This window comes from Equus caballus, chromosome 23, assembly GCF_041296265.1.
Source record: "Equus caballus isolate H_3958 breed thoroughbred chromosome 23, TB-T2T, whole genome shotgun sequence".
Taxonomy (NCBI): Eukaryota; Metazoa; Chordata; class Mammalia; order Perissodactyla; family Equidae; genus Equus; species Equus caballus.
Window position 1 is genome coordinate 56,414,151 of NC_091706.1, and position 144,179 is coordinate 56,558,329.

General features: G+C 35.8%; 1 long non-coding RNA gene across 1 annotated transcript; it reads left to right on the plus strand.

Moving 5' to 3' along the window:
• The first annotated feature begins 64,584 nt into the window (after positions 1 to 64,584).
• LOC138920422 (uncharacterized) lies at positions 64,585 to 116,040 on the plus strand. The gene is made up of 3 exons (XR_011431575.1): positions 64,585 to 64,884; positions 99,434 to 99,521; positions 114,992 to 116,040. It is a non-coding gene; the product is annotated as an uncharacterized lncRNA (long non-coding RNA).
• Positions 116,041 to 144,179: the final 28,139 nt, after the last annotated feature.

The window sequence follows — 144,179 nt, forward strand, 5'->3', positions numbered from 1 at the left end:
GCCCTGCCATTATCTATAAAAGAACTGTTAAAGTCGAAAATAAAGTCAAAAGCCTTCAAACACGAAGGAGTCTATAGGCAAATTTCAGCTGAAACTGAAGCCAAAATTTGATTCCCTATGCTTTTCAGGTAAATGGTCTGTGTTTGATAGACAATAAGCCAGAAATCTAGTGTGTGCTACTTTCTTGCCATTACGTATTATTAGTCACTGAGGAACAAGATTTTTCAACCTTGGCAGCATTGATATTTGGACTAGATAATTCTTTGTTGTGGAGACTGTCCTGTGCGTTATACGGTTTAGCAGCATACCTGTCCTCTATCCACTTTCACCTCGCCCCCCAACCAAAGTCATGACAATCAAAAATGTTTATAGACGTCACCGATCTTCCCTGGGGGGCAAAATCACTGAGCCACTGTTTTAGAGATGACGTCATTTTCAGACTTTACTGTTGACAGAGACTCTCTCCTTAACTAAACTTTAGTCAGGCTCCTCTGAGTCCTCTTTTTGACTAGACTTTGCCCTTGGGCTGTGTCCTCGGCCTGTTTAGTCCAGTTTTAGCAGAAATCCTGCTGGGTCAGTTTAGTTAAAAATCCCCCCACCCCTTGCTATCTGATGAAATTCCTCATCCCCCCCCCCCATTTGTGATCTGACCACAGTTGATATCTGTTCAAATTCCTTATTCCTATCCTCTATATCTTATCACCCTGGCCTGTCTTCAGCAAAAATCCTGTCAAGTTGGTTTAGCCAGAATTTCCCTTACCCTTGATGTTTCCTTTTAGTAATTTTCTATTCACGGATTCCCACCCTGCTCCTTGGCTGTAAGTCTCCACTTGAACTTGTTGTATTCAGAGTTAAGCCCTCTCCCTACTACAAAACCCCACCACAGTAGTCCCCTGAATAAAGTCTGCCTTACCGTTGTTTAACAAGAGACATGAATAAGTTTTTCTTCAACGTTGTTCAAGAGAATCTCTCGGGGTGTTGTTAAAAGTTCAGATTCTCCAGGGTTCAACTTCAGAGATTCTGATAGTGTAGGTCTTGAGGGGGACCCACAAATATGCATTTAGTAAGGACCCCAGCTGACTCTGATATAAGTGATCTAACTTAGATCACTTAGAAAAATTATTAGACCCCATGTGACTCTGATATAAGTGATCTAACTTATATTCAAACACTTAGAAAGATACTGATGTATAGATGAATGGATGAGATGGACACCTTCCATTAGATGAGTAGAGCTTAATGATGGTTGGATGTTATTGTCTTATTTACTTAGGACAACACACACACATGTGGCCTCTAGATTAATGTGCAAGTCTCCAATCCAATTTGCTTTTGTAGACACAGATACAATCTGCTTTGCAATTAGGTAAGCACCCATCTGGCAGAGAGAAAATTTGGAGGCTGTAAAATAACACAGGTAAAGATTTTTCTTTGTCAGCGAGGCTGCCTGAAATAATGATCACCTAATGAAAGCACGATAGGACTGAGCATTTGTGATTCTTTCAGGGTGGATTGGAATGGATGCCCCCATTGAAAGAATACTTGATGTCAGGTTATTAATGATACCTCCCTTTCTTTCTGACTGAGCTTAATTAGTTAAATATTTTTTGAGCACAAACAAGGTCAAATATCTGAATAAAAGCTCAACAAATTCACCCAATTACAGACTTTACAGAACTCAGATTTTAGAAATTAAGTTAATTCCCATATGATTGACAGAATTTTCTAATTTGCTTGCAGATGTTTTGGATTTCATACTGTGGCATATTCAAAAGGCTAATAAACAACAGAAAGAACTGGAATCTCTTTCTTTTTGGGTGTCCTCTCTACTTTTTCTGTGAATCTACAAGTCTCTCTCAGTCTATTTCTACCTCAGGGACTGACTGTGTGTCCAGGTTCGGACTCCACTATTTTGAGTGTCCTCCTTCAGGAAGACAGGGATCAAATCTGACACGTCTCAATTAATGAATAAATCAAATCTCAAAAATTTTAGTCTTCAGCCGGCCAGGTGGCACACCAGTTAAGCGAGCACATTCTGCTTCAGTGGCCCAGGTGGGGTTCACCGGTTCGGATCCCGGGTGCAGACATGGCACCGCTTGACAAGCCATACTGTGGCAGGCATCCCACATACAAAAAGTAGAGGAAGATGGGCACGGATATTAGCTCAGGGCCAGTGTTCCTCAGCAAAAAGAGGAGGACTGGCAGCAGTTAGCTCAGGGCTAATCTTCCTCAAAAGACAAAATTTTTAGTATTAATTTTACTATTTTTCCTAATTACTCACTGTCACTTACCAGCCAGTTGAATCCAGTCTCATATTTAGCTATGCTTTCAAAGAACCCAATTCAAACAGTCTCTGATAAACCCCTGTTCTCATCTCATGCTCACCTAGGAGGCCAGAAGTATTTGAACCAGGATTGTTACACCTGCTTTTTAAACAACCTTTCTAAAGGAGATGGACTCTATCCGAAACAGAAGATCTGTTGAAAGACAAGAAAATCAAGGATGCAGAATATTGTCATTCTTGTCTCATAAAAGTAGGGTCTTGCAGCATGTTTAGAAAATCTTTCTTTTGAAAAAAATCCATTTGGTTCTCAAAATTAGCAATTCCTTGGCTCACATTGTTCAAAGTCAAATGGTTCTCATTATATTTCATTGGTCTCTTTCAAGGCATCTACATGTTCATCAAGTCTCATTTTCTTGGATGCCATGAACATTGCCCTTGAAAGAAATACTTTCAGAAAACAATATGTGTGTATATTTATAATTTACAAAGCATTAAGATAAAATCTGGGCATAAGAAGGTCTAACTTCAGTTCAAAATATTTGATGTTATTTCTTGCATTTGATTAATATGCTGAAGAGTTCGGATAATTATGGGTTAAGTTCTTTTTAAAACTTCCTCCAATTGAGAGTTTTAATCAGAATCAAAATATCTCGGTGAAGACTCTCTCATGGAATTTGAAATATGCATACCACTTAGAATATAAAACTGTGCAGGGACATCTATGTACAGAAACATGGATTTTATGAACATGCATTTCAACTTTCCACACTTCACTGCAACAGTGAAGAATTGAAATTCATGCCCTAAGTGGGCAATATTTTAGATGTAGGGGCATTGCAAGGCTGTGTTGGTACAGATAAATTCTTCAAAACATGCTTCACATTGTGTCGGCTGGGACTTGGGCTTACTTGAAACCGTTCTGGTTCATAAAGAAAGAGAATGCTAACAACTTCAGAAAGGATTTGCACCTAGATTAAGTCTGATAGAAGACCTATTCTGACCAGAAATATAGATGTGCTCCCTTGTAAGGTCTCTAAACTTAAGAAAATGCAGAAATTTGGATGGGAGAATTCCTCTACAGAAACTGCCACCTTTCCCACTCTTACGGATTGAGTGAATTGTTCTCATAGATTCTATGGCCCTGGTTGTTATGAATTCAGTTCTCCTGCTTCCTAATGGTTTCAAGGATGTTTTCTCTTGGAACTCCAGGTTCTTGTCTGTTTAAGGCTCTTTGCCAGAGTGCCGCACTGTAGAACCATATTTCTTAATTTTATATGGAATTTTTTTTACTCTTCTAACTTACTTATGCCATACTATATTATCAGAAGGTCTTAATAGATAGACATCTAATTTATATGACCATTAGCTTCATGGTCCATCAGATTCTGCTTCATAGAAGTTGTGAGTTATATATTTAAGGATGAAAATGAGTTGGCAAGAAGTAATGGGAGAAAGTGTTCTAAGCAATGTGTACAGCATGCACAGACCGTCTTTGGAGACACTTGAGAGAAATTCACACATTGGAAAATGTGAGTATTTCTGTGTGAAGAAATAGAAGATAGAGAAGATAGTTTAAGAAGATAGAAATAAGATGTTAAAACATAATTTTTAAACAATTAAAAATAAAATTCTATCTTTTCATCTGTTATCTATCTCTCTATTTATTTATCTATCTATATATCTATCATCTATCCAATACTGGAATAAGAGGCAAAGTTAAATATAGAACTGGTTAATACTCTGCAGATCAGTGAAAACATAATATTTTCTACCAGATAGAAATAATTTGCACCTCTATACACACAAATTAGTGGCAAGTTAGCAATTTTCTAAAAGTTACCATTCTTTTGCTGATTCAGGACCTGAATTAATAATATTAATAGGGAAGATAAGTCAAATAAAATTTCATAGCCTGTATCACCAAATAACCCATTAAGTGGCTCTTTAGAAAATGCTCATCATGTCATCATGTCATTGAAAGGGCAAGAAATAACTTTTCTATCTTATTTTCAAGTTTTGGATGGTTTTTCTCAAGCAGTAGGTTAGGGCACTCTTCAATTGTTAAGTAGTCTGGCTTGATATCTAGGACAAAGCGGAATCTTTGGGCTCTTCAAAGCCAGGTAATAATAAGATTATCGCTATTTTTAAATTTTAAAACAACTGCTGTGGTAGTGGGGGAAAAGATAAGTCATACCAAAATAGTCTGGAGATAGGCTGAACTGTTGAGCACTATTGTCAAATTACATTTGGGATAGAGAGGTAAGGATAAGAATTTGTGTTATTGCCATAGAACAGAAATAGATTGAACTGGTATAAACTGAGTCTGAGCCCCTCAACAAACTAACCAAGCTAATTATAATGCTGATAATCAACTCATTGGGTGCTCTTCTCTGTACAAAAGTTTTCTACTCCAAAGGATTTATGAGATATTTTTCTTTTTTATTGCAAAATTCAAAAAGTTTCTGCTGTGATTTACTGAAATTTATTGTATATGGAAAACCAATTTTGTAGACATTTTAACATTTTTTCTGAAGATTTATGTCACATAAATTTGATCCTTTTCAGTAAGCTTATATAACTCATTTTCTTTTCTTTTGAAATGTAGAATTCTTTAAGTTGTTTTTAGGGATATTACTATTATAGATTCATTTATAGATGTTACTTTTTAAATGTGTTTTTTGCGTTTTGACTCCTCATCAATGGCAATTTCCCAAATAATAAAATATTATCATAGTTTTTTACAAAACCAAACTTTGAAAGAACAATTTTAAAATTTCACAAAATATAATGATTCAGAGTTTCTATTGCACTCATAGATTCTAAGTTGGCTGTGGCTTTTCTCTATAGCAATGAGCTTTTGCCCTGAGTGGTTCATATGGGAAGTCAATCCAGTCTTTCAAGCTGGATTTCCCCTGTTGACAATTAATCAACAAAGTATTCCCGAAATATCACTTAACTCATCTCCTGATGCCCCGCATGAATCATAGCTCCGGAAAGGGAGCCTCAGCACACTTCACTAATGGGATCAAACGACTAAAATGGTGATGCAACCCCAAGATGGCATCGAACTGAATTTAGAGTTTGTTATGCTCAATCTAGAACAGGGTTTCCCAAATATCAGTACATGAGCTATCTTTGCCTTTTCCTCTCTCCTATTTTCTTTATTCATGTTCATAGAGAGAGTGGTTGACATGTGCTCTTGCATTTGCCACTCCTACCCCAGTATTTCTGGATTCTGAAGTTCAAATTTGATTTTTGACTAACAATGATCTTCTAGTGATAGGCAGTATCAAGCCCTGGACATGATTTAATCCTGGAGAGTCAAAGGAAAACGTAGGTAGATCAGTGTTTTATATTCTTACTGCTATGGAACTGTACAATGTCGTAGTTTGAAGCAAACAAAAATTAGACCTGCCAAATTGCATTCTGGGTGAGCTGTTCTCAGAGAAAATAGCAAGATTTCTGTCTCTGGGTCAAAGCTAACGTAGGAAATAATGACCGTAGTTATCCACTGGAATCGAGTGCCATTTATTTCAAGAATAGTTTTGGCAATTTAAATTTGCTGCATAATCTGTGAAGAATAGAAATATATGGAGAAAAATGCAGAAAACAGAATAGCAGTTTTCAGACACCTAATTCTTAAGCATGACTTCCTGTGTGATTGTACCATGCTGATTAAACTGGCCTCTTTTCCTGGTGCTTGTCAACTTGTTTATCAGCACTCCCCAATTAATCAAATACGAACAGTGAACAATAAGAAAGAGACGTTATTTGATTTTGGCATATGCTAACGATTTCAGCTCCCATTTAACCAAATGTTTTATGTTTGTAAAGTAACACCGTTTAAGTGCTTCCTTCTTTCTTTCCCTAAACACACACACACATACACACACACACATGTACTTGTTACTTAAGAATATAATCTAATTGATATATGGAAAATATTTTTTCTTAATGTTTGTAGCACTTTTAACCTCTACATATAATGATATTTCGAACTCTTTGGGGAGAGGAAAATATTCAATTAGTAGACTCTTGTAAATACTCAGCTTGAGAGATGCAGACTTAATGGGATTTGTTTTTGTGCTTTCCCCTTCCCTGCCACCAATGTATCTCACTAGAATGAAACCCAATATATTAAATGAGATTACTGGGTCCATTTCCTGAGTAAGACTCTACAGAATTGCAAATCTCCTATATTGAAAGTAGTAATCGCAGTATTGCTTGTTTCTAGGCCCCATCTCAAAGTTACAAATTATGGAGAGCTTTGATAAAATGTTGTGTGATATCATGATATCATGGCAAAACTGCTTTTTTCCTCTTATTTGAAACACATCTAGCGATTGAGAATCCCTCATTTTTGTCCATCTTATGGACAGAATTTATGAAGCAATGAACAAAAGAATGGAAGCAAACGTGAAGTTAGCTTTCCCTCATTGTGTCAATTGACTAAGGAATTTAATGTTTCAAATGTCCTGGCATGGCAAAAATGATTTTCAATAAAATGTGAGTGAAAATAACTTCATTAGAAAGCCAGTCATGAACGCTTCTAATGAGGTAGGCCTTAGCGATGCACATGTTCATATTTCTTTCAGTGCAAAATGAGCTCTCGTGGCTATAATACCCCATTTGTTTAATGTCCCTGCATTTAGACTGCAAATGCCTTAAATTATTTGAAAATATATTGATTATATTGGTTGTAATACTAGCTAAATTTATTGATAATTGCTATTTGCCTTCTATCAGCCTTTTTTGTAACTATTGTCTTATTTAATCCTCAACAACAATCATAGGTGGTATTATTAATTTCCTCTATTATAAATTTGGGGAAACTAAAACATAGAGATATTGGATAACTTGCTGAATATCTTGCTTCCTTCCTCCCCAAATAAACAAATATCAAGATTGCAGGGGGCTGGCCCCGTGGCCGAGTGGTTAAGTTCGAGCGCTCCACTTTGGTGGCCCAGGGTTTCACAGGTTCAGATCCTGGGCACAGACGTGGTACCGCTCCTCAGGCCACATTGAGGTGGTGTCCCACATGCCACAACTAGAGGGACCCACAACTAAAATATACAACTATGTACTGGGGGTATTCTGGGAGAAAAAGCACACGCACAAAAAAGATTGCTTTTACTTTTAGTGGCATTGTACTGAGGTACAGAATTATATAAACTCACTTCCCCTTCGGAGTATCCAGTGCTTTTTTGGAACGCAATACTAAAGTATGGGCTCCTGTCCCCAGGTAGATTTGCAGCTATATATTACCTGTCTAATATTAGATACTTAAGGCAAGTGAACTTTATGATGTTACCAAATCAAGTCTTCTCCCTTGCAGTTCCCACTTTCCCTTGCTGGTGTACAGGTTTCCTGTTCACGTATCTGCCAATCTCCTATTTATTTATCATGACCTGCTTCAATAGTCCTCTTGGTAAGAAGGATCTCCTTGAGATGGTCTCCTAAACATAGGGATTTTATTCTTCTTTATTCTTTTGCTGCTCTTGCACGTCATACACACACACACACCCACACACATACGCATTCATGTTTTGCTCTGCTAATAAACTTTGAGATTCTGTAGAACAGTCACTTAAGTCTTCATTTTAATTCTAGGACCAACACTCTGACAGGAGAGAGGTAAACGCCCAATGAGTATTTGTTGAATGAGTAAATAAATGATTGCACTCAAAGTCTATAATGCTTTGATGAAGGTAGAAGGTTGCTCTCCCCATGAAAGTTCGCAAACACACAATTGAAAGATGCTCTTCTATATTTACAGTGTTGGGCAATGTTGATCTCTCTTCCCCTCTCTCTGCATGCAAAGAAGATTGTGATTCTGTGACTTTGGATTTAGGAGGTTGTTAATCCCAAGCCTCACTTCCTGTGATGCTCCATCTACTTGTCTATTGCTGCCTGTTTCCTCTCAGTTCGAATGTCTGCTGCTAGAGACTCTAGCGGAAACAGTAGACTTGCCATTTCAAAATGCTGCGAGCTTTATCACAGAAATGACCTAAATACCTATGTGTGCGCACGCATGTGGTAAAGATATCCAATATCCAGGGTTCTAAATTCACATTTCTACCACAGTGCAAAACTATAATTAGGATTAGAAATCGCTTTATCTTTCACTTTGAATTCTTTATGGATCCAAAAAGTGATTTTTTTAATACTGTAAATTCAGTGTCGGCTAAAAAAGGCTTTGTGAATTTTTAAAACCAATTGTGGCTATAAACAATAATATTTTGCCAGCTTTTGAGGAATATATTAGAACAATATACAATTCTATTCTTATACTCCTTACTAGGTCTTCAAATGTTTTTGAAAAGTCTGCTGACAGGTGATTAGTCAAACAGAACCAACTGCTCCAACTGTTTAATTTAAATGATAAGTGATTGCTTTGTTTTGAATGTATTTTAAACAAATGCTTGAGTAAGTTTCTGAGATGTATGCTATAATTTATTGCAAAATATTGTCTCAACTTATATTTTATATATATGTATATATACATTTGTACGTAGGCAATGTTCCTTGGCGCTAAAGAACTCACTAATTTTTTGTTTGTCCCAAATATATGCCCTGTTAAATTGGCAAAGGGTTAGTAGCAAGAAAGATGCTGCAGTTTGACAAAATGCTTACTATTTTAAACCTAATTGCTCTGCAAAAAATACCCGAGATATGGTCCATAGTTTCACAACCGAATGTTGACAGGACAAAGGTAAATTCACATGTCCATAAAGGGAAAAAGTTACTGTTTCAGTTTTTAAACATGAGTCCTGGGAATCCTAGGGAACCAACAAATGGGCTGCTGAATTTTATGCAATCATGTGGTTGTGTTCATGAGTGAGTGTGTGTTTTCCTTGACAAAAGTCTTAAAACGATCTCCTTATTTTCAAAAGATATTCATGACTCCACAACCAATATGAACCACAGGAACAAAAGTTGCATGCTTTAAAAATTATTTTATTAATTCCAGAACCGTGGTGAGTAATATCACTGGTGATCAAATCAATCTGTAATATATTGTCCTACTAAGTTAACTGTCCATACTCGGAATGTTCTTTTAGCAAGGATGAGGTGAAATCTGGAATATAAACGAGGTGACAACTCTGAAATTATCTCATAACTATATTGGTGCAAACCAGGAAGATGTTTACACAACACATAGTAGAACATCATAAAGTTCATTAATTCAGTCATTTTTAAGGTACATTCTGTAACTATTAATTTACTTTAAGATTTCTCACGGAGCCAGATCTTTATTTTGACATGAGAAGTTATTTTTCCAGTTATGGTGGCCTTTGCCTTGACTGGCTATCTTAATGGCCTTACTCTGATCGTATCACTTCATTTCACTTTCACACTGCAGAGTAACACAACCTTTCTTTTATCTTACTTTAGTTCACATTATAGTCGTGTGTTTTTTCCTACTAAAACCATTAAGTGTTTTGTTCTGAATCCAACTATTTCATGTGCATTTTGTGGCTTCTCTAATTTGTTAATGTATTAACCCCCCCTCCCCAGACTAACTAATTCATAAGGGGTTTAACTTGAGCATGTAACACGCGTTGTGATGTTAAGACGAGAGAAGCCGTATCCTTTATGATATGTTCTGAATAGAGGAAAGAGTGTGAGATAAGGAGAAAGTTTCATTCAGAAGGATTCTCCTTAGTTACGTGGCCTTAAATCTCTCTCCTCTGTGAGCTTCCATTTTCACATTTATAAATAACATTTTACAAAACTATTGAGAGAGTAAAATGTGAAAATATATCTGAACCAAGTTTGCAAACTGTAGCTTCCTGCACAGTATTAAAACATTACGTTTAGGTTTATCTTACTGAGATCCTGAATCCTTCAAAGGGAAAGTTGTTTCTGGTTTTTGGGCTCTGCTTTTGACGACTTCACCCTGGAGGAAACAGCTTGCCTAAGGCCTGACATGTCGGCCTGCTGCATTGCGAGCTCCCTCTGCTCGTTTTTGGCAGGTTGTGCTGATTTATTGAGCTATTTGATTTATTTAATGTACCATGCCTTTGACTGCATATACTCTATGGCAGTCACTCAAAATGCAAACAAACACATCATATGCTCTTTAATTACTCCCATCCCCCTTATTATCAATCACTGCCAATATCAATGGAACAGCTGTGATTCATGCTATAAAATTAAGGTCAGCAAGCTTAGGTTTGCTGGAGTGAATGGCAGCTATTCTATTCATACTCCTTAATGTTTTAATTCTAAAACTAGTTCTCGGGAAAATGATGTTCAAGATCAGTCTCACTCAAAATGAAAATGGAACAGGGGAAAAAAAGATATGATAATTGGGCAAAGAGAAGGGACAGGAAAAGTAGAAATAAAAGAAGAAAAAGTTGTTGGGGGAAGAGAGGAAAGGGAAAAATACAGATCATGATATAGTCACTTTTATGGGTACTTATCCTGACTTAGGGAAGAATGTAATGCTCAACACACACACCCACACCCAGTTGTAAAAGTCCCAAGGGGCCAGTCTTTGATCCCAAATTACTGTGTTTCAAGTTCTTGAATCTCCCTCTACTTTCTTCACTTCTTTTGTTGCTGATGGCTTATCTATTCTATTCTCCTTTTTTTAAAAAATTATTTTATTAATCCTAATGCTCAAGTTTAATAATTCTGTATACGTAAGCTTCGGGTAATACTGCATGTATGACCAATCTCTACAATCTTCTCAACTGTCTACTCTTGCAGGAAGCTTCCTGCCATCTCGGTCGTTTTCCACACTCACAGAAAATGTTCAGGTTGAAGGAAGGGACTAATAGTTGAGAGAATGGAAATGCAACCAATTTTCCATCAAGTATTTTATCACTGCTACAGAATTTCAGTTCTGTCCTGGTTTTCCATAGATTTATGGATAGAAAGAATATGATATACATGTGTTATATATATAATACATATATACATACATATATAATACATATATGTGTATATCTCTCTAATATAGAGAGATTTAAGTGATAGGGGTATATAATTCATTTAATTGTGCTTAGTCATGTACACTTTAAATTTCATGCAGTGTTGAATATGGTCAATAACTTAGGACAGAATAATATTTTTGTGCCGTTAGGAAGAAGATAGAACTTCTCAGCCTACGTGTAACCCTAACACAGTTGGATAATTTCATATCTAGTAGCAATGACATTGCATCACTGAGATTTTCTGAGTTATATTGCCAGGTTGACACTCCTGAAAATCAACATTTAAGGAATCTCTGTAATTGTCCAGAGGGTCTGGCATGCCTTCAAATGGTATTTTCTCTCATTTAATCAGCCACTTCAGCCTATTACAAGATATGATTAATCTTTTAGAATAGTTCTTTTCAAGTTTTAATGTGTCTTCAACTATAATGTGTGACAATAAGAGGTATTTAATTAATACTTGTTGATTTGGTAAAATAATTTTTCCATTCATTTATTGACAAGTTTTGGAAAGTTTACTAATAATCACTGTGTAAAAAAAGAATTTTCGAATAGTCAAAATAACTTCCAGAAATATGGAAACCAATATTTATTGATAAAGTATACTACCCAACAGTTACATGTTTCTCATTTAGACATCACAACAACCTTTGTGGTAGGAATTGTTGACTCAGTTTGTATCTATGAGTAAAATGAGACGCAGAAGAGTTAACAAGTTAACTAATCGTGCCAGGTCACTCCATGAGGGGAATGGCAGATAGTCTTGCCACCTAGGTATCTCTGAGTGCAGGACTTTACTTTCACTATACCACTTGGTCCTTTAAGGGCACATGGCCCATCAGGAAGAAAGTGTGCAAATGTAAAAAAATTGCAATTTGTAAAAGTTTTAGTAACTTTTTTTTAAGTGTAGAAACCTGCCCCCAAATTTCCAAAATTGCTTTGCTAAGTAGATTGAATGATTTTCGTGATGGGCAATGAATTGTTCTGAGTCCATTTTTTTAAATCAACAGTTGTTTCTAAACCAAGTGGCAAATAGAAAGTGCATCTCAAAAAGGCGAAAAGTTACAAAGTAAGGTTGAAAAGGGCATGTTTGATTTTCTATTTTCATGGTACTCCTCTTGTTTAAGAAGATAAATTTTGTGGGTTTTGTTTTTTTGATTCTGGAACATCTCTCTGATTTTTGATTTGGAAAGTATTCAGAGGAGACCTGTTCTTCAAGTGAAAATTGTCGCTTTGAGAATATGGATGATTTATCAGGTGCAAGGTTTTTTGTTTCTTGAGGAATGTCTGATGAGGTGAGATTCTTTTCATACAACATCTTACAGATTAGTATCAAAAGTCTGAACCATACGGTTGAAATCAAGGACATTCTTCAGAAAAGCAATCAATTGTTATGGAATAGATAATGTGTTTTCTTGCAAAGCAAGAGAATGACTATCATGTGGATATTATTAACCTTCCTTGAAATCTTTGTAACATTCCAATGTCTTGTGTTAAACTATTTGTTTTCTTTCTAAGGAAACACAAAAAGTGTACTGATTTATTGCGAAATTGCAGGCAGCTGTATAGCTCAATCAAGAGTATTAAATTAACTATTTTCCAATAAGTCAGGCTTGTATTTTGCACCAAAAGGTATAAATTTGTCTTAAAATTCTCTTTTATATGGTAAAAAGCAGTTAGATTGATAAAAAGAAAGTGATTCCTTTTAGTAGCCAGAGTCAGATTTGTCTGTATGTGTGTATGTACATGTGTGTCTTTTTTTCTGAATTAAAATATATCTGGGACAAATTTTTTTAAAAAGGGAAACATTTTAAGGCAATTCATGTCAAGCAAATAGAAGCACACTTTTCCTTAGTAGTATCTAACTTTGTCATTTCCTCGTGAGAATTTTAATTTAGTGGCAGAGATTCTTGAGAGGATAAATAGTGAGTGTGCTATTGTTACTATTAATCACTTTGGTTGTGGTAAGCCTAGCTTTCACGTGCACTTTTAAATTATCTTTATTGAGGTCTATCATCTTAAATTGATCTAAAATAGTATTTCTTCATCATGTATGCTTAATACAATGGCAGTCATGTATTTTTTAATAAGTTAAAATCTTACCTTGCAAATCATATTTTCCCTCTGATTTTACGAAAGTCTGTTTGTTGTTAGCAAATACCCACAAATTGCCACGAGTCACGTTTGACGTTACTCAGTACTTGTGTTTTATTTATTTAGCACTATCTTGCCCAGAGTACATTTTGTTTTATTTGAAGATTCTTTAAATTTTGAGGGCTTGATTTCATTTTGATTCATCAGCACGTTAAGGACAGTGATAGATTATCCATGTTCATTCAATCCTTGTAGCCTATTCTATGATGAGGGTGGAAACAGTATGTTAGTCAGTAACTAACCTCTTATTATTTCAAAATGCGAGTTTATTCATTCCCTCAGCAAACACTTTTAAGGATTGTGTTGGACTCTGGGTATAAAAATGGTGAAAACATGTTCTCCGATCTAAAAGAATTTATAGTCACAGGACAAACATCTTTATGGAAATTACCATAAAGTGTGATAAGTATTACAATGGAAGTGTACAGAGTTCCCAACCCTGTATATAAAATGAAGTTTCCAACTCTGTGTGTGGTAGTCAAGGAGCTGGGTAATGCTGAAGGTGAGAGTTAGAGGTTGTGTCAGAATTACGCCATGCAGGCCAGTGCAGGAAATCAGAAGAAGGAAAAGCATCCCTAATGACGGCTGGGCTGATAAAGTAGAGGATGTAAACCTGTGTAAATTCATCAGCAAGTTCACTGTCATAAAGGGGGCATTACTGAGTGTTTATTGAATGGTAAAAGAAAAGATTCAATGGAATTACAATGACTTAAACCTACACAATACATAGCTGACTAAATAGTGCCAAGCAGCAATCAACCGTTTTGGGAAGTGCTTTAAGAACCTAGCTGACACTAATGACGTTATAGCTTGTAGATGACTTATCTGCTACCATTTCAGTGCTTAATTTTTTTATTTAAATCTGAGACATTAGTGTGCTGAGATGTCTCACCGTGGAGGCTCTTGGAACACTAACCAAAAAAACAAACCAAATAGATTAGGAGAATTATGTTATGTATCTTAAAACGTATTACTGTTTCACTTTGGTAAGTTTCCATACTGAGTCAACTGTAACATCTTAGTCGATAAATTTGGCTGATAGATCATGTCTATGCATATGGCAAGCTTCGTTGGGGTAGGGAAGTGTATAGAACAGGCAATCAGTGTAAGAACTAAACTATGGCATGACAGTATCCACCAAATTATGCCCACTCAATTTTGTATCCCACTGTAGACATAAAAAATAATGCAATGGAATTATGTAAAATGAGATTAGAGAAAAGAAACCCTGAGACGTTATGGGAGAGTTAGGGAGGACTTCTCAGAAGAGAGATCTTGATGTCCATGGTGTTAATCCTTAGAATGAAGGGTTTTTAACCAAAGGAGTACAAAATAGATTTGGTTTTAGGGTAGAAAATGAATTTTTCAGGAGACAAAGGTGACATGGAGAGGTTACTCAAATAGTCAGATAGGAGATTATTGTGGCTTGTATAAGTTGGGGGAAAGGGAAGCCTTGTGAGAAGTAATTGGACTCTCAACCTAGTTGTGGGATAATAGTAATTAAACTTGGTGATTGATAGAATATAATGTCAAAAAGAGGAGGAATCAAAGATGATGCCTCAAATTTCTGGCCTGATTATCTAGATGGATGCAGAGTCAATGACTGACTGAAAATCTGGGACATGAAGTTTTGGGGAAAAAATCAGAATAATTTGTGACAAGTTTATTTTGAGATGAATGTGAGACAAGCAGAGGAAATATTGAGTAGATGGTAGGGGTGATGGGTTCAGGGAAAAGATCAAGGATGGAGGTACACATTTGAGAATAGTTTGCATGTAAATTGCATATAAAATGACTGCCTATATGCCTGGCAAAGTCATTGGTTACACATGTGGATTTGTTCATTTACAAGAGTGTATTTCTTGTAAATTAAGCTAAATACAACATAGTTATACTTTGAAAAACATTTACAAACAGAAAGTAAGGAACCCAGGGTTCTCTACAATGTGTTCATCAGGCCTGAGAAAAAAATGATGGCTGTAGTTGCCTAGTATGGTCACTAGCACACAGTAGGCCATGCAAAACATAGTGAACATTTAAAATTACTTGGATTTAAATATACTTGCCAGAGTTAAGTAATATGACATTTTTTCTAGTCTCTGGAAGTGTATTATTGGTTGAGTTTAAGTAAACTTAACTGGATTATACTGACTATCTTGACATACATATTAAGGCCAAGTTTCCTCCTTTGCATGCAATGGACTGATTGTCAACGATAATTTAGAGGCTTTTAATGAGACACCATGCGTGAATTCAGAACTCCACATACAGAGGCAAGATAGATTGTCATTCAGGAAATATTTTAGGTTTGTATTGCACCCATAGACTCCAAATATTTTGGATCTGCAAAAAACAAGAAAAAAAAGGGAGGAGGGGTCAGCCAGTTTGAGGTTGTATTTTTATCTTGCCTGTATGCTAATAAATACAGATTTTCTTGTTTCTTAGATGCCACTCTTCCTTATTTGTTGAGGCTCATATTGTACTTAGATTCAACCAGGATTAAAGCAGGAGCAATTATCAGGAATCATAAGTTTAACTTTCCCCTCTCCATGATCAATAAAGAACCATTTTTTGTCTCTTAAACTTTCATTATATTTTGTAATTGGAAAAAACATATATATATAAAATGTTATGCTATTTTTATTACAGTGGATATATGATAATTTATTTGGTCAGTCTTTACTGAATAACATTTAGGCATTCCACATTGTTTCTAGTTATAAAGAATGTAGTAATTTAAATCTATGTATTTGCCTAAGCATGTACTTTGGCCATGCCTCATAAATGTTAATATGAGATATCCTTATTGACTTTATAATATAAATATACAAGATATAATTAATATAAATAATTGTACTTTGATTTTGTTGTTAGTTCAAATGCATCCTTTAATACTAGTTGAAAATTTTGACTTTTCTGAATTATTGGCTTCATAAATAATGCTACAGCAAAATTCTTTGGTATAATTTTTATACATTTTTTTCATGATTTTTTTTCCCACCAGATATAGGATTTTTGTCTTAGTGAGAATGTATTGGTTTTTAAAACATAAAGGATTGTGCTAATTTACATACGCACCAGAAATACGTGTATGTATATATGTACATATGTATGAGATATTGGCATTTGTTTAACAACCATCATTGATTTACATCACAGATAAATGATAATCCCAATCCTTGACCCTGCCTACTTCCCTAGCATCATCTTGGGAAACTCCCTTATTCGCTAAATGCTGACCAAGCTCATGACCTTGGTACGTGTTGTTTCTTCCACCTGCAATGCTCTCCCTTGATTGTTACATCCTAGATCTTTCTTATTCTTCAGTTCTCTGCTTAAATTAAATCTGAAAGAGTATGAACCTGATTTGCTACTTGAAGTAGTCCCTCCTCCAAATCACTTTTTTTTCTCAGCCCCTTTCCTCTTCATTCATCACAGTTCACAAAATTTAATAATATATTTGTTTGAACTTTTATTTTCTGTTTCAATCCTTAGGTTTACAACTCCGTTAAGGCCAAGAGATCTTGTCATTTTCATTCATCACTGTGCATTCAGATCCCAGTACAGTGTCTAGAATTTAATAGGGCTATGTGAATATTTGCTGAATTGATGGGCAAAAGGATGAGCGAATGAATGAATGACTGGAGGTAGGAGACTGTTTCATTTTTCTTTTCAATGAATTACTAAGTGAAACTTCAGATGCGTATAACAGATAATACAATACTTCAAGAATCATTGAAATTACAAGGTTTTATTTCACTTTTCTAAAAGTTAATCAATAAATTATATAATTAAGAAACATCCAGATGAAACAGAATTTAAACAAGTAATCACCAGTTCAATGATAGGGTAGCACTCTTTCAATTCATCTTGTCATTGACTTGTTCATTCAGAGAAGAAAATCAGGAGAATAATATTTCACTACTAGAAAACCTATCACACGATGAAAATGTTTAATCAATTTAATAAGCATTTTTCCAGAGTTTAAGAGAAATGATTGTTCTCATAGCGATATTGGAATTTCCAAGTAATTGTAACTGCAATAAAAAGTTGATTGCTGGTGAACTCTGTTTCGAGATCTAAGTAATACACAACCACATATATTTCACAGATCTCTTTTAGACAGATTTTTTTAATGTTAACTACTATCACGTCTATTCTGAAACAAATGTAATTTTAAGCTATTTTGAGTCATTTTCGCCTGAAGTTTCTTTTGAAGCTTTGCTGGGCCTTTACTATTATTGCATAGTACTATTAAAGGGTGTAATTTGGCAATTGCAATTTATAAAAGACCGCCTTATTAGAGCAGTCTGAATGATTGGTTTTCCTTCAGAAGTGTAACCAATTCAGTCCTACATGTCACCATAATAGTCACATTTAAAGCCTAAAGAATTTGCCAGTTATTTAGTTCACGGTTTTCAGCCATCACTACTTTTTCCTCCTCTCTTCCTTCTTTTTCTCCTCTTCTGTTCTGCCCTTCATCTAAAAGAGACATAACCTTGGATTTGAGCAAAATGGTGTTGTTATCCTTCACCAGCTAACAGTTACCTTCAAGTGACTTTCAGAGGTGTCCCATTTGCTGCCCTTTTTGTGGGTGCTCAGTTTTCAGATCAACTTTATAGGAAATACACGTCCACTTTTAATGACAAGGTCCAGGTTGTTCTGATGAATGTCTGTCCCCTAGCCCTGATTGACACCAGTGGGCTGTGGAGGATGACAAATCGTCAGACAACAGATCAATCTGTTTTCTCCATTAAGTAATGAGGAATGGAAGGGCAGAGACGTGGGGCGAGCGGGTGCTTTGTGCGATTACCTGGAGGCATACTAAAGATGTTTGTAAATCAAGCATGTTAGCAGTCTGCGTAAACTTCTTATTATACATGCAGTGGTGCGCATGTTTGAGTGATGAGAGCTGAATACTCAACAGATACCTTCAACAATAAAACCACGAATAAAAATGATGAGAGGTAAGGTATTGAACAAGCTATGAATGTAAAACTTAGTATCCCCCGGGGATGGTAAGAATATGCTAAGTAGAGAGATGGAAGGCATTAATAAAACAACCTGAATCATAGATATTTTAAGATTAGGAAACTGCATTAATTACTAGTTACTACCTTTCTTTTTCAAGTTATTTTTTCATTGACAAAGAGGATTCATGGGAATGATTTGAATTATAAAACATTTGTCTTGGGGTGCATGTCACAGTAGCTGTGCCTAAGATATATCAGGCAATACGTATTTTATCTAATTTGTGAACTCAAAATTCCAAATAGAGACCTACATGAAATCTGCAGTTTTCAGGAAAATCATAGATATTTCCTGCTATTTTTCTAGACTCAACAAGCTAGAATTGATGTGCCACTTTTTGGTTATATGATTATTTGATGTAAGACAATCAAAATGAAAGCTTGGGACTTAGGATGGAAATATGCCAATGCCACGGTTATTAGATGACCTTTGACCTGCCTTCCAAAACAGTGTTATATTACCCAGGAACGTTTTTGTTTGTTCTCATGGTTTTGAAGTGGAGACAGTGTAGTGAGTGAATTTAACCAAAAGGAGAAATTTCTTATAAGGACAGAAGGAGAATCTCTAGTTAGACATCTCTAAGGAACAGGATAGAACTAGGCTGTAGAGACAGATTTTAGCCTGGGAACCAGGAAAATCAATCAATCTCTCATTTGCATTATTTCATACAACCCCCTCTGTTCTCTTCATACAGACTTTATACTTCTTTCTTCATAAAGACCAGACTCCTTTTTTCAATATTTTGCTTTTCAAAAACATCTTCTCTATTTAAATGTGCAGTCACATAGCAGAAATTATTAAGCCTACATTCCAAATCTCCAAACCAAACTTTGGTTGGCACAACTTGTGTGAGACGCTCAAATGTGGACCAACCAGTTGTGGCCAAAAAAGTGAAAAGCCAAGTATTCTGAGGGTGCCTGTGACCATGTAGACAAAGCGAGAGGCTGTTCCCAGAGGAGGAGAGCCGGTTGCTCCCAAAGGAGGCTAAATTGATGGTCAAGACAATAAGTTTTACTATAAAGAATGTTTTTTAAAAATTCCAGTGAAAGGAATAATTGTACATGGAATCTTATTTTCCATAGACTTTCATTACAAAGATGTTGGTGCCTGGGGGAAAAATTATCACCCCTAACACAAATATATTTGAGATTGCAACAAATGTTTAATTACCAGAAATTTTAAGAAACAAAACATTTATTTTCATTATATATTTATAAGGGCATACCTTGTAAGTTGCAAATGAATGAAACTCAGTCTGTAAGGAACCCAAGTCCTAAAGGTTTCTAGATGCCGCTGGTGTTTGGAAATGAACAGGTCTGTCTAGACTAATTACAACATGAGTTTTAAAAAAAAGCAACAATTAGAATGCCCCTTTTGAGGCACAAGTGGCATTGAATTGTTTGCTAAATTTGCCCATGAAAATGCTTTATAGAGCATAAGTAATAAACTTATGCTGAAATAAGTCATTGACTTAGAAATTGTATAATTACAATTTTAATATATTAAGTTTATTTGAAATGAGTGAGGATCTCCAAAAAAATTCTACACAAATCTAATTGTTAGTTTTCAGTTTCCTGATTTTTGTTTGTTTTTTCGATATAAGCATTTGGAAATTACAAGTTTATATTAGAGCTCATCTAGTCCAATTTCTTACATTCCACAGGAATTTTTCCTGCTATACTTTTCTCTATCCCTCCATTCCTGAGTCAAACACCAGGGTTCCCAGATACTCCATTTGTTCTGGGCATGTAAGAACATCTCAAAAAACTGAACCAAATAAATTGGGTTTTGTTTTGGGGTTTTTTGGTGAGGAAGATTGTCACTGAGCTAAGATCTGTGTCAGTCGTCCTGTATTTTGTATGTGGGATGCTGTCACATCATGGCTTAATGAGCAGTGTGCATGTCTACACCCAGGATCTGAACCCGTGAACCCCAGGTCACCAAAGCAGAGTGAGCAAACTTACCCACTACACTACTGGGCTGGCCCCACAATTAATACTTTAAACTTCATTTTCTCAGAGTCCTTTTGTCTTTACTAGAGAAACTAATATAAGGAGATATTAATTTTGAAATTTAGAATGAAACCCAGAAATAATAGATATCAAATACCAACATGAATTGAGAAAAAAGGAGATCATAAAATTTGCAAAAACAGATATACTAAAAATTCATTACATTATATTTAAGCTCTCTTTCAAATTAAGGATATAAAATTGATCATGTGAAGATTCAAGAGAATTTGAGATTATTTAGAAAGAGCTGAGCCTTGTATCATCAAACAGACAGAAGATAAGAGTTGGGGAGGATGTGGAGAAAAGGGAACCCCTGTTGGTGGGAATGTAAATTGGTACAGCCAATATGGAAACCAGTAGGGAGGTTTCTCAAAAGTTAGAGATAGAACTGCCATATGATCTAGCAACTCCACTTCTGGGTATACATCCAAAGGAAAATAAAACAGGATCTGGAAGAGATATCTGCACCCTCATGTTCATTGCAGCATTATTCACGATAGCCAAGACATGGAAGCAACCTAGGTGTCCATCAATGGATGAATGGATAAAGAAGTTGTGAGATACACACACACACACACACACAGACACACACAAACACACACAACGGAGACTATTTACCTATAAGAAGGAAATCCTGCCATTTGCAACAACTTGGATGAAACTTGAGGGTATTATGCTAAGTGAAATAAGTCAGACAGAGAAAGACAAATACTTTATGATATCATTTATATGTAGAATCTAAAAAACGTCAAATTCAGAAAAACATAAAAGAGAGTAGTGGTTACTAGAGGTTGGGGGTTGGGAGAAATGGGGAGATATTGGCTAAAGAATACAAACTTCTAGTTATAAGATTAACAAGTTCAGGGGATCTAATGTAGAGGATGGTGATTATAGCTAATCATACTGTACTATACACTTGAAAGTTGCTGAGAGAATAGATGGGTAAATGTTCTCACTACAAAAAAGAAATGGTAATTGTGTGATGGGTTGGAGGTGTTAACTAATGCTACAGTGGTATCATTTTGCAATATATAAATGTATCATATCAATACATCGTACCCCTTAAACTTACACAGTGTTACACATCAATTATATCTCAATAAAGCTGGAAAAAACTTTTAAAAGAAAGAGCTAAGCCCTGGATATCTTTATTCCTTCCCCTGAGACCAAGGGTTTTAAGGATGGTTTCTAAGTCATCTGAGTCAAGAAAATATTTCTCAAGAAGCAGATGTGGACCAGACCTCTGAGAGAATTCTCCTAGCTCCTGGAGAATCAATTGTTCAGGAGAAACTATTAGGGGTGATGGAACCTCTAAAGGGTCTGCATTGAATAAGCAAAAAGTCAGGGCTGAGGAACATGGGCAGCTCTAGGAAAATCCATCACTCCTAACATGCGAAGTACAGTTGGAATTTTTCAACAGAATCCTTTTCCCCAAGAGCATGTGCATGCGTGTGCACACAGACACACACACACCCCTCTACACAACTTAAAAGGGAGTCAGCTTTAAATCATCCAGATCTAGAATGCAAGAGACCAGTAGACAACAATTAACAGTCAAGTAAAAACCTAGAGCCTAGCTCTGTTTATCTTTTAGCACCCACACCTCTTCCACCATCAGGTGAGTAGGGCAGGATGCGAGAAAGTAGAAGCCTATCTTCTGGGGGGGCTTCTCAGGTGGCTGTGGGGCTAGCTGGGGCGAAGAGAAGTAGCTTTAACTTTTAACTGTATTGAAAATTTTGATTATTTCATTAGACTGGACATTTAATTTATGCATTAAACAAATAATTGATGACAGCATGACTGTAAGGCTTTCTATGACTTAAAAGTGAGAAGAGAAATGATGGCTCTGCCAGAGTTCTCATCCAACAGTGGGGAAAAGTTTCTTCTGGACAAAATTTAAAAGGACCGTGGGAGACAAAGTTTGCTTTGTGATTAGTCATCATGAGTCATACTAGATACTAAATATCCCAAATGGTGCTAACATTTAATGCAATATCTGCACAGCTGGTATTCATTTATTTATTCATTTAACAAATATCTGCTGTGTATTTTATATGATGGTCACACTCTAAGCATTGGAAATACAACAATGAACTTAGTGGAAGTAATCCTTCATTGATTGTTACTGGAGCTTTCAGTGGAGTGGTAGAGAAAAATAGACTCTTATTGCGTGACAGAGTGCCATAAGGAGGCATGGGAATGTGAAGCAGTGGAACCCCAATTTGGACCTGCGGAATGAGAAAAGGGTTCCCAAATTAAGTTGTATGATAGACATTTGAAGGACAAGCAGACATTAGACTGATGGACAGGATGGGGAAGAAAGTTCCAGATGGAGGGACTAGTTCTGAAGCTGAGAAAGAGCATGAGTCATACAAGGATGAAGAGGTTGAATGTATCCTATAGAAAATAGAAATAAGTTTAGAATGATTCTGAAAGAATTTCAAAAAATAGGGCTGGAGAGATTAATCCCAATGATGAAAAAATTGTTTAAAAGATGCTAGCCAAATATGACTTCATTTTAAGGGCAATCAACAGCCATTGAAGAATTTTCAATTGGGAATGTGTTTGGATAGGAACAAAGAATTTTCTGAAAATAATAGTGGACATTTTTGACACCAGCATGTGTTAAGGAGTTGTTTTAGACAGGCAAAGGGTGTTGTGCCCGCACATATTAATAAACATATGTATTGTAAACCCACTGTCAGGAGAATTACAGGTATTTTATTTAATGCTGTTTTGCCAGGATACAATTTAAATTTTGTTATCTGCATCTTACAGGTAAGAACACTGAGTTACAGAGTAGCAGATGTGCAGCCTATGATTACACAGCTAGAAAGCAGTGCAGCAGGAAGTAAAACTCAAATCTTTAGCTCCAAAATCTAGACTCTTCTCTAACCTACTGCCAAGCTTCTAGCCAAATGTGAAAAGCTGAATCATTTAACCCAAGGGTAATTGATCCAAATTCCAAATTCAAGTGAGTGCCTGTCCGTTTTATTAAGCCAAGATGACTTGCTTTTAGTATCCAAGGATTTTTGCATTATTTGAAATTTCATGGACATAGACTTCTAACTGTAGCCTGCTTTTTCTCTTCAGTTGTAAAATTATTCCCGTTTCTCCTTAGAAAGCTCATGTATTTGCACGGTGACAAATATACATATTCTCCTCCTCTCTCTAACAGTGCATACTCTGGCAATCTTCAAGGCCTTGCTTGCACAGTTCTAGTTCTGGGACCCACTGGTTTTATTGGATTACTCCAACAGTCACATTATACTGTGGGCCTGTACATTAGAATGATGTATCACAGTAATTCTAATGCAGTTATTGTAGGATGATTTAGATTGTAATCCTAAAGCATTATCTAGATATAACACTAAAGCAATCTCTGAGGAAATTTTGTTCATTCCAGCCAGGGAAAGAAAAGTCCTATTTTGTGCATGAATTATTAAATATGTACTTAAAGGGGTAGCAGCCCTTTTAATTTGGCAAAGCTCATTGTTTTAATTGGTGAAAATGACAAATGACTTAAAGCTTGCAGCATCCGGAGCCAAGGGAAACCAAAGAAAAGGCAGCAAAGAATGCAAACTTGGCCTAGAGCTGAGCTGTGTCTCGACAAGGGTGGAAAAAAATCTAGCAGTAGTTTGACAGAGATACCAATTAGTGTCCTATGCCATAGAAGAGATCATAAATTTGAAGGGGTTTCTGCACAATTAAGGGATGTAAACATAGGCACTTTTATAAAACACAGCGCAAAGAAAATAATGTGTCAGGCCCGTATAAGTGACTGAACTTGCTATTAAAACAGATGAAAAACCTAGTGGAGCCATACTTGCTTGCATTACGATGGAAACACCTTCGTTTCCTAGATTTTCGTACTTACAATTTCATCGTGGTGACGTTTGTCTTATCATCGTTTAACCACATTATTAGAATTAAAGGCAGAGAGCAGCATCTGTTCCATACTCCGATGCTTCCAGTATTATCCAATCATCCTCACGCTCTCTGACTCTATTTTCTTCAGAACAGTGGGCACAAGAAAGAGAATTAATGTCAATAAAATATAAATAAACAATTGAGAACATCCAGACCCCTGAATATACGGAAATTGTATGCTTGTTTTCTTTTCCTTTTGTAGTACTGATCCAGGCTGAAGACCTGAGTCTGCAGAGTCATGGTCCTCACGGTCAAAATCTGAGCAACTATCAGGCCCGTGGAAAACACACAGGGTATTTTCCACAAATTTTTATTACCAAACTTGTCAAAAGTTCAGAAAAGTTTAAAGTATAGTTCTCTGGACATCCCTATATACCCCACCCAGATTTAACACGTACTAGGTACAATTTTTACATATTTGCTTTATCTCTGTGTGTGCACACACACACAGAGCTATAGTTGTTTTTGTTGTGGAACTGTTTGAAAAGAAGTTGCAGATATAACTACAGTTTGTATTTAAATACTTCAGCGTGCAAATCCTAAGGAAAAGGACTCTCTCCTGTATATGCAATTAATTATGTATAGGATATATGATTATCACAACTAAGAAAATTAACAATTATGTAATATAACCTAATATCTACACAGTATTCAAATTTTCTATATTGTCTTTGATTTATTTTCCAAACCAAATCCAATCAAGGTCCACATTTTAAATATTTTAATTAATAAATTTTATTTTTTACAGCAGTTTTAGATTCCCAGCAAAATTGAATAGAAAGTACAGTCTCCAACATCTTATATACATATTTTAAAGTTTTCTCTTAATCTCTTTTAATCTAAAACATGCCTTCCCTTTTTTTTTTTTTCTAATAACATTGCCTTTTGAAGAAACCAAGGTGTTATAGAATGCCCAAGGTCTGGATTTGCCTGATTTCCAGTGATGTCATGTAATACGTAACTCTATCCATCTTATTTTCTGTAAACAGAAAAATAGGTCTAAAGGCCTGATTATATTCAAGTTAAACTTTTTTGACATTACTGCTTTCTTCATGGGAGACACTTCATAACTGCCTCACATCAGGAGACACATGCCAGCTTGTCACGATATTAGTGATGCTAAATTGGATCACTTGTTTAAAGTGATAACCTATAGTTTTCCTCATTTTAGAAGACTGATTTTTTGCTATGTGGTTTATGAGTAACCCCAAGGGAATATCATTTCTCCCAAGAACTTTTTAATCTAATGGTTTTCAATGTGCTGATGAACCATGCCTAAAATAATGATGGGGATTGCAAATTGGCAATTTAACAATTCTATCATTCTTTTTAGATTTATTAGCTGGCATTACTCTGTAAAGAAGGGCTGTCCTGATAAACACTGTGTGATTTTTAAATTTAAGTTATTCAATTGTTTCTTTGAAAAAGATATCGAAGGGTTTGTTGCTAAGTATTAACATTAGGGTGAGATAAACTGGGGTTTTGGGGAGGTATTTACTTTTTTAAATAAAATTTTGTATTGTTTTACAATAAATTGAGCACACATAAATGTTTTAAATAAAAACTAACGGACTTTGAAAATGAGTTCTTTCTTCTAATTTCAAGTGCTATTTAATTACTTAGTTTGGGAATAAAACTTCTACATTTTTTTTGAGCACTTAATGTATGCTAGTCAATTTATAAATTAACAACTGTCTTTGCAAGTAGAAATCACCATTTGCAGAAGAGAAAATGTATAAGAAAATGTATATGGTTAACATATTGCCAAATATTTATCAAATAAGTTTCAGAGCCAAGGTTAGAAACTAAATATTTTTTTCTTTAAGAAAGTTTTGCTTTCTGTATTGTTCTTTATTAGCTCTCCCACAGAACCATAAACTTCACATCGTATATGTCTAAATTTCCAATGCACAGAACTGAGGTGGACTTGGAATCTATTGAATGAAAGTGGATTTGATTAGAGTTTTAAAATGTATCAGGATTTTGTTTTTATTCAGGTATGATGAGGTCAACAGATCAGGAAACTATTTCCATTAAAGAAATAGTTTGTTACTCATAATTCCCAAGAGGAAGGGACATACTGCACCACTTAGGGCCACCTGGAGAAGCACCAGGGTTGGTTAGGGGGCAGAAGGATCTAGAAGAAAGCATGAGCCAGAGGCTTTTTTGTGGTTTTCATGGGAAGGAACAGGAATGCGCAAAGTAAGGTAGGCAAGCTGAGCAGGTTTAGGATTAGATAGTTTGAGTAATTCCAGGGATCTCTGGACTATGTGGGTGGTTGCTAGTTGATCAGCATCTGGCCGGGGGGGACTTAGGGCAGCGGGATGGTGCCCTGGGACGTCAGGCCTGATAAAAGAAGGTGGACTGGGGATATGGATTTGGGATTGCTTGGTTTGCTTTTAAAAGGTATGCTCACTGGCAGCTTGTTTGCTATCTCCAGGAGTTAGTTATCCATGAGAGAGGCAGTCCCTTCCTGAGTCTGCAAAGCTCCAAGATGTCAAGATATCATACAATACAGAAAATAAAAAACATGATTGATACAGCTAGTAATAGACATTGTCCAAAAGTTAAGGAACTATATATGAGTGGGTTAGATTTCCCTGTAAAGTCAGTTAATATTATGAGATTCTACACTGTGATAACATATAACCATAGCGAATGCAAACTTATCATAAAGTGTGTATCAGTTAAGAAATGTTCAAACCCATTTCACATCAGATCATTTGTCTATGTTAGGGATTGGATTTTGTTTTTAATCAACACAGAAGCATAAGGTACATATACACAGAAGTGTATTAGAAAAATCTTGTCAGTAATATAACTATAATTTTATTTCCAGGCAAATCTAAATATTATTTACATGAAACCATCAGCAATTTTTGTCATAGTTTAATTTATTGTGCTGGATATTATCATGCCAGTTCTAGATGTTTCAATACTTTCATTTAAAAGATTAATGTTTGTACGTACTTTATGTGTAGTGTGTGTCATATGAACATTTTGTATAGTTCACAATATTGTTGTGATAAAGGGATGCAATTTGCTCCAGTACAAAGTAAAAAAATACTTGTTATTGCACTTTCACTAGCAGTGTATTTATTAATTTCAATAGCAATATTGTTATTGGCATAGAGTGGCAGATCTACATTTATCAGATGTCAGTGGCAATGATATAAGATTTACAAGATGTTAGGCGACTTCCATCTGGGTTGCACTGGAGCATCTGCCAATGCACATGATCAAGCAGAGGACACAGACACCAAATGCTGAAAACCAGCAGTCTGACTCTCATCCTGTTGGATAAACAGAATATTTTTGGCTCCACCAACATATCAGTGGAACTAAAATAAATTTATGGCAGTCAAATTAGTTCCCCAAAATAGTTACAATATCATCTTTAACACCTAGGATATTACTATGGAAATGACAAATGAGAAGAAATCACTTTCCGGCATTTTAATGCTACTATTTACCGGATCTATGGCAAGCATCAGAGTACCTTTTGCTCTGAGTAACCATTTCTCTAGAACACTGAGACTCGTGGTCACTGGGGTTATTTCCCCACTAAGGTTTCCATTTGTCAGTTATTCAGTTAGGTTTGTTGTGTTTCTTCCATTAATATTTAATGACATATGCCTTGCACACTCTGGCTTTGTCAAAAAGGGGGTTCAAAAAATAGTAGAAATAAACCAACAGAAATTCATCATTTCTGTTGTTTATTGGATTTAGCGTTTATTAGTTAGACCTCACCTTGTTCAAAATCAAAGACTTGTGCTTGCTTTCAGAGACGCATAAGTATAAAAGGATAAAAACATAGAGAAATAAGAAAATTGAAAGAAAGATAATATTTTTAAAAATGGGAAAATAGATTAAAGCCAATGGGAAGACTGATACATGGAAATTGCAATTTTAGCCGGTACTTGACAACAAACTGGTATGGTGTGTTTTCACAGCCAAAGCTAGAGGGCAAGTGGCTTAGTCATGAGAGGCACAGCACCACCAACTGACAAATGGTGGACAGTAGGAAATAAAACTATGGTTTCTTTAATGCTAAGAGAATAATATGTAATAAAGTTAAATAGTAGAAAGCTGCAATCTTAGAAGCTCTACAGCCACCTTTATTAATTTGATGAGTTGTAATTGAGGGTGAGTCTCTTGCTAAAATTTTTTGAAAATGCTCTTTCAAAAATTATTAATTTATTAACCAATGGTTAAAGTAAGTGGAAATGGTATTCACCAAAATCTTTTTAAATTTTATTTATTTTTTCTTTCTTTTTCTTGAGGAAGATTAGCCCTGAGCTAACATCTGTGCCCATCTTCTTCTACTTTATATGTAGGACGCCTGCCACATCATAGCTTGATGAGCAGTGCTAGGTCCACAGCCAGGATCCGAACCAGTGAAACCCCGGGCAGCCAAAGAGGAGCTCATGAATTTAATCACTGTGCAACCGGGCCAGCCCCAGCAAAATCTTTTTGAAATTATTGGCTAATTAGTAAATGACAAGCCTTTCAGAACTTTATTTTCCTGTGGATTTTGAATGTTCAAGGAACATGTTCCATTAAAATAGCGTAATTAAGTTTAAATGTAGCCAAAATATAGAAATGAGCGAGGTTTATCAATGGCCTCTACCAACCCAAAGGTACTCCATATTTCTCTTCTCCTCTTGGTCTTGCAGGGCTCTTCGCTCTACTGTGGCAAAATGGCACAAGATAAAATGGGATAGGATATTCAGAGCCCGCAGTTTTGAATTAGCTCTTACTTGATATCACTGTTGCAATTTAGGTGGATCCTTTTGCTTGTTTCACAAGGCTTCAGAAACTCTTTCTTGCACACTAGTTGTCTCTCTTATCATGGACAAGATTTGGGAAGCAATGTAGTATTAGCAAATGTGTGGGCTTTGTCGCCAGCTTGGTTCTACACTTCTAACACTTTAGAACTACACGGACTCAGACAAAGTGTTTAATCTCTCTGAGCCTCCACTTTCTCACCCTAGAAATGGAGATAATGATCCCTACCTTTGAGACTGTACACAGGATTAAACAGGTTTAAGATGTGTGGCACACAGCAGGTGCTCACTGAATGGCAATAGGAGTTGTTAACACCTTATCTGTCATTATTGATATTATTACTGCAGTGATATTTTTATTCAAGGTATTACTAGCTTTGTCTTTTTTTTTTTTTAAGATTGGCACCTGAGCTAACAACTGTGACCAATCTGTTTTCTTTTTTTTCTGCTTTATCTCCCCAAATTCCCCCTCGTACATAGCTGTATATCTTAGTTGCAGGTCCTTCTAGTTGTGGCATATGGGACGCCACTTCAGCATGGCCTGATGAGCGGTGCCACGTCCACGCCCAGGATCCCAACCAGCGAAACCCTGGGTCACTGCAGCAGAGCGCATGAACTTAACCACTCGGCCACGGCACTGGCCCCTAGCTTTCTCTTCTTAACCTTAGGTATATTAAATATTTCACAGAATTTGAGAGCTGAGAAAAACATTAGAGATTATATAGTTTAGTGGTGTTAACACTTCAGGCAACAGAATTTACAATATATACAAGAAACATCAGAGCAGTCCTTTGCTAGAAGCAAAGAATGGGCCAGGATCCCCATCTGGTTAGCTTCCTCTTCATCAAATGCACAGAGACCCCCAAAACCTTTCAGTAGAACTCTAGATATCTAGGAAATATATGCTGGAAAACACTAGTCTAAAAGGTTTATTTTCTAGATATTAAAATTGATTCAGAAATGTAATATGATTTATCCTAAATCCTGCAAATAATTAATATAAAAAGTGATATTAGATACAAATATTGGTAGCTCTGAGTCCAGGATACCTTTCTCTACATCACAATATCTCTCTGACATGGGCTTTTGTATTCATATTTGGCAGGAATATTTCACATGCTGCCTTTTTTTGTGTGTGTGTGTGTGAGGAAGATTGGCCCTAAGCTAACATCTGTTGCCAATCTTCCTCTTTCTGCCTGAGGAAGATGGTCACTGAGCTCATATCTATGCCAATCTTCCTCTTTTATGTGGGATGCTGCTACAGCGTGGCTTGATGAGCAGTGCTAAGTCCCCACCCGGGATCCGAGCCTGCGAACCCCGGGATCCGAGCCTGCGAACCCCGGGCCACTGAAGCAGAGTACACCGACTTAACCACTAGCCACAGGGCAGCCCCTCACAGGCTGCCTTTTAATGCTAATTCAAATATGCATGTAGATTGGACCTTTTTATTCCTTCTGACAAAGGAAACGACTTCAGTAGAGAAGTTAATATTTTCAATGGACAATATAGCATACAACTACTCTATCTAGAAATGCTTCATTTGAAAATATAATGTAACACCAATCAATGTAACTACATTGTCTTAATAGAAACTAGTAGAAACTAGGAGATATTTTGTCAGATTTTTACATCTCCCACTTTATTTCTAGCAAATATATAGAGGAATCATGAAACCTAGAAAATCTTATGAAACATAAACTGATATATTGATCACTATATTGTAACCCTTATTCCAACTCACCAAGAAAGAGAAGCACAATAGGACAAGAAAAACAAAATGTTTCAAGTCACGTGGACGTGTTCTTAAATCCTATTTATTTCACTTTTTGGTGTAGGATGTGCCCAAGTTACTCATTTCTTTGAGCTTTAGTGTTCAGTTCTGTAAAATTGAGTAAATAATTCCTACTCATCAGTTGTAATATAAGAATTAATTGAGATTTTGCGATGTACTTCAATAGTATATGCAGTAAATCAATAGTTAGTCTCATTAATTGGCCCCTAAAAAGGACTGCATGTTGGAAAATCCTGGAATAAAGGATGACAGGTGATAAAGCTTACATGTGCACTGGGCAAGTCATGTAAACAAAGTCCACTGGTATTTCTTTCACTTAATGTATATATAGTTCATTTTTCTTTTAAATGTCTTTGTTGGTTTTAATATTGGTTTTTACTCACTTTAGGCCCAGTTTATTTTGCTCTCAAGTATTTTTTCTCGTCGTTCTTTTTTCATATCATATAATGAATTAATTTTATGAAGATATAAAAAGTAAGAAAACACATTCAAGGCTTTATCTTTCTATTCTTATGTGTATTTTATTATGAAGATTTCAAACACATAAAAAAACTGAGGATAAGACAAGAAATCCTCATCTAACCTATAAGCCAGATTTTTAAATTACTAAGATTTTGCCACATTAAATTAATAGATACGATTCTCCTATTTATTGATTTTTCCTTAATGAAATATTAAAAAGCAAATTCCCTATGCCATGCCCATAACTACCTCAGTTTTCATCTTTAAAAGTATGAACGTTCTCTTCTATAGTCACAAAGATGTTATCACACCTGACAGTATGAATGTTGAGTCCTTGTTTTCTTCTGGTTTTAAATCAATGGGCTTCAGAGTAAAAGTAAACTTTTACCATGTTTACCTCTACTCTACAATCGCACTGAATCGTGTTGCAGGCTCAAAAGATTGCTTCCAATTCATCTAAGTGAAAATTATTTGTGGCCCTGAAAGTGTATAAAATATTCACGGCAGAGCCAAGTACTAGTTTATCGAACGCAAGACTTATAAGTCAATGGCCACCATTTTAAAGTACGCGTATAGAACCCAACACATCATATAAATATTAGAATGCATAAATTTTAATGATATCTTAGAGTATGAGGCAATTGATTAATTTGATTGAGATACAGATTTAAGTCATTCTTATTATCCTCACTTTAGTAGCATATAGATCAGATCAGTTTAAAAAAAGTAAACCAATAGCATGTCTACTTAGCAGTCCTAGTGGGAATTCTGACTTCTGAAAGCATTGTTTTTGACAACATAATTATGTTACTTGCACAAGTACATTTACTAAGCCATATAAAATTCATCATTACAAGAGCACACAGGCAAAACTTGTACTGAGTTAGCATTTCTAATGATGTTTTCTGTAACAGGCGGGGTTAAGTCAGGAAAACCAAGGTTATTCTATGCTTTCCATTAATGAAGAATTTTACCATAGGAAATTAAAGAGTTACATGACTGTTGGAAATTCTAGGAGAACAAAGGACAGGGAAGCCTGTGCTAAGGATTTCAGCCCCGGAAGCAAGGTGCCGCTCTCAAGAGTGTGCCCCTGAGCAGCTGGAAGGACAAGAACTTCTAGAGAATCTTCCAAGCAACTCACATGGAAGCTACTTTGAATACCTCAAACCACCACTAAGTGAGAAACAGCCTGAGGAAACAGTTAAATGGCGTATGAACAAATATAAACAGACTATATAATACACAGTACACTCAGTAAATCTAAGATAGCATGCAAGAATGACTTCTAAGACTTTCTGCTTAAGTCATCTGTGACGTGATGTGCGAAGTCTTCTGCCTGGGGTCTATGTCGTAAATGCAACCACACTGCCATGCTTCCTGAGGTGACTCCATCTTCTTCCGGAGACACCGCTTGCCAACTTCCTGGGGAACTGTGCAGAGAAACGTGGGCTCTACTCTCTCTCACCTCCTATTTCTAACTCTTTAGCCTCAGAGAAATTTCTTCTTACAGTTTTTTGTTACTGGTAAAGTTGCTTCTAATAAAATAATTTCAGTAATTGTAAGATTTTGTAAAGAAGAAAGATGCTTTCTAGCAATTTCTTCTTTGTGTCCTGGCAATAACTAATAAGTCAAATAAACACCTAAGAGTTAAAAAAAACTTTGAAAAATATTTGGCTACCCTCTTTGACTGGGGTCAGTAGGAGAAAGAGAGAGGAAAACACACACAATATAACACCTTGGCAAACTTTTCTATGATGTCCACTGGAGTAGAAATGATGAGAGTGGGAGTTTGCGTTGAAGGATGGTACAACAAGGATAAAAATAAAGGGGGAGGAGATATCATTACTTTTATGATAGAATCATCTACACATGTAGATAAATTGAAAAGCTGGGGAGACAAAGGAGAGAAACGAATCAAGACGAGAATATGATGGGTTCAGTTCAAATGTGCTGAGATTGGTTTTCCTTCTCTCAGAAAACACGCCTAGAAAATATATATATTCCCATGAATATTTCTACGACTAAACAAGTGCACAACCATCTTTTCAGCCATGGTTCCTTTTCTATGTTGTACATATGGAAAAGCCACAACCCATCATGGTCTTATGTTGAGAAAGATTCTGAGTGCTATACACCCAGAGAACAAATTCTGGCTGCCTTTCCTACTGTCACCAAATGTCCTTCACAGGAACTGGTGATTCTCAAATCTTTGATCTTATTTTAGCGTCTGAGGCCACAAAGACAAGGCACTTCTTAAATAATGCAGCTAGTGCAATCTCTTAGACAAATGGCAAATTAATCAGTCTCTAAATCCTTGTTTTTTGAAGACTTGTGCATTTTTAAAGAAGACGGAGTAATTGTTTAGTGACTTGGTGCCATTGATTTTCATTATGGATGGTGTTGGCTGGGTCTGTGTCAGGTCACTGGGGAGAGATAGCCTTTGCATAGTTAAATAAAATGGGAAAAGGGGCACTTCTTATTTCATATTCATGGGAAGAAACTCTAATCCTTGAACAAGTTTTGCATGACCTTTCTTTAGGATCAACTTTTGCCCAGTGCATTATTTTCAGGAAAGACAAAAATCTCTTGGTACAGATATCAACAGGATGTCTTGGCTTCAATGGCACAAAAAATTCCCCACCCGGGACAATTCTGAAAGAAAGATGAGTGTGAAACAATATGAACAAGATGATTTAAAATATTCTATTGAAATCCATAGTGAATTTTACAGCTATGGTTGAACATGTTTAGAATAGAACCATCAGATCAAACGGACATACTTGCTACAGCTGACAGAAAGAGCAGAAGTTGTGTGTTTTCAGAAGTTCCATTTAAGTAAGTTTTTCTGCTATTTTATGAGTGTTTAACCAAAAATTTCATCTACTGATGCTGAATTGGTTACAGTTAAAAGTGCCTCTTGCTACTCCCAAGATAGATATTCCTTCCAAAATTTCCTACCTGGGATTCTTGCACATCTGACTTGGACATGAAGTTGTTTTAAATTCATATCCAAGTTTCTTTCATCCTTCTCCATTTTGCTAAAAGGTTTGTTAAACTTTGTTCACTGTTGATTCAGGTTTTTCTTTTAAACGTGACCAACCTTATGTATTTATTGTTCAATCCCTAATTTATTTAGTTTGTGTAGACTTTGGCATCAAAGTTTCTGTAAAGGAAGTGTTTTCAGAGGCTTCAATCTTTCTGAAATGAAATATATAATTTTGGTGCTTCTTTTGGCTACTTTTTTTCTTTTTACAAGAAATCACACAGTTGTCATGTTGTGACAACTCATTGAATTACTCCAGAGAAAAGCATGACTCTAAAAAGATTTTTGCCTTTTTCTTTTTAGATATATGCCACAGTAATTCCCTCTTTTAATGATGACTAAATGATTTGAGTCAGTGAGCTGTTACCCAGCTTAGTAGAAACAGAGAAGCTGTGCTTTGCTGTAATGAAGTGTTTGTGAGAGTTTGGTCCTTCTAATCTATGTGATAATTTTCTTCTAAATATAGTCATCAATGACTATTAAATAAATAGATCAATTAAAGACATATTAAAAGCACTCTCGGAGAATGGCAAATGAATCTTATTAGATGAGATGTTACAATATTGCAGAAAATTTGGCAGGCAATTTAAGAGTCTTCAAAGGTTTTTGATTTACGGACTAAATATGCCTTATATAGATTTTAATCAAGACCTGTATAAAAGACAGTTAGTCATACTTAATGCTTTTTGTGTTGTCCATATGATAATAATAAGATTCCCAAAATAGCAAATAATAACTTATTTTCATCAGGTCAATGGAGATGGGGATTAATATTATCTTGGCTATCCATTTAAATGTTGTTCTCCAGAGAGGAAAGTAAACATTGGGATTTCTATCTGAAATGTCCAATCTCCAGTATACTCTAAGCAGTGCTAAATTTTCATGACGGGAGACTACTTGTTTTTTTTCCCATTGATCAATTACCATTTCAGGGACACTCTCAACTGTGAGACCTCAGGCAGACATTTTCAGAGAGGGAGAAAGGTAGACTCTGATTTCATTCGCTTCCAAGATATTTTGTGTATTCACATTTTACCCTTATGTTTAATCTTATAACTCCTTTTGTCACCTTAGTTGCAAATTTTTGTCCTGTGTAATGTGAAAAGTAATTCATTAGAAGGATTCCCAGAAGTCCATATAATAGTTATCATACAAAATACTCTGTGACACAATTCCTGCCTTCTTTATTCTTGATATCAGACTGCAAATTTACTGCATTATCTGAGAGAGAGAAATGGAGAAAGGAAGGGAAAAGGAAGAAGAAAAGGGGAAAATAATGGAACAAATGGAAATTTGAGGGTATCCACTTTGCATTTCTGCTGCTTAGCAATATGGAAGCATAAAAATTTGAGAATTAATGAATAAGTTAAGAATGAATCAACAACCTTAAAACGACAATGATAATGATGCAATATTTTGCTATGTGGATTATTATCTTCAAGGTTCATTTGACTTTGGAATTCATTAATATGCTCCCTTAGACAACTAACAGACACCATGCAAGAGAGGATTCTCTCTACCCTATTTTGATGAATATGTTCTATTTTATTGGGAATGCATGAAAGAGAATATGTAGTGAAAATCTTAATATCACCCATCACTTCACTTGCACAATAGATGATTCTCTTTTCTAGAAGATATATCTTTATAGAAAACAATTGTGTAAATTAAATGCTGGTCATTGGTGATACAAACTATTGGTAATTTGTCAGTATAAAATTTAGAATATATGTATTTTTATATATGCTATATATAATATATATTTTACATATATATTCTACATTCCCTCTATATTATTTTATCTATATTTATTTATACTTAGAGGTGTTGGTTATATGGGAAAAATGGCTTTGGGTGGGGTATCTCAGAGGCCTTGTATGAAGCAGAAACCAAAAGCGTGTATGTGTTTGTGTTTTTCTGTATTTCCTGATTTAGCTGTGTCACAAATCAAGAAGTATACTGAGGCCTAGACTTCAGGAATGAGGTCCAGGGAGTAAACACATTTAAAAGGCAAAAGAAATTATTAAACTAGAGGAGAAATCCTGAAGCTGAGGTCTAAAAGATGAGTTCAGGAGCACAAAATATGAGAGTAATTGCCTGGTTACATCGTGGATGTTAATAGTGTTTATAAGTTGCTATGACCTCAGGGCAGGAACAGATGGTCAGATTTGTGAGGGCCAGGGCCAATTGGAGAGATAGGGGCTGGAGAACAAGAAAAGAGGCATATTTGGATAATATGAAGTCAAGTGAAATGTCCAAAAGACCCAATAAATAGTATATATAAATTTACTGGAGAAAATATTTACAATTGACTAGAACCAGCCTCTTATCTTTATATGTCTACTTTTTCTTATTAAATTTCATTCCTGTGCTACTTGCTGGTTTCTATTTTTAGACTGTATGTTCTTTGAAGATAATGCCCATTAATCATCTGAGTCATTTGCCAGTGAGTTATCAAGGTTTATTAATATGACTAAGAAAGTTTGAGTTAGAAAAAGATTAGGTTTCAAATTCTCAAAATGTCATTCATTAGTTGTGTGAATGTATGCAAGTTAGTTGATCTCTTTGAATATCATATTCCTCAATTCGCCTTGCAGAATTGTTGTGTTAGGGTGATGTAAATAAAATGAGTTGCATTGTGTTCAGTTCACAGTAGTGTTTAATATCTAGTACATGTATTGGACATCCATAGTGTCTGGCTCCTGGTGGGCACTCTATTTATCCTTTTCTAAATACGCTTGATTCACTGAAGGTCTTAATTCGAGTTTTCCCAAAAGTAGAAACAGAGACAAGGAAGCAGTTGCACCTAATTCTCTCCCCATGGGATTTGACTCCCCTGAACTTCTGAGGCAAGCAGATGCCTATGGATTTGAAGTCATGGGGCAGAAATACATAGAACAGCTTCAGGAAGAGCATGTCAATATATGTGGAACTGTCCACTGCCACTGTGCTGAAATCACAAGCAGGTTCAGTGGATATGGGGCACAACAAAAAGAGGGTCTCTACAACGATTAAATCATGATATCCATGCTTAGAATTTCAAAAACATAGAACAAATATTTGGAGGGAGAGGGCATTTTTCTGCTTTATACTTGTATTTTGCCTGTCTAGCACAGTTGCTAGCACATATTAGATACTTAAAAAGAGTTGTTGATTTAAAGTACATTAATCTACTGATAGTGTCCTACAGAACTGCTAGCAAGTACACACTGAAATTTCAGTGGAAATTTCAATGTACTATTCTTCTTAATTAGCTCAGCATATTGACATTGTTGCTGAAGTAATCCTCATAACTCTTCTGGTTTTTAATTGCTATCCTAATACCTTTTTGGATTGCCTAAATGTAATACTCTTGGTAGGTAATCAATGATAAAAACCCTCAATATTATAGACTATAAAACATCTTTTGTGATTATATAAATGCTATTTTATAATAGAGCTCTAATGGATTGATTTTCATGAGAACCTGCGAGTACAAAAATGCCATTTAACAGAAAAGAAAACAATTATGAAAACTCTCTCTTGAGAACAAGAGTTTGTACCACCTGCAAGGTGATATCTCTTCACTTGAGGCACACTGTAACATAAGAAGCCCTCTCTGAGAGTGTATATACTGTGTAACTTTAACTAGGACCTTAAGCTTATTTAATTTTTATTTGCTGTTCTTTCTATCATGTTTTGAGATGAAAATATTAAATCATCATAATATTCTATTATGAATTAATATGGTTTCTCTTAAGTACAGTTTTGTATTTGGGTTTCAGTGAGTTTTCATAACGGATGTCTAAGCCTAGCAGTTCTGTGCAGCATCACTATTTTCTCACAAACAAATTTTTTACGACAGAATCGTGGTCATTCCTCACAGGAGATCTTCCCACTGTGAGAAGAGAAGGTACAATCAACTGTCAACTTAGAAGAAAAGTGGAGTTGTTAGAACACATGCCAATTGTGTAGTCTTATTCTTAAATAGCATGGTCGAAGGATGATGTCTGGAGAAACAGTCGTGGCGATATAGGGCACCATTGCAGGAGATAACTGCAAAAACGTGTACAATTTCAAAAACAAGAGACTGGGGACTTGGTCATCTTTTGTCTGCTCCTCAGAACTATCTGTATCAGAATTTCATTGTTGTTGCTGATCGTTGTTGTTTCCTTTCATTTTATTTAAGAATCAAGTTACCAGATAAATCACTAAGCCAGGAGTGAATTTGAAATCAGGATCGCTGAAGTTTTGTCATGTCATTCAAAATCCCTTTCAGCAATCCCTAATAACAACTGTATCTGGTTTACAAACTACACTGGTTGAGATAGAACATGTTGAAAAAAATTTCAAAGAAATAGGCTTAGAATAATAAATATAGATGATACTGTTTCATCATTATCCCATTATTTCAATATAATAGAGAATTGTTTTCTTTTTTTCCAAGTTTATCTTAATGCAAAAACAAAAATGCAGATACAAACACACATTTTCATATTATAAAGAGTATTTGGCAGATTTGAATGCTTCTTCTAAACAAACACTGATTTGTAATAACCATCGTGCTGTGGTTGATCCAACAGGCTAGTGAACTCATAGAAGATGCATTTTTACTCTTGAAATTATTATGAATGCTACCTAATACATCACTCAAACAACCTTCCTGTTTCTCTCTTTACTGGTCTGTCTATAAGGACTGCAAACACATTCTTGTGGTTCAATTGTGTTTAGTTAGACCCATTAACAGGAAAGTCCTTTCAACTCAGGTTTGAGCAGAGAGAGTATAATCTCTTTCTTTTTTTCTTTCTCTTTTGAGGAAGATAGCCCTGAGCTAACATCTTACACCAATCCTCCTCTTTCTTGCTGAGGAGGACTGGCCCTGAGCTGACATCTGTGACCATCTTCCTCTACTTTTTATGTGGGACACCTGACGCAGCATGGCTTGCCAAGCGGTGCATATGTCCACACTGGGATCCGAACCGGCAAACCCTGGGCTGCCGAAGCAGAACATGAGAACTTAACTGCTGCGCCATGGGGCCAGCCCCGAGAGGGTACAATTTCTAACCTCAGAATGTCTGTTTACTAAGAAAAGATGTGTCTTAAAGTAAGCATAGTTTTAAAAAGGCAAGAGAAGCTTTGGAGAGTATCCAGCGGCATCTCTAGGTAGAAACTGAATAGGGTGGGAATCAAGTTATGTTGGATTCAGGAGGTGTAGGCTTTCTCTGATGCACTTTTATCTCCCTGCTCTGTTGCTCCATTGCATGGCCTCGGAGCCTTTCAGGTTGATTTCATTTGTAAATTTCTTTGGACTCAAATGCCCTTCTTCCTCCTTCTCCTTTATTTCCCAGCAGAAGATTAAAATAAATAGAGGCAAGCAAGTCTAGAAAGCCTTGCAGAGTTTGTGTTACTATTTTAGCAGGAACAGCTTGCCTGCAAGACTATACTAAAGAGAACTACAATTTGTATTCTTCTGAGACTCCCTTGGGACCCCTTCCACCTCTGCCCTAATATAAGATGTGCTCTCCATAGGTCTCTTTCCTGGCTATCCAGGGAACTTGCCCTTGCCTCCTCTCCAATTTTTATTGCAATTATCATTTTGATCCTACCTAAACTAAATGCTGTATCTACCTCTCCTTTATGGCTCTTATAAGTGTGGGCTACTGGACTTGCCCAAATTTGGCTCACAATTCAACAATCAATGGAACCAATGCTTATTCAGCCTAAAGGTTCTTATATTAGAGTTGTAGCCTCATTCAGAGAAAATGGTACAAAATATTTTAGTAAAAGATTACTTAAAGACTTTTTGGAAAATGTGTGTGAAATTTGTAATGATCAGCTTTAGTGAGAGAGTTTCATTTTTTTAAAGATGGAAAAGATCATCTGTGTCTCTCCACTTCTTTACCGTCACCCACTCACTTTACATCTCATGTGGAAATGACCTCACCTTTATTTTTGTCTCAGCTTTACCCGGGCAAACTACTGTTGTCATATTGGTACGAATACCTATATATCTTTGCTTAATTCGTTGTAAGTCCCTCAAATTTGAGGAGTTTGTCTCCTCATCACCTAACTCAATGTCTAACAAGTACTGGCTGTTCAATAACCTTTGCTTAAGAGGAGAATTAAGGCCAAGAATATTATTACACCTTTTAAGAAGAGAGTTACTTAATTTTTTATTTCTCTTATTCACATTTTTTTTCTGAGGCCTTTTTAAAAAGTATTTGATTAGTTATGTTGGAGTCTTCGTATCACAGGTAAGGAGATACTTGCAATTTAATTTTAACTGAATTCTGTCTAAGGTTTACCCAGTAACCCATGTGGCTCATGACGTTTGTAGGAACTTGGAATATTGATCATTTCCATTTCTTGGAATTTTCTTTTTCTTTCTTTTTTTTCTTTTTTCTTTTTTATTGTGGTAACATTGGATTATAACATTATATAGCTTTCAGAGGTACATTGTAATATATTTCGAATTCTGTGTAGATTACATCATGTTCACCACCCAAAAACTAATTATAGTCCACCACACATGTCAGCCTAATCACCCCTTTTGCCCTCCTCCCTCCACCCTTCCCCTATGATAACCACCAATCCAATCTCTGTTGCTATGTGTTTGTCGTTGTTTTTATCTTCTACTTATGAGTGAGATCATATGGTATTTGACTTTCTCCCTCTGACTTCTTTCACTCAGCATAATACCCTCAAGGTCCATCCATGTTGTCACAAATAGCTGGATTTCATCATTTCTTAAGGCTGAGTAGTATTCCATTGTGTATATATACCACGTCTTATTTATATTGAGAATAGGGAATAAATCTGGCATGATTTCCTGGATTATCAATTTTACTAAACAGCAGCTTTACCTTGTAACAAATATACACATTGTTACCAATTAGAGTACAACATTCGGGTGAGTTGTAAACATAAAGCAGGTGACTTCGAAGACATTTACATCTTGTAACAGGCTGCTTTAAGTTAAATTCTTAGATTCAAGGTTGTATATGTTTAGTTTTCTCTGTTGTAAAGGATGTTCAGCTGAAATTTTGAAGAACACTAGAGTTAGCTAGTGACCTCCTAATCAAGCAATTCATTGCCAAAAATAAACCTCCAGCGAAGACCAGAAGAATGACACAATGAGTGCCAATAAGCTCTTTTAATAGTTGTCAGCGCAATGCTCAGCTATCTTCCATTGTCTAGAATCACTATGCTTCACCAAGGAAGTGTTGACAAATGGCTCAGAAAAAGAGATGAGAGTGAGTTACCTCTCTGAGATCTGTAGGTCCTCCCTGATGAATCGGGAACTTTTAAACAGACAGTAAGCTCAGTCCCCAAAAATCACTTTTCCAAAGGAAGCAGGCTTTCTTTTTGGTACAGAAACTTAAATTCTTAAAAATAGGTGTATTGCTGACATCCACGGGCATGAAAGTGCTGAAATCATAAATACAATGCAGAATATGGTTGCCTACTACCTGTATGTTGCTTAGGCAATCCAGATAAGAAACTACAGATGAATTGCAATTAAATACTTAATGGCTGCTGATTGCAAATGATGAATGAAACCGACAATTACTCAAGTAGGATAGATGAGTAAAGCACCAAAAGTAATTGTCTATTAGGATTTATTTTTCTTAAATGCTACCATAATTTCCCTAAAGAGAGTGAGAAACCCCAAGGATTTTTAGGGAGTGATGATCTGGCAGTTTTTACTTCTCATGAATAATTTTATTTTGCTATTACTATGAATTTGCCTCAGTTTTGTTATCTCTAGAATGAAAATAACATCTTCATCCCAAGGTTTTTGTGGGAAATAAGTGAAAGAAGCAGATACCAAGCATAGTATGCTCACAAAATAAATGCACAAGAATCGTGAGCTGTTATCAAGCAAGGACATTCTGCAACCCTTTCTCTCTTTGTTGTTCTCTAGGAAAGAGCACAATCTACCTATTTCTATTATCAGATCTGATTCCACTTGTCAAGAGTTTCCGTGTTTATTCCTATCCTGCACCTCAAGCAATTGGAAATTACTTAAGTTAGGATCTTTGCAAGATGATGCTGTTGGGTAATTAAATGTTTTTATTTTCCTTCTGTACCTACTTGGGCTTTGGATATTTGAATATATCTGCAAAATATATTATTCGGCAGATATTTTTCAATGACCTGTTATGATTCAGGCACTATAGTAGTCACTGGAAAAGCAGCATGATTTGAGAGAAAAGGGTGATAGAAGCTAAAAGAGAATTTTTAAGTATTATAGCAACTATGAGAAGCATGCACAATATGTTTGGGAGCAAAGAGTAGCAGCACCTATCTTAGCTTTGGGCAGGGGCCAGTTTGTAAAGAAGGTTTCTTGGATAAACTGCATCTTAAAGAGTAAAATGAATTTAGGCTTGAGGAAAGGAAATGACTCAATCATGGGCTGATCTGCTAAAGTTATTTTACTTTTAAATATTGTCAAATCCAGCTATTCCTTTCTCATTACCTACTATCACTCACATGAACAAATAGGTTACCTGCTTTACAATGTGGCTTCTGTGTAACTCCTGCTGTACAAGTTAAATGCTATCAGATTGAACTAAGATACATTTTCCTGATGGACGTGGAAACTTAAGCAACCTATGCAATCTTGTCAATCACCTGGAGTAGAGATAGGTCCCCTAAATCTGAAGTAGAGAATTTAAAAGGGAGAGACTCAGACGGAAAGTAAAAAAAAAAAAAGTTTGGTTTTTCTTGGTCTTGGATGTGAGGGACACTTTTTTTTTTGGGGGGGGGGGCTGGTAAGAAGCTAAATTATTTTTCCATATTTGGAGGGTTCATCAATTATGAGTTTTTCCAGATAGCAGATCCTACGTCTTATTATAAACATTAAAAATGACAAGTATGTGTTTGCTTAGCTCCCTTTGCATCCAAGGCACGGGCTTGCGACCTAGACTTTGCCCATCAGATACACTGCCCCGGAGTTCAAATAAGAATGGCAAATGCAAAGGCACAGGTGCTGTGCAGGATCTATTCTGACAGCAGGCGGCAGCAGCAGTGGCGGGACCATCGAGTCTCGTGATGTCTATGACTGCGACAACTGTGACATTTAATGTTCTGTAGCAGAGGCTGAGGTCACTACAGACGTGGCCGTGGCTGTTACTTAGACTGCCTTGAATTCCTGCCCATGGCTCAAGTTTTAGTCAGTAAACTTTCTAGCAATTCTGTGAACCTCCTGAAATTCTTTCAATGTATTTTATGCTTAAAGCAGAAGAGTAGTTTCTGTAGCTTGAAAATAAGAACCAAGACAGATTTAAAATAAGGGGGTCTTGGAAAATTGTTACTAACTTGTTATTTTGCACCTGCAAGTAAGTCAATTATGGAGAGAAGTGGCCTTGACAAGTTCTGAAAACTTGTCCCAGCCATTTGTGACTGTCAGGTAGATCTTTCCAACTTTGTAAATTGTCTCTTTTTAGACTTATTCTCTGAGTTCACATCTATGTTGCTAACATGAACTTTTAGATCTTTTTAAAGGTTCTGTTCTGCCGCATTTGTCCTACAGAGAACCCAAGGAAAGTAATTTATAGACATATTTGATCGATTGAAAGTTTATTCTCGCCAGCCTTGGTGGTGGGAGCAATGGGAATTAGAACAGATGTGGAGTGACTGACGACCAGAGTTAATGTTTATGGAATGCCTATTGTTTGCAAAGTACTGCATTAAATGAATTACATGAATTAATCTCATTTAACATTTAGGCAACCCTATGAGGAAGGAACTACTGTATTTGTTTTGTAGGTGATGAAACCAGTAATTGAACATTTAAAACTATGGCTAAAGCAGAATAGACATGACGTGGAAGAGCCAGGATTTGAACTAAGGGCTGTCCATCTTCAGAAACTGAACTCTTGGCCAGGGTACTCACTGGGACGTGTCAGCCTTTTCTGTCATCTTCTCCTTCCAACCAGATGATTCTTCTTTCACAGCTAAGCTCAGAAGTATGTGTTTGTTTGTTTTAGGAAAATACTTTATGCTAGTGGGAAAAATTTTTGCTTTTTAATGATACTATTACATCCTTCTAATGATTTTGATTGGTTTTATTTCATTAGTGGAAAGGAAATAAGTGAACTAAAATATTTCTTTCTCCTTTACAGCATTATTTAGATATAATTGACATATATACTATGCGAGTTAAAGGTGTACAATGTGTTGATTTCATACATGAATATATTGCAAAATATTTACCACAATAAAGTTAGTTAACACATCCTTCACCTCACATTATTACCATTTTGTTGTTGTTACGGTGAGAACATTAAAGCTCTACTCTCAAAGCGAATATGTAATACAGAATTATTAACTATAGTTATCATGCTGGTCCATTGGATCCCTGGAACCTATTTATCTTATAACTGAAAGTTTGTACCTTTTGATCAACATCTCCGCATTTCCCCCGCCTCTCACTTCCTGGTAGCCATCATTCTACTCTCTGTTTCTATGAGTTCTATGTTTTTAGATTCCACATATAAGTGACACCGTACATTTTTTGTCTTTCTCTGTCTGACTTATTTTACTTCTCATAATGCCCTCAAAGTCCATCCATGTTGTCCCAAATGGCAGGATTTCCGTCTTTTTTATGGCTGAATAATATTCTATTGTGTGTACATGCCACATTTTGTTTGTTCATCTTTCATCTTTCTATGGACGTGTAGATTCTTTCCATGTCTTGGCTATTTTGAATAATGCTGCAGTGAACATGAGGGTAAAGATACCTTTTTGAGTTAGTGTTTTTGTTTCCTTCAGATAAATACCCAGAAGTGGAATTACTGGATCATATGGCAGATCTATTTTTAATTCCTCAAGGAAATTCCATACTGTTTTCCACAGTGACTGTACCAATTTACAGACCCATCAACAGTGCGCTGATGTTTCTTTTTCTCCACATCATTGCCAGTATTTATTTTCTCTAGTCATTTTGAAGATAGTCATTCCAACAGGTGTGAGGTGATATCTCATTGTGAATTGGATTTGCATTTCCCTGACGATGAGTGATGTTGAGCACCTTTTCATGTACCTGCTGGCCATTTGTATGTCTTCTTTGGCAAAATGTCTATTCAGTTCCTCTGCCCAGTTTTTAATTTGATTGTTTGTATTTTTGCTATTGAGCTGTGTGTGTTCTTTATATATTTTGGTTATTAGCCCCTTATCACATATATGATTTGCAAATATTTTCTCCTATTCCATAGGCTGCCTTTTCATTTTGTTGATGGTTCTATTTGCTGTGCAGAAGATTTTTTTTTTTTTTTAGTTTGATGTAGTCTCACTTGCTTATTTTTGATTTTGTTGCCTTTTACTTTTGGTGTCAAATCTGAAAAATCATTGCCAAAACTGATGTCAAGGTGTTACTCCCTATGTTTATTTGTAGGAATTTTATGGTTTAAGGCCTTAAAATTAAGTCTTTAATCCACTTTGGGTTGATTTTTTGTGTATGGTTTAAGATAGGGGTCCAGTTTTATTCCTTTGCATGTGGCTGTCCAGTTTTCCCAAAACCATTTATTGAAGAGACTATCCTTTTCCCGTTTTATATTCTTGGCTCCTTTGTCGTAAATTGACTGTATCTCAATGGCTTTATTTCTGGGCTCTTGATTCTGTTCCACTGATTTATGTGTGTGTCTTTACACTAGTACCATAGTGTTTTGATTACTGTAGCTCTGTAATATATTTTGAAATTAGGAGACGTGATGTCTCCAGCTTTGCTCTTTCTCAAGATTGCTTTGACTATGTGGGGTCTTTGGTGGTTCCACACTAATTTTAGGATTGTTTTTTGTATTTCTGTGAAAAATGCCCATTTCAATTTTGAGAGGGATTACGTTGAATCTACAGCTGGCTTCAGGTAGTATGGACATTTTAATAATATTAACTCTTCCAATATATGAACATGGGATATCTTTCCATTTGTTTGTGTCTTCTTCAATTTATTTTGTCAATGTATTATAGTTTTTGTTGTATAGATCTTTCACTTGCTTAGTTAAATTTATTTCTAAGTATTGTATTGTTTTTGCTATTATATTCTGTATTTCTTTTTTCAGATACTTCATTGTTAATATAGAGAAATGCAACTGATTTTTATATGTTGATTTTGTATCTTGAAACTTCACTGAATTCACTTATTAGTTCTAAATATTTTTGGTGGAGTCTTTAGGATTTTCTATATACATGCTCGTGTCATCAGAATACAGAGACAATTTTACCTCAACATAATAAAGGCCATATATGACAAATCCACAGCTAACATCATATGCAATGTTGAAAAGTTGAAAGCTTTCCTTCCAAGATCAGGAACGAAACAAGGGTGTCCTGTTCAACTGACTACTGAAGTTCTAACCAGAGCAATTAAGTGGGCAAGTAAAACAAAGAAAAGGCATCCAAATTGGAAAGAAAGAACTGTAATTTTTCTTTTTACTTTCTTTTTTTCCTGAGGAAGATTCACCCTGAGCTAACATCTGTGCCAATCTTCCTCTATTTTGTATGTGGGTTGCCACCACAGGATGGCTGAAGAGTGGTGTAGGTCCATACCCAGGATCCAAACCCAGGCTGCTGAAGCAGAATGAGCTGAATGTAACCACTAGGCCATGGGGCCAGCCCAAGAACTGCAATTTTTGAAGCCAAAATCACCTATTCTCAATTCTAGTGTGCACGAATAATTCCTAATCACCTTTTCAATAATTGCGCTGGCATATTCTCAGTGAAGCAGAATGAAAGTTTAAGTGGAGAGTATTTTTAAAGTTTCTCCTTGTGTAAAATTGATTGCTTAAACTTTAATGAATACTGTCTCAGTCATTTCGAGCTGCTATAACAAAATACCACAGACTGGGTAGCTTATAAACCACGGAAATGTGTTGGTCACAGTTCTGGTGACTGGAAAGTTCAAGATCAAGGCACCGGCATTATTATCTTCTAGTGAGGGCCACCTTCTTGTTTCATAGCTGGGGCCTTCTCGTGTCCTCATGTGGTAAAAGAGGCTATGGACCTCTCTGGACCCTTTTTTAACCATTCATGACAGTTTCACCCTCATGCCTTAAGCACCTCCCAAAGGATCCACTTATTAGTTCCATCGCTTTGGGCATTTGGATTTTAACATATGAATTTGGGGGAGCGGGACCTAGATATTCATGCTGTAACAAATACTAATATCTTATACTAAAAAAAGCTTTGTCTGTGATAAATATCTTATTAAAAGTGAGAGAAAGTAAAATGACTAAAGATATTCTTCCATTTCTTCTCTAGGAATCTACTCTATCTAGAAGATATAGGGTATGAGATTTTCACCCTCCAAGATAATTCTAATCTAGCCTGTTAGTCAATTTATTGATTCTTCCACAGGAAATTATATAGTAATCATGGATTTTATTTTAATGGTGGAAATTTAGACAAAGATAAAAAATATTGGAAAAATAAGTGTAACAGACACAAGGTTCTGTAACAGAAATACATATTTTTTTAAACCTGATACACCATTTGTGAACCACTGGTAATGTACAGATATGCAGAAAGTCTTGGCTTTTGATGAAATGAACTCAGTGACCTGCTGGTATTGCAGAACTGTCAGAAACCAGTGAGATGGGAACTGCAAAAAATGTCACAATATGGATGGACTCTCACAGTGATTTTTCTTAAGGGGATACTAGAATATTAGGCTCCACTGACTTAAACAGATCCCAAAGGAATATTGGTCTCTCTAGGTGAACATGCTTCTCTGTGATACACTTAGAAATATTAAACTCTGTGATAAACATGATAATAACCTGAGAGACAGTTCCCTATTTGACCTCTGAGAGGACACATCACTGTGGCCTTCAGAGTAAATGAGGTTAAAAAGGAAAAAACTTTATTCCTAGATTTGCTTTTCTACAAATTATTGATGTATCTTCAGACAATGTAAGGAAAGGAGAGTACGTGGGTTAAGATATGATTGTTAACAGTATAACACAATGACAGCTCAGTCACTGTTTGCAAAAGAGAGTATTTTAAAACCTAATCCCCCAAATTAGGTGCTACCTCACTGTAAAGAGTCATGAAAACAATTCTCAAGTTTCTAAGATTAAAGGTTTATTGAGGGGGGCCAGCCCGGGGATGCAGCGGTTAAGTTTGTATGTTCCGCTTCTCAGCGGCCCGGGGTTCACTGGTTCGGATCCTGGGTGCTGACATGGCACTGCTTGGCAAAAGCCATGCTGTGTGGTAGGCGTCCCACATATAAAGTAGAGGAAGATGGGCATGGCCATTAGCTCAGGGCCAGTCTTCCTCAGCAAAAAGAGGAGGATTGGCAGTAGTTAGCTCAGGGCTAATCTTCTTCTTCAAAAAAAAACCCAGTAAATAAAGTTTTATTGAATAGCTACAACAAGAATTGTGAACTTGTGAAAATAGGAAACAGGTGGCCAACTTCTTCATCAGAGTTTTTCAAGAGAAAAAAATATTTGTGGATATGATCATCAAGATTTAAATTTGAATCTAGCAACATGTATTGAGTTCCCATTATGTATAGAAGACTATGCTGGGTACTGGCACATATATGTATGGATTTCTTTAAGCCTCACAACAGTACATGTTTATTCATATGCATTAATAGGAAAGTTGATCATTAACCCAGAATAGATCTAACCTTGGTTCTTTGCCTTAATTTTAACAGGTTTATTTGATATGGAGAACAATAAGCAAATCTATTGTTTAAAATGTCAAACAAAATAGTTTATTAAGGAGCTAAAGTAAATACAAATAAAACGTGACAAATAATATACAATAATTTTAGGGTTAACTTTAAACCTATCCTCACCATTCTGCCATCTTCCCTGAATCCGTGTGGCAGATATTTGTACATAGCAGGCAGCGTGAGAGGATGATTATTGTTGAATGTGCACACACTCAGCCAATGCGAATAGTCCTGTGCCCTCTGCGTGTGAACGCCTTCGGAAAATGCCCTTGTTTGTATCATGGCTTTAGAGGGATGAGGGACATTTTCTAGCCTGAATATTTCTAAAAAGTGTTTCTTAATTTATGCAAAGAGTTATTTCCCATTGTTAGTTTCATACCCTTTCAATTGTCTGCTAACTATAGCAGACAGGCTTTTTTTTCCTTAGTCCCTTTCATGCCTACTGTGTTTGGGTGACAATAGCAGCTGCCACCGTGTCATATCAAAGGTTTTCATCTTAGGTGCTTCAGATAGAGTAGAAGGTCTTGCGGAGAGGAAGGACAGACCATTTAGATGTGGAAAGGGCAGCACAATATATCTGCAAATAGCAATTAAGGAAACGGCCTGAGCGGGCATGGATGGGAATCGATGTTGTACGTGTTCTGGTTCTTGAAGAAAATTTTATCCTTTCAGTTAAGGCTGACCTAGCTCACATCTTTGGGTCTGGCTTGTGAAGTTTATGAAAGAGGCTGCCACCGGCTCATCTACCTATTCCCAATCTCCGTAGGGGAAGGTCTTCCTCTTCAGATAAATTAAGGAGATTTGGCAAAGTTTGTCAATTGCAGTAGGAGAAATGGGACTCCATGTGTCACAAAGTGCAATACAGGAGAGAGACAGCAACTTTTGTCTGGCTGTCTAAATTTACTTTTGTTCTTAACCAAGAGGACCCTGTCCACCAAGGGAGGACATCAACATTCGTAGATCTGGCAGAGTGATGGCACGATCTGTGATTTCAAAATAAATTGAATTAGTCACAAATATCTGAAAGACAGGGGCTTTTATTTAAACAAATAGTGATGTCTGACTTCTCTTGGAAAATCGGATAGTTTCAAGGCTCAGCTGCTTTTACTACATGGTACTGTATCCCAATCTCCCTGTTCTCCTTATTTTCTTCCCAACACTGAGGCACTTCAGTCAGTCATCATCGGAGTCACACTGTTTTTCTCTATGGTAGAACTTAGAAAAAAAAGTAAAACATGTCTTTTTCCCATACCTCTATCAAATGTGGGAAAATTAAAGACAGACCAGGAAGGTTTCAGTTTTCACCAGCTGTGGTAGTTGATTTTGTGAGTTTTGTAAAAACTCATTTTGCCTGTGTGTTACATGTATGTCTCTATCTATCTATCTATCTATCTATCTATCTATCTAACTACTATCTATCTCTATCTATCATCTTTATCTTGCCTATCACTATATTCACCTCAAAGCCAGAACCGTTTCTTTTCTTCCCCCTTTTTCTTTTCCAATATCTAATCTACTCCTGGGTATAAATTATACAAAGAAGTAAAATTTAGTGAGTAAATACTTAGTGACTGTGAAATTAGTGCAGAGGGCGAATGCTCTTAAGGCAGATCTTGCCTAAGTTTCAGCAAAACGCTTTCTACTGAACTTAGGACTTGGTTCAGCTAGACAGTAAAATTTCTCCTTTGGATAGTACTGACAGAACATTAATGCATTTAACATCTGTACTTTCTCTGTCAGCCTCTGTCATCAGCCTTTTCTTATGGCAAACCATTTCTTTAGAAGAAAAGACAGTGCTCACAAGTAGCCCATCCAGTAAGGAGCTGGGTAGAGATGACACGTGGTGATGAATAGTAATTTAGCCCATGATCCCAGTGACAGGGTAAGGGGAGGACACTGGGAGACACAGAACCAATTAGGAAAATCAGAGTTCAGAAAGGTACAAGAAATGATGAGGGCTGCCCCTGTGGTATAGTTAAGTTCATGTACTCCACTCGGCACCCCCAGTTCGTGAGTTTGGATCCCCAGGGGCAGACCTACACCACTCATCAAGCCATGCTGTGATGGCTGCCCACATACCAAATAGAGGAAGTTTGGCACAGATGTTAGCTCAGGGACAATCTTCCTCAAGCAGAAAAAAAAAGAAAAGAAGAAGATTGGCAACAGATGTTAGCTCAGAGCTAATCTTCCTCACCACAAAAAAGCAAAAAAGTTGGGCAATAGGATTTACAGTTGTTTGCCAGAAGGTAAGGCCCTAGGAACAGTTTGAAGATCTAATTCTGTTTTTTGTTCGTTTTTTTTTGTGAGAATTACATGTAACTGCACCACATATAGGAGTACAAAATCTTAAAGGCACTACTCTATACATAATCTGGAAATAAAATGTAAGTGAATTTAAGTCGTATTTTCTGGTGATATGCTTTGATTAGACTTGTATGGAAATCGTGTTTTCTTGACTGAATTTATGAAACACTGATTCTCTTATTAGAGTGGAAGATACTCTGGTCAGGCATACAGTATTTAACTATTTAGATGGACTACAAATAACTAATATTACCCAGATTATAGTTATTCATATTTCTTTTTATTATAAAGACTAATTTCCCCAGGTTTCTCCTCTTATTCATGGAATATCTCATTGCAAAATATGTTTTTTATTGCTTGTCTTTCATTTACTAATATTTACATTTTTTTGGAAAAAATGGTTAAGCATTATTTGGATGAACTCTTTTTAAGGAAAAGAAAAAAGTTCTGTACTAGGGTGTAGTGATATACACATTACTTTTCAAGATTGGCAGTTAAGAAATGAGCTTCTTTTCAAACACAAAGGAAGGACACAGAATTCTCTGCTGCTTTGCAGCTCTTTACTGCAGCCTCTTTCACAAATGTTACGGTGCCTTCACTTGATTAATGTCCTTCTTTTATAGAACTGATGGAGAACTCAAACAAACAATGAAAAATATAAATAAAAACATTCACTGAAACAAGATGACATGTTTAGAAACAGCAAAATAGAATTGCCACAAAATAAGAGCATATGTAAATAAATAACTTGTATATGCATATATAAGTTTTCTTAAACAAATTACATATTTGTGACAATTAATTATGGAAAATTCTACACTTATCTTACAGCCTGTTGGCAAATTGGGAGCTTCAGAGTCAGAAGGCCTGGTGAGTAATGAATGGACCATCTGCTAACATCTAGGGGAAAGTTACCTTCTGTCTGTGAGCCTTCAGAGAGTTGGCATTAAGCCAAACCCCTCAGACAAGTCATAGTGAGGCAACTGTGAGGTGGGATGTGAATGTATATAGTGGTTTCTTAGCTCTATGAGTTCTTAGCACATACAGTCTATTTAAGACAGAAGTTCCACCTGATGTTACAGATTTCCAGCTTTTTATAATGCACCTTAAAAAGGCCAATGACCCTTTGCAAAAGTAAATAATTTTTTAAAACCCACTTTTAATTAACATTTTCAGAGACAAATTGTGATGGTAAGATGTTTTTGCCTTTATATTTTTTGGGTGCTGAACTGCTGTTTACCATCTATTTCTCTGATTTGGTTCCAGCTCTTCAGACAGAAGTCTGACATGGATGATGCTTACAGTTCTCATACTTTATACTTACCTCTCATCTGAAAACTTTAAGAGACCAGAGTACATTTATGGAAGTTCTCTTCATGTCCAAAGGACAATAGCCAATACTTCCTTTGTCCTTCATTAATGAGGACAAACTGTAACCAAACTCTATGAGTTATGCACAATAGGACATGAGGTATAAAATATGTGTTATGTGACTATAAATACACGTTTATATGTGGGTACAAATAAATAATTATATATTTTACACTCTAGCTATAAATAATATGCATTTTAGACATTCAGACATTGGGCAAATTGAAATAAAAACATAAATGTAAATTTTCATTGAAATATTTTATATAATAAATTTAAATCTTTGTATATAATATATAACTATGATGCAGTTCTATTATTATACATGCGTAAATATTTAAAGATTTTTTATATGTACATATAATTATTATTATTGAAGGAAGTATAAGCTAATAATGAGACCCTGTGGGTGGCTCAGATGTTTACTAAACATAAAAGATCATTATACTCCAAAGATAAAAAGTTCCAATTTTTAAATGGTTGATTTCTGTCTGAAAGCATACTTCAAATAGCAAATTATTATAATGTTTTCTTCATTCATTAAAAAGGGAATATTACGCTTCTCAGAAAGTTGTTAAAGGATTAAATTAGATTACCTAGGTATAAAACTAAGCAAATTAACTTGTTTGGGAAAAAACAATACCAATAAAATATTGAACATGTTTTGAGGAATACGCACAAAGTATTTATGATTTATTTGCTGTGTTGAGAATGGCTCATCTCCTAACTATTCAAACCATTGCTTTCAGTTCCTTTTGTGAAGTAAAATACTGAAAAATTTTCCAGTTTTAAGCTAACAGTTAAATAAAAAATCTAATGTGAACTTTATTCGAGTACCTTTCTTTTTCCTGAGGTCATCAGCTCTCTGATGGATGTGATTAAAGCTAACAGTCATGTGTCCATGGGCTTATTTTGTTCAACGCTGAAGAGTAGTCAAGAAGTTTTATATTACATTCATTTGTAAATTGGTAGATCCTGCAATCATGTTGCTTTTAAATCTGTAATATAACAGGTGTTTTATTAGACTATTAATATATTTAATAAATATAATATGTGTGGATATTGTTAAAATTCTACGTTATCCATTGTATCCAATTACAAAAGGATTTGGCTCTTGCAAAATGTATGCATCCTTGTAGGATGTGATTAATGCCTGCTATTTCTAGGGCGTAATTTTGGGAGCAATTTTCCAGAAAACTGCTTGAACTGGTACTTTATAAGTTTAAAGTCATTTGGCATAATATTCATGTAACCAAATTACTGCGCTAATAGTAATTCCTCCTTCTAAATAGTTTTCAAAGACTTAGTGGATATGTGCCTCTCACCAACCTCTCATATTTATGACTTGACCAATGGTTGTCTTTCCATGTACAGGGCACACAGTCTATTTAACACTTATTGGTCCCGGCCTTTATCTATGGTTCCAAATGTTGCTAACAGGGATTGAAACTTAATTTGCATGCAATGTCCTCAAGGAGAAGAAAATCTTAAAGGTTGAGATTCAAGCCTTATTTTAACCAACCAATGTCAATAAAATAGACATTAGCTTTTTTCTATTAAAAATCATTAAGAGCCTACTATGTATTATATACTAATGGGTGAGTCAAATTCAAGGACAGACTATCTTCAAGCAAAATTGATTAGGGGAGAGGCTTCTGTAGGAAAAAAAATTATTATGAGTGCTAGAGTTGGGAAAATTAAGAATTGTTGGTAGAGGAAATGGCTTTAAAACTATGTTTCTAAGCAAAGTCATAGGGCTGAGGAAGTTGAAGGCATATTTAGAGCGGCTAAGTTGAGATCTATGTGGTGCTTAGAGAATGGGAAGAGAAGGTATGTGAGATGTTAGTACAAGCAGAATGTGGTGGTGTGTTTTGTTTTGTTTTGTTTTAATTTTGGGTTAACGAGATTATTCAACAAGTAGTGGCTTAATATAAAGGAGTGTAAGTAGCAGAAGAAAATGACACAGAGGCAAGCTTTAGAAAACCATTCTTGGTATGTACAGAATAATTTGGAGTCGAGAAAACTGGAAATGTGAAGAGACTGAAATAGGATGATGGCGCTAGGAATAGAGAGAATATTTTCAAGAGAAATTCTGAAGAATTAATGGGACTTAGAGTCAGAAATTAGAAGTAAGTGAAAAGGAGGAATCAAATTTGACTTTGAGGGGGTCCAGTCTTATTGACAGAGAGTAATACTATAGAAATAAATAGTTGTTAAGAGAAATATTTCAAGCATTGACTATTTTGAATGTGACATCAGGGCATGTTAATAGGAGGTTGGTGAGAGGAAAAATAAGGTTTTTGAGAGATATCAGCCTTGAAGGCAAACATTTGTGAGCGATTCTAGTAGAGGAGGTGATCTGAAGTCAGGACATTGCTTGAATTCATTGAGGGAAAGAGGAGAAACAAAAGCAGTCAAGGAATAATTAATGGAAAACATTCGGTGTTTAAAAGAATAAAATAAGACAGAAAATTAGAAAAATAAAGACAGAGAGTTGGGAGATCTGAGAGAGCACATTTTCTCAAAAGTGAAATGAAAAAGGAAGGAAGAGCAATGGTTCTGGGAAGTCAGCAGAGTGAGAGGTAGGGCAGAATGCGTCATCTCCTTGCATTCGTAAACAAGACTACATATTATGTACTAATGGGTGAGTCAGATTCCAGGACAGACAAGATTAAGACTATCTTCAAGCAAAGTTGATTAGGGGAGAGGCTCCTGCAAGAAAAAAAAAATTGAGTGCTAGAGTTGGAACCAGAGAATTCCATTCTCTTTGAGAATCTTGTGAAAGTTTTGACTCCTCCTTAGGAGAATACCAATGATCTATACAAAACCTTTTACATTTCATCTCAGATGATTCACAAATTTTGTAAAGTTCATCCAGGGACTCTAGGTTAAAACAACTTTGAAAAAGGAAAAATACCTCCAATAGCAACTTCAACAAGTTCCAAGGACCAAGCATAGGTTAGGCTTATATAATGGAAGACAGACCTCTCTCTGCAGATCCTGCCCGATCTGGAATAACTTACTTAGTTATTTCTCCATATTTCCAATTAATTTGAAGACTACTATATACATATGAGCAGAATGGTCAGTAGTTCTGGTTTACAACCCCAGTCCCAGAAAAACCTCATTCCTTAGCATAGTTAAAATAGATAGAAGGAATTAGGAACACTTTCTGGATGGAAATTGAGGAAAATACTGTCTAGATAGTCCTCAAAATTGTTGAGAGTTATGCCTTTGACGACATTTTAAAAGTGGACTCTATGATTTTCTTTCCTGCTCAACCTTGTCTTCTTTTTAGGGAAAGCTTCTGGACTATCCCCCTTACCAACACCTCTGTCTTGGGGCAGTTTCCAAAGAGTAAAACCCCGAGAGAAGGATTTGTACGCATGCAAATTATTTACTAAGGAAGTGCTTCCAAATGAAACTAGTAATGGAGTGAGAAAAGCAGGATAGAAAGGGGAAGAAGTCAAGAAGCAATTTCAGGCAAAGTTCCAGACTCAGCCTGATTCATAGGAGGATCCAGACTAAACGTTAAACTTCAAAGTTTGTCCCAACTGGAAGCAAGCCAGTGGGACTGTAGCAGTGCTGCATCTGCTTAGGTCCTCACTCATTGTCTAAACACCATGGCGAGGAGGAAAGTGGTAACAAACTTCAAGGCGCTTAGAGATGTCATCCAGTGCAGGCAAAACATTTGCAGTAGTCTTTGTGCCGTCCTGGTAATATTGTTGTAACATTGGTTATTAACATCCAAAGAATATTCTGCATGGTAATGTTCTTTGCTCTGAAATAAAGTTTGATGTTAATGTAATCACCATAGCTTTCTTTACATAAGTGTTAGCCAGGTAGATCTTTTTTCATCCTTTTACATTTAACCTCTATGTATCTTTATATTTTAAATGTGTCTTTTTTCTAAGTGACATAGAGTTGGGTCGTGTGTTTTTTATTCAATCTGGCAATTTCTGCTTTTAACTGGGACATTTGAATTGATTGTTTTTAGTGTGACTATTGATATGGTTAGGTTTAAATACATTATCTTGCTATATGTTTATTGCTTATATTGTCTATTTTCTGTTCCATTTTCTACTCTTACTGCCTTATTTTAGATTTTTTAAGATTTCATTTTGTCTCCTTTGTTAGTTGATTAGGTCTAGCTCTTTGTATGGGTATTTTAGAGATTGCTATAGGAGTTTAGTTTCCGTCTTGAACTCATCACAGCCTACTTTTAAGTGATATAATTCTTCACTACAAAGTGAATTTTAATTTCTTGAGTTTTAGAAATATTTTCATTCCTATAAATTAGGCTTGAGCTTTGCTTAGCAATCCAGGTTAGTTATTTGGGAACAATGTGATCTGTTTTGGGTCCTGATTTTTACAGTTTTGTGGTGTGGGATTGGAGAGGTATCAGTCTAGACCTAATTATTCCCCACTAGAGAGGCAAGGACCTTCCTTGGAATATTGTGTTTTCCAGTCTGGCTGCTGAAAAAAGGTACTATTTCTAGTCCCATGTGCTGGACACTTTCATTTAAAACATTTGATAAGTTCTTTCCTGAAGGTTTTATAAAATATTTCTCTTTTAAAATTAATTAAGATTTATTTTATAGCATATGTCCCATCTTGGTGAATGTTTCACATGCGAGTGACTATATTCTGCAGCTGTTGGTTGCAGTGTTCTGTAAATGGCAGGTTAGCAGAGATGGTTGACAATAATATTCACACTTTTTATATTCTTACTTGTGTTTTCTCTGTTTGAACATTTATCAAAAGAGGGTGCTAAGAACTCCAACAATGATTGCAGTTTTGCTTTATTCTCCCTTAGTTTGGTCAGTTTTTACTTGAAGTTCTGATATTAGGTCTAAAAAAATTAGGATTTTTATGTCTTCCTGATCAACAGATCACTTTTTATTATCAAATTTCCCCCTTACGCCTGTAATTGCTTCATATTTTGAACTCCGTGTTACCTTTGTCTGATGTGAATGTAGTCACACCAAATTTATATGCTCAGCTGTATGCCTTTTTCTTCATCCTTTTACATTCAGCTACGTTCTACTAGATTTCTTTATAGTTAATGTCTATCACTCATTGGCAGCACAGAGTTAGGCTTTGCTATTTAATCAGACTGAAAGCTGCCTTTTAATTAGAGTCTATAGTCCATTCACATTTAATATAATTATTAATGTGATTGATTTTAAGTCTACCTGCTTTACATTCATTTTTTATTTAGTCTACCTGTTCTTTTTTCTTCTGTTCCCACTTTCCTGGATGTTAATATAATTTTAATATTACATTTGATTTAGTATTCTAGTATTACATTTTATTCCCTGTATTACCTATATTATTGGTGATATTATATTACATTATATTATATATTATAATCTATTTCTTTTTCTAAGTTCCTAAATTATTTGCTCTACCACCCAGGTGTCTCAGATAGAAACTGCACACTCTTGGGCTTTCCTTTTAGCTCACCTCCAATTAGATACCAAATCTATTTTTACCTTCCCAGATCTTTTATGTCCAACATCTCTTCTTTGAAAGCAATCAATATGACTGCCATAGTTTGGGATCACGTCATCTCTTACCTGTTGAAGTATAATGGCCTCTTAACTAGCTTGTCTTCTCATTTGCCCATTTTCAGTCTTTCAATTTTAGATTAAGGTTAAGATTCAAGGTCTGGTTACAAGGAAATGGAAGATCATGTGACATGTGAAGATCAAAATACTTTAAGGGCAGATTGTTAAATGGATCTGTTTGCCATGTAGAGCTTATTGTATAATGAAGAAACTACTGTGAGAAAAGAAGAATGAAGAGGTGGGAAGATAAATTGGGGGAAAAAAGGAATATTGAGGACTAGTCATAGTGAGTGCTGGGATTTATGTGTAAGGATTATGCATAACGTCAGCAAGGATGAAGGAAACTGAAGGCTGGTAAATAGGCTAGAGGGTCTCCTGATTCTTAGGGGAAAGGAAGATGCCACCTGGAGAAATCACCTTCAATGTTATGGCCTTCTTTTGCAGGTCTTTAGTCTATTCAGTTTCATGCTGATTTTCATTTAGTGAGTGCTCACATGGTTTAAGTGGAAGGATAAATAAATGACTAAAGATGGGTGAATGAACAAGTTTTTCACTATTTGAGACATTTTCGCTTGTGTCTCATTTCACTAGGCCCGAGATCTAGTATTTTTCCCCTAGTGTGGTAAAGAGAGGTAAGGTCCTCAACGGAAAGTATTTCTGGAATAGGCTTGTTGAGAAATTTAAGGTAATTGCCATAAAGTGAAGGACAGCAAAAATGCATAAATTGAAGACTGGCAGGAAAAAATATTGAAATGGCTGAAGGCATCTTGAGCAACATGACATTTACACAGTGGCTATGTCAATTTAAATGGTATGTCATAGGATTCAAAGAAGTAGGAACATTTATTTTCAAAATGTTTTCTTTCAAAAATATTGTATGTCTGTTATGCTAATTGTAGAAATTAAATGGCGGTATTTTCAAATCTATTTTAATCTGAATTAATGTACAGCATTCTTAAAATAAAGTTCCAAATTAAATTCAAACATATTCATGCTCTCCCAAGATTGCAATAACCCTCTGATGTGATGACACTCTAAGGCTTTGGATACATTATCATATGTATTTATTCATACAAAATCAATTAGAGTTTTGAAACAATTACCAACTGGACACTAATATGAAATATCATCTGGGATTTCCAGTTAAAGTAGAAATAGCCTTTTTTCCATAACTTACCTAGATACATGTAAAAATTCTTTAATCCATTGTCCATGCGTGAGACAGGTTTCTCTTTGCTTAAGTTGAAGTGGAATTGGTGATGGCACGTCTTTGGAGAGCTTTGAAAGATACTTCCTCATTCTGAAATGCTCTTTTTATCTTTTCTGTCATGCCAACACCTCGTCTTCAAGATTTAACTCAAGAATCACCTCTTCGTAAACCTTCCCTAACAGACCTGGTAAAATGAACCACCACTTCTTTGTTGTCCCATTATATCCTCTGCAAATATCTTTCATCAATAATGTTTTCAGCTTTTTCATCCTTACCTTCAGGATGGAGGCATTCATTCCCCAGCTGCCTGAAATGCTGCCTGCTAAGACTCAGAGGTGAGTCACTCTTTGTGAATTTCTCTCAGCTACCTCCCCAAGGTTACACTCTCATCTAGTTGCATCCTCCATCCAATGACTTCTCAATGTGGTATAAAGGCTTAGTCAATTTGTCTTCTGTGAAAAAAAAAATGTCTAAAAAGACATGCCAGCCCCAGAACTTTCCATGGGATCATCTGAATCCTCTATTGCAACTGCACTGCAGTTATAATTTTCCCTCAGACCAGTCTTGCTCCCCTCATTCCTTTGAAGGGACTAATTATTAAAATACTATCCAATAAAGTTTCTGCGTACAAATTTCAGACTCTCAAGAGTGAGTCTTCTGGGGAACCCAATCCAAGGAAGCCTTTTTCTTAAGCATCCAGTGATGTAAGGTTTCCCACAGAAGAAAAAAGGACTTATACTTATCTAGAAACTGACAGGTGATTGATATGCCTCATTTCCTTCAATTCTCTTAATAAATCTTCGGTACGGGTTCGTCTAATATGTTAACTTCCAAAACGTTGTTCCTGCATCCAATGGATGGAGCATGGTTTAAGTTTCCAGGCTGTGGATTCATATCCAACCTTCCAAAAACGATTATATGTCATTCCTTGCACCTGTAAAACTAGGCATATGCTTCTCTTTTTTAACAAACACAATTTATAGGGCAGGGCTTTTTTTCTTCCAAATAGAATACTGTTTGAATTTAAAATCTCTTGGTAAGTCAAGTTATATTTTCCCTGATAATCTCATCGAATTTCTCTATCTGCGTTCAACTTCTCTGCACAAACTTTGGTGTACACAACCAAGAAGACCTTCAAATTATAGTATCATAATTCTTTGCTATCTGGTCTTTGCTACTAACACTTCATCAAGGGCACTCTTACCATACTTAGACCTTATATTCTTGAAGAAACTTCTGGCCTTCTCTTGAATTAATGTCAGACGAATAGTCATCTGACATTGATGTTGATTTTCTAGTCATAATATTAAGCCTTTCAATTGACAAAATTGGAACATGCTGCCATCATTATGTTACTGAGTGTGTAATGTCTACTTTTTCTGTGATGAATTATGGTTATGTGGGCATGTAGCACATTTCACATATTGCATGATTAATATTTTGTACTTTGAAAAGCTTGCCAATATTGAATAAATTATGTATGCCAATATGCAACATGTTCTGTTTCCTTACTTCCAATTTTCTTTATTATCTTAAGTTTCATAATCATATGCCACTTCTTACTAGCACTAATAACTGCCACTGAATTTATCAGATACAATTAAGTTAATAATATTTCTAAAACTTCTCTAAGCTAAGCACACACAGTAAAAGTCTGAACAATAACGTAATTGATACAAGACTGCGAATTCTGGTATAGTATATGTTTAGAAGCAGAACGGATACACTGTGCTATGTACTATAGACATGTTTTTATTTCTATTAATTCAAAAGTTGGATTTTTGAAGTAGAAAAGCTCATGTAGGGAGTGTCCTACTTCTGGCATGATTGTGTGAGGACCCCTTTGGAATTGCTTCCCTGTGAAACTGGTGAAAACTATTAAAAGACAAACACTCATTTAAGGTCTCTGAAAATGGCCCTGCAGACATACAGTCAATGATGAAACATTTATCCAAAAAAATCTAAAACTTGGAAAGAGCTGGGAGACTCTGGTATTTGAACCAAGAACCTTGCTCTCCCCTCACCATCCCAGCTCAGCAAGATGGAAACTCCAGGGGCCGGCCCCTTGGCCGAGTGGTTAAGTTCGCATCCTCCACTTCGGCGGCCCAGGGCTTCGCTGGTTCAGATCTTGGGAACAGACCTCATCAATACACACTAAGGTAGTGTCCCACATAGCAGAACTAGAAGAACATACAACTAGAATATACAACCAGGTACTGGGGGCTTTGGGGAGAAGGAAAAAAAAAAGATGGAAACTCCACTCCAGAGTGGTACAATCAAAACGCAGAGACCCCTCTCCCTGCAGCCCCATTCAAAGGGCTGTCATTCTGGTATAGGTAGGATGTCAGCATTGCTCTTTCTTCCCCCGGCCACCTGCTGCTGAGGCTGTTTCAGGTGAATAAGGCCAAGAGGTAAAGACTGTCTTCTTCCACCCATTTGCCACTTGTGGGATAAAGGTGCTACCCTGGGCAGGGCACTGATGAGAATATTAGTGCCCAGTTGTCTTTGCCTGGGCTTATAGGGTGGGGGTTCCACACCAGGAAACCAAGAAAGGCAAACCAAGGAGATCTGGGGCACCGCTCCTCCCATCCACCAAGCACTCAGCTTCTAAAGCCGGGATGTCATTCAGAGAGAAGCACACCGTTGTCCTTGCCCCCAGCACCAGACCATTAGGTCAGAGATTTTGCCCAGGGTTAGAAGTAAAAACATGCCTAGGACAGAGAGCTCCAAAGACCTCCCCCAAATAAACTTACTTAACTGCAAGTGTGTAGAGGTTCAAGCTTAAGGGTGCCTAACAGTGGAATTTGTGGAAAAAGGCAGTGAGGAGATTGATAGAATCATTGGCTGAACTGTAGGCCAGCTAATTTGCCAGACAGAAAAGGGGAAAGAGACAGTTGGTAAGAGCCCTCCTGGGATTAGAGTAAATCTCAAACACCTACCTCAGGATTTATTCCTTTAAAGAAATTTGGATTGGATTGGATTAGTCTGTGAAGCAGTTTATACCCAAGGGCATTGTTGAAAACAATGCAGCAATCATGTGGCAATTACTTGAGCTTAACAGGCGGTTTGGTCAAGGAAAGGCAAAGAAAACTACCAAAAGTACTGTCATCCCAGGGCCACTGTAGTCATACCCAAGACTGCCACCTAGGCGCAACGTCAGAAGCTTCACACTGTGGAGAGGAAACAGATGTCACTAAAATAATCCAGTAAGTCACTAAATAAGTAAACAAGCAAATAACAATAACAAGCTCCAGATGGGGAAACAGTAGCAAGAGGAAATTATTTTTTGATTAAAAAATGTGTTATAAATTTGGTGCTAGAAACCCCCTCAACACAAGCACAGTGAAGATTTCCAGTTTCTGGTTTCAGCAGGCTGATTAGATGCCTGGACCTTCTGGTGGTAGCTGGTTACCTGAGCAGCTAACCCCCTTCCAAGGAGAAGCCAGGAGATGGGCCATTTTGCCTGCGCCCTCTGCACTGAGCTCTGGAGCTTGGGTACTTATCTGAAGAATGCGGTCCTGTGTCCCTTTCAAACCTGCTTCTTTGTTTGCTAGAGATATGCGAGACTCATGAATGCAAGCCCCACTGGCTATCAGAGCCAGGAGATCGGGGGCCAGTATCAATATTGGTGCACTAATTTTAGCAAATGTACCATCCTAACATAAGGTATTAGGGGACACTGCCTGTACGGTATGTGAAAACTCTTGCTACCATTTTGGAAAATTTACAATAAACCTACAACTGTTCTAAAGTTTAGAAAGCTATTTTAAGAAAAAACAAAAAGTATGTTGTTTAACTGAAAGATGTTGGTCATTTAGTAATTTATTGGTGTGTCGATTTAATATTAGAAAAATAGATTATATCCACATACATGTGTTATTTAGGTTTGAGTTATATTAAAAAGAAAGGAGAGGGGCCGGCTCAGTGGCACAGCGCTTAAGTGCGCACGTTCCGCTTCTCGGCGGTCTGGGGTTCACCGGTTCAGATCCCGGGTGTGGACATGGCACCGCTTGGCTACTCTATAAAGCAGAGGAAGATGGCCAAGGATGTTAGCTCAGGGCCAGGCTTCCTCAGCAAAAAGAGGAGGACTGGCAGTGGTTAACTCAGGGCTAATCTTCCTCGAAAAGAAAAAATAATAATAAAAAAAAAAGACAGGAGGATTTTTTGATGTTTACTCTTTTTAATTGAGTTACATGAAGAACGAGTGCCAAGGAGGGTCAGTGTTGAGAGACAGGAGAATATAATGCCTGAGGAAAATGTTTTGAAGCCACACTTATTTTTCTTTGTGAGTTAGTGAAAGAGGCAAGACTCAGGCCCCATCTCAGACCTACTTCATCAGTCTCCACGTACCAAGATCCCCAAATGAATTGTGTGCATGCTAAGGTTTGAGAGCTAAGTTGTTTCTGCCCCCTTTTAAATTTGCTCTATTCTTTCATTTGCTATAGTCCTTGCTTTCCTGTATTATATTGGGTAGATCCGTTTTTTTTTTTTCTCGTTTACCTTTCCTGCTGACCCGTATAAGCACTGGAGTTTGCAGCTTCAGTTAACTGGAGATTCTGACCATCAACTGATGCACTTATTAATGGAGATGAATCTTTGAAAGTATTGATCTTTGGTTCCATTAGGATCCGGTTAGAATGCAGAGAGGACTAGGATTATGCTGATTGGTGAAGGGAAAGAAAAGCTAGTAGTTGATACTCCTTAGAATTTAGCCTTTTTTACATTAATCTCCTTTTTTGCTTTAGGTTCACATTGATTATCAGTAATTCCCCCAACATTTTATAGATTCCAATAAATCACTAGCAAATGCTTAAAATAGAGTAACTATGTACATATACCAGTGTTATTAACTCTTCTTAAAAGGCATAATTTAAAAAATAATTTTTTTATTGAGATATAATTGACACCTAACATTATGTTAGTTTCAGGTGTTCAACATAATGATTTAATATTTGCATATTTTGCAAAATAAGCACCACAATGAGTAGTTAACATCCATTACCACACATAGTTACAATTTTTTTCTTGTGATGAGAACTTTTAAGATCTGATATTTTAAGCAACTTTTGAATATATAATATATTATTAACTATAGTCACCATACTGTATATTACATCCTCATGACTTATTTTATTTTATTTTTATTTTATTTATTTTTTTGGTGAGGAAGATTGTCCTTGAGCTAAAATCTGTGCCAATCTCCCTCTATTTTATAGGTACGATGCCTCCACAGCGTGGTTTGCTGAGTGGTGTGTAGGTCTCCACTCAGGATCTGAACCGTGGACCCTGGGCTGCCAAAGTGGAGCGTGTGAGCTTAACTACTACACCACCAGGTCAGTCCCATATTTTATTTTATTTATTTTTTTTTGCTGAGGAAGATTTACCCCGAGCTAACACCTGTTGCCAAATTCCTCTTTTATTGCTTGAGTAAGATTAGCCCTGAGCTAACATCTGTGCCAATCTTCCTCTATTTTTTTTGTATGTGGGTCACCGCTACAGCATGGCTGATGAGTGGTGTAGGTTTGTGCCCCAGACCCCAACCCGTGAACCAGGGCTGCCAAAATGGAGTGCGCCAAACGCAACCACTATGCCATGGGGTCAACCACAGTTTATTTTATTTTTGATTAGTAAAAATATTCAACAGAATATGCTTAGGCCTATATTTAGTTGAGGGAGATATGTTCAGTCTCTCTTGGTCTTACCCTTTTGGAAATCCTCATCTTGGTTCACAACATTTCTCAGAATAACATGGCAAAATCTTGCCTCTGATGACAAAAGTCAGGGATAAATTTAAACTAACCAGATGTTTAAAGACTTCTACCTTTGTGGTGAAGATGAGTAAACTCAAGCTCAGAAAGTTTAGGTATCTAATAACGGCACAGTGTCAGGGCTGTGATTTGAACAACTGTTGAATGATTCCAATGACTGTGTGATTACTTGCTCTGCTGTAATGCTTCTCTTGAGTTTCTGTGACAAGCAATAAGAAAGGAAAGAGGATTATGTCCCTTCAACTCTATTCGATCTATGATGGCTAAAAAAATTAAATTGGATTCCTTTTCATTTGAGTTGTAGACCACTGGGTAAAATGCATGAACACGTGCAGTTAACTACAGGAAAGCAATAATGCTCGCACATTAGCATAAACAAGTAAAAAGTGTATTTAGCCTTAGGGGTATAGAGATAAAAATAGTAAGTCAAACTGGAAGGACTATTCTGGAAGCCAAGGAGCCTAAAAACACCTATGGAGAATATGAAATTCAACGTGTTAGAGCCAGCCTCTTTTTCTGTTGTAGCAGACACAGGGGATAAGTATCAATGTAATAAAACACATTTGAATATATTCAACTTAAGAAAATTCTAACCTAACTTCAACAGAAGACAGCCAAGTACATTCAGCTTACTCAAACCTGTCTATTCCAGCTCATATGGCATTTACTCCAGACCCTTTCTTCTCATTCACTAAGCCACCCAACAACTGGATGACAATTCAAATGGAAATAGATGTCTATTCATGCCGTGGTTACCAAATCAAGTTGAATCCTCGCTCTGAACTTATTCTTTGCTAACAACTGCTATTTTGTCCCTCAGGGTAGCAGTGTTTTAATCTTTTGTTCAACATTCACACTTCATCACTGAATGGGGATGAGCTTTGCCTTCCCAGTGGGGTTTATAGCAACCTGCCTCATTTGTGCTTTATTAGGAAGAGCACTCCCATTTTATAGTGTAAATTTTGTCCTCAGGAGTCTAGGCTTTCAATTTTAGAAATTTGCCAATTAACCTACACATTATCCAGTTTCCAACCATAATTTTAAGTCAAAATGACTTTATTAACTACCTATTCTTAGATTAGCACCATATTAGTATTAAGAAGATGACTACGAAATGTTTCCATTGTTGACATTTTAATGCTTAAGTATCTATTTAGGAATTGCTTGGAATATACATATATTTGTTAATAAATGTACAGTCTTATGAATATATGGTTTTATGTGTGTTTTTAATTTTTATTATGTGTTAATAGCCAGTGGCTAAGGAGAATTGTTGTCTGCAGCACAGAAGAAAATTTGCAAATTCTTGAATCAAATTTTATTTATACTGTTATTAAAGAAAGAATGAGCACTCTAATTAAAAGAAGTGTATATTAAAGTGTTGACTGAGCCTGAGGCTCTGCTGTGGAAATGGAAGACAGTAAAAACTTAAACAAATTAATTATTAATGAACTTTATTTATATTAATGAAGGAAGAATAATTTATATAAGAGAATGATCAGTTTGGACACAAAAAGTAAGACAATCTGAATTAATGTAGTTGCAAATGGTTCCTCTATGGTACATAGACTGGTAATTTTTTGATTTTCCTCTTTGAGATAAGTGTGTTTGTACCAGTTTATATTTGCTTTTAGTAAAAAAACATGTATTTACATGGAAATACTCAGTTGTGTGACAAGTTTGTTAACAGGTTCAGAGACCAATTAACAAGCCAGATCTTTGTATGGATATAAGGTAACTTTTCACTCAATAAACCTTAATACGTTTTTTTTTCTCATTGCCTTTGTCATATATGTCCCTCTCGGGTGGAACAACCATCTTTTCAACCCACCCACGAGACCACTCCTTCTTTGTAACTCTCAATTCTCTGTCTTAAGTGAAACCTTTCTAAGCCATATGAGTCCATACATCCATCATTCCTTTGAATGTCTCTAGTATTTCACGCTGCATTATTTCCCTTTGTGTCTATGTTGTCATCTGCAACCCAAAGAGATTGGCAGTTATTTTCCAGGGTGTTTTATGTCTTGAATTTTTCACAAAAACAATTGTATACTCTGTAATACACTTATTGGTTGCCCATCACACGTTGACTAACCATTCCTACTTTTCTGTTAACATTCTCTTTAAACACCTCCAGTCTTTTGACAATTCTAACCCATTCAGACTTATTTATTTTTCTTCTCTAATTTCATAGCATTTTTACTTACACTTATTGACTGAATTTATTGTGTTCCTGTTGTAAGTTTACATGTCTTCCTCTATATTTTTAAAGGCAGGAATCCTGTCTTTAATTTATTTTATAATTATTCCACATTCACAGAACATTTTCCATGATGTCAGCCTTCATCCTTTCCCTAAAACATACCAGAGGGTTTAGCAAATCGTAAATAGTTAGTAGATGTGTTATAGTGAATAAATCAATGAATGAATGAAAAATCTTTTATTTCGCACACTCAAAGGTACTGATATCGGCCCTATTCAATAAATATTTTCTTAAATTAATAATAATTTCTTTTTATGGGAGACCCAAGTATATTTGCAATTTTAGGTATCATTTATCTGGCCAGTTGCAGCAGTGTGAGTTCGTGAAGAGTAGACTTGGCTATCACGTACTCAGGTTCAGGTTGACTTGCTTGAATTACTTGTAATATTTAGTTTTCACTTTCCTGATCTATAAAATGACATATTTAGATTAGTTGAAAGCAATTGTCTTTTGCAAACCTAGAGTTTTATAACTTTAATTATATCTGTGCATCAATGGATTGAATAAGTGTATTGTACAATGTGCGACTTAAGTATTTTTGTTTTGATTTAGACTTCAAAATGATAATCTCTTCCCTAAAAGTAAATTCAGAGACGGCAGGATTGCATCTTGGTAAGGCCATGGAGATCGAACTCAAACATACTGAGCTCATGTCCAAGTTCTGCCATTTATTAGCTATGTAAACTTGGGCAAAAAAAAAAGCTAAATCTTTGAGTATAAGTTTGCTCATCTCTATAATGGGAGAATAATAAAATCTATAGGGCTGTGACTCAGTGCTTTAAAGCATGTGAAGTATTTAGCACAGTGCCTGGCACGTGGTTAGCACTTGATGGGTATCAGTTATTATTATCTTCATTATTAATGCCAGAAATAATTCTGTATTAAGAAATCTTTTCCCTAGAAATATCTGACTCTTTAGTCTTGTTACCATTCTTTGTTTTTCCTCCAGATGCTATTCCAAATTTTGAAATTTCACTTGGACAGTTTGGATTTCCACTTTTTGTTATGTAAATATTTCATTAGAGATTTTCAAGTTTTCCCTAACCTTAATCATGCTTCATAAAGTCACCCAAATAACAGGTAATTTTGAGCAATATTTAAAAGTTATTAGAATTCATTCACTAACATCTGCAAATTGGACATTATCCACCTTCAAAAAAATCACCTTTGTCCTCCTTGTATTATATTAATCATCTTTCAATAATATCAAAGCTTGATGTCTGGCTTTTGCAGACAGAAGCACCAAAGTTGAAGAAAATCTATCTGAGCAGATATAAAAATGGGGATGATGAAGTTCTGTTTACAGCATAGTAGTTATTTGATCACATCCCAATTGTGTATTTAATCTTCTGTTCTCTGAATATCTGAGAAACAAGCAAATATATAATAATACTAATAAAATCACACCATCCAAGAAAGAGGAACTAAAGGCCATTTAATCAGAGATTTGCTTGTCTTGATTAGCTCATGGCAATAAAACTTCCTCTCTCCATCTACCAAGACCTTCTGATGGTTTTTGCTGAGCAATGTTCTAGAGACTCTGAAATGTCTGATTAGTTGCTTTGCAAATATTCACCTGGTGCCTGGTGTAGAGTCTGCTAGGGATAGAAAAGTTGACCAGCTGGAGGTTATAGTCTTTTTTAGAGAAGTAATAAGTTAACGAACATATACAGAGTTTCAACTATATGCAAAGCACTCTGCTAAGCATTTAGAATAAAAAAATAGTGAAGGTTTAGCCCCAGTATTCAAACAACTTATAACCAAATAGGAGAATGAATTTGTGTAAGCAGTTACTGTCAGTCCTTGATGGTCCTATAAGCATACAGAGCATCATACCTAAACCAAGAAGGGATTGGTGCAAGGAGGGTAGGCAGGGGACACTCAGGAAAGTTTCCCAGATATTGACACATAAGCTGCTTCTTAATGGGATTTGATGCAATTTGGAAATTTGGAAACTTTCTGACATAGAACAACTCTGAAAGAAACCATGTCTCTCAAATGGCTCTGAATGAGATGATTGAATATGTTTTTTTCCATGAGATTTACCCCTATGTGTGCAAGTCAGAACTGGCCTAAATAATGGGTGAGATAATGCCACATAGTCCAGGCTCATAGGCCCCCATGTTTCATAAACGTCTATAGTATAACTCAATAACATTAGACACACTGTGACAGAATCCAGAACCCAATAACTGTGTGCCTGGAAAAAGTAATTTCCCTTTTATGAAGAAGTCATCTGTTTTTGGGAAATCATATGATTACTGGGAGAATAAAGAACCTTTGAAGTCAAGGCTCAGGCCCCCTTGCCTCTTAGTGATTATACTCACCTAGTCGGCCAGCCAGAGTGCTTCTTTCTTTGCCTTATTTATTTTTTAATCATTTGACGTGACAAAAAATTGTCATTAGTGCTAGAATACTGAGACAGGATAATGGTTTGCCGCTTTGAAAGGAAATGTCTCTAGAGCTTTGCCTGTGGGAGATCAGAGTCCTGTCAAAACATTCTATTCTGTAGGATTAATCTCTTAAATATGTTAGAATACTTCCATTTATAGAACTCTCTTGTGACTTCTAAGCAGTGATATTCAGGTACTGACAAATGGATTGATAAAATCTTTCTGTGGCTTAATGATAGAAATAGAGCAAGACAAGCTAGGTCTTTTTTTTGCGAGTTATATGGGCATACATTGGGTTGAAGGGAACCAACCATTTCTCCCTTGGATTTACCTTGTATGATTCTGAATGAATTTTTAAAATATTAGGCAGTGGTAATATATTTTTGAAATATGATTATCTTTTTACAAATATTGGAGTGGATTGTGTTTATTACATGCCTAGGACATTAGCATCTGCAGACACATATTTTATCTACTATTTGAAAATCACTGCACCATACGCTATGGAAGATAACACACTTCATAATTCTATGAAACATCCAGAGATTTTCCAGATCCTTCTTGACTAACCAACTTTTATTGCAATTAATATAGGTAGTGCTCTTTTTCTCAAAAGATGTTTCTTATAAACATTTGAGCACAAAATTACATTATTTTTTAAAAATTATATTAATTAATTATTTTTTCATTCAAAATGGCAGTTTGTGCAAAGATATTGGCCAACCTTCATGATGAGCTTATTAAAATTGTAGTAGAGAATAAAAACGACATTAGTACAGAGACCAGGAGGACAATATTTAGCAAACCTTTAGATTTTATAGAGAGGTGGAAGGGACTTTTGCTTCCATCCACCATGATTTAATAGGTAAAGGAATTGCTGCCTGCTGAAAACAACTAAAAAAATTTTGAAATATATGTGAAACAGCTATGGTTAGATATTGGACAACAGGCAAAGAATGGAAACAAAAGAGGCAATCACTATTATTACCCTGGCTTTCTGCCTGGAGGCACTTTCAGAAACCTGCCACAGAGAGGGGAAAAATCAAGCAGAACACAGTAGTTGGGTGGAGTTTAGGAGACTGACATCAAAGTTCAGCCAGTCTGGGATACTGGCAGATTACTGGAGAGGAGGTAGCCATGTAAAATAAGAGCATCAGAAATCTGCATGGGGTCCATTGGAGTCTATTGATAAGTGGCACATGCATAGGGTCAAACTCTGCAAGACAAAGCAAAGAACCATTTATGCTGTAAGACGAAATGACTCAAGGAGACACAATGTTAGCAAAGTATTCAAGTTCTAATCAGTCAGAGAAGAGACTTTGTTGAAACCTGGGCACTCAGTAGAGGTTTCAGCAGGGTCGTGTTTTCTAGGACTAAACTAGCCCAGATACTCAAGAAATACCCAGCAAAGCTTAAATATAAACCTCAAAGAGATTACACTGCTCTACAGTTAACTGTTTTCAAAACAACTATTACTTTTCAAAGACAATGCAATCTAGACAGACAACAATGTATTATTCACAATATCCAACCTATCCAAATAGAAGGAAGCTTCCTTAACCTAGCAAAGGGCATCTATAGAAACATACATCTAACCTTGTATTTAATGATGAAAGACTGAATATTCCTTCTTTAAGATAGGGAAATTGACAAGGATGTCTGCTCTCACCACTTTTATTCAATAATCTCTTGGATGTTCCAGCTTTTTTAATAAGGCTGAATAAATAAATAATATAGAGATCAGAACATAATTAGTAAATTGTTTTCATTTGCAGAGAGGATGGTCATTTATGTAGAAGAGCTTAAGGAATCTACAAAAAGCTACTATAATAAAATAATTTGATAAATATTAGTAAAGATGTAGAAAAAATGGAACCCTCATACATTGTTGAAGAAAATGTAAAATGAATCAGACCTTTTGGAAAACAGTTTAGTAGTTTATTAAAATGTTAAACATATGCTTAACATAAAAGTCAGAAATTCCACAACTAGGTAGGTATCAGTCTAGGACATGTGAAAACATATGTCCACACAAAGACTTTGTGAAATGATTATAATGGTTTTTATTATAATAGCTCCCAAATAGGAATTATTCAAACATCCATTAACTGGTTAATGGGTAAGCCAAATGTGGTATATCCATGTAATGAAATACTAATCAGCAATAAAAAGAAAGAAAACTATTGAGATAGATATATATATATATATATATGATTTCATTTATATAAAATTTCTAGAAAAGTACATCTATAGAGAAGGAAAGCAAATCAGTGCTTTCCTGGGACTGTGAGGTGACAGTAAATGGGCATTAGGAACATTTTTGGAGGCGGCAGAAATGATGTAAATATGGGTTATGGTAATGATTGCACAGCTTCATAAATTTACTAAAATTTGACAAACAATCCTTGAAACATACACCTACAACTGGTGGATATACAAAATTTATATATATGTAAATTATAACTCAGTATAACTTTTAAATAAAGCAACCTACACCAAAGTACATCACCATGAAATTTCAGGACACCAAGGAAAATTTTTCCTAGGAGAGAGTTAGAATTTCACCTCACAAAATAAGTCAAATAAATAACTTGAAATCTGACTGCCTTTTAGAATTTTTATTAAGAATTTGATGAGAGAAGAAGATAGTGGAGACAAAAATTGCAAGAAAACTTTTTGAATCTTAGCAATGTTACCTCACATTATCTTTAATCATGATACTATTAGAAATGCAACTCAGAAAGCATAGCTATAATGCACCTTTTCTCAAGAAGTTTCGTAAGGATGTTTTCCAGCAAAAGTGAAACAACAATCAGAAACAGGATGTGATTACATAAAAAATACTGGAATTTAACTCTGAGTATAATCAAAACAAATTGATCTAGTTTAGAACAATAGTCAGCAAGTATGCTTCAAGAAGAATGTCTTTTAAGAAGAGTGTAATGAATTCCAAACATATGCAGACTAAGTAATAATAGATATAATTTAATGTCCATCAACAAGTGAATGGATAAATGGTGGTATGTCAGTACATTAGAATACTACTCAACAATAAAAAAAGGAATTAACTATTGCTACATTCCAAAATATGGGTGATTCTCAGAATCATTATGGGGAGCAAAAAAAGCAGGCAAAAAAAGGAGAGCTAGCTTTAAATATTTTATAAAATTTTCAAAAACACCAACTAATTTATAGGGAACTAAGTAGATCAGTGGTTTCTTGGGGACAGGAGTGGAGAGAGGGATGGGTTACAACATGGCACGAGGAAACTTTTGGAGGGTGATGGAAATGTTTGTTATCTTGCTTGCGGTCATAGTTTCACAAGTTTATATATATATGCCAAAGCAGAATTAATTGTGCACTTCAAACATGTGAGATTTAATATATTTCAATTATAGCTCAATGAAATTGCAAAGAAAAGAGATCATATTTGAATTGTGATTACATTTGACTACCCCTTGTCTTCTCCAATATGTCCTAAGTTACCGAAACCCAATTAACTCTTCAATAAAATAACAAGCTAATGGACCTATTGGGCATTAAGGAAGGAGAATTGGACTAGTGTGTTCTGCATTCTGCAGGCATGGAAACACATTTTGTAAATAATTTTTTTAAAAAGGAAAAATAAAAGTATAATAAGCACACTGTAAATGGATTAATTCTCCAACTCTTGTAATCGTTTGATAACAGTCCTTTCCTGGTAGGATAATTTTTTTGTTTTTAATCTTTAAATGAAACATTTTTTGGCTTGAATTTGAGGTTATGCTTTTAATAATAAATCAGAGATGCTAAATTCACACAAATATTTTATGTCTCCTAATGGTTCAGTTATTTATTGCCTCATAACTAATGACCCCAAATTTCCTGATGTAAACAATAGTAATCATTTGTTTTACTCACAAATTTGCATCTTGGCAAGGTTCAGTGGAAACAAATCATGTTTGTTTCCCAAGGTGTCAGCTAGGGCAGCTCCATACCGCAGACTGGGATCGCATGAAGATTCACGGGCTTTCATTTTTGTAGTTGATGTTGATAGTCAGCTGGGATCTCGGCTGGAGCTCTCTGTCAAAACGTCTACCTATGGCTGTTTGGTATCCTCATAGAATGCTAGCTGGTTTCCAAGAGCAAGCATCCTACAGAACCAGGTGGAAGCTGTTTATTAGTTGTGTCCTGCTGTGTAAAAAATTACCCCAAAACCTAGTAGAATGAAACAACATTTATTACCTCGCGGTTTCTTTGGGTCAGGAATCTGAACATATCTTAGCAGTGTCCTCTTTGTCAGGGTCTCTCACACGCTGTAATCAAGGTGTCAGCTTGGGGTTTAGTCTTCCTAAGGTTTGACTGGAGATGTTTCTGCTTCTTAAACTTGCTCACTTGGCTGTTGCAGGGTTCAGTTTCTAACAGGCTGTTGGACTGAGTGCCTTCGTTTCTCAACGGCTATTGGCCAGAAGTTATCCCCAATTCATGATATTTGGGCCTCTGCAACATGGTAGCTTGCTTCATCAACAGGAGCACACTGAGAAGCCAATAGAGAGAAAATCCAGCAAGAGAGAAATCTTAGTCTTTTATGAACTAATCATGAATATTATATCCCCTCTCATTTGCCTCATTCTATTCCCTAGCAAGTCACTAAGCGTAGCTCAGACGCAAGGGAATAAGATTGTGCAGGACATGAATACCAGGAGGTGGGGATTATTGCAGACCATCTTTGCAAACTGTCTACCATAGCTATAGTTCCTTTTATAATCGGGTCTTAGAAATTATGTAGGGCTGGCCCCTTGGCTGAGTAGTTAAGTTCGCACTCTGCTTCATTGACCCAGGGTTTCGCCGGTTCGGACCCTGGATGTGAACCTAGCTCATCAAGCCATGCTGAGGCGGCATCCCACATAGCACAACTTGAAGAACCTGCAACTAGAATACACGACTATGTACTGGGGGGCTTTGCGGAAAAGAAGAAAGAGAAAAAAAAAAAGTAGACAACAGATGTTAGCTCAGGTGCCAATCTTGAAAAAGGAAATTATGTAACATTGCTTCCACTATTTTTTGTTAGTCAAGGCAAGCACAAAGGTCAGCCCAGATTCAATACTGGTGCCACTGAAGAACTACAGTCTCAAGAGAAGAGAGAACTAGAAAATAGTACGTGCCTGCTGGAAATTCTCCTGTCTTACCATGGCCTCTAAATGAAAAATGATCTCCCTTGAGAATATTCAAGTGCATGCCTTTCTTACTTCAAATTTGGAGTTTGAATTTAAATCATATTATTGATACAGAGAATATTGTCTGTCCGTGAATTAACTTGACGCAGAATTTATGTGGCACAAAGTACCTAGCAAAAGAAAATACAAATATTTTCAAATGTGAATATCCTTAGCTCAGATTACAAAGCATTCTAGGGATGAAAACCCATGATTCAACAACATCAACTCACAGTCAAAAATTGGTGGAAAAAACAATTCACCATGATTTTCAGGAGATGCCATTACTGGTGTCACTAATCCGCAAGACGCCCCTCGCTGTATTGTAAGAAAACGTTTAATAATGAATAGTAGATTATGTATGTGAACAGTGTAAAAATTGGGTAAAGAAGTGCTGAAACCCCACTGTGGTTTTCAGATTTCTCACTTACTTGTAGGAGGTACTTTCAACTTGTCTGAAGAGACAGAAATGACTGACATACTGCATGTCCTTAAACAGCTAACAATCTAGCAGATCAGAAGGAGAAACTCATAAATATTATTTTTAAAAAAAGGGAAGGAGAAACAAGGTAAACGTGAGAAAAGGGAGTAAGATAAAAATACAGAAGCATAGAAAGATGAAGGGCACATGTGAGGTGGAGAAACAAAATGATAGGCAGGTCTTGAGAGAGCCTCGTTCCACAAGGCAGGCCCTGATGTGGACAATGCAGCAGATGTTGTCAACGCAAACAAGACTCGTTTATTGTGCCCTCAGTATTCCTTTTATTTTCCAAAAACTCATGGATTGGGATCAACATTCCAGTTTTTCAAACTGAGATGTGTAGGATAATTTAGTGAACAGTGAACAGAAAGCTGTGCTACACTAAGATTTAATTTAGGCTAAATCTATTTAGGGCAAGAAATATATTTATTTTAAAAATGACACAAATAAATCTTGCCTGTTATGGAATTCTGAAACACATTTTGCCCTAAAATTCTATTATAAATTTCCTCTCCAAAGACTTTAGAACATTTCCTTTAAGTATTATTTGCATTTTCTTCCACTATACAAGATGTTGCTGAGTTAAGAAAGAGAAGATCATGTGACTTATTCTAGACCATACAGTCCACCTCCTACAAGTTTTACTTCTTTACTGTCACTTAATGACCTCTCCCCACACACGCTAGTTCTCAAAACACCTAAATATAATATATAATGTATATATTTATACACACACACACCACCCAGCATTTGTGCTACTATATCTTCATCTAGGAGAAATAAAAATTGATGTTCACACACAAAAATCCTATGTGGATGCTTATAGTGCTTTTGTTCATAATTGCCCAAATTTGGAAATAATGAAAATGTTCTTCAACTGGTGAATGAATAAACAAGATGTGGCAGACTCTTACAATGGAAAAATCACTTGGCAATAAAAAGGAACAAAGTTTTTATACATACAATAACATGAATGAACGCAAATGTCTTCCGCCAAAGGAAAGAAACCAGACTCAAGTACCCACATGTTGTACATTGGCTATATAATTTGTTAGGAAGAAGGACTTGGCCACCCACTTCCAAAAAAAATTGGCCATGAAAAGCTTGTGAATAGCAGCAGAGCATTGTCTGGTATTGTGCTGTGAGGCACGAGGATGGTGCAAAGAGACTGGGCAGGGTTTCGCCCTGCTGTACGCAGGGTTGTTAGGAGTCCAAATTAACTCTATGACACTAACAACAAAATACAGTTTGCAGGGCCCAGTGCAAAATGGAAATATGGGGGCTATTGTTCAAAAATGAAGACTGGATACAGTGGCAGCAGAGCATTAAACTAAGCACAGGGCCTGTGTAAGCACTGGGTCTGTGTGACTGCGTGGGTTGCAATCCCATGAAGCTGGCACTGACTTTATAATTTCATTAGTATGACATTCTCGAAAGGCGAATCTACAGGGAGAGAAAAGAGATCCGCGGTGGCCAGGGACTAGAGAGAAGAGGGAGAGTTTGCTGCAAAGGGCAGAGGGGGCTGTGTTGGGATGATAGGACTGTTCTTCGTCTTCCTAGGCTTGGTGGCTACACAATTCCATGTGGATGTCAAAACTCAGAACTGGTCACTAAAAAGAGAAAATTTTCTTTTTGTAAATTATATAAATCTGACTTTTAAAAACCTCCATAAAAAAGGCATACATAAGTTACTGAAGAGAAATGTGGAACACCATACAACTAACAAACAAAATACAACAGCAAGGGCAGGGATAGGGACCTGGGTTGGCCTCTTATTAGCAGGGAGAAATGGCTTTTGTTACTTAGAGCCACAATTTCAGTCTCTCTAAAATAGAGTGGCAATAGTAAGTCAAACTTACAGGATGCTTGTAAGGATCAAATAAGACGATGTATGTAAGAAGTTTTTTCAAAACTTTATAATATTAAAGCACTCTGGGATTATTATTAGCAATGGTAATCAAAGCACAGACTTAACACCACCTTTTTCTTCAAATTTAAAGATTTGTCACTCACTGTGCACATCTCTAATTCAGAAAAGACAATGGAAATCACAAGTTCACTTTAGCAATGTTCTACAGAGACACGATTTAATACATAACACGTTTTAAACCTGGAGAGGGTTACTTGTTTTCACAGTCAAAGTGGCATCTTCTCTGGGAGGAATCCATATTCTTCCTGGTAGGCTAAATTGAATTCTCATTTCTCAATGTAGTGGGTACTTTCCCCCCTAAGGCTAAAATGAATGTACAAACCAACATCATTCTTCCATTTTGCTTTTAACTTATGATACCCCCTTTTGATGGTTTTGTAATCTTCAAGTAGTATAAACAGTATGACTAAACAATAATTGACTATAAATGTATATGGGGATTAAATAGTTAAAATTTGCACAGTTAATACAATTCTTGAGGTATTTTCCGTATAAATGTAACAAGATACACAATCATAAGTGTAAATACTGGTAAATACTCAGCTTAAAAAATTACTACATGACAAATTCTGTAACCAGACAAATGACTGGTAGTTGCTTTTTAACTTAATTAAGGAGGGGACGGGAATTATAGAGTTCTGAGTTACTTTATGTCTCCGTTATACCTGATAAGAATGTGCCCCCAGTATAGCCCTTCATCACATTGCAATATAATTGTTTATTTAAATACGTGATAACTATTATTTGGTCTATGAACTCATCAATGGCAGGAGCTGAGTCTTATTTACTTCCATTTTTCAGCTCTCATATCTTTTGCTAGCACGTAGTGTTTGTTTAATGATTTTTGCTTTTAAGGTAAGGAAAGACGGATACAATGACATTGGGGGGCAGAACAGCAAATTGGACAAGACACTGAAGAGTGAGAATACTTTAGTTAATGTCCCAGCTCTGCTTTCTTATTAGTTATGCAACACTGGCTGTGAGACTTACCCTTTTATGAACCCCACTTTTCTGAACAGTTAAGTACCTAGAAAAATACTTGAGTTTCAGCATTCTCTTAGTAAATAATAACCTCTATCCTTAGCACATCAGCATGGACTACTTCATGGGAGTGTCACAATGGTCAAGTGTAATAATGGATGTGAAATACAGGAATACTCTCTTTTTACATAAGCTTTATTCAATGAAGGTGAGATAGAGTGCTTGGCTCGAGTAAAGACATCCTGATCAGTAACACAACTTCTGTCATCAACCACCAAAATTATTTTGGACAAGACTTATAATATCTCTGGATTTTTACTATAAAATGAGAGGTTCTAAATTTAGTTCTAAATTCAGAAATATTGTTTACTTCAGTTGAGCAGATGACGTATATTCTATAATTCAAACATGCTAAAATCTCCATTTTAAATGTTATTTCCTCTAGTTGAAAAGATAGCATAACTGGACACCAAAGGAGAAAACTCAATAGTAAGATTAATAAAATGTAAACTGATTTAAAGATTCCATTTTCAAATATTTCTTTGCTATAGAATACCAAGAAATGATTTTGTGGTATTAAAACATTTTGGTTCTTGTCAGCACACTACAGAGCAACATCGACTTTGTTTTGCTTTAGCTTTTATCAAAAAATAAATGCATGGTCATAAAAGAGAAAGAAAGGTATCATGAGAGCCTTCTTTGCATGGCTATGTGTGGGTTTTTCTTTTTTGTTGTTGTTAGTACTGTTGGTGTGTGCTTTTTATTTTTTGCATTCTTAAACTTTTGTAACATCAACTTTTTGCACTGGTATTTTGTTTCAACCATATTATAAAAACCATCAAAGCAGGGTCATGGGTTACATGTTTTTTTAAATCCCCACACCAGCTAGACATTGCCTTGCACTTAGTAGTTGCTTAATAGATGTGCGTAGGACAATGGATTCAAATCCAATGTCTGTGTAATCAATCATATTTTTTAGAGTATTGATCCATTATTGGGTTCAGATAATGGACAGGCTAGACAGAGTCAACAAGCTCCTAAACTCTACTGAAGAATAAAAAAAACCCCGCTGCTTCAAATTATTTGAGAATATAATGAGCTATAATCAATTACAGTTATTTATTGTTGGACATCAAGGTCTATTATACAGTCCAGTGTAAGTGTAATTGTCTTATTATAATGACACAAGTAGAAGTTCATAGAGATAAGACTAATGCATCTTTCCGAGACAATTATAGTCCGTTGTCCATTAGCCAGAACGAAGTAAGTTCCGTTTTCATCAGTCACAGCTTCTGACACTGGAAGGAGAGAGGGAGGGAAGGACAAGATCCGATGCTCATGAGTCATTCTGTTTGTCCCTTCGTTGGCTGGGCTCCAAAATCTAAGAGAAACAAAAACTCCTTGTGGCTCTAAGATTGTGTTCTTCTTCTCACTCCATAATCAATTAACACATTAGTGATAATAAGCATGATGTCTTACTTTTCCCTTAATCTAAGTGACCAATTACCTTCTAGCAGTGATGTCTTTGCCACATGGAAGCCCTTAATTTTGGCACCTTAACTGACTTTCCACGGACTTACAAACTGACATAATCAGTTGATGTGATTATTTAAAAATATACGATCGATATTACTCCATTCCATTATCTCGGCTTAGTTATTGCACTTGCTATTTAGAAATTTTAAATTTATTTTAAGTGAACTGAGGAACTTGTCTTAGTTTAATTTCACTATCATTTAGTTTATTTTTATAATTTTAGACAAAATTTAAATTTGACCAGATATAGTTTTCAAATTTTCAATGTCGTTAACATCTACAGTGGTTATTAAAAATGAAAATAAATTGATTTCATAAAACATCTTCTTCTCAGTGAGAAGTTGTATAAGTAACTAAGATTTGGTAATAACCATGTATTAAAACATTGCACTGTGAAATGAATAAAAGTGTAATTTTAAGAGCAGAAAGTTCACACTTTGGAATATCAGGGCAAAGGCTTTGCTGGCTCACAGTAATACAAATGTCCAGACTGCAGTTCAAGACATGACCTTTATTATGCAGAAGTATTTTTTTCTTTGCAAGAAATAACTTTTGCACATAAAATTTTATGCTATTTTCAGGCTTGGTTTGACTACAATAAATCTTTTACTGAATAAGCCTTAATACCAGCACGGAGACTACAAGTGGTAAGTCAGAAAATGGTTTGACTTAGCAAATCTGTGAAGTTATTACATGATTAGGAGGCATTTATGTGTTCCATAATCTAGCCTGGGGAAGTCACTGTGATTTGTTCCATCTAAACTCTTCTTTAATAAAATCTACATTCTCAAAGTGTTATCTGATTTGAAAATATTCCTGCTTTTTTCTAATCTTCAAGAGTATAACATAGGGAAAGAACATCGACTTGTGTTTTAGATGGTTATTTAAAGGCTGCCTCCAATTTCCTGACCTTCCGCAAGTAATTTAATCTTTCTGAACTTCAATTACTTCATTTATAGAAAGATTGTAGAATATCACCTCCACAGCATTGTTGTCAGGAAATTGGTGACATATGTAGGATGCATAGCACAGTGCCATGTATACAGTAGGTACCCAATAAATATCACTTCTTTCCTTTACCTGGGGTTACTTGTCTATTTCCTAGTCTTACTGATCTATTCAGATGAGACTGTTGTATAAATGTTGTAAATTATTACAAAGAACATTTCTGTCAGTTGGCTGAGAAAGTAGGAATTATCATCATTTACATTTCTGAAACAATTCTCATCTTTTTAGCTATAAAAATAAAGAGAAAGGATTGTTATAATTCTCAGCTGGAATTGTATAAGAAATTTTGGGGAGTTCAAGCATCTCTATCCTCGATCAATTAGGAACACTTACATCTGCCTTTTTCTTACCTTCCTTTGCCTTCATTATACACTCAAAACATTAAGGTCACCACAGGTGGTAAAAAATATAAAAAGGACGAACAACTCTAGCCCTGGAAACATTTATCTTTTTGACTATTGTTGAGAGAGGCCCAAATTACCCGGAAGTAGGAGGTTCGTTTCCTCAACAAGCAGATTCACATGCAGGAAGGTTATGGGGAGTCTCCTGGAATCAATACCTGAAGAAGGGAAGGAAAAGGACGGGAAGGGATGGTATCAGACCAGGCAGAGGGAGAATTTGAGCAGCAACTTATTTCAAGGGAAACATCCGATGACCCCATAGGGAATTCTGAATGTCCCGTGTTGGGGTGAGGTCCTGATTCTTTATATGCCTGTAATGATCAGTCATTGGATGCAGATCCTTGACAAAGGGAATAATCTTGAACAAGGGAGCTCTCCTTAGTTGAGGGAATAACCCAAAGCAGGTTGGGAAGTGAGAACTGTCTTGTGGTAGTGCTGCCAGCAACTGGAGAAATAAATCCTTCGTTACATGTTGGTTTTCTGAACTTTTACCTCACACGATGATTTAAACATTCTCAATCCCTCAAGATCTGTACACAAAGAACTTCACCCATTTCTTCTGCTGACCTTTGCTAGGTCATCAGTTCAGAAGCATCAGACTCCTCAGAGTCCTGATTTACTATCTGTTCAGAGCTGAGATAAGCCTCATCTCTCACGAGATGCCTCACTTCTTCATCTTGCAAGAGATGCTGAGTTAGGTTTTGCTCAAAATACTCCATAATGCAACCATCCATGCTTCAACAAAACAACAAAGTAAGTTATGCTTCTCTGTCCTCATATCTATCTACTAAACAAGGGTGTGTATGTGTGTGCACGTGTGTGTGTGTGTAGAAAGAAAAAGTAATCTTTCATCAGGTTGCATTTACAAATATGAGTGGATAGAAATCCCACATGGCAGATGCAGACATGATTGTTTTATTCAGTGTTAACAGGAAGTTCAAATCTAGTATATATTAGTTCCTAGATTGAATAATCTTGTAGCAATAAAGAAGGAGATCATTTTCCTCTTTCACAACAGGATAGAGATGGAAATTTCCATCCTGTGACAGTTGCTGCTTCTTTGCCTAATAGTCATGGTTGTGAGTAATAATTATCAGTGTTTTAACATCCTCTCCTGAAATTTTGGCCATTTGTAGTACCTAATCATTTCCTTCTTTCTGTATCCTTTAAGTCACAAGAATTGGCTCAAAAATGATATCTCAATCTAAAATGGGAGGAATAAAGGAAAGAATTTCATCATGCAGTTGTGGTCTGTGTGACCCCTCTCTGCGGAAACACCAATGGGTCTCAGTAGGGGGCAAACTAGAGAAGATGGACAAAAAGCAAATGAAACAAGAGTGTACTGGGGGTAACGGGGCTGCCTATTACCCTTTCTCCATTTCCTTCAGTTTTTAAATGCCAGAAAACTATTATTCTTCCTTCTGATTGGCATGAGAACACTATAAACAAATGAGATTCTTTCATTATAGAGCAAGTTTTTCTCATTATAGAACAAGCTATTTCTCATTATAGAATAAATTCTCATTACAGAACAAGTCCATTTGACTTTTTGCACAAGTCAAATGTTTTCGCACAAGTCAAAAGTAAATTACGTTTTGTTGAGAATTGCTCAACTGGAAGCTTTCTGGATTGTATTCTTTTCTCCTTGAAAAATCACAACACTGAAATTTGGTTGTTTCTCATCCTCATCCTGTGTTTTTCTAATAGGTACTATACTGTGAAAAATATGAGAAAACAGAGTGTCTAAGCCTAACAAAGGGGGAATACCATATTCAACAAGGATGCTTTTTATCGGGCTTTTTCTAGTTCAGGAAATGCAATGGTCCCTGCAATGTGGTTGGATATTTGAAAGACTTTGTTCTTCTTTATCTGCTGTTGTCTCTCAGCTTTTATGTCACAAAGGCCATTGGACCTTTCATAGAAAATATGGCCAGATTCATGAAGTTTTTCTTTAAAAATGCCTATATATTGTGTCTGGTTAGCTTTCTTGATCCTGACAAATTATGGGAACAAATGTTCCTTTGCGAGATAAGACAAATCTATTTGGTTCTAGAATATAAAGAAAATATGCTAACTATGTGGAAAATTGTTCAGCTTGTGAATCAAACTCGCTTCTTTTTCTTGATATTGGAGAAAGGTTTTTTTTTGGCAATCACATTACCATGCCAGAAATATTTTGTTTTCAATCCTGTTGGTGTCTTATGACACTCTTCATTTTCTTTTTATGGCTTTTTAATTATTTCATTAATTTCACCTATCAGCATGAAGGATAATGCTCATTCAGAGTATGACATTTCTCCATTTGGCAAATTGTTGTTATAGAGGGTATTGTCGGTTTGATATTGAATTTGATAAAATATCCCATTTAAACATTCAAATTTTAGATTCACGTAGCCTTTATATATGAGAACATTTCCCAGTAAGTATCATTTAGGAGGTTCTAATATTTTACGGCATCCAGTATTAACAATGAAGAAAATAATAAGGAAGTCTGGAGTGGGAGAGATTGGTGAGAATAAGTTGAGACACAAAATAGAAATAACTCTATTTACAGAAATAGCTCTGTGCTGAAATCATGCTTACAAGTCACTACAGGGAGAAATAGAACATGTGCTGCAGATGCACGTGAGAACTGATGAAACATTGAATTATTGTCTGTTTGGAAAGGAGTCACAAATAAAAATTCAAATATATTATGCCTGGTAGAAAGGGTGACATCTACAACTCAATTTAGTGAAATGAAGGACCCTAAAACTCTGCCATTTTTGAATTATCAGGTCAACTTAATTCCAAGGGGACCTGTCATTTCTGTGAGAAATAAAACCCAGCCGATGTTATTGTTAGATACAATCCATTCACTGCATACCATGAGGGCAAAGAATCTTATTCTCCAGGGAACAGATTAGTGATTTTCTCCTTTTGGAGAAAAAACATCTGAAAGTGCCCTTTTTTGAGTGGGAAAGAAAATGCCAAATGCCTCCAATAGCACATAATAGATTGACCTTGATAAAGGAGTGTGGGAATTTCAAGACCCTTTAAAAATTCCTTTAGAGACAATTAGGAAGAGCTATGGCCAAACTGAGCGGGCAGGAGGAGCTCTGTCTCCTCAGAAAGGAAAGTAGAATAAACACTAATGTGCAACTGTTCTTTTTTAGTTTTGGTAACCAATCAGTTCACACATTTAGACACCAGTACATTTTACAGATAGATAGATTTCTTGGATGTTGCGATAGAGTCATAGTTTGAATTTACACCGTTGTCTTTCCATATTGTTTAACAAAAGTGTACTTGTAACTGTAGTCCTCTCCCCATCCTATATAGGGAAGCGCAGGCTTTCCTGATGATGACACAAGAAACGAGAATGGATTTACAGAAAGTGGAGAGAGTTCTATAGCTAAATTTGAGCTGCTGGTAATGCATCCACTGCACCATCAGCTTGGACTTAGCCTCCAAAGAACAACAGTGGGTGGAATGTGGCACCACGTGGAGGAAAAAGGAAGAACATAGAGGGAACACCTTCACAATAATCTGCCTGAGATCTTCATGTGGCTCTGAATCCATGTGAAGGGTATCCTAATTCTTCTTCAGGTACCAAAAACTTCTCCAGAGAATGTAAACAATAAATGAGAGCACCAAGTTGGAAACCACAGGTCCTGAATTTTAAGGCTCTTAGAATTTATCTTTTTTCTTGGTGAGTCTAGCTAAAGGTTTGTCAATTTTGTTTTTCTTTTTAATGAACCAACTCTTAGTTTTGTTAACCCTTTCTATTGTTTTCCTATTCTCTATTTCATGTAATTCTGCTTTAATCTTTACTTTTTCCTAACTTCTGCTTACTTTGGGCTTAATTTGTTCTTGTTTGTCTAGTTTCTTCAGGTGTAAATTTAGGTTGTTTATTTAAGATCTTTTTTTCCTTGATGTATGTGATTATCATCATAAACTTTCCTTTTAGAGCTGCTTTTGCTGCATCCCATAAGTTTTGGTATATTGTATTTCCATTTTCATTTGTCTCAAGACATTTTTTGATTTCTCTTTTGATTTTTTCTTTGACTCATTGGTTGTGCAGAAGAAGTTCAATTTCCACATACTGGTGAATTTTCCGGCTTTCCTTCTGTTATTGATTTCCAGTTTCATACCATGGAGGTTGGAAAAGAAACTTGGAATGACTTCAGTCTTCTTAAATTGGTTGGCACTTGTTTTGTGATCTGTCATATGACATATCTTGGAGAATGTTCCAAGTGCACTTGAGAAGAATGTGTACTGCTGCTGTTGGACAGAATCTTCTGTATATGTCTGTTAGGTACATTTCATCTCTAGTGTTCAAATCCACTGTTTTCTCATTGATTCTCTGTCTGGATTATTTATCCATTGTTGAGAATGGAGTATTAAAGTCCCTGACTATTATTGTATTGCTATTTTTTTTAAGCTCTGTTAGTATTTGCTTTTTGTATTTAAGTACTCTGATGTTAGATGCATAAATATTTATAATTCTTCTATCTTCTTGGTCGACTGACCCCTTTATTATTATATAATAGCCTTCTTAGTCTGTTTTGTCCATATTTAAAGTCTATTTGTCTGATGTAAGTATAGCTACTCCTACTTACTGTTGGTTACCATTTGCTTGAAATATCATTTTTCATCCCTTCACTCTCAGTCTGTATGTGTCCTTAAAGCTAAAGTGAGTCTCTTGCAGGCAGCTTATTGTTGCATCTTGTTTTTTAAACCATTCAGCCACTCTATGTCTTTTGATTGAAGAATTTAGTCATTTAAATTTAAAGTAATTATTGATAGATAAGGACTTCCTATTGCCATTTTGTTAATTGTTTTCCACTGTTGTGTAGATCCTTTGTTCTACGCTTCTTATCTTTCTTCCATCTTTCAAGATTTAGTGTATTTTTGGAACGGTATGCTTTGACTTTCTAAAAAAATTTTTTAAAGTTATTTTATTGAGATCACATTGATTTATAGCATTACATAAATTTCAGGTGAATGGATAGAGAAAATGTGATATACATATATATATGTTTTGACTTCTTTTTCATAATCTTTTGTGTATCTACTACAGGTCTTTTCCATTGTGGTTAACATGAAGCTTACATAAAATATATTTATAAATCCCATTTTAAACTGATAACAATAGCATTCAATTTGATGAACTGAAATCCAACTTGATCTTCAAGTTAATGTGCTCGTAAAAATGAAAACTACCCAAATACTGCTATGAACTCTGAAACACTATCTCAAGTCCTCAAAAGCTAGTATGAATAAGTCTAGAGATCTGCTATACAACATTGTGCTTATAATCAACAATACTGTATTGTACACTTAAAAATTTAAGAGGGTAGATCTCATATTAAGTGTTCTTACCACAATTAAGTACAATTTAAAAAAATTTTTAAAGAAAACAGCGAGATACCCCCCATCCCTCTCCTTTTCATTTTAAAAATAAAATAAAATATAGGTGACCCAAACTATTCACAAGAATTGGAAGTCTGGAAAGCCAAGAAAAATTCAGTTTTCTAGGTACAAGCAATCTGCTGTTGTGTCCCTTGCTGTAGGATGGGTTAATGGTCTATGAACCAGCTCATTAAGGACCTCTGTTCTATACCCTTGCTAAATCCAATATGGGTTTTACCCCTCAGTCTCAGGCCGTCTTTTTTCTTTTACATCGCATTTGGAAACCTGTCCTCAGAGCCTAGCATGGTATAATGAGTAACATCAGTGGAGGCAGGATTATCACAGAAATTCACTGTTGTAATGATAATGTTTCCTGAACCTCTTAGGGACTATTCAGTTTAGCACTGGTCAGGAAACTTCTGTCAATATTTAATCTGCATTGACTGTTGACTCCATTACAATGCATAATGCTGATTCCATCCATCTTCCCATGCAGTGTGGTTCCTTCTGGTGACAAAACTCTATTGATACATTTGCCTTGACCATGCCAAATTTCAAAACTGCTGAGATTTTTGCTTTCTCATAATGTATTAGCCTTCTCATATAATGCGCAGAAGCATTAGGTTATAACAACCATTTCACTCTTTGTTGTACGTGATCTTGTAAAACAGAGATTAACAGATCCTGTTACAAAGTTGTTTTAGCACTTTTGCCCTTACTCTGTGGAGTGCTACTTTGTAAATGAAAGGAAATATCTTTTTGTTTTTATTTAATATCCATATGAAATGTGACTTTGCAAAATGCAGTGTTCGGTGGAAATTTTGTTTTTACTACAATGAACTGAATGAACGATACCTGCTCTTAAAATACTAGACCCTTCATCTATTGAAAATCACCTAAATGGACAGGGAAAATTCTTCCTATTATTGTCAATATAATAACTAGATGATACTGCAAGTTTTAAAGTAGCAGAATAAGACAGTGGTTCCTTTCCTTCTCGCAGAAATCATCAAAATTTATAATAAAAAAGAAAGCACACACTATATGGAAGTAAAATTTTGGAGCAACAATATATGAAATAGGGGAGCCAAATACCCTGAAGGTTAAATGGATATAATGGAAGATGCCTGAACCTGAAGATTTGGGACAAAGCGAGCAGTGTTTGATTCTGCAAAAGAGGCAGGGTATCCTGTAGGGGAAACTATACATTTCTTGTTTGAAAGTGCAGAGAAGGCATATACAGTCTGATGGTAGAAGATTCTGGGATGCACTATGACGAGTAGGGATGGAGCTTCAGCTGAATGAGAAATCAAGCAATGGGGTGGGGATTACTCTAGACAGCGAGTATCCCCAAAGCAGCTAATCTCTACCGGCTGTGGAAAGATAAAGCTAAATAACTTCCCCCACACAGGCAGACAAGACACGCAATGTAGTGCAAGCATGCTCATACACACACACTCACACAAAAACACATTTGCACAAATTGTCTGGATCAAGAAAAATGAACAATTAAAACAAAAGCCACAAAGGGATGTTTGGTAGAAAAAAAAGAGATCCTATTGAGCGAATAAAATTCCTTCCAAACATATTAAAAGCCAAAGAACTGAGTAAATCAGCCAAAGAACTCCAAGAGGAAATGCAGTAACTCTGGGAAAATGCAGAAAGAGATGAAATATGAAGTCCAAGAGCTCAGACAAAGGAGGAGATGGTGAAATAAAACTGTCCTAGAATTCTAAGCCACCTCGGAAACAGTACAAAGGAGAAGAGACACAGTTGATACACAATAAGCTACACGGGAGATAGGAATGAATAAAAGCAAGAAAAACAGAAAGGAAAAGAGAAAAAAGTTAAACAGCATTAGAGAGAATCGTAGCTATAGAACATGTGTAAAGGTGATCCGAAATATTTGTAATTTGTATCTCCAAAGTTGGGAGCCAACTAAAAATATCAGGCAAAGGCTAACAAGAATTCTATCTAAAGGAAGAAAAGCTTATAGAAAAAATATTACTTGAAGTTATACCACTAAAGAGGCCACCATATTTTCTAAAAATCAGTGGAGGATTGTTAACAATGAGACAGAGACTGACAAGGAGATGAGATTTCTAAGATAGAGAAATCCATGAGCATTCAAGTAAATATAATTAATATATTCATGGAGAGAAAGGAGAAAATCAAATTGGCCTCAGTGCTAGAAATAAAGTGTCATTTACATACTCAAAAAAGAAAATGTTGTCTGATTTTTTAATTGACATTTCTCTGGTTACCAATAAAGTGAAAGAACCTTTTACGTATTTATTGACTATTCTGTTTTCTTCTGTGAATTTCTTAGTGTACTTCTTGATCTATTTTTCCTTTATCTTTCCTTTGTCTGTCTTTTTCTTGTTTATTTTTACTCATATATATGACATATATATATGCTTATGTTTTATGAATATCTTTCCTCAACCTATGCATTTGCTTTTCACTTTCTTATATTATTTTTCGCTAACAAAAATTGTTTTAGCTTGATTGCTCAGTCTTTTCCTTTTTAGTTTGCTCTCTGTATGCCTTTTAAGAAAACTTTTCTACCCTGAAATCAGTCTTCTATATTTTCCTCTAATTTTTAAAAAATTTTACTTTGAAATAATTCTAGGTATATATGAAATCGCAAAGATAGTACAGAGTTCCCCCATACCCTTCGTCCAGTTTCTCCCACTGGTCACATCTTACACAACAATAGTACAATAGCAATAGCAAGAAATTCACATTAGCACACTGTGTGAAAATTCTGTCATTTTATCACGTGTAGCTTCTTGTAACCACCACCACAATCAAGATATAGGAATATTCCTTCACCACAAAGATTTCATTTATATCACACCTTCACAGTCACACCCATTCCCTTCCCCTCACCACGCTTAACTCCAGGCCACCACTACTTTGTTCTCCATTTGTATAATTTTGTCGTATTGAGAATGTTATATAAATGGAATCATCTAGTATATGACCTCTTTAAATTATTTTTTTCACTCAGCATAAATCCATCCAAGTTGCTGCATTTATCAATAATTTGTTTGCTTCTCTTTGTTTTTTTTTTTTTTGCTGAGAAGTATTCCATGCTATGGATGTAGCAATTTGTTCAGTTGTCACCAGTTGTAGGGCATTTTCATTGTTTCCAGTTTTTGACAATTACAAATAAAACTGCTGTGAACAATCATGTAGAGGTTTCCTTGTGGAAATAAGTTTTTATTTCCCTGGAATAGATGCCAAGGGATATGATTGCTGGGTCTTATGGTAAATGTATGTTGAGTATTTTTTTTAAATGAGAAAATGTTTCCAGAGTGACTGCACTACTTTAGATTCTCACCAGCAATGTATCAGAGATTCAGTTTCACCACACCTTTGCCAGAAATTCTTATTTTTACTATTGGTTTTTAATTATTCTGATAGGTCCTTAGAGTTATGTCATCAAAGTCTTAATTTGCATTTTCCTGATGACTAGTAATTTGCACATCTTTCCATATGCTTGTCATCTTTATATTCACTTTGGTAAAGTGTTATGTCTTTTGCCCATTATGTATGTTATGTATGGATTTACATACATGTTTATATTACATACATTATATATATATATAAAATCGAGTTTTGCGAGTGCTTTATAGCCTCTGGATGTAAGTCTTTTGTCACATCTGCAATTTACAAATATTTCCTTTTAGTCTGTAGCTTGTCTTTTCATCCTTTTCACAGGGTCTTTAGCAGAGCAAAGTTTTTCATTTTGATGACATCCAACTTACTGATTTCTTTTCTTATATGGTCCATGCTTTTGGTATAATGTCTGAGAACATTTCATTGAACCCTAGGTTCCAAAGACTTTTCCTATGTTTTAGTGCTTTATATTTTATATTTGTTTATTGATCTATTTTGGGTTAATTTTTATAGAAGATGCAAGATGATATTCAGGTTCTTTTCTTTTTATTCTGCATATGGATATGTAATCACTCCAGCACCATTTGTTGGAAAGGCTGTCCTTCTTCCAATGAATTGCTTCGGCACTCTCAAGAATCATTTGACTGTATTTGTATGGGGCGGTTTCTTGGTTATCTGTTCAGTTCCACTGATCCGTGTCTAGTCCTCTGTCAACAGCACATGGTGTTGATCACTGTAAGTTTATAGAAAGACTTAATATTTAGGATAGTGATTCTTCCAACTTTGTTCTCTCTTTTTTCAAAAGATTGTTTTTTAGCTATTCTCGGGCCCATGCCTTTCCATGTACATTTCAGAATAAGCATGTCTGTGTCTGCAAAAACCTCTTGGATATTTTAATGGGAATTACATTAAATTTTGACATCAATTTGGAGAGAATTGACAATTTTATAATGTTGATTCTTCCGATCTCTGAGTATTTTCCTTTACATAGTTTTCCACAAAATTCCCTGCACCATATTCTTAATAGTCCCTCCTTTCTCTGATGATTTGCAGCAAAAATCTGTATACATAAAAGTTTTTTCATTTATTAAAGGGATCTACATCCTATTTCCTTGCATAATTTGTATACCTCTGCTTCAATACCACTTTGTTTTGATTCCCACACCTTTTTACTAAGTTTTTGTATGTGGAAGGGTAAGTTTCTGATCTCATTTTTCTACAAAATAACCTTTATTATTCTGGAACATTTGACCTTCCCATGAATTTTAGAATTAACTTCTTGATTTCTATGACATAAAAGACTGAAATTGCATGAAATTTATAGGTCAATTTGAGAGAAAATCAGCATATTTATGACAAAGAGGCTTCCTAACCTTAGGCATGGTATATTTCTTTGATTGTTGAGTCTTATTTAACATCTTTCAATAAAGTTTTATTATTTTCATTAAGGCCTTTCACATACTTTGTTAGATTTATGCCTAGATACTTTATATTTCAGTTACTATTGTAAATGTCATTATTTTAAATTACATTTCCTAACTCCTTGGTGTTGGTATATAAAAATGTACTTGGTTTTCAGATATTGATCTTATATCCAGTAACACTGAGCAATTCTCTTGAATTCTATTAGACAAATGATGAAGAGACAAGAGTAAAGAAGAATGAGAAATGGTCAAAGTTGTAGAGTTGACCAAGGAGTAAAATCTTAGAATCCTATTTTTTTTTCTGTTTTGCTGTAATTACACACAGCACAGTCTGATTATGGTTCTCCTTTTGTTTTGGCCACTGGAAGACCAAAAACAAATTCGTCTACCCCTTACAAATGTGTGGGTCTTGTCGAATATATTTTTGTGTTTTCCTTTTACTTACATCTTTATTCTATTTCTACTGCTACATTTCACTTAACCCCAACTTTATATACAAAAGCTAGTAGGTATTGGGCTCTTTTCACAAGCTCTAAGAAGCTAAGCAAGTTGTCAAAGATCACACAGCAAGTAGAAGGCAGAGCCAACAATAAAATCCAGAAAGTTTGGCTTCAGACCTTGTTTTCAACTATTTGACTACTATTAACTACCATGGCATATTTTTCAACATGACAAGGAAATGTGTTCATGGTTAAAAATGCAATCAGTGGGGAGATCCAACATATGTTTCCATGTAAAGGTGTGACAGGTTTAGTTTCTTCATAGATGACTGTGCCATCAACATGAAAATTTGACTAGAGTGAGAAATTTAGAAAATATAACAATAATTGAAGCAATTCTTGTGATTCTGCACAAAGGTAGCCTCCGTTAAGATAAAACAATGAAGCTACGTTTATGTGATAGTTCTATGGCAGAATCAATGATACTTAGAAATTAATTACGTACAGAGGAATGAGAGCTACATGGGAGTTAAATGTGACTCTAAGGTTTCTGAAATAAATGACCATATAGTGAAATAGAAGACAAGAGGAAGAATTTTATAGATAATCAGAGGTCAATTATAAATAAGTTAAGCTAGAATGTATACAAAATTTCAAGGTAGGAATATCTGGTGTAATATGGGTCAGAGCTGGGAATTTTAGGGTGGTTAAAATATATGTTTCAATTCATCAGCATATAGGTGACATGTGAAACTATGGGTTCAGAGACATTCTCTTGTAAGAAGATACTGAAAGAGAAAACAAGGACAAGGACCGGCCAAAATAAACCCCAGCATCTTTGATAATTAAGGAGAAGGTTGAATGAGGTAAACATGAAGGATTTCAAGAAGAAAGAGTTTGATAGGGGAGGTACTTTAGAGAGGGTTCCATGAGGAAGTAGGGAGCAGTCACTCAAATCAATGTACATAAAGATGTCAAATTAGGTATGCCTGCAGTTATGGTGCTGGATTTCATTAAACTAGAGGATGTGGATGATTCAAATGAATTAAGAAATAAATGGAATTTGTAATTGCTAAGGTTGTCATTTTAAAAGTTCAGTTCCAAAACAAAAGAGGGAGTTGGATGGTAGCTTAAAGAGTAATTTTGTAGAAAACTCATTATTGTATTATACTTTTTAGACAGCAGAAATGTTTCATTTTGTGTTTTATAATCTACGTAAAAGAAAAATCTAAAGATTTTTAGGAAGGGAAAAATGGATTTCATTTGATCCTTAAGATTAAGTTTCAAAAGTGCTTAATATTATCCTAAAAAATGAGTATTCATTAATCAAAATGGATAAAGAGGTTAGGCAGATTTTTGAGCATCAATCAGAATGGTATAATAATATTAGATTTTATGTTTCTATAAGACACCAGAGATTGTAAACTGTTTTTCTAAATATCAGTGTCTCAGCTTTGTCACTTTTTTTTTTGAGGAAGATTAGCCCTGAGCTAACTGCTGCCAATCCTCCTCTTTTTGCTGAGGAAGACTGGCCCTGAGCTAACATCTGTGCCCATTTTCCTCTACTTTATATGTGGGACGCCTGCCATAGCATGGCTTTTGCCAAGCTGTGCCATGTCCGCACCCGGGATCCGAACCGGCGAACCCCAGGCTGCTGAGAAGCAGAAGGTGCGCACTTAACTGCTGCGCCACCAGGCTGTCCCCTTTGTCACTTTCCAATGCTGTGACATTACACAAATTCCTTCTCCTTTGATCTTCTCTTTCATCCATAAATGTTGACATTGAGTGTAAAAGTTCATTTTCACTAAGCATTTACCTAGCCCAGGCTCTGGGCTCTAAAGAACTTCTCATGCACTATCTCATTTAAATTTCCTAACAAGCTAAAGGAATAAATATGACTGCAATGGATCTCAATTTGTAAATGAGGAAACAGTGACTTACCCAAGGTTGCACAGCTAATTAGCAGAGTCAGTGGGATTGAAATTCTGGAGTCCACACTTACTCAATGAGTTGTGCCTTTTCTCCAACACAAAGAGTAACCTGATAAGATATTGATCTAATAAGGACTTCACTGAGGCTTAAATATGATTAAGCATGTAAAGTGTTTAGATTAATGCTGGTCACTTATTTCAAATAGATATTTGCTGTTATTAAAACTATAGTTTTTATTATGAGACTTCTTTTGAGTATCATGGATTCTTAATAGTTAATTCTAATTTTTCCTGCATCACTGAAATTATAATTTAGAAATCCTATTTTTAACAAGAGGCATAACTTCTTTATGCCTGTATTATATATGCACGTATATAAATGTATTGCATTCCTATATTTTGTTCCCCATATTTTCTGTTTTTAATGATAATTCAGATTTTCCATCTGTTCACTGTTATATTAAACTTAAATTGAAACAATTTGCCTGTGTTTTGAATCCTTCACTGTATCTTCATTTGACCTGAAAATCTATTATCAAAAGCTGTATAAATTGAATCATTAGACTGACTTTAACAGCATATTTTAGTTCAATTGTGATATCTCCATTGCCTCTGAAAGTGGTTCAATTGAAAAGAAAGCATGCCTTCATACTTTATGAACATGTAGGTTTCTGTCAAGCCAATGTGCTATCAACTTACTTCAAAGAGTGAAACCAAACTACCAGAACAGATTCATTTCTATCTGGAAGCCTCACTTCAGTAGTTTGGCTAGAGTTCTGATTTCCAAAATGCTCCATCAGAATGACCTCCAGGAGAGGTTATTCCATCTCTCCCAGCCAGTGACTGTTCAGTGACACTGACAGAGAGATAGCTTTCAGAAGTTGTCATCATGGATGGTGCAACAATGGGCATATCCTTTGCCATTTTGCAAGTCAAAAGCTAAGTTTATATGTCTAATGTTTGTTCATTTGGCTGTTATCTGATGAATTGATGAACTAAGCAGTCTGTAAATTGTTTCTATCCCAGCTCTATCTTTTACCATCTGTTTGACCTTGGATAGGATCCTTAACTCTCTAAGCCTAGTTCTTCTTTCAGCAAAATAGGGATAATAAATCGTGCTTTCATCAAATTGTTATAATAACTATCTAAGGGAGACAACTCTCTAACACTTGATCTATGCCATGTCCTCCTTCATTGCCCCTTAAACCCATCAGCTTTTCTACTTTTCTCTCAGTTTCTTTGTTGTTTGAGACGTTAGTTCTTTCTATGATGTGAACGATCTCTGTCTTTTTTCTGGCTTAAAAACTCCTTAACTCGAAAAGAGGTTCATTGAGATGCCTCCCTCTGTCCCTTACTAGAGGTCTTTGGGCTCTTACTGTTCTAGAATCCAATTCCCTTGGTGTTTTGCAGTTTATTGAAACACCTGCTCTTCGAGTTGCTGTAGTTTCCCACAAAATATATAAAGAGATCAATATAAAACTGGAAAACTCAACACAAAACTGGAAAACTCTCCATAATACTACCTAAATTGTCAAGGAGAGTTTACCTAATAAAGGCGTTGAGCTCAAAAGAGCTGAAAAAAAAAAAAAGGAATAAAACAAAAGAGTCATCACTATCGATAAAAATGACATAAATTTGACCATTTATCTTAAATTAAAATTGACAGTGATTGCCCTCCTGTTAACGGTGTGTGACATAAAGTCTCAATTTGAGCGACATAAAAGCTCAAGGACTCCATCTCCTCTATTCACCATGAGCTGGTTTTCAATAACTTCTTCCAGGTTACATCAACCTTCAAATGCTATGAGAAAAGCACTCCTTTAAATATTGCTGGTTTCCAAACTTATGGCATCTTCATTGATGTCTACTGTTTCTATTCGCTAAGCAGTTGTAACAGGATTTTTTTTTCTCCTTCATCTGACATCTAGATTATCATTCTACCCTCCTGAGGAGGACACCAAGTCCAGGGTTTCTCTGTCTAAAGTTCAGGGAGAATTGTCAAATCCTTGTAGCTGGGATCAAATTTGCTATTATTTATTCCTGTTTGAGAGCTCATAGTCTTTTTTTTTAATGCAGTTCATGTTCCTACCTTGCCCTTAAGAAATACACAGAACTCCCATTTTGTTTGCAGAGATGAGACACCTTAGAGGGTTTAGGTTTAATAGAATTTCTGTGGAAGCTCTTCTGTCTCTTCTACCCTGACTTCATTTTATACCTTTTCTGCTGCAATAACCACTTATTTGCTCCCCCCCTTCCACACTATCACCAGAAATCTTTTCTCAAACTTTGTCTTCAAAAGTTTGGCCATCTTACATTGTCTGTACTGTTTTTACTCACAACACTTCTGACACCAAGTGTGTTTGGGGTTATTCCCACACCAACCAATTCTCCAGCTCTCTGGACACTGACTTTGCCTCCTACCATTCGATTCCATTTTGATACTAACTACTGCAGTTGTGCAGACTCTACGGGTTAAGGGCTCCATCCCACAAGACTGCCACCACTTAGGATGCCAGTCACAAGCTTCGGGTTGCCTCTTGTATGTCTGACCAATCAGCTTTTAAAGCAGGGACCACACAACCCCCTCCTCAGTTTCCATAACTTGCTCGAATGGCTCATACAAATCAGGAAAACACTTTACTTGATATTACCGGTTTATTATAAAGGATACAACTCAGGAACAGCCAAATGCAAAAGATACATGAAGCAAAGTCCAGAAGGGTCCCAAGCACAGTAACTTCTGTCCCCGTGGAGTTAGTGTGTGCCAACCGCCCAGTAAGTGGATACATACATCAAAACAGAAGCTCTCGGAACCCCATTTTTTGGGGGGTTTTTATGGAAGTTTCATTCCATAGGCATGATTGATGAATCATTAGCCATTGGAGATTGAATTCAATCGCCAGCCGCTCTCCCTTACCCAAAGGTCCAAGTATGAGGTTGAAAGTTCCAACCTTCTAATCATATGGTTGGTTCCTCTGGCAACCGGCCCCCATCCAGAAGCTATCTATAGGCCTACCAAGAGTCACCTCAGAACAGAATACACTCCGAACGCTCAGGAAATCCAAGGGATTTAGAGCTCTGTGTTAGGAACTTGGGACAAAGACAAAATATATATTTCTTATTGTATCACAGGTTGATTGTATCATGGCTTGATACATTGCAATGGCTTCTATCAGTACTTTGATGAACTATAAACTCCTTCAGTTTGTACACGACTGAATTAGATCTAGTCCCTACTGCTAAGCCCATCTTCACCACTCTCCCTGGGCTTGCTCTACTGCAGCCATATCAGGTTTTCTGTTTCTCTGTTGCTCTATACCTCTATACTCTCTTTCCCCATTGTCTTTTTTCTAATAGGCTATGTTATTTTGAAACTGTTTTAGGTTTACAGAAAAACTAAGAAGAAAGTACAGAGTTCCCATATATATCCTCACTCATCAACCTACAAAGTCTCCTATTATTAACATATACATATGAATTTGCTATGACAGATAAGCCAATATTGATACATTATTATTGACTAAAATCCATAATTTACATTAGGGTTCACACTTCATGTTGTACCTTCTATGGGTTCTGATACATATATATAACGTGTATCTACCATTACAGTGTCACGGTATTACACAGAACATTTCAACTACCCCGAAATCTCCTATGCTCCATCAATCCATTCTTCCCTTTCCCTACCCTGAACCCTTGGCAAATACTGAAATTTTAACTGTCTCCCTACTTTTGCCTTTTCCAGAATATCATAGAGTTGGAATCATACAGTATGTAGCCTTTTCAGATTGGCTTCTTTCACCTAGCAATGTGCATTTAAGTTTTCTCCATGTCTTTTTGTTTATTATTAGTTCATTTCTTTTTTTTTCCTGAGTTTTTCAGTCCCCTCTGCCAATTATTTATTTTATTATTTTAAAGACAATTTTTTTAGAGCAGGTTTAGATTCACAGCAAAATTGAGGTCAAGGTACAGAGATTTCCCATATGTCCCCTGCCCCGACACATGCCTAGCCTCTTGCATTATCAACATCCCCCACCCTGGTGGTACATTTGTTATAGTTGATGAACTTACATGGACACATCATAATCACTCAGAGTCCATAATTTACTTTATGGTTCACCCTTGGTGGTGTACATTCTATGAGTTAGAACAAATGAGTGATGACATATATCTGTCTTTATAATATCATACAGATTATTTTCAATGGCCTAAAAATTCTCCCTACAGCACTTATTTATCCCTCCCCCTCCCCCAACCCCTGGGAACCACTGATCTTTGTATTGTCTCCATAGTTTTGCCTTTTCCAGAATGTCATATAGTTGGTATCATACAGTGTGTAGCCTTTTCAGATCAGCTTCTTTCACCTAGAAATATGCTTTCAAGGTTTCTCCATGTTTTTATGTGTATATAGCCTATTTCTTTTTAGTGCTGAATAATATTCCATTGTCTGGATGTACCATAGTTTATTTGTCACTTTCCTTACTGAAAAACATCTTGAGGGCTTCCAAATTTTGGCAATTATGAAGAAAGCTGCTATAAGCATCCATGCGCAGGTTTTTGTGTGGACATACTTTGCCAACTGCTTTGGGTAAATGACAAGGAGTACAACTGCTCGATCATATGGTAAGAGTATGTTTAGTTTTGTACGAAACTATCAAACTGTCTTCCAGAGGGGTTGTACAAGTTTGAATTCCCACCAGCAATCAATAAGAGTTCCTGTTGCTCCACATCCTCACCAGCATTTGGTGTTCTCAGTGTTCTGGATTTTGGACATTCTAATAGGTGTGTAGTGATGCCTCATTGTTGTTTTAATTTGCATTTCCCCGATGACATATGAGGTGGAGCATCTTTCATATGCTTACTTGCCATCAGTATATCTTCTTTAGTGGGATATCTGTTAAGGTTGTTGGCCCATTTTTTAATTGGAGTGTTTATTTTCTTATTGTTGAGTTTTAAGAGTTCTTTGTATATTTTGGATAACATTCTTTATTTGATGTGTTTTTTGAAAATATTTTCTCCCAGTCCATGGTTTATCATCTCATTCTCTTGACACTGTTTTTTGTAGAGCAGCAGTTTTTAATTTTAATGAAGTTCAGCTTATCATTTTTTTCATTGACCATGCTTTTGGTGTTGTATCTAAAAAGTCATTGCCAAACCCAAGCTCACCTCAGTTTTTTCCTATATTGTCTTCTATGAGTTTATAGTTTTGTATCGTACATTTAGTTCTGTGATCCATTTGGAGCTAATTTTTGTGAAGGGTATAAGGTCTCTATCTAGATTCAGTTTTTGCACGTAGATGTCCTGTTGTTTTGTCTTTTGTCTTTTCTAGAAGCACTAAGAGAACACAGGAAGAACACCTGAGGAGTTCCTCTGGGAGGGGAGTGGAGGATCTCTCCCAGGAAGACTTTTTCATGCAGGTTAGTTTTACAAGGGATCAGAGCAGCTGCCTCACAAGGGACTTGGTGGTGGGGATCTTGATTACTAGTTCATTTGGATCCAGTCCAGGATCTAAATTACATATGCAGCAACTGAAATTCTAAGAAAGTGAATGGTTTGATGCTAACGTCAAAATCCATTGTTAAATTGTATTTATTTTGGAGATGATGTGAAGTGATAAAGGGGCAAGCCTGCCCATAGGAGTTTGTGGTGGGATGCCACTGAGCAGGCTAACCCCAGAGGGCGGGTAGGTTGGGTACCTAGACTATAAAATCCTGGGATTGAACATACCGTGGATGACATTAAACCCTTGACCGGCATTTTTCTTGAAAACAGACCACCTATTCAAAGAGACCAGTGTGCTATCTAAGAGAGAAATGATCTGAATGTAGTGCATAATGCAAAGTCGTGTTTCAGTAGTAGAGAGCAAGCAAATTGCAGTACCTTGTAGAAAAGAGGATTATTTGTGTTTTCTGTGAAGACAAAAATGTTCATGCTCAAGATGACGTTGTACTAAAAGAGATGTGCTAGTTCTAGCATGTTTGGTCTGTTGCTAGCCCTGCTTCCTGCCTCCTCTGATCTGCTCCAAAATTGTCATGATCCTCAGAGCATTTATAAAGCTATGAAAGCTCATCTCTTGCAATTGCATTTGCCAGAAATATGACTGAACCATTTTCTTGGACACCATTTATTTATTCACTGATTTATTAAATTTTTTATTAGAAGCCTATTATGTAACAGTCCCTGCAATTGGCTTTGTCGATGCAATGATGAGCAAACACCATTAAAATTCTGAAAAGTGCTGTAGTGTACATTTTACATGATGTACATGATGCTATAACAGTGAATAAAAAGGGCAATCTTACCTAATCTATAAGGAAGGGAATTATTCCATTAGGAAGGCACATGCATGCTGCAGTATAAGAATAACTTTAGCTGAATGGGAAGAGAATGTGGGGCACAGGAAATGGCATGTGCAAAAGGCATTGGTAGGGAAGAGGGGGGAGTGGCATGATTGGGAGGCATCCATCACTTATAGAAAGATGTTAGGTAGGTAGGCAGAGAGTAAGATCTATTCCTGAATGCTACTTCCCAGGATTTCACAAGCATCCAAAATTTGACAATAAAGATTTCCTTATCCAGCTATACTATTACCTACTGAGGCCTAGGTCCCCTTTGTTAAGAACTAATAACAATAGGTAAACAATAGGTGAGAAGAAGGTGACATCCTCAAAGCCATCAGCAGTAAAGATAGTTTGTCTCTGTTTCCTTGATCTCTTAGGTGAATTACCATTGATAACAATCTATACAAACATAACTTCTTTTACAGATCATTATAGAGATATGCGAATAAGACCTAACTGATAAAATAGTGCCACCCTGAACATTTATGCCCCAGCACTGAGGGTTTCCTACCAGTAATGGTCACTCAAAATCCAACACTGCCAAAGATTGATAATGGTCTTCTAGACAGGAAATAAATCATATCCAGAGAATATTGTAATCTAATCTTGGAACCAACACTACACAAATGTTTATATATAATTATTATTTAATAAATTATTACTTCTCTTTTCATCAATGTAGACATGTGAGGAAATTGCTAAAACAATTCTAGAAACAGACAGATCTTAATCTGAGTCCGGAATATGCTTCTTATTTGCTGTTATCTTGAAAATTACTCAATACCTTTGCGTTCATTGAACTCTGATAAAATGATGTTGTGCAGATTAATGAATTAATGAATATAAACTACTAGCATAATTCCACGCACATATTAATTATTCAATGAATGTTAAGTATTCAAAATCATTGTTGTTATTCTTATTCCTGTATTGCATCTTTAATTACAATGGACACAGACATTGTATGTTGTAGGTATACTATATACAGTGCAGTCTAGGCCAGGGTACCACAGTCTTAGGCGGTGGGTAGGGCCAATCAGGAGGTAGCAGTTGGGAAAGCCTGGGGTTAGTCACCCTGGGAATCCAAGCAGTTGGGAGCCTCTGCTGTCTATCTGGAGCTCATCTTTATGAGCTAACATTATAACACCTGAGGGGAAAGTTGCTCACAGCAGAGAATTTTTTCTTTTGCTCTGACAATTTCTAATAGGGAATTACACAAGGAGAGCAGTCAGCACCTTTTGTCTTTGTTATAAACTTAATGAGAGTCCTCATTTTGCCTATTGGTGAAGTCAAATTAATTGTATTCTAGATTATAGAGTCAAATTCTTATCATGTAAGGAAATACTTGAAAATCAACAAACTACACCCATTTGTATATGTTTCTATAAATGTGGAGCCCACCCATAACTCTTGCACATATTCCATGATGCCCTTCCCTCTGGATACTAGACTTTACTATCTATTGTTTCATAACAACAAATTCCATGTTAATAGAACTAGAATGGTAAGATGGATTCCACAAAGGCCTAGACAAGAAAATTGTGGAGCCTCTTCTAAATTGAGCACAATCCTAGAGGACAGTAATATGCACAGATTTCATTGCTAACTTTCCATTACTCAAAATATTAACATTATTTTTGTAGATAAGTTATGTATATAATAATGGAAATTTCATCCTGTAAAAGTACATAATTATCAAAATTAAATAATTATTTGTATAACAAGATATCATTTACACCCACATTTATACTTAAATATACATATATAACAAAATGATTTTAATTATTGTATGGCATTGCTCTGAATGTTTTATCCATCGTGACTTCAACAAGTCCTTGGTATTGTAAGTTATTCAGATGTTTTTCTACTATGAATAACATTCTGCTAAACATTCTTGTTACATTTTTTTGCACTTGCATAAGTATTTTTTAATAATAATAAGTGAAAATGAAAAGCAATTTTCCTGTAGGATATTTTCCTACTATACATTCAAGTATGAAAAATGTGCCTGCCCAAGAAACTATGCATTCTCTTAACCCATAATTTCACTTACACTTTTATTGAATTCTTCCCTTATAACATTCTTTGAATTCACAGATACAAACATCCATATAACTATTTACACATAGAGATGTTTCTTCTGTAATTTCTAATATGTTTTCTTGATTAGTCTATTTTCCCATTTAACATTTATTTTTTTGAAAAGGTCTCATCCATTCTCACTTTTTATTCCCATGCATGAAATTTATAATCATTTACTTTTATTCTAAAAACGTATCCACTGTCATTTTGAATAGTGATGTTTTTCGTTTTTATCTGTATTTGGAAACACTTGGCATTCTAAAACAGTTAATATTCCAACAAACGTTGATCCTTCCTTTTATCTGTTTACAACTGTTGCCTTGATTTTCATTCTATCTTTGTTGGTTTCTGTTCTGATAGTGTCGGTGAAAGTAAATATCTCTGTCTTATATTTGAACACTTATACTTTAGTGCAATTTCCAAACTATGTTCTATGAAACATTATTTCTGTAGAATTTTAATAGATTTTTACAAATGACCTCCTATTTTCACTACGGTGGAATTAAGGTCCAATGGGGAGAAATTATGTGTCCAAATTTGTATTGGGAGGAAGAAGATTTCTGCTGCTAAATCAAGTCTCCTGACTCCATTAGCTTGTTCTGCTTTGATGGATTGATTTGTGCCACATACTCCAGTAACTCCTTAGAAATGGCGGATATGCATCCTGCTACTTCTCCTTGGTGCCAGCAATCAGTCATAGTAGTCTTTAACATTGAGTCCGATTTGGCCTCAGAATTCTTCTCAACGTGTTGCCCTAGCCTGGACAGTCACTATCATGCTATTGCAGTTAGCAAATGGAGTAAAATCTGTTTTTCATCTGTGTCTACACTCTGTTCCCTGCTTTCAGGTTAAGATTATATAGTGTGTGGTATTTCAATACTACATGCTTGACTTTGAACATATTTTATTATTTCTTTAATTGGTTTCATGGTCTTGCATCTTTCCTTTAAAAAAATAGAACACACCTTACTTTAGTAGGCTTAAATAGCAACTAAAATATTCTGATATTGTTTGATACAACTAGTTTTTGAGTATATAGACACAAACTCTACATGTTCTCATTTCTTCATTTTTACTTTTAAAAAAAACTTCAAATTTTGAATTTTGACCTTTTCCCAGCCTAGTGATATGTGGTGGGATGCTCTCATGATTCTGGGCATGGTCGGGAGCTGCAATTCCCAGTCAACCATGCAATCACGAGGGTCAACAATTCATACACTTACAACCATTCTGTACCCCTTGAACCATTCCGTTTTTCACTCTCAGTACAATATTCAATACATTACATGAGATATTCAATACTTTATTATAAAATAGGCTTCGTGTTAGATGATTTTGTCCCACTGTAGGCTAACGTAAGAGGTCTGAGTGTGTTTAAAGTAGGTTGGGCTAAGCTATGATGTTTGGAAGGTTAGGTGTAAATGCATTTTCAACTTACGATATTTTCAATTTACAATGGATTTATCTGGACGTCACTCCACCACAAGTCGAGAAAGATCTTTAATATACTTTGTGGTTTTAAATAGCCTTTTCCTAATGCCTAATCACATTGATGACCTTTTCATGTGTTTGTCATCCTTATACCTTCTTTAGTTAAGTGTTCAAATCTTTTACCCAATTCTTAATTGGGTCATTTATTTTCTTATTCTTGATCACTTAACTTTTTAGTATAATCTTGATTTCTCTGGATTAGCTACACTTAAATTCCTACTAATGGCTCTTTATGCCTCATTTTACGCTATTGTTGAGCAAGTAGATGACATAACCATTACTAAAGAGATAATTGTAATGAAATAGCCACAATTTATTTATTATTGGCAATCGCAGAATTGTTAAAAGGCTATATCTAAAAAAAAAATTTCAATCATACCTTATTTAATGAAGCAAACTCAACTAACCAGAACTTCAGGCCATTGCTTTAACTAATTCTAGAGATGCTTGAGAAACCACCATAAGGATTGGAAAATGTACTCATATATACACATATATGAACACATTTAAATATATAAACTCCTCAGGCCCTCACTCAAAGATAATTTACTCCTTCTTTTACAAATAATTCTAACAATTTTCACTTTCAATTCCTAAATTATAGACAAGAAATTTGAATTGAGGTACAGACTACTTAAGGCAGATTCGATGCTTGTTACAGGGGAAGATTACCGAGACTCTTTCAGAGATATGAAAAAGATAGTAGATAAGAATTTCTTTTAAAGCAAGCAGTTTGGAATGAATCCATTTAGAAATTGATAGGCAACATATTCAGTAGTTCTGTACTATGGCCTGGTAATATATTTTGCAAATGATAAACCTTAAAAATTTAAAGTGGTATTAGGTTTAACACTATCTGTTTAATAAAGAAGTGTGTATAAATTATCTTAGAAAACTTTCCACAGAAATTATTTTCTATTTAATATGTGGTGATGGGAAGGAACTAAGTTAGAGCCCACTTTCCTGGAGCTACAGTTCTTTATATGTTACAGGTAATTTTCTGACAGTGACACATAAACCTATGACTGTATCTTAACATTTAAGAAAAAGACTTTCTCCTACATAGGAATAAGTTTCCTGCTATGGTAAGAGATTGATGCTAAAGACAATTGGGATACTAACTTTGAAGTAGCAGAAATATATTAGAGCAACAACAAAAAACTACATTAGTATAGTAAAAAATAATATATGCTTATGTGTAAGTAGAGATCAAAAGGAATATATTTTGGAAATGGCCAAGACATCTTTTCTCCACACCTTAACTTTGTAAATTATTCCAATTGTTTATCTGAATGGCTTGGAAATATCCTGTGCTTCTTTCCTGATGCTTCATTGTTATCTCCTCTGTTAGTCCCAGGATATTCAGCAAATGTTTTATTATTGGTTGCAGCTTGGTCTACTCAGACTAAGTGTTAACATTTGCTAAAATCCAAACTGTTTTTATTCCTTTTAGAATGAGTTGGTTTTACCTAATTATTCCTTCTGTATTTTTCGCTGCTTTTAAGTTGGGATTTCCATTTCCATTATGTCATCTTCTTTTATTTAATTTCCTAGCTCCTTTACAGAGCTAGAAACTTCCAAGAAAGAAGAATTTGGAAATTTGATTTAGAAATTAGAATTTCAAATAAGTCACAATGACCTCCTTTTCTATAATAAGTAAATATTTCAGATAATTGCATATATTTTATTTTCTTGTATATTATCTTTTTAACTTGAAGAGACCCTTTAACTTCAGTGAGTTCTCTAACAGTGACAGAAGTGGATGTGACTTTCCTGATTCACCAACACGTCTGAATAAAGATGGCCTCTTGGTTAAAAGAGGTAATTTGAACTCACTGTACTTTTCAGATGAATGCAATATTCAGCTCTTTATTGGCAGATGATTAATCAACAGGTATCAAATTGTGAAGAATTTTATTCCTTCCAACTGCTTCTGACTTGCTTGACCCTGATTTACATCTTTGTTGTACTAACTTAACTCAAAGAATTTGCTGGCTTGGGTTAAATAAATTATTATAATGGAGATATTCAAATGAGCAACAGAAGTTTCCGAGTTAAATATATTCATTCCCAAACCTGAATTCAGCACTGCATGCCTGGGTAATTGTTGGCACTTTATAGCAAAACACTTAGCTGTGATCAATTGTAGCTTTCTCAGTAAAATCCCAGAGCTCATCTCTAGGAAGAACATGCCGTTAAAGCAAAGGGGGTGGAGGGGTGAAGGATGTTAAAAATTGCTTAGCTGAGTCTGACATTTTACCTTTTAAATATTAATTATACTGTGGGCTTCTTCCTATTTACATACCTAAGTGTTTGCTTGGGACATAAATGGTACTAAATTGTCTTGAGAAAGCCATAGAGCAGCTTTGTTAGATAAAACTTCTTGCAGCTGGTAATTTTTGGCAATTAATATTATGAATGCTAATGCGATGGGGAGAAGGGAAGGCACTTCCAGGATGCCACTTATCTCTGTAAAACGAAAGAAAATGTCAGAAGTGGTGAGCCTGCTGAGAATATTACTTCTGGGACGGAAATAGATGGCAAATGTTAAAATTATCATATTTATGGACAGGCTAGAATTTTAAAACTGAGGTATCTAATAAATAGTCTAGTAAATAAGGTTTATTATAAATATTTTTAAATGCTTGTTTGGGATTGTTTAATATAACAATAAAGACTTTTTTAAAGTTATGCTGAATATATTAGTGTCCCAAAGTAACAATTGAAAGCAGATTCACAGAAATTAGCTCATTTCTTTATCTCAATAATTGGTGAGGAATTAGGGACAGTTCCATTGATGCTTGGGGTCAATAAATATTTGAGATAAATGTTAAAATGAGATATATATTAGGATAAAAGTGGGCTTGATAGATAAAAACTTAAAAGCCTAAAGTTATAGGGAAAAAAAATCACCATGGGTATTGGAATCTACCACTCAGATATTAGAATTATCATCATAAGTTTCAAAGTAGTTACATTCTCTTACACTTTCTAAGTGAATAAAAAAGGTAGCTATCCTACCACTGCTCATCATGCTATGCTGTTTGAACCAGGCTAACTCTTCACTGGAAAAAATGTAGGAGGAGAGCAGTATCAAGCATTATTGATGTCAGAGTTGTTTAAATCCAGAAATGAAAATAAATTACATTATCATTTTGCAATTTTCCATTTATGATTTGAGGAACTCTGAGTTTCAGCTTACGCTTGTTTCCTTGGGATTTCAAATTGCCTGATAAATTAATTTTATAAGGACTTAGGAAATACATAGTTTTAAATATCCTGTACTGCATTTTTGACTCAGATATCGGCTTGAGTTAGAGCGTCTCTGAGAAAATAGTATTTTGGTCAGTAAGGGAGAAGGTCTTCTTTTTATGTTAAAACATAGTGATAAAAATAAATATATTTTATTTGTTTATTTTACCATGCTCATTTGTATGTGAAAACATAATGATGAAGAATGTTACTGAAATAAAATAAACATTCCTAATTTTATGTGACAATCTAAATCTCCAGTTCCAATTATTCTGTCCCATAATGCCCACAAGCACATTTGCAAAAGGCATTTCATGTACACTAATTTTTGTTAAACATGGTGTCTATATAAAGCAAACATAAGAAAAGTGATAAATTAAGAAAACCTTCTTCCTTTTTATTTTAATTCATCAAGGCTTTATTAAACATTATGAAATATTCAGAAATATAGTTAAATTGCTATACATAAAAATGTTTATTGTGAGATTATTTATCATACCAAACAATTTTAAAATAACTCTAGGTGAATGGATAAAATATAAAATGGAATGCCATGTATCTTAGTGTACTCTGGCTTCTGTACCAATACACCACAGACTGGGTGTCTTAAACAATAGAAATTTATTTCTCACCATTTTGGAGGCTGGGAAGTCCCATGAGCTGGTTGTTAGCTAATCTTGAGCCTGGTGAGGACTCTGTTCCGGGCTTGTATCCTTACACGGGGAAGAGGGGAGAGGAGGAGAGAAGGACACTCAGTATTTCTTTCTAAATTGAGGATTAAATACAGTCCCAATCAAAATTCTAGCAGGCTTTTCTGCAATGTAGAAATTGACTAGTGGATTCTAAAATTCGTATGGAAAGGAAAAGGACCAAGAATAGCCAAAGCAACTTTGAAAAAGAGGAAGAAAGTTGGAGGAGTGTGTGACCTTGATTTCAAGACCTATTATAAAAACACATTCATCAACACATGAAAGTATTGGCATAAATAAAATAGATAAATGCAACAGAAGAGAAAGTCCAGAAATAAACATATAAATAAATGATTGGACTTCAATGAAGGTACAAAAGCAATTCAGTGGAAAAGGAATAATCTTTTAAATCAATCTTGCTGCAGCAATTGGGTATCTATCTTAAAAAAAAAAGAACTTCCAAAAATAAACTGGAAATGGATCATATGCATCAATAAAAATCCTCAAACTAAACATTACAGAAGGAAACATAGGAAAAAGTACGTCTTTAAATTCAGCAAACATTTCTTACATACAACACCAAAAGAATAACCAGTAAAAGAATAAATGAACAAATTAAACTTCATTAAAATTAATAACTTTTTCTTTGGAAAAGCTGTTAAAAAGACAAGACCAAGACTGGAAGAATATGTTGGCAAATATTTCCAGTAGAGGACTTTTACCAAGAACACATGAAGAGATGTCAAAACTCAGTAATAAGATGACAAATATATAAAAAGAAATTTCAAAAAAGATATGGTTGGCAATTAACACACGAAAAACTACTCAACATTGCGTCATTAGGCAAATGGAATTTTAAATCACAAGATACCAGTACACATCTATTATATCACCAAAATTAAAAGCCTGACCATACCAAGTGTTGGGAAGTGTGTAAGGGAACTGGAACTTTGGTTCTGGTTCTTCCGGTGAGAATGTAAAATGATATCACCTAGAAAGGTTTGACTGCCCCTTAATAAGCTAATCATTCACCTAAAGTATGAAATGGGTGGGTAGCAGTGGGGAGAGAGGGGGAGGGAGGGAGAGAGAGAAACACAAACACATTTGTGCACACTTGCGTACTCTGGTCTCTCCTTATAAGGGCACTAATCTCAATATAAAGATCCCACCCTCTTGACCTCATCTAAACCTAATTACCTCCGGAAAGCTCCATCTTCAAATACCATCACAGTGGGGATAAGAACTTCAACATATGAATTTTTGAGGAACATAGTCAGTCCACGGCATCATGGAAAAATAAAATATATATTTAGCAAATTTGCACAGCAACATGTTTGTGTAACCTCACTAAGTGACAAAACAAGTTACAAAACAAAAAATATGAAAAGTGTATAAAAAATAAGCGTGATACAAAAAAAATGACAACCCCAAAGCTATTTCCATGGGAAAACAATCTCAAAGATTCTTTAAAAATTTTCTACTTTCTAGTATTATCCAACTTATCTGCAATGACTCATGTAACTTCTGGAAGGAACCAGAGAAGTAAATGCGTTAAAAGAGAGAGAAAGAGAATATGACATTCCATAATGGACAATGCAGGATTTCAGAGTACAAACACATTGATTTGACATAATGCTAATTAAGATGAAAAACATCGCGATAGCAGATAATTTCTTATTATAGTGGGACTAGAGATCAGAAAATCTCTGAGCTGCTGGATGAAAGCAGAGAGGAAAATGGGAGCAGAAAGAACATTCAGTGTGGTAAAAACACAGTATGCTGTTGAAGTGCTTCACTATTTTTAAATAAGGAAGATCTTTTCTGATAAAATTATTCTATATTAAGTTTTATCTCTAGGGAAAAACTTCTGTTGGCCAGAATTATGAGAAGAAGCCTTATAAAGCTGCAAAAACTTGAGAACTACTGATGGAACTTGAAAGTTTTATGAAAACTGTGGGTTTCAAACACAGTGACATGTTAGAATCACCTGAGGAATTGTCAAAAATGTCCCAATCCCTGTGCACAGAGATCCTAATTTAATTCGCTTGTGGTGGGGTCCAAGGATGGCTATTTTTAAATGACTCCTGAGTAATCAAAATATGCAGCTGGATTGAGAACCACTGATGGCTGAACATTCAATCTATAAATTGGGACTAATTGACATATAGTCCTGAATGGATGAAAGCTGATATTTGACCCAGTAAACATTTAAGATCCCACCTGGATTGTTGAGTAGGTGGATGTTCTGATGAAAATCGTATTCTAACCTTAGTCGGAACTGTGAAGAATTCAAGTCAAACGTAACTAATTTTACTGAAATTTCAGGGAATCAATTTAGAATCAAGATGGAGGGGGGAAAAAGACATAGCCTATATTCTGTTTCATTAAAAAAGCTTACAGTTAGAGCTAGCTAGCAATGTAAGCAATTGTCTCCTGATTAAATAGTTGCATATTAGAGGAAGTGCCAGGAATAGGTTACACGAATAGCCATATAATTGGAATATTTTTGACAGTTGATGATGGGCTATATAACATGAACTTTAATATTCTTTTAAACTCCAATATTAAAAGAGCAGTGGAAAATTATGAGAAAATAGAATTGAGAACATTGTTGAGACTCAGTATCGGTAGTTTTCTTCCCTCTCCCCTTTGTGAATGTCGACTGCATATTATAACTTGTAAAAATGTGTACTTAATATACTCCAGTAGAGACTCTGTATTTGCAGAGCACCACGTGACGATACGTTAGATAGCCTTAGAGGGTAAAACCATGAAGTCAAATTTGAGAAATGTTGACTTTAAAGTGAGTTTGTATTTTCAAAGATAACTGATTTGAATACGATTTGAAACTTGAGACTTGATATTAGGGAAAGAGGTTTTGGAGAGACATACTATAGAGATAGGAAAAGCAGTAAACCATCTTGAACTCAGTCAGAAGAGCCCAAAACAAGAGGAAAAATGGGCAGAATATGTGTGTAGTTTAATGACTGAGGCAAGAAGTAGCTGGACTAAAAGCCCGTTTGGTCCTATTCTCTTGCATTATCTGGAAACCTATTAAGTCCTCAATAAATTTTTAGAAAGAGATATTTTAATTCCATCAGCATAATATGGGCTCTGGATCTTGATAATTATGTAGTATCAATCACCTAATATTTAATATTACCCTTTGTATAAATCTGAGACCTCAGAAATCTCAGAGTGAGAGTAAACAAATTTTACCCAACTTTTCAGGGGCAGGCAGGCAAATTTCCCAGTCTCAAATCTTGGTGTTGATTGAACAGATTAAATTGTCTCTGAGAGTTTGGTACCTTCACCCAGCCCTCAGGGTGACTGGCAGAAAAATTCATATTACCTGTGTGGCCCAAAACACCTCAAGCTGAAAATTTAAAGTGGTCCTGAATAATGCCCCCAGGTGCCTGACAGAAGTAAACAGAATCCTCACAGAAGGAGAAGACAAAGGGTTGAATAAAAAACAGTAAAAAGAATCTGTATACAAAAGACACCATTAAACATAAAGCTACAGAGAGGCTGAATGTAAAAAAGGAAAAAATAGTATACTGGGGCTATATTAAACAAAAGAGAATTATTATTGCCATGTGAATTTTTATGTAAAATATATTTAAAGACAAAGCTTTTTCAAGGTAAAGAATGTCATCATATAATTACAAGCATTTTCGATTCACCAGGAAGATACAAGTTTTAAACTTGTATGCATCTAACAATATAGCCACAAAATTAAGCAAAATTTGATAGAACTGTACAGAAAGAGACTAATCTACTACCCTATTTAGAGACATTATATGCATATTTTAATAACTAATAGATCAAGTAGGCAAAAAGTTACAAAATGTAGAAAACCCAAGTAATAGTCACTGGGAGAAGTCTCTGATGTATTTTACTTATGCAAATAAAATAAATAATATAATTTGAGGTTAACTTCTTATTTCCAACTATCCTAAATATAGTCTGCATGTTGTTCCTACAATTGGAAAAAAAAATTCTAAAACCATCTAACAAAAAACTATTCAACCAGATATCCAGAGAACATAGTTGGGTGTTTAATGGATTGGAAAAACTAGGTTTTTGCCAAGTTAGAGTCTTTGTCCTTGAATCCTAGACCCTTAGTCCCAGGACAGAAGAGTAGATTCAATGAACTTTTTAAAAGTTTTCAGGTCTAGTCAAAAATCCATTTTGAAAGCTTTGAAATAAAATTGAACAGAATCCCGACAGCATTTGATCTACATCTGACATGGCTGCTTCAAAGTATTACAAGACATAGAAATTTGATGGTCCATAAAAATAGCTCAGGTACTCCTTTCCATTTCTTTCCAACTGAATGAAGTTGGGTTTCCTTGCTCTCAAAATCTACCATTCAATATGTTCATATATACTAATCCACTACTTTGCTTGTGTGTGTCTGTGTGATTTTATGAATTCGTGATAGTCTATGTTGGATTTCTATCTTTTTTAAGCAAGAGTTCTCCTCATTTCTGATTAACCAGAGCCGAGAAAAATTAAGAACCCCTTTCTTTTGAAGGAAGCTCTATTTTGTTTCCTTGTTATTCCTTCTGAGGTGCGTGGGCGTCTTTATGTTGCCTCTCTGAATCTTAGTGGATGATGCTTTGTGATATATTATTAAATGTTTGACTTCCAATTCTACACTTCCAACTCCTTTAGAACATAAAATGTGCCTTGTCCATCTTTAATACTCAGAGACTCTCATGTAGTTCTCTGCACACATTAAATATTCAAGGAATGCTTATTGAATGGATGGGTTCATGGATGTATGCATAAAAGGCTAACTAGCTACAATATAAGTCCTCTTACCTTAGTAAATGCAACTATTTGGCCCAAGACATTTTTCTTTCTCTACTGTACTGGCTGCCTTCCCAGAGCCCAAGGTAGTGCTAAAGATGAGGCCTGAAATCAACCGGATTTTTTGACAGAAGCACAGGGGGACCTTAATCTAGAAAATTCTTTCTTGGGCAATAAAATCAAATGCAATGGTTAAAAAGAACTAGTGAAACCATGTGCAGAGTTATGAAAGCAGAGTGAGCAGTGTCCAAGCATCTCCAGAAGGAAGAACCAGGGGAAAAAGAGGTTGGTTTAAAAAGAAATAATCTTTAATTCGTTCATGCTGGGGCTCATCATAACTGAAGAAATTTCTACTTAAAAATCTCTCTTTATAAAAATGTTTATTGTGCTTTAACCTCAAACTTATGAAATTAGTCTGTGTTTTGTGTTTTCATCCTAATGGGCGTCTTCTAATGGGTAAGGTCTTCACGTGATGGGCTGTAAAAATAACAACATACTGAATAGAATAGAAACAGCCCACGATACTCCTTTCTCATAACAACCAGCCTTTTGCTGAAGACAGCAGACACACACACACAAACACACACACACAAACACACACACACCTCTTCCTGAGTTTTGCCCTCTAAAGCTTTCAAAGGAGCCTATTTTATTTTGGCAGAAAGTAAGCAATATTTCCTGGAAATGTCCAAATATGTTCTATAACTCCATTAGAAGTTTCACACAAAGACGTATATATTTGGTTTATTAATACATACAGGTAAACACATTTACATACAGATTTTTCAAACACACATACATACACTCATGGCACTTATTATATATCGTTATCATAAAGGAGTGTCTCATAGGGAGCCTATATTGTGCGTGTTACATGAGAGCTCCCAAATGCTTGACACTGTACACTTTACTGTAACAAATCATCTACAACAATTCCACATAACCTTTTTTCTTAGCTTGGGTTTCCTAGATACAGAGACTGAGATGATCTTTTGCAAGTGATTTATTGAGGGAGGGCTCTCAGGTGAAACCTGTAAGGCGGTAAGGGAAGCGGGATAAGGAAAGAAGCCAGGCAAAGATATGGGTTCAGCTAAAGTCCATAGGGATCTCTGCAAAGTAAATACCACCGCAAAATTGTCACAACTTAAAGCAAGGGACCAACCTGTTGTACTTGCAACTCAATCAGCCATTGGCTGTTACTGCCCCTTGTGAAAAGCCGTAACATCTTAGGCATTTCCTGGTGAAGAGGCTCCCCTACGTCCTAGCCTGTTCTCAGACAGGGGAAACTGAGCCATTAGCAGACAACACTCTCAGAAGCTGGGGGTTAGGTGCACTGTCCCAGGAGAGGGGTCTGTGCAGAGCACCAGCAGTGTCTACTAGCCCTGCCTATCCCCAGTTTTCATGCGTGTGAAAGGGGAGCAGCCCTTCGAAGGGATAACGAGAATGTTAACTGGAAAGGTGCAATGCTGATTATCAAAATGATATCTTTTTTTGTTTGTCATTGTAAAATTATCCAGCAATCATCAAAATTATATCCTTTTTTGTTTGTTTGTCATACTGTAAAGTTATCCAGCAATTATCTAGCTAGGAAATGGGACCTAGGATACACTAATTTCATTCTTTATTGTGTAATGAAAAGTAATATGTTCAGGTGATATATTGGTAAAACAGATCTGGATTCCGTGGGATTCCCTTCCTAACAAGACAGCATCAGCTCAAAGCCTACATCCTGAATTGGAGATACAAAATCCTAGGCCTCTAACATTAGATCTTCAAGGGGATAGACCTACTGAATTTTCAAAAGAATGAGAATTACATATAGAAGATAATTCCCACATTCTCCTGTCTTCTCCAGACCTTTTAATCTACTACATTAAATACATTGAAGACAGATTACACATTCAATTTAGTGTATCTATAGAATCAAAAAACTTCAATCTAGATAATATTTAACTTTATGAAGTTGCCCTCCTTAATCTTCTGGCATTCCCATAAGGAAAGCAAACTCCAACAGAGATTAGACGGCCCTTTTTGTTTGATGATTCTGACCTCTTTCCTTGAAGTCTTTGGAAGATTGTTATTTCTATTGGCTCATCCATGCGGTACTTTGTGTCCTCAGCTGTTTTGATTTTTTTTTTTTAAAGATTTGGCACCTGAGCTAATGTCGGTTGCTAATCTTCTTTGTTTTCTTCTTCTTCTTCTCCCCAAACCCCCCAGGACATACGTGTATATCCTAATTGTAGGTCCTTCTGGTTGTGCTATGAGGCATGCCGTTTCAAGATGTCCTGATGAACGGTGCCACATCCCATTCGTGCCCAGGATCTGAAGTGGTGAAACCCGCGGCTGTGGAAGTGGAGCACCCGAACTTAACCACTCGGCCATGGGGCTGGCCCCTGTTTTGTGGTGTTTGATTATGAGTTCATTTTTTTCTGTAGAAATTTTTTGAGACCTTAGTTTAAGGTGTGTTTGTTCCAGAGAGGATTTGTGTTTACTTCCAGAAGGCACTGAAGGGCTATTTTCAACCTAAGTTTGATTATGGAACACAATCCTGCATGAAGGCCTACTTCTAGTTAAAATTTTCTCTTGTTAGATTTTTTTTTTCTCTTCTACCCAATGCCAAAGTCTACAAGTTTCCATAATGCTCTTTTCTATAGGATTGTTTCTTCCTACTTCATACTTGATGGAGTTACTCTTAGCTTTATTAGGGTGGGCCCTGATTTTGTGTCTGGCCCACTGGGTCTTGCATGATCCAGAAAAAAAAAGGTAAAGGTCACCAGGGAATAAAAGATACTCTCAGGTTAGCTAGAAGCTTCCACCCTAATTTAACCTTTTTTCAATTCTTGCTTTTACATCATTTTTGTCCTCTATTTCCTTTATTTTGTGCATAATACTGTGATATTAAATAAATAAATATGTATTTATATATAGCATATATTATAACATATAAATATACATTTGTTTACGTATATTTATAAAACGATGATAAATAAGTAGACGGATGGGTTATGAGTTTTGTAAATGTTTTACAAAACCTTGAATGCTTTACAAAACCAGTATATGTTTATTAGGTGTTAATTTTGATGTTAATATATCTATTGGTACTAGCATATTAATTATTTCAACTTCACTTTAAGGCCCCAGTGTGGTCCTTACATTTTGTCTACTAGTTTTTTCAGCATTAGAGAGATGACTATTTCAATGTCTTCCAAAACAATTGTATTTCTAATTTTTCAGCACTGATATTTATTTATGGTACTACTGTATTGCAAGTGTTCATTATTAAAATAATAATACAAGAAAATTGAGGTTTTCTGATTCTTTCATTATTTGGGCAATAGACTTTTCCTTCTGGATCCTAACAAGAACTTTGCCTCTGATGTTTTTAAATTACCGTATGAAATCCATCTGCTATATCCTCTGCATTCGTTTGTTCTGGAGAAAAGGAAGATTAACTCTGAGCATGAATTTGTTAAGGAGACTATGGTATTCAACTCAGTTAAAACTCAGTTAATTATTCTGTTGTGCCTTTGCTTGTTTTTCACTTATTTACTTTCCATACTCCAGATGCTACTTATCACCACTCAATTCAACTTGACACATTTTATCTTTATTTTCTTCCATCGAATTCTTATAGAGTATTCTTAAATTGTCACTTATAACCCTGCATTTTTATAATCCATTTTTTCCTAGGAGAATTTCTTAAAATTTTGATGAAGTCTCTCAAATGTAAGAAGCTATAGAGAATCGTGATAATCATTGATCCAACGACTAGTTTGATAAAATATAACAAATACAAGTTTAAGCTTTTTGCATAGCCTTCATTTTCCTCAAAATCCCGTTATCCAGTATACTGATTCAATTTATCACTAATTGTTTAGTTTTCCTTTGTTTTAAATGGCAAATCTGTTGGTGAATCTCTTTAATTTTACTTTATTCTCAAATGATCATTTAGCTTAATACAAAGTTTAAAGTTGATAGTTATTATTTCTCAGAACTTTAAAAAAGCACTTCCATCATCTTCTGGTTTCTATCAATGTTCTTGAACAATCTAATATCAAAATAACTGTGGTTCCTTGATTAATAATCTACTTTTCTCTTTGAGATCTTCAAATTTTTTTCTGGACTTTGTTGTTTTCATTCTCTGTTCAGCTTTGCTCAATATGCTATGTTATTTGTCTGTTAATTTTTGTATTCTATAATTATGATTTCCTTTTTTTTGTGAGGAAGATTGGCCTTGAGCTAACACCTAGTGCCAATCTTCCTCTTTTTCCTTGAGGAAGAATGGCCCTGAACTAAAATCTGTGCCCATCCTCTTCCACTTTGTATGTGGGACACCACCACAGCATGGCTTGATGAGTGGTGCAGGTCTGTGCCTGGGATCTGAACCTGTGAGTATGGGCTGCCAAAGCAGAGCATGCCAAACTTAACCACTACTCCACTGGGATGGCCCTGTAATTTCCTTTTTGAACTTCTGTGTTGTTCTTTAAAGATCTCCTGTAGCATTTTTTATGATCTTTTAATCCTTGATTGAATTTTCATTTTCCTAAATTTTATAGACACTTATTTTATGTATACTATGTATCTATATATATCTATTTATATATACTTATATTTTGTAGTTGATAATTCCATATCTAAAGTTGTTGGGATTTAATTCTATGTTTATTGTTTTTGCCGGCTTTTCACAATGGTGCCTTTCCACAGCTATTTCTTAGTTTTGTGCTTATATTTGTTTTCTTATAATCTTCGGATCTTCTGAGGAGCCTCAAGTAAGGATACTTTCCTAGGGAAAGACTTGCATTTGTTTCTGCAGGGTGTGCTTCCAACCCAAGACCATTTTATATTAATTTCTTACATTGTGGTTTCAGTGACCACACAAATTGTGTGAAATTTAAACCCAAAATGTATATGAGGGCAGAGTTGTGATTACAAAGGTTCAGATGAGCTTCTCTTGTGTGGGGTGAGGCAGTGAGCAGGAAGGAGGCATTTTGCTAGTCAGAGCTGAGGCCAAGTCAACAGGAGATTTTGTAATCCCTTTGCTAGAAGGTATGTTGGATTTCTTTTACCCAACCCATTTATCAAGAATAAAAATCTTTCAAAAGTTTCAGCTAAAATAGTTACAATTGTAACCATAGATCAATCTGATACACATTAGATTCATTATTTTTACCTGTTTTCTATGGCTGTTATAACAAATTACCACAAATCTAGGGACTTAAAACAACCCAAATTCATCATCCTACAGTTCTGGAGGTCAGAAATCCAAAATAGTTCTCGCTGGGCTCAAATCAAGGTGTTGGCAGGTCTGCATTCATTTCTGGAGGCTCCATGGGGATAATTTACTTTTTTTTTGTTTCTTCTTTGTTTTTTTCCGTTTTCCTCCTTCTAGGGGCCCTCACATTCCTCAGATCATGGCCCTTTTCCATCTTCAAAGCCCCGTATGGCAAGTTGAGACCTCACATCACATCACTCCAATCTTACATTGTCATCACATCTTCTCTGGAACTGACTCACCTACCTCCCTCATATGAGGACCCTGGTGATTACATTGGACCCACTTGGATAATCCAGAATATGATCCTACCTCAAGTTCGGCTGATTCCATTAAGGTGACCTTAATTCAATCTGTAAGCTTAATTCTCTTTTACCATGTGACCTGACATATTCACAGGGTCAAGGGCCTAGGACTTAAACGTCTTTGGGGGCCATTATTCTGCCTATCAAAGTATTTATACTGAAAATAACTAAAAACAGTTTCCTTACAAAACTGTTACATGGCCAGCTTGTAATTTCTCTGTCTGAAGAATTAGAGCTTTATTAATATTATAAAATTCTGATCATAATTTGAATCTGCTGCACCCTAGTAACTTTCTTTTTATTGTACTATGTTATATTATATAAATGAATAAATAATATGACCCCAAATAAATTAAATTTATTTTTGGTGTAGATCACTTTGATAACTAGCTATGCCAGTGTACTGGCAGGCTAATATACATATTAGACAAAACATTGTACACATTTCGCAAAATTATAAAATGCATACAGTGAAAGTTCTCTACTAAAATACTCAGGAGTTCATACTTACGATAAATCCTATGATAATAGCCAATTTAATCTGTTGTATTGTACAACTATACCACTTTTTTTTCAGCAAGTCAGGAAGAATTATAAGTGATGTGTATTGATAAATTTTTTTCAGGGCTTTATCCTGGAAAGGAGCTTCTGTTTTCTTTATTCAAAAGTTCAAAGTATATCCAGAATCCAGAATCCAAGCACTTCTCTTCAACTCCACTGTTAGTGTCCCGATTCCAGTTGCCATCATTTTTTGACTGCAGTAACAGCCTAACTGGTCACCCATCTCCCATCGTTATCCCTTACCTCTTATTTTCAACACATAGCATTGAATGATCCTTTATGATGGCCTGAATAATTCTTTAAGAAGATGTTAGTCAGATTCCCATCACTCCTCTGTTTTAAACCTACCAAAGGATCCATATTTCAGGGAAAGACAAGCCAGAGTGTTTAAAATGACACGATGCTGCACCCGTCTCCCACATCCCTGACCTTGTGTTTTAATCTTCTCCATAAACACTGGTTTAATTGCTATTCCTCAAACCTCCAACTCCCTAGTTATACAGGAACTCTCAGGGAAACCTTTCTCTCTGCCCAGGGGGTCTCCATATGAGTGCATGGTCGACTCTCTTACCTCTTTCAGGCTCAGCTATCCCCGTTCACTGAGTCCTTTTCTGAGCATTCTGTTTAAAACTGCAACCCTCACCCCGTTGTTTTTGTTTGTTTGTGTTGTTTGTTTGTTTTTTAACCTAATCCCCTTCACTCTTCTGTATTATTTTTCTATAAGATTTATTTCTTCTAACTGGTCTACATCTAGCACTTGCCAGGCCTGGGGCAAGAGTTTAAACAGAGGCCCACGTACCATAAATCTAAATATTTAATTGTTTTAAATCCCGGGAACAAAATGTTAAGTGAAATGTGTTTTATCCTTCTACCTTGACAAATGTGCCTTCACGGCAACCTTGAAGTCTGGTTTTGCATTTAAAATTCTCAGTCTCCTCAGAGTTCCGACTCCCAGCTCAAATGTCGAACCCTTCCTCATCCCAGTTCACGCCCCCTTCCTTACCGTGAGAATTCCTGTGTGCTTCCCAGCCAGCAGGTCCAAGATTTGTGCACACTTGCTGCAAACAGGAACCCTTGGTCCCCTGGTCTGCAGATGCACGCACAGAGCACTCTCCCTGCCTAAGAAGGTGGTCAAGAGGAACAGGGTAAAGGGGAGGCTCCCAACAGGGCCTAGGCTTTTCTGAGGTCTAAGGGTGGTGGTGTACTCTAACCTCTTAGATAATTTTCTAATCTATTCTGTTAGTAGTCTATACCTCCCCTACTTGAATGTATACTCTGTTTAGGTCAGAAATTTTTATCTGTTTTGTCCATGGTTTATCCCTAGTGCCTAGAATATTGCTTCTCACATTGCAGGCTCTCCATAAATAGCTGTTGAGTGTTGAGCAAAGAACTTGATTCTGAACAGCCCCTCAGCATAAGTTACTCTCCTTTTTGCTTTTTTCCAAGAGCTTCTGTGAAGTTCAACTCCTAGTATTAAGAATAGGCTTAGGGCATTTGTTTTAGCCTCAGGTAACTGATGCTATATTTTTTCATTTGAAATCAGAAAAAAAGGGTTCCACTGCAGATATTCATAACCAATTGTTTGGAGGAAGTCTTTGATCAAAAGGCTCCACCAGTGGCCAAGGTTTCTGAAAGGAAAGCAGAAAATCAGAAATGCTGAAGAAAGATCAGCAGACGCAAACTAAGATTTTACATGGCACTCTGCGAGGACCAACACACTTACTCTACTTTTCAGGTTACGGCAAGTAAGGCATCCAGGGTGCCCAATTGATGGAGGTGCCCGCCATTAAGATCATGCAAGTACTGTCTGCAATTTTACAACTGTGAGATCAAGTGACCCTTAAATTTTGTCCCCTAGGCACTGTATTAGCCACACCCTTGTTCTGGCCAGCATGTCATCCATGCATACCTTCATGCCTCTGCAAATTATAGAAATGATGTATTTCCATTTTCAGGTTGTATATAATTTCTTGATAACGATACCAACATCTCTACTGACTATAATTCTGAGCATGTAACATTTTCAGTTCACACTTGGGCTTCTTTATCTATAAAATGGTCATAATAAATCAATCTCACAAGCATTTTTTATTGAGGTATAATTGACATATAACATTATATTCGTTTCAGGTATACAACATAATGATTTGATATCTGTATCTATCACAAGGATGTTTTAAAGATTAAATGATTTAAGGCAGATAAAGTTCAGAGACATATTACTCACTTAATGTGTTGTTTCCTTACTTTGTGTTTATAATTTTTTTTTTTTTGAGGAAGATTAGCCCTGAGCTAACTGCTGCCAATCCTCCTCTTTTTGCTGAGGAAGACTGACCCTGAGCTAACATCCGTGCCCATCTTACTCTACTTTATATGTGGGATGGCTGCCACAGCATGGCTTGCCAAGGGGTGCCATGCCCGCAACCGGGATCTGAACCGGCAAACCCAGGGCCGCCAAGAAGCAGAACGTGCGCACTCAACCGCTGCGCCATCGGGCCAGCCCCTGTGTTTACAATTTTTTAACTAGAACTTTAAAAATTTATATTTAGAGAGATTAGAGTAATTATGGAAAAATATTTGTCATTTATCTCTTTTATCACAGATTTAATTTTATTTATGTTAAATAATTAAATGCTAATTCCCCCAAAGAATTATAAAAATTATAACATTAGCTATGTATATATGTATGAAATAATTTTATTTAGCTAAAGTTATAACATTTTCTAGAAATATTAAATTTTCCCAGTGGTGGTATTTGAATGTACAGTTAGTGAAATTTTTATCTTAAAGGATAATTTCCTACAAAGAGAAACACAGAAATTCAACATAAAAGGTCAGTCTCTGTTTAGCTTTTATAAATGAGAATCACCAACATACTTATACATGCTCATAAAAATACCTGCTTGATGTGGGAGCACGTCGGAGTAAACGTACTAGTTTGAGATGACTTTTATAATCTAATAATGATATTCTCCCTGTCAGTTAAAAATCTTACTTTTTCACTGTATTTGCTCATCTTAGTTCTATCTGAATTTCGATGGTAAATCCTTTTTATTTCAAGCATTTTACTAAATTATTTATAGTAATTATATGCTTTAGTCATGAATGAATCAAGCATTTTATTGTTGGATTTGCCAAAATAGAATACTAAACCCTAGAAATCCCCATGAATAGCCTGAGAAAACTAGCACCTATTGAGAGACAAAAGAAATATAATTAGAAATGTACTCTCATGAAAGAGCATTATTATTACTAGTTTAAATGATTAGATAATTTTTCCAAGAATGATCTTCTTAATAAAAAGCACTCATAATAAGATTAATTATGGAAGCCAGCTGAAATTTTAAAACATATTTATTTCAAAGAAAAAAAAGAGTCAATATATTCCCTGCTTTCTCTCTTCACTTAAAGACTCATTTCTCTCCATATCTTAGCCAACACTTGATATTTCTGGGAATCATTATGCACTCTTAGTGGGATTATCAATTGGCGCAGCCACTGTGGAAAACACTAAGGAGTTTCCTCAAAAAATTAAAAATAGAACTACCAGGTGGCCCCGTGGCCGAGTGGTTAGGTTTGCAGTCTCTGCTTCAGAGGCCCAAGGTGTCGCCGGTTCAGATCGTGGGCATGGACATCGTGCTGTTCAACAAGCCATGCTGAGGCGGCATCCCACATGCCACAACTAGAAGGACCCACAACTAAAAATATGCAACTATGTACCTGGGGGCTTTGGGGAGAAACAGGAAAAAAATAAAATAAAATTTCTAAAAAATAAAATAAATAAATAAAAATAGAACTACCATATGATCCAGCAGTTCCACTTCTAGATATGCATCTGAAGGAAATGAAAACACTAATGCGAAAAGATGTCTGCACCGCCATGTTCACTGCAGCATTATTTACAATAGCCAAGACAGGGAAGCCACCTAAGTGTTCATCAATGGATGAATAGAAAAAGAAAATGTGGTATATATATGAATATATATATATATATGTAATATTATTCAGCCATTTAAAAAAGGAAATCTTGCCATTTGCAACAACATGGATGGACCTGGTGGGCGTTATGCTAAGTGAAATAAGTGAGACAGGGAAAGACAAATACCGTGCAATCTCACATATTGGTGGAATCTAATAAAACCAAAAATAAAAACTAAGCTCATAGATCCAGAGGACAAGTTGGTGGTTGCCAGAGGTAGGGGTAAGGGGTGGATGAAATGGGTGAAGGGAGTCAAAAGGTATAAACTAATAATAAGAAAAACAAATGTCAAGAAGGAGATTGGAAAATAAACATGACTTCAATTAAAAAGGCATTTTTAGGAATGTTTTGTTGTGAAAGTGTGGATATTTTCCAGCAAGTTGTGGTAGAACCTGACTAGCTTGCTCCAGAGACCTGCCATATTAGAGACATGAGAATTACAAGGTCACATTCAGTTTGGAGAAGAATCTCATATCCATATCATCTCCGTGATGCCAGTAAGCTAAACTTGTCTCGTAGAACATTGTTTCTGGAACCCCTGTTTCTTATTATCTTGATTTAGAAACACTGGAAATGTGTACAAAAGCCAGTAACCATAGAGATATTTATCAAACGTCCAAAAAGCAAGGAGTAATGAGTAATAATGAGAAAAACTTATTTAACATTTACAAAGCATCATTTTGAGTATGTATGAAATTAAAAAACTTCAATTATCAAAGATGAAGAGCATATTTGTTATAACTGTTAACATGTATATAGATTACGGCTGGGACAAAATTGATAAAATCTTCAAATTAGTTTGTCTTGTAAAAAGATTCCTATTTAATATTGCCCATATGCGATTCTCTAACAGGTTCTCAGCTGAACTTAGAGTCCAGTGAAATCTACTGTTTAGTTAAAATTTATGTGAACTCTTGTATAGGCCTAAGTCTTGATTACCTTTAAGAAAGTACTCATATGCTAATATGGCTAGTGTACGGCAACTGCTTATTTACACTACGATAAAAAGTTGTATGCATTATAAACCTCAATTTCATTTTCAAAACGATGATAGTCTCATTATCCCCATTTTGAAAATGAAGTATATGCATTTCATGTTCAAGTTAAGCAACTTATTTATTTGAGAGCGTACAGTTAATGAGAGACAAAGTCAGAATTAGAACTCATCTGCTCAACAATAAAAATGTGTGCTAAATTACTTCACGCTTGTCTCGATTGCCCTGCTGCCTGCCCCCAAATGGTCTATTTAAGAAAACTCTGTCAGATACTGATCCTAGATACCTGGCCTACGTTCTTCCTGTCTCTCATCTGTAATCATTTGATACCCATCTAGGACCCATCCTGATGAGCAGCAGAAGTTTAAAGAGCTTTAGACTGCCCCTTTGCACATCAGCATTCAACCCTCCTTTTCTCATTCTCCTGCTCTGACCTGGTACCCTAGCCTCCTCAATGGAATTTTGCCTTATTTTTAATTATCACCATATGCTCCAGTTTTCCTTAGTGGATTGTGATCTTGAGATCTCACCCCTGATGCTAAGAAGCGGCCTCATTCTTGTTCATTGACACTGAGGGTCCTGAGTCCTGCCTCTAAGCTCTGGTAACTAGGATACAATCAGAAATTTCTTGCTGGTGGATTTTCAGGATGCCTTTTGCCAGCATCGCTTACTCTTGAGCCATCCATTCCTTTTGGGAGCTTCCTCTCTTGCTGTCACACAAAATAGATAGTCACCTCCCGGCTGAGCAGGACCTCTCCTGCCTGTAACATTTCAGGCTATTCTCAAAGCTTCTTCTTCTAGTAGGCAGGTCTAGTTTCTTTCTTGACCCCCTTTCCTCTGCTCCATCCTATTGTTCTTAATGGGGGCAATTCTCATCATTTTTCTTTCAATAATTGCAACAAAACAGGGAAGCTTGCCATTTTTTGGGTTTTAACACGTGTAGGTTGACTATCATTTTTCTTGTCTCTGCCATTTTTGTCTTTCCATTTTCAAGAGTGTTATTAGTACTCACTAGAGATTAGCCACAGTATGACGCAGTTTGCAGAAATTGTGATAAAAATATAGTAGTTGTGTTTGTATATAAGTGGAATGTACAGATTATGCATGCCTTTAAGCTATCTCATCTATTGTGTGATACTTCATAAAAAGACCAGCAATTGACTCATCAACACTCATGCAATTAAAACATATTAAATTAAGAAATGATAATAATAAGAAAGGACAAACCTGAATTAAACAATTCAAATTCTTGTAAAGCATATGTGTACATGCAAATGAAGTAATAAGATATTTGTCCATCAACCATTAAATTTCAAAGCAAGCTTTATTTGTGTCGTCATCCTCAGAGATTATCATAACATCAAAATGGTTTTTAGAAAGTACATAAGAACTATTTTATATAGGGAATAAGTATAAATATAATCATGTTTTACTGCCAGTGGTAACTAAATATACTTACTAATCATGAGTACAGTGTATTAAGCAGGATGATTTTATATTATTATGCAAAGAAAACCCCCATGTGTCTGTGCCAGCTCGTATTGCTACTCCTAATGCTTTGTCTGGATGGAAAAGCTTAATTTTGGTTAATAACATAAGTAGAATGTGTCATATTCATTTATTTAAATTCATTTATTCAAAAATTATTTATTAGATATCTATGATGTTTCATTCCCTGGGGATAGAGTGATGAAGAGACGAGACAAACATTTTTGCTCTCTTGGTGTTTATATTAGTGGAATAGTTCACAAAAGCACTGAGAATACTTGTGTTTTGGAACTGGCTCTTGTACTTAATGTCTGTGTGACCAGGCATGGAACACCTGCATGGCCTCAGCAAACCCTAAAACCATTAAGTTGAACCCTATGCCTCTGTGTTTCATTTCTACTTCTTTCTATGCCTTAGCTTTATTTTCTCTCATTGACTATTGGCTTTATTCGAGTGGCAGTAAAGATGGTCATATAGCAAGTTTTACACCCTACATAATGAACCATTAGAAAAGCCTGTCCCTGACACTCTGATACAAGTCCAAAATTTCTAAGAAAGAAAATCATTGGCCCCGCTGAACTCAAGTGCCAATCCCCAGGCCAATTAAACACAATGGGGAGTAGACACATGCAAGAATATGTCGTTTTTTCATGATGGCCGTGTGAATGGTGGGGAAGGAGGGAGGTTTTGGGGGATTGAGATGCCAAGTAGACAATTCGAATAGATGTCTGCTATAGAGAATAATTGAATCATATATAAATATAAACACGCATTAATCTGTCTTGCTAATCATTTCGAAATAATGTGAGGAAGGAATATAATTTCAAATGAATGTACAAAATGAAATGAACTCATCTGAGCTTCTGTAAATATTTTTTGTATCTACTCTGAAGAAATTTGAGAGTTCTCCAACATTCTAACGTAAAGGCTAAGAGTGCATGTGCTTCTCTGTGATGGAACCTACGGTAGCCTGTGTGATAGTGTGAGCACCAGTGCAGAACAGTCTGTTTTCAAGCATTGCGAATGAGACAACTTAAGATAACTTAGGAATAGGACAATGATATAGTGGATGACGTCTATTTCTATTTAGGCCAAGTGTTATTAATATAGATATATTTTAAAGGTCCTGCACATTACAGATCAACTCTGGAAACTGTCCATGCCCTTACTCTCCAAAGCATGTGTTTATCTTCAAGGGAAAAATTAATCAAGTCTTTGTAAAATACTATTCATTGTAGCCCAGTAAAGAATTCGCTGTCCTCCATTCAATTATTAATTATAATAAGTTACTCAGAGCCGCTCAATTCTACAATCAAGAAATAGTTTCTGCTTTTCTCTCGTGTTTGCTCTGTTTGCCTTCAAGTTCTTTTCTTTAAAATTTTTTTAAGATTGTCACCTGAGCTAACATCTGTTGCCAATATTCTTCTTCCTTTTTTTTTTCTTTCTTTCTTTCTTCTTCCTTTCCCCGAAGCCCCCTAGGACATAGTTGTATATTCTGGTTGTGCTACGTGGGATGCCCCCTCAGCATGACTTGATGAGCAGTGCCATGTTGGTGCCCAGGATCCAAACCAATGAAAGCCTGGGCCACTGAAGCAGAGCTCACAAACTTAACCACTTGGCCATGGGGCCGGCTCTGCCTATAAGTTCTTTATAAATTATGAAGCAGAAACTGACTTTCAGCAAAGATCAGCCCTAGATCCCTGTGGAAATTGCTGTACCAGGTAATCTTAGAACTTGATGCTTCAAAGAATAGAGTTTTTGATATCCTGATTTCAATTCTTTTGGATAAATACTAAAAAGTGACATTGCTGGATCATATGGTAGTTCTATTTTAAATATCCATTGACAGATGAATGGATAAAGAAAATGAAGTATATGCATATAACGGAATATTATTCAGCCTTAAGATAGAAGGAACGTCTATCATATGTGACAATATGGGTAAACCTCAAAGACATTGTGTTAAATGAAATAAGTCAAAAAAGGATAAAATACTGCATGACTACTTATAATATGAGATATCTAAAGAAGCCAGACTCTTAGAAGCAGAATGTAGGGGCCAACCTGGTGGCGAAGTGGTGAAGTTCACATGTTCTGCTTTGGCAACCTGGGATTTGCCGGTTCGGATACCGGGTGTGGACATGGCACCGCTTGGCAGGCCGTGCTGTGGTAGGCGTCCCATGTATAAAGTGGAGGAAGATGGGCATGGATGGTAGTTCAGGGCCAGTCTTCCTCAGCAAAAAGAGGAGGATTGGCAGCAGTTAGCTCAGGGCTAATCTTCTTCAAAAATAAATAAATAAATAAGCAGAATGCAGAATTGTGGTTTCCAGAGACTGGGGGGAGGAAGAAATGAGAAATCACTGTTCCATGGGTATAAAATTTCAGTTATGGAAGATGAGTACATTTTAGAGAACTGTTGTTCAACATTGCGCTTGTAGTTAGCAACACTATAACGGTCACTTAAAAATTTCTTAGGGTAGATCTCATGTTATATGTTTTCTTAGGGTAATAAACAAAAAAACGAAATACACTAAAAAAGAAATAATAAAAATGAATCTTCACTCATCAAAAAAAAAAAAGATTTTTAGTAGGGGATTCTTAGCAGACATTGGTTAAACAACTTTCAGACAATACCAGAGGTCTAAATTAGGATTTCCACAACTTATTTTAGATCAGAAGCAAATATACTTCATGAAAGCAAACTGCTGACCAAAGGTCCAGAGAAGCAATAATTATTTACTCAGGATGGAATAGATTGATTGAATAAATTTTATTGTGGTTATTATCTTGAAATTGTTGGTAATGTTTTTAATGTTCGCTTTTCTGATGGGCATGTGAGTAAACCCTTTCTTTTTCCTCCTAATTACTTGATTTAACAAATTATAGTGTTGAAAAATGAAATGAAACATTTCTAATGATATTCAATTTTTACAAACTCTTCAAAAATTCAGAAATAAATACTTTTATTGAGGTGCCACATTTACATGGTAATATAGTTGTTTGTGTAGGTTCAATAAAAATATTGAAAGCATTAGATCAATTGATTGTGAGACTAAGGCCAGAACTGTTGTGTCATATTTTGGAATAAGTTTCCTTGCATTTAACCCAGCGTTACAAGCCATCATTAAAAAACAAGTGTTGCTCTTCATATGTGGAGCCAACGTCTCCAAGCGCCCGCTTGGACTCCTGAGCTCTCATGAACTTAGCTTGCAAAGAGAGACTCTACCTGCCTCAGTAGCTGCCTGGAGGACCAATTTTACATGTCCAAGAAGTGCAGAGGCATTAGGCCATTGGGAGAGGGGAATCTGGAGAGATCCAATGGACAAATCATTTGCCTTTCCTCCAATGTTACATTGTTTTGAGATGTAGATCCCTATGACTTGTCTGAAGATGACAAAAAGTTTGACCATTCAATTCTGTTTGTTACAAAGTTAGGGCCAGCTCAGCAATAAAGTAATAAACCCACTTCTATTTATTTCCAATGAAAACAAATAAACATATATTTAAAAATAGAGAAAGATACATGGAAAGTCGACATCATTGTTTAAACCCAAGGAATGAAGGTGGGTCCAAAATTTGAAGTGGAGATGGTTATTAAAAATAAGACCTCATATTTATTTGCAATCTTATCTTCCTCCTTTTTTAAGGATACTGCTTTATGTAGTAAGGGTGTATTTTAAAGTAATTTTGGGCTTTAATCAAGCATTTCCTGAAATGGGTATTCCAAAGGCTCCTTCTTATAAAAATTCTAAAATTCACTGGTATCACGGAATAGAGAGGAGTAAGGAAATAGAATGGCTTCATTTGTAGTCTGCAAACTGCAGTGAAAATCACTTAAGAAATCAAATGATCTTAAGCATAATGGGCTGTTTCCAATTATAAGGGATGATTTCAAACAAATATATCTTTCTTCAACTGGGTAGACACTACATTGTTGTTGAGAACTAAAATCTTTCTTTGAGCAATGTGTGGGAATGCCTTCGATTAATTAAAAAAAAATTAAAGAAACAAACTTGCGGAAACATACATAAGAAAGAGAAAAGATTGAGGGAGTAAGAGACTTCAGACAAGGAAGTGTGGAGTTTCTTAAGAGTGGAGGGTATTTGAAGAAGGACTCTCTTGTGACATAGCAGCTGAGAAGAGAGGCCTGAGGTTACAAACTGGAGGATCTACCCATGATGACCAAGGGATATTCTCTTGTGAAGGATGACGCTCTGAATTTGTACTTTGAATCCTGAAAATTTTCTTTATTTTAAGCAGAAAACCATATCTCCTTCTATATTAAAATCTTCCTTTATACTAAAATTTTTCTTTTTTTTTCCATACGAAATCAAAGCAATTCATTTGGTATCAACAGAGCCTGGAGTAATAGTCCTGGAGAAAATGAAAAGATGTAGGGCCTTCCCAGACCTTGCCCATGTCAGCACTGGTAGCTCTGAAGCTTGAGCATCATCCTATCAAGCACACTGCCTCCAGGAGATAAAGGAGTTTTCAGCATCACACTACACGATGGCAAGAGCCGCAAGTAGTAAGCCAGGCTGGAGCTCCAAACACCAGGGAATGGCGTGAGCTCAAAGAAGCTTCTCCCAAGAAGAAGGCTGAACAATTTGATAAGACACAACTTTCTGCATATCCTGCCAAGTCAGAGGAAACAGGCCTCTAAGACAAGGAAAAGAAACAAATCTCTGTGTCACAATGAGATTTATTTACTTTTAAATGTGAAACTTTTCCAACAAAAAAAAAGAAAGAAAAAGAAGAATCTAGGCATATAAATATTATATATGGGGTTCTCACTAATTTTTTTGTAGGAAACATAGATGTTTATGTTCTCTATTTGAAACCTTAAATAACAAGCCATTGTAAATGGGGCAGGTAGATTCATTAACATAACAAATTGATCCATTTTTGATTATTATTAAAATGATCATTTTTCTTGATAACAGAAATTTTATTCCTTTTGTCATAGGGTTTACATGGATTAAAAAAACAAAGTTAGTGTATATATATATATTCTTTGTATTAGAGAGAAGTGATGCCAAAAGATGAGCCATTTGGGCTACTTTATGATTCCTTATGTTATATTCAAGACCTGTGTGGCTACTTGCTTCTTTGCTACCCTTCCTGCTCTAATCATACAACTTTACAAGCAATTAAATAAATCCACTCAACATGCAACCCTCATGACCAAATAATACTTCAATTATGCAACGTGTTACTAATATGTGGTCTCTTCTTATCTACGTGCCCTGTGGTATCCCCCTGTGACTCCTTAGCACAGTCCTTATCTATGAGTTTCCTCATAAGTAACCCTGATTATATACCCTCTACCTTAGTTTCCCCCAAATTTCCCTTGGGGATAAGACTTAACTAGAATACTTATTAAACAAATTCCTAAGCTCTATCTCAGACTCACAACATAAAATCTCTGGATCCTATGACAGGTTCATGGAAAGATACATATTTAACAAGCATCCCAAGCAAATTTTACATAAGGCAAGTCTGAGGAGAGAATATTCAAAAGTACTACTTCCTTTTCATTCCTTCTGTGTTGGTTCTCTCTTACAGTGTTGCAATAGCCAATGAACTTTGTTGACTTTTATTCTTCTCTCTCTTCCATTGGATACACTATACACAACATAGAATTATATTTCTGTAGTTGGAGTTGATAAATGCACTTATTTCAGAAGTCTGTTGCCTTATAATTACCAAGAGATTAAAAATAAAATATATTTAATGAGACAAAAACCTCCAAAATCTGAACACAAGTTGCCTTTTTTCCTCTTCCAACAAGTTCTTGTGCATACCGCATTTCTACTACCTTAGACGAGACCCCATTTCTGGAATATGTTTGCCCTCCATATGGCTATACTTTTACTATGCTTTTTGTCTGTGATCGGATCATGCTTTTCTTCTCCATATATCCCTCCACTGACACACTGCTTGAAATCTCTCCCTTAGTTCTCCTCAAGAATTCCCTTCTCCAGTCTCCTAATTCTTCTTCAGTCAGTGCAAATTTAACTTTTGGGTCTTTCTGTCTATCTATCTATCTATCTATCTATCTATCTATCTATCTATCTATCTATTCCTGTGTCCATCATCTACCTTTTGTCTCCTCCAGAGATTATAGGAGCCTTGGAGGTAAGGAGATTACATTTCTTTGTTGTGCTTTTCCCTCAGCATCCAGAACAGCATCTGCACATGGCAAGAGATATATAAATGAGAAACATAAATGTTTCCTGAAATCATAATTGAATAGATGGATCAAAGTAAGCACCTTAGGAACAACTTTTACCTTTTACAAATCCTGTTTATCTGGATGCAGTCTCTCTGAAATAGCTTAACAATTGTTCATCATTCTCTTTATTCTCCTGGCCTCCTAAACACGGACTTCTATCTCCCTCTCCTAATTTTCCCCTCCTTCCCTGCCTGCAATTTCTAACACCATAGCATTGAGTTAACCACTTATTAAATTAGCTCCTTTTCCAAAGTTCTCAAGATAACTTCTTTAAGTGGAAAAAGAAACTTCAGGTTTGACCTATTGTTTTTGAGATGCCCTAATGCATACTGGATGGTATGAAGGAGAAAGCAGATTTAGTAGTTCTTGAGGTTTACTCATTTGGAGAATGCTTTCAATGAACAGTGGCCCAACCCTCAAGAATGCATTGCATCTAGACTCTCTGCAGACCTGGCTGCCTCAGTCTCCAGCATTCTAGAAATGCCGGGGTTGCCCTGGAGTTATTTGTAATGTACAAATTTCAATTTTTCAAATGATAAACTATATTTAAATTCGTTTTAAACAAAGTTGACTTGAACAGAGCCAAAATGTTTGAAATCACAAGTTGATTTTGCTGCTTGCCTTTCAGATTTTTAGTAGCTAAGGGGCAGGGGAAGCCAAGAAAGATTGTTTGAAAAGATACTGAAACTTTAAAGATGCCCTGCTTCCTGCAAAGTGCTGTCAGCCACTCTATCAAATAGAAAGGAGCTTTCAACTTGGGGACCATTCTGTCTAATGCCATCCTAGGGAAAGGACTGAGCTAGGAATTGTGGCCGCAAGAGGAGAACGATATGATTACTCTTTTAAAAAGTGTAATAGCTGATGAGTTCCTAGGCAAACAACATTGGATTATTAATATTAATGCTCAGCACTGCAGTTGGCAAGTGGGGATTTCTGATTCTAACTTCCCTTCAGAGAAGAGTTTATATAGCAGGTGAATCAATGTTATAATACCTCAGGAAACCTATTTCAGATTCTACTTAAAGAACTAAACCCAGATAACCCCATCAAGATTTTTCTATTTTTAAACTAAACCTCTGACTTACATTCTCTTTAAGGAAATGGATGATTTTGAAAGAAGAATCAAAGATGATGACAATGATTTTTTTTTTTACAATGCAGCCTTGAAGAAATTTGATGAAATAAATAAAGCAAGTACACCAGATCCTGAGAAACATGTTTCAGTGTCTAAGATAGATTCAGCTGAGATGTGTGAAAAAGGAGTCGATGACACTGAAGATGAAGAGTCTAATATTTTTTAATTGAATTACCATGGGAAACCCTAGGCTGTCTAAAATTCTATGTAGTGAGAAAGGGTTGGAGAATTATGCTGGACACACATGAAGATTTCCCCCTCCACTCTGCTAGTCTGAGAAGGTTAAAGTTTTCTTTCATAATTTCATATCTCAAGTATCAAAATTTCTCTGCGTATCTGACTTCATGGTGCATCCAGGTGGTATCATCCGGTCAGTCATCTCTGTTAAGTGATTAGCCAGCCCTGGCAGTCTAGTGGTCATGATTTGATGCTCTCACCACAGCAGCCCAGGTTGGTTTCCTAGGCAGGGAACCATACCACAGACCTGTTGGTTGTTATACTGTGGTGGCTACTGTGATGCCACCAGTGTTTCAAATACCAGCAGGGTCACCCGTGGTGGACAGGTTTCAGTGGGGCTTCCAGACAAAGACTGACTGGGAAGAAGGACTTGGCCACCCACTTCCCCAAAAATTGGCTGTGGAAACCCCATGAATAGCTGAGGAGCTTTGTCTGATACAGCCCTAGGAGGTAAGAAGATGGCACAAAAAGACCTGGCAGGGTTGCGCTCTGCTGTACACAGGGTCGCTAGGAGTCAGAATCCACTCCATGGAACTAACAACAAAATTAAATAATTGCCTATCTAGTTGACTCTGGTTAGAGACAAGCCCAATGTTTTTGCACTAGATTCCGAGAGACATTTGCACAATTCCTAGAGATGCAATAGAAGGAGAGTGAGTGAACATTTCTGTTAATTAAGGTGCATGCTTTTCTTGAATGCACATCAAGCATCAGAGAGTTCTGGAGGTGAAGTCAGGGAAAGGAAGTGGATCTATTCATAGTTGTCCTTTAGGGCTTAATGAAGTTTTCTTGCCATTTTCCTCACAGCTTGATAGAAATGGACTAATGGTGAAGAGATCTGTGGTCTCGCTCTGCAGCCTCCAGGCTAAATAAAGCTAATGAAGTAGAAAAATGATATTGATAAAACTATTCTGCACTTTATAAGTGTGCCTCATCAGATGGAAACTGTTCAGTGTTTGTATTTAATCTGATCTGACCTCAATCATCTTTTCTTGGCTTCCAAATACTAAATGGGCAACTTGTTATTTAGCCTCAATAGGCTTAAAAATAATCTCACTCTAAGTTCCTCACAATACTTCAATACAATGTACAAAGGCAAAACCAGCAATATACATTTTTTAATCTTAGGAGATAAAAGGATTATATGGATGTTCCAAGACTGAATGCTGGAAAAATCTTAGAAATAACTATTTTATATGATAGCTTCATTATTGTAAATGTTTTGACTCCTATTTCTTAAGATAGAACATCAAACAAAAGAAAGGCCTTCTGCAAAATTATGTACATGGTGTATTGAAATGAAAAGTTAATTCCAAGTCCATGGGATTTATCAGTTGAATGGAATCTTCTTGACAGCAGAGACTTTATCTGTTCTGTTTTCCACCATATCTGCAAGAGCCTAGAAGAGTGTCTAACACATGGTAGGTGCTCAAAAATATCCAAGTAGATTTCAAGAACAAGGATAGTTTACTGTACTGCCTAATTGTTAATTTTACCACTATTCATTCTTTCCTAAGAGAATGCTTTATTTTACTCTTTCAAATTTTATTTTAGAACCTGGGTTATTTTACAAACCAGAGAACTATCTTTGATTCACATTCTCCAAGTTATGGGAAAAGGAACTAAGATATGGTAAATCATTTTCAAGAGCACTTCAACATACTTGCCTTTAACTTTCAATGGAGAATTTATTGAACAACTCACAAAAATGCCTGAGAGTTATCTTGTAACTCAGCCAGAGAACTACAAGGCCACATCAGTTAAACCTTGGCATTTCTATCTGGTGATATGCCAAAGAGGCCTCCAAAAAAGTTGTTGTGCAAAGTCGACAAAATAGTTGTATCAAAAATATTGGGTAGGAATCTCTGTAAAACTATAAAATCCATCCAGAGAATTGTACTAATTATCTAACTGTAGGGTTGGCTAAAAGAAGGCAACACTTACAAACATGCTAACCCCAAGGAATCCCAAAGGGATGGCAGATGCAGCAATGCATTTTGGTTATAATTCACACAGCTTTTAAAGTTTCCCTAACTCACTGACTATTAACAGTAAGTCACATTTTTATTCTTGGCCATTTAAATATGGAGAAACAAAAACATGTCGTATTAAATAAGAATCAGTAAAAACATTTGAATGTATAAATTAACAGATGGTTGTTTTTATCAGAAACTTTTCTACTTCTTATCTTTTGGGTAAGATCGTACTTCTGTTGCTGTTATATTTGTGAATTGACTTTTGAGAAGAAACTAAAAAATTTCATTTAAAACAATTTCAGGTATTCTTCAGGAACCTTTGTTAAAACCTGCCTCAAGGAATCAGAGTTGATCTGAAGTGCCCAGATTAGTTCTATTGTGACACACTGTAATTGCTATCTTTGTTTAGAGAATTTCTCTGGATGTATTATTGTGGTCAGCTATTGGATTTAAAATTTTATATAGTAGCAAAAACTCAACAAGATAGAGTAAATTAAATTTAAATAGACATTAAAAAACAAACACTTTGAGCCATAAGAGTTGTCATTGTCAGGTTGGAAGGGAGTGGGCAAGCACATGGTAGAACATAGAACATTTTCATTGTTGTATATTTTAGGATTGTTGGTGTTACATCTGTCAAAAGGATTGGGACTGGAAGTGATTCTTTTGTGCTAACAGGCATTAGAATGATCAATAGCAATAATGACTGCTATTTGCTTAGCTGCTACTATGTACCCCAAAGGATGTGTGAAGATTTCCATTTCACAGATGAGGGACAAAAGCTCAAATAATTGCTCTTTGCTCAAGCTCCCAAAGTCACAAAGTGAATAGATCTCCAATCTATACTGAGGTCTATCCTACTCTATGGCTTGGTATCTTAGCCAGTGTGCTAGAAATAGGTCTGGAAGATTCATGTGAGAATGCTGAGGAAGTAAACTGCACCCCCGCTGGAAAATCAGTCATAATGAAAAAACAAGTCCAAAATGATGGAAGAAAAATGATCAAGTCACTCCTTTCCAAAATTCCATTTCTCTAATGTAAATGAGATCTATGAGAAAGTTCCAACACAATAGCAATGGAGATTTTAAACAATTCATTATTAATATACAATTGGTCATAATGACAAATTTATAATTTGTCATTTCTCAATGATCATATTTCTATGTTGATTATTAACCACACCCATTCTAATAAACATTTCACAAAGTCTGGAGAAGATATGTATGTACAGGATCTCTAGAGTTTAGGCAGGAGTGGAGGGTTGTAGGGTAGAAAAGCCATGAGGATTTACGTTAATAACAATGAAGAATGACTTGTGAAGAACTTCTGGAAACGGAAGAGCTGAATTGAGTAAAATGAGTGCTAGTAGAATATGCTTACATTTCTTCTATTTTAAGCAGTCTTATTTAGACTTGAACTATAATTTAGAGCAACTTCTATAAGTAGTCCATATGTCAGACAGAGGGGCATGGCCTGCACAAAATGAAATTTTAAAATGTTCATATTTGTAGCTTTAAAAGATGAATGAGAGAACACACACACACACACACACATTTATATAACAGCACAATGTGTCTCAAAAATGTGTTCAACTTTGGGACCGGCCTGGTGGTATAGTGGTTAAGTTTGCACACGGTGCTTTGGTAGGCTGGGGTTCACCAGTTTGGATCCCGGGTGTGGACCTATGCACTGCTTATCAACCCAAACTGTGGCAGGCATCCCACATAGAAAGTAGAGGAAGATGGACATGAATGTTAGCTCAGGGCCAATCTTCCTCAGCAAAAAAAGAGGAAGATTGGCAGTGGATGTTAGCTCAGTGCTAATCTTCCTAAAAAAAAAATGTGTTCAACTTATTTGAAATTAATGTGAGTTTATTTTTATGGCCTAATATAATTTTTAAAAGAAGTTCAAGGCTAATTGAAAAGGAAAAAAATACACCTGCTTTCAGAGAGAGGGAGAGAGACCTCTAACTGGTTAATTTAATGAGTAAATTACTCAGTCTATTTACTTACTTTTTTGACCTAAAGAAATTAGTTAAAATTTCCTAACATTATTGTATCTCTAAAAGTTTCTCCTTTGCTTTTTCTGTTAGTTTATGTATGTATTTTGATGCCATTTTTTCGTTATTTGACACAACTAGATTTCTGACATTTTATCTTTCCAAACCTTACAATCTTTCAATAAAAAGGTTAAAAAATAGTATATGAAAGATTCAGTTTCTCCTTATCCTAGCCAACACTTGCTATAGTGACTCTTTAATTTTAACTAATGAATGAGTAACAATATCTCATGATGGTTTTATGCACATTTCTCTGATAAATAGTGACATTGAACATCTTTCCATATGTTTATTTGCCACAAGTATATATTTTTTGGTTGTGTTTTCAAACCATCTGCCTAATTTTAAGATAATTGATTTTCTTCTGTTAATTGAGCTGTAAGAGTTATTTATAAATTCTAAATCAACTTTTCTTTCTGCACTTTAAAAACGTTGCTCCACTCTCTTCTGGTCTTTGTGGTTTCAGAAGAAAAGCCTATTGTCATTCAAATCGATATTGCCCTGTATGCAATATCATGGGATTCATTGGCTAATTTACTCTTTGATTTCCATTTTAAGCAGTTTTACTATGGTGTGTCTATGCATTGTTCTCTGGCTTTATCTTGTTTGGAGTTCGCTGTGCATCTTGAAACTGTAAATTTATATATTTCACCAAATTTGAGAAGTTTTGGGGCCATTAGTTTTTCAAGTAGTTTTTTTTCCTGCCCCATTATCATTCTTCTTCATCCAACTCCGATGACCTATGTGTCAAACCTTTTGATATCATTCCACAGGCTCCCGAGGCTCTCTTCATTTTGTGAAATGTTTTGCATCTCCTTCCAATTGGATAGTCTCTATGGATCTCTCTTCAAGTTCACTGACTCCTGTCATGTATATTTTGTTACTAAGCCAATGAGTGAATTTCAATTCTAAAATTTCATTTTGGTCCTTTTCATGGTTTCTATTTCTCTATGCTGATTTTATATCTTTTCATTTACTTCAGTATCTTCCTTGACTTCACCGAGCACAGTTCTAGCAGCTAGTTGTCAGTCATTGTCTGACAGGCCTACATCCAGTCCTCACGGGATTGCCATGTGTTAATTTTCTTTTCTCTTAAGAATGGGTCACATTTTCTTTGCTCTTTTTTTAATGTTATTTATTTTTTAAGATCAGCCCCTGAGCTAACATCTGTTGCCAATTTTCTTTTCATTTTTTTTCTTCTCTCCCCCAAAGCCCCCCAGTACATAGTTGTGCATTCTAGTTGTAAGTCTTTCTGGCTCTGCTATGTGGGATGCCACCTCAGCATGGCCTGATGAGTGGCGCTAGGTCTGCACCTAGGATCCAAACTGGCGAAACCCTGGGCTGCCAAAGAGGAGCGTACAAACTTAACCACTCGGCCACGGGGCTGGCCCCTCTTTGCTCTTCTTAAGTTTAGTAATTTTCACTTTATCCTAGACAATGTGAATATTAACATTGTATATACTAACGATTCAATTACACTTTTCTGACTTGTGTTGATTTTTTTCTCTTAGCAGCTGTTTAAATTAGTTAGACTCAAACTACAGCCGTGACCAAGCCTGCAGTGGGTAGTGTCTCAGCTGAGTTCTTTAAGTATTTGCTGTGAACTGCTTTCAGTTTTAGCCTGTCCTAACATGGTTCAGGAGTAAGCCAAAATTTGGGGCTGAATTTATACAAAGAGTTAGGGTTCTCCTTCTGTGACTATCTTTTCTGGAGTTCCCCATTTGTGTTTTGGCATCTCTGATTGTCCTGGAGTTTTTTGCTCTAATTCCAAAAAAGACACAGAGGTTTATTTACTATGGGAGTTTTAGCCACCCTGAACCACTACCACGAACACGGCAGTGACCTTCAGGCTAAAGCCTCAAACAATGGAGAAACCACTAGTACAGACTACTTCCAAGAGATTTTGACTCCCTTCCAAAACTAGCATGATTATTTGGGATTTTCTTTTGGTTATGTTTTTGTTTTATTTTGCCCAAAATGTGTAACTGTCATTTGCAGGAGCATTGTTTTATTAGGAGCTAAAATTCCCAATTCCTTCCTGTTCTTTTTTTTTGGTCTTTTTTTGTCATATGCTTTTGTTCTTTTGTTCATTTTCTTCTCAAAATGAATCTCTGTATTGAGGCATCTCTTAGCGTATATTTTGTTCTAATTCCCTTCTCATTCCCAATGGAGTACAGTAGTATCTAAAACTTAGAAATTCTGGAAATAGATACCTGTTTATGAAATTATAAATTCACTTATCCAAGTAAGCACTTAAACAATTAAATTCAAGCAAGGCCTTCAAAATTGAGGTAAATACGCATGTATACAATCTAAGCAAGAAAATCATACAATTCATGTCAAAAGAAAAGACATAAAGGAAGAATTAAAATAAATAAGCATTACCCAGAATATAATGATAGCATTAAGACAGGATGTCATAGCAATAGGTGTTTAAAAAGGACAAACTACAGAGCTACGCCTCCCTTTATTTTAGGTATTTGTCTTCAATTAATATCTTTGAGTTTTTCTCTTTTTAGAGAATACTAATTACGCATTAAATATTCTTTGTATTATCTAGCTATCATATTCTTTTTTATGACTTTTACTTTATTCTTGTTTAGTGTGATCTTCTAAAGATTTTCCTTTCTATCACTAATTCTGTTTTCAGCATTTTTCCCATTGTTTCTATTACACTTCTATAATAGCTTTACTATTTAACTCCAGTTTGTTTCCTGGACTCTTCCAATTTTTTAATTTATTCTGTAGCTTTATCTTTTCTTTTTTAAATAACTATATCTCTCTTTCCATTTTTTCCAAGTATTTTCACTTTAATTTCTTTGAGAGAATGAAAAGGCATTTATCTTAGAGTCTACTATGTTTTCTTTCATAATTCTTAATGTAATGCATATTATTCATCTGTTTGCTTATTTTGCTTATTTCTATTTTATTATTTTATTTTATTTTTGGTGCCTTTTCATAGCTCCCCATTCTAGTGTTTCAATCTATGACTTAGCTTTGGATAAACTCAGTCTAATCTGAGTTTGCTATTTGCACACACACATAAATGCCTCTGAAAAAAGGATTGGTGGTGAGGGAATATGAAAAAGGGGAGAGGTAGGACAGCCAGAATCCTCGATTAAAAGGTGCGTTTTTGATACTTTATTATCTTATCTGCTTGGTCGTTTTTTACAATAGTCAAATCATCCCTTAATTTTTAGAATGCTTCTTCAAAACTACTTAGAATATGTCAATGAAAATTCAAAAAGTGGTTTTTCTCTCTTTTTTTTTTGGTTTTACAAACACTAATTTATTATTTTTATGTGCCAGGCACTAATCTAAGACTCCATAAATATCAATTCCTTTCACCCTAACCATAACTCCGTGAGTTAGGTATCTCTAATTTCTGTGATTATGGATGAAGACACTGATTTACAAGTTGCGTGTCTTGCTCGAAATCCCAACTAGTAGGCGGTGGAATTAAGATGGGAACCCACACATTCTGGCTCTGATATCAATGTTTTTAACCATGCCATGCCATCTATAAAACAGTTTATTTTAGATAATACACATGCCATCACTAGTCTGCTTATCAAGACCAACAAATCTGCTGGGTTGCAAGACCAACCTGGTTGATAAGATAATAAAGTATAATAAAAACACATTTTAATTGAAGGTGTTGGCTGTCCCATCTCTCCCCTTCTTACTTCCTGCCTCCAATCATTTTTTCAGAGGCATTTGTATGTGTGTGTTGTGCAAATAGCTGTGTCCCTTTGCCTTGCACCATATTTAAAGAGTTGCCTTTAATTTTTTATTTTACTTTTTTAGGTATAAGCCACTCTGGCCTATTAGATGCTAGTACTTTGCTGTTTTCTATTAAACTTTCCCAGCTTATTGGAATCATCCTCTCCAAGTAACCTTACAGAAGCTTCTTGGATGGGCTCATCTCATTGTTCTCTCCTGTGGCAAAAACATTTAATGTCCACCGAATATCCATGTGCTCTCCCACATTCCTCAATCCCCTTGTAATTGAGCAGGGCCTTTAGACTAGTTCTGGCAAGTGAACTGTGAGAGAAAATGATATGTGACTCTTGCAGATTGTGGCAATGTAAACATTCCATGAAACTCTCTACCTCTCTCTTTCCTTTCCGTAGGTCTGGTGGCCACAAGTTGGTGTTGATAAACTGAACAACAGCAGTAAGTACGCTGCTAATTCACCGCACAAAGGAATACTGCCCTGAGAATTCAGTAAACTGTATCAGACTTTGAGTGAGAAATCAAATTTTGTTTTGAGCCATTGAGCTTTCAGGGCAATCCCAGCATATCTAGCCCATTCTGACTAATATATGGGCAGTGACTGCATCTTAGGAATTGCTTCCCATGCCTGTGCTAAAATTAAATGGTGGCAAGGGCCATGTGTGGAAAATATATTTGAAGTATTTACTTCAATAATTTAGGTCTCCAAAGAAAATTAAATTCAAATCATCTTAATAAAGTAATATAGCTTTTCTTCTAAATACAATAAAGGAAGGATCTCAGTTACCAATGGTACTGAGAGAGCTAGCTGTCTGATAGTGGGAGGACAATGAGAAACACTGCTTGTTTTCAGTACGTGTTGTTAAAAAGCTTTCTCAAATAGTTGTGCTATGTGGGATGCTGCCTCAGCATGGCCTGATGAGCGGTGAGTAGGTCCGTGCCCAGGATCCAAACCTGCAAACCCTGGGCCACCGAAGAGGAGTGTGCGAACTTAACCACTCAGCCATGGGCCCAGCCCTGAATGAATAGAATTGTTAATGCATATGCTATTACTTGGCATTATGATTCTCTTATTTGCTTTACTTCTCCGTTTCTTTCCTCCAGTATAGATCATGCTTTAGTTTTCCCTCAAATGTGGATATTCACAAAAACTTTTGACGCACATGTTCTACTTTTAAAAAGCTTTTAGGTAAGAAAACACTTACTCTAACTTTTAATTTTACATCTGAGGAAAGTCAAAACAAGAGAAACTCAGGAAATTGTCCAAGATGACCCAGGTGATCCTCCTCTGTATCACTCTACCAGGAGAAAATAAAAATATACTAGGTGTAGATACAGAATGCAACCCAGGTCAAAACAAAGCAAGAGCTTGAACCATAAAGGATTATGAAATAAACATCCAAAGATAATATAAATATAATCTCTTGTAAATTAAATAGAAGAGAACCATGTTTGTCTATCTGGCCTATTCAAAACTCACAAACTGACAACATTGGCAAAATTTTCTAGGTATACAAAAGCACTTACACACCGTGAGTCTAACATGAACCTTTATATCATTTAGGATGATAGTTCTGAAACTATATATTTGATGACTTTTCTCTTTCTGTTTTCCCATCCCCCAAAACCATCCAGTTGAGTTGCTGATGCAAAAGTCTGGTCACATTCTAATGTAATAAAAAATGTAGCGCAAAGCCCACAAAGCCAGTAAATACCCTCTTTGTCTCTGATGCATGTCAGGAAATTGAAGTAAATAGATTTAAAACTCTAACATTACAGACGATGAGATTAAAAAGCCATTAGTAGTCATAAGCCCATTAGAACTCTGGGCACCAAAAGACTGTTACAGAGAAATTTCTTGACCAGATAAAAAACATTGATATCATCCTTCTTTCATTATTCAATAAAAGGCTTTATTGGATGCCTTGTTGTTAGTATTCCATTCCTTTCTGTAATGGGAACTTTTAAACAGGAAAAGTTTCATGAGTGGCCTTCTCTTTAAAGACAAAAAAATAAAACAACAAAAGTGACCACTCTCTTCATTGAAATCATAAGCGAGGCAATGTCACTTAACGATCTGAATGGAGAAAAAAGCCTGCGTACTTCAGTCTCCCTGTCAGCTTTCTCAGTCTTTTCTCTTGCTGCCCTCTTCCTTGGGCATATTCTTCACAAACAGTTGAGTCACGGTAGCTGGAGCAATGAATGTCGTTTCCAGTCTCCTACAGATAGAACTGTGCACTCCAGCAGATGATGGAGCAGAGGGAATTTCTATTCTTATTGCTTCCTGTCAGAGGATTCATTTAAAAAATGGGTCCAAGTTGAAATGAAATGGCCCTAAGCCTATCATTTAAGGACAGGACTAGAACGAACAATGATGAGGAGAAGAAGCATGGGATGCAGAAAAGGACAGGCTGCTCATCTGTAGATATGATCATCCAAGGCACCGATAGATTGAGATAATGAATAAAATAAAACAATATTTTAAAATAATAATTCATTCTTATTTGTGAAACTTGCCTTTTGGCAGACTCACTAAAATTCCAATCTTTTTCTAAAATTAGATCACATGTCTTTTACTACATTAAGTGAAATAAAACCTTTATAAATGAGTGCTTGTGTAGCATGGTGTACTAGTTAGTTCGCCACTCTCATACCCACAGTCCTGAAAATAATGGACTGGAATGCAATTAACACTAAAAGAGAATTGTACCATGATATGACTGGTGATTATTGCACTTGGCACAATTTTCCTTATTAATACTTCACTTCCATCACTGCACTTTCCAGCTCTTTCTCACGATTTGACTTTATTTTATCAATATCTCACTTTGCTACGTTTACAGTTATTCCTCCATCATTTTAAATTCACTCCAGGTTACAAGTGTTGCCATATGAAATACAGAGGCTAGGGGACATTAGCAATTACTGAAATAACCTTGCAATTGCAAAAGAAGCTTGGCTTTTATTACATTAATAAAGCACTAATTGAAAATTGAAATTCTATTCTATCTTTCGACAGCCTAAGTTAAAATTATTGTTAAAGCAATACAAACTAGAGCTCAGCCAAAATATTTCTTTGATCAGTATGTGACTATATACTGGTAACAAAGTAGGACGGAAAAAATAGATTATGGGTTTAAAAATCTGACTGCCTCGTGACAAATAGTTGTATTTGATTGTTTGCTAAATTGACCAATTGTTGGATGAAACTGGAAGATACACATTTAGTGTAAGTGAGATTGCCATTAACTATATAACTTAAGAATTTGAACTCTCTTAAATTTTCAGGAAAAAAGAAATATTTTAACCTATAACCAGGACAGCATCCTTAGAGGTAATCTAATCAAAATACTTTTTTTGGATATCTCCCAGGGAATGGTCAGGCGCGATGTTCCAGTCTTCAATAAGCAACTAAGGAGCTAGCTCTG